Source organism: Salmo trutta, chromosome 1, assembly GCF_901001165.1.
Source record: "Salmo trutta chromosome 1, fSalTru1.1, whole genome shotgun sequence".
Taxonomy (NCBI): Eukaryota; Metazoa; Chordata; class Actinopteri; order Salmoniformes; family Salmonidae; genus Salmo; species Salmo trutta.
This window is the reverse complement of record NC_042957.1, coordinates 33,824,720-33,944,737: the sequence shown is the minus strand read 5'-3', so window position 1 is coordinate 33,944,737 and position 120,018 is coordinate 33,824,720. Positions and strand designations below refer to the sequence as shown.

General features: G+C 41.7%; 2 protein-coding genes across 2 annotated transcripts; one reads left to right on the top strand and one right to left on the bottom strand.

Moving 5' to 3' along the window:
• Positions 1 to 23,556: 23,556 nt before the first annotated feature.
• Positions 23,557 to 26,030, bottom strand: LOC115194551 (5-hydroxytryptamine receptor 1B-like). Its single transcript, XM_029754323.1, has one exon. The coding sequence runs from the start codon at positions 25,526 to 25,528 to the stop codon at positions 24,371 to 24,373; it is 1,158 nt and encodes a 385-aa protein (XP_029610183.1). The 5' UTR covers positions 25,529 to 26,030; the 3' UTR covers positions 23,557 to 24,370.
• A 5,402-nt stretch (positions 26,031 to 31,432) lies between these two features.
• Positions 31,433 to 77,718, top strand: mei4 (meiosis-specific, MEI4 homolog (S. cerevisiae)). Its single transcript, XM_029754308.1, has 5 exons — positions 31,433 to 31,755; positions 32,046 to 32,297; positions 34,426 to 35,000; positions 49,131 to 49,262; positions 76,878 to 77,718. Exons 1-5 carry the CDS (start codon positions 31,716 to 31,718, stop codon positions 77,154 to 77,156), a joined length of 1,278 nt encoding a protein of 425 aa, XP_029610168.1. The 5' UTR covers positions 31,433 to 31,715; the 3' UTR covers positions 77,157 to 77,718.
• Positions 77,719 to 120,018: the final 42,300 nt, after the last annotated feature.

The window sequence follows — 120,018 nt, the reverse complement described above, 5'->3', positions numbered from 1 at the left end:
ACTGTGGAAATAGATACTTTTGTACCTGTTTCCTCCTGCATCTTCACAAGGTCCTTTGCTGTTGTTCTGGGATTGATTTGTACTTTTCGCACCAAAGTACATTCACCTCTAGGAGACAGAACGCATCTCCTTCCTGAGCGGTATGACGGCTGCGTGGTCCCATGGTGTTTATACTTGCGTACTATTGTTTGTACAGATGGACGTGGTACCTTCAGGCGTTTGGAAATTGCTCCCAAGGATGAACCATACTTGTGGAGGTCTACAATTTCTTTTTTCTGAGGTCTTGGCTGATTTCTTTGGATTTTCCCATGATGTCAAGCAAAGAGGCACTAAGTTTGAAGGTAGGCCTTGAAATACATCCACAGGTACACCTCCAATTGACTCAAATGATGTCAATTAGCCTATCAGAAGCTTCTAAAGCCTTGACATCATTTTCTGGAATTTTCCAAGCTGTTTAAAGGAACAGTCATCTTAGTGCATGTAAACTTCTGACCCACTGGAATTGTGATACAGTGAATTATAAATGAAATAATCCGTCTGTAAACAATTGTTTGAAAGATGATTTGTGTCATGCACAAAGTAGATGTTTATGTAAAACTTCCAACTTCAACTGTATTAGGGATTGATTGTTTTATATATTAAGGGTATGTGAGACAAGGGTGATGTACCTGTCCATAGTTGTCTATTAGGAAAGGGAATAAAAATTTAAAAAAAATAAAAAAATCAAATAAATTAAATCAATCAAAACTAATCGATATGGCCTCTTCTGGCTGTAGGGTACTGTCCACCTAACAAAACAGGTATTTTCTTGATTCACTATCTAGTTATCGTTTAAAAATAGTTTAATCATCCGCAGAGAAAGTGTTGTTTGTTATTAGGCAGCCGTGACTCATGATTTCACGTCAATGGATCATCGATGCTTCTCCATATGGAAACACTGATAATTATGTTGTCAATTCATGAGCCACCATAGCATAAAAGCCTCTTTCTGAGGTGTGATGACACATTTGAATATTTAATTATGCCTTTCTCCTCTGCTGGTCTGATGGTCTCCAAAAGGTTCAGACTATTTGGCATACATGTTCACAGCCAAAAAGAGGCAATGTCTTTCAAAAATGTCTAAGAGTGTCCTTCATTAGTCAAGATTAGCCTACTAGGCTATAAATCACAGTCATAGCCAGCCATCATCAAGACATGTCTTGAGACATCTTAACCAAGATTTTATGGTAAGCTAAAATTGAAAATAATCATGAAAAAAATATTTTGTAAACTGAAATAAAATAAACTAACCTGTTTGAAAAACTAAAACTATACTGAAACTATTGTCTTTGGCTCCAAAACTAACCAAAACAAAAATCACCATGAATTATGTTCAGTTTTAGTTATTTTTTTATGTAAAATACATATCCAGGTGTTGTAAGATCTGGCAGGCGTCAGCAACATCTGAGCAAAGGAACGCACCCATTGAGACGAGCACGATGCAACACTTTTCTTTCACAGTCACACAGAGTATCTGCTCATATGCACGGGTGCTCTTCACGCTGCTACAATGTGAAAGCTACGGGACCAAAACAGCAGAGAAGTTTCACCACGCGCTTCAACTCTCCTGGTTGTTGCGAAAATTGACCCACTACTACTGTTTACTTTGTGCATTTACACCATCTCACTGAGACTACCTATAAAGATGCACTCCAGCTATTTAAAAAAAATACTTTTCCTGTTGAAAAACAACACACCTGGACTTCATTACTACCTTGATTACTTCCCCTTTATCTAGCACTCTGTAGCCTCACTCATCAGGCAGTATTGGTTCTGTTTGCTTGTCCAGATGCTTCATTTCTCTTGTTTTCTATCTATGTTCATTATTATTAAACTCACCGACTGCACCTGCTTCCTGCGTCTCCGTTTGTCACAGAATAAGTCGTACATGAGAGAGAAGGACCAAGGCGCAGCGGAAGTGTGGACACTCATTCTTTTAATTGGTAAAAGGCAAAACATCCACCAGAAAAACAAAACAATAAATGATACTCACACCATGGACAGTCTCACAAGCTATGCAAACGCAGTGCAAGAACAATTCCCCACAACCCCAAAGACAAACACACACACCTATATAGGACTTCCAATCAAAGGCAACTATTCACACCTGCCTTCAATTGGAAGTCCCAATCATCAACCCAACATTTAACAAACACAAACCCCCTGCCACATCCTGACCTAGACAAAGCAATACGCCCTCTGCTGGTCAGGACGTGACACCGTTACAAAAGAGGAAAGGCCAACCCCCCCACTTGTGCCATGTCATGACATTCCTGGACCACATATTGAGATGTGCCTTTTGTTAAGAAAATCAGGTGATAAATTAAGTGAAAAGGAGACTGGTGTAGGTCTTTTAAATCTAAATTAACGTATGACCTGACCCATCACCTTATGCAATACTGCCCATTTGTGGCAAGAAGTGACATCCCCAAATAACTAAATAGCTATACAACACATGTGTCACTAACATTGAAACTAAACTAAATAATAAAAACAAAATAGAAATGTTTTTATAGAATTTAATTTAAAAAAATGTAAATAAGATCTGAATTATAACTGAATCTAAACTGAATCTCAAATAAGAATACAAATAAAAACTAATATATAAAAACACATCTATAATATCCTTGGTTTTAAAGGGGAATTTCACCCTGGGGTAATCTGGGCTTGTTTTCATCATGACCGAGGCATTTCCTGGTCAGTAAGATTTGTTTCACACTTAATTGCCCAGGGGGAAGGCAGGTTGGGTCTTCGCTCACTGAATGATACACCCTATGACGGATATATTATGAATTGCTGGCTAACATACTACTGTGATACAGTGGGGGAAATCAAATTATGTTTCTGTTTGCTTAATTAGGTAGCGAGGTAACTAGCTAGCTAGTCTAGCTAGCTAAGTTAGCTAAACAACCACAGGTAGGCTTATCTATGGCTAAATATAGGAGAGGTTTTACAATCAGAGATCTATTGTATGTTGATTGTAAAACCTCCTTTTTAGTTGTAGATATGGCTACAAAACAGCAAGATATAACATTATAACCAGCCACCTAAAGCTAGGTTTACCAGCAACCGTTAGCACATGACTGGAGTTGGCTAGCTCGTTAGCCTAGCACCTACTAACTTGTTACTATGCGTCAGGCCTCCCGTTTGTAACTTTTTAGCAAACGTGTAACATCAACAACTGCAAATAGTTTTACTAGCTAGTTATGTAACATAATTAATGAGGGCTGACATTGGTTATGATAATGACAGTAGACAATACCGTGTTGTGCCTGGGCTTCTTCCTGGAGTAGATTATTTGAGAGATACAGAATTCCTTTGCCTGCATGTGTCATTGTAGCAGAACTGTATCCTGTGAACTGTATCCCTCTCGATGGATTGGACATTATGCTGGATTTCAAGCAGAAGATGACTCAAGAGGAGCTGAATGGCAGTTTGATCATGACAACACTCTTCCCACAGCTGAACAAGTGTTCCCTGAACTTACTGTATGTTTCTTTGGAATGGCAGTTTCATCACAACCACCTCTCCTATCATCTGCTAATCACCACTTCTCTTAGCTAAAGATTGTTACACCAGATAATGTGATTTAACCAAAGATTTTTGGTATCCATTACTGGGAGTTACAGGATAGGTACTGTTTAGTGTAGCACAGAATTTTCAAACAACCTTAGCTTGGCAATGCTGTCTTCGTCCTTGATTCATGGAAACAGGACTCTCATAAAATGTCCGTGCCCAGTTGCAAGGGGTCAGTTAGAATTGAAAAAAACAATCTGTAGCTACAGTTCTCTACACTTCACTACACCTGAGATACACTGAACTGTACTACAATGTACTGTATTTTTTGTGTTACTTTTACCATATACTGTAACATTCTTGTTGAATACCCAGTTCTCTTTCTGAGTAAACATTAAATATGGTACACCCCCTGTATTTTAGATTTTGACAAATAAACATTATTTGGATACCTGAATGCCTAACTGTCACGGTTGTCGTCGGTGATGGAGGACCAATACGCAGCAGGTATGTGTATGCTCATCTTGTTTATTAACTTCCAAAAAATGAACGTACAAAAATAACAAAAAAACACGAACGATCGACAAACTGACAGTCTGGTAAGGCACAAGGCTAAACACAGAACAATCACCCACGAATAACAAACACACCCTCATATATGGGACTCTCAATCAAAGGCAGATAGACAACACCTGCCTTCAACTGAGAGTCCCAACCCCAATCAACACAACATAGAAACACACTCACCAGACTACACATAGAAATACATAAACATAGACCATCAACCAAAAACCCGGAAATACTAAATCAAACACCCTTTAAACAAACACACCACCCTGAACCACATAAAACAAATACCCTCTGCCACGTCCTGACCAAACTACAATACTAATTAACCTTTATACTGGCCAGGACGTGACAGTATCCCCCCCCCCCCTTAAAGGTGCTAACCCCGGAAGCACCTTTAAAACAAAAAACAAAAACAAAACAACAACCCCAAACAACAAAACAAAAATTCCCCTCTACTAAAGGGAGGGAAGGGAGGGTGGCTGCCGTCAACGACGGCACTGTGCTACACCCCCCCTCCCCAACACACCTATATCAGGAGGTGGCTCCGGTTCTGGCCTTTCCAGGCAGTCGGGCCACCCTGGCAGTTCGGGGCAGTCTGGCCAGTCTGGCAGCTCGGGACAGTCTGGCAGCTCGGGACAGTCTGGCAACTCGGGGCAGTCTGGGCAGTCTGGCAACTCGGGACAGTCTGGGCAGTCTGGCAACTCGGGACAGTCTGGCAACTCGGGACAGTCTGGGCAGTCTGGCAACTCGGGACAGTCTGGGCAGTCTGGCAACTCGGGACAGTCTGGGCAGTCTGGCAACTCGGGACAGTCTGGGCAGTCTGGCAACTCGGGACAGTCTGGGCAGTCTGGCAGCTCGGGACTGTCTGGGCAGTCTGGCAGCTCGGGACAGTCTGGGCAGTCTGGCAGCTCGGGACAGTCTGGGCAGTCTGGCCACTCCGGCAGTTCAGGGCAGTCTGGCCACTCCGGCAGTTCAGGCCAGTCTGGCCACTCCGGCAGTTCAGGGCAGTCTGGCCACTCCGGCAGTTCAGCGCAGTCTGGCCACTCCGGCAGTTCAGCGCAGTCTGGCCACTCCGGCAGTTCAGCGCAGTCTGGCCACTCCGGCAGTTCAGCGCAGTCTGGCCACTCCGGCAGTTCAGCACAGTCTGGCCACTCCGGCGACTGTTGACTGGCGGGCAGCTCCGACGACTGTTGACTGGCGAGCAGCTCCGACGACTGTTGACTGGCGGGCAGCTCCGTCGACTGTTGACTGGCGAGGCTGGGTTTACGCACTTGAAGGCTAGTGCGGGGAGCGGGAACAGGACGAGTCGGACTGGGTTGACGCACTTCCGGGTCCGCACGAGAGACAGGAGCTGGAAACCCAGGGCTATGGAGGCGCACAGCCGGTCTAGATCTTACCTCCTGCACAACCCGCCTTGGCTGGATGGAACTAGTAGCCCTGTACGAGCGGGGTGCTCGTACAGGGCAGACTGGGCTGTGCAGGGGCCTGATGGTAGCCATGCGTAGAGCGGGAGTTGGGTAGCCTGGTCCTCGGAGGCATACCGGCGACCAGATGCGCTGCGCAGGCATCCTCCTACCAGGCTGGATGCCCGCTCTAGCACGGCACCTGCGAGGGGCTGGAATAACTCGCACCGGACTGTGCGTGCGTATGGGTGAGATAGTGCGCTTCTCAGCGAAACATAGCGCTCTCCACCCCATACGCTCTTCCATATAACCACTGCAGCTGGCTTCCGGCTCTTCCTACGCCTAGCCAAACTACCCGTGTGCCCCCAAATTTTTTTTTATTGGGGGTGCCTCTCGTGCTTCTCCCTCAGCGCGTCTCTGGCCTCGTACCACCGCCTCTCTGCCTTGGCTGCCTCAATTTCCTACTGCGGGCGGCGATAATCCCCAGCCTGATGCCAAGGTCCGGCCCCGTCCAGAATTTCCTCCCAGGTCCACTTCTCCCGCCAGTCCAACTCGAATTCCCTCTGCTCCTTCTTCTGCTGCTTGGTCCATAGTTGGTGGGTGATTCTGTCACAATTATCTTCGTCTTCTGACGATATAACGAAATCATCGTCGGAAAAGGAGGACCAATACGCAGCAGGTATGTGTATGCTCATCTTGTTTATTAACTTCCAAAAAATTAACGTACAAAAATAACAAAAAAACACGAACGATCGACAAACTGACAGTCTGGTAAGGCACTAGGCTAAACACAGAACAATCACCCACGAATAACAAACACACCCTCATATATGGGACTCTCAATCAAAGGCAGATAGACAACACCTGCCTTCAACTGAGAGTCCCAACCCCAATCAACACAACATAGAAACACACTCACCAGACTACACATAGAAATACATAAACATAGACCATCAACCAAAAACCCGGAAATACTAAATCAAACACCCTTTAACAAACACACCACCCTGAACCACATAAAACAAATACCCTCTGCCACGTCCTGACCAAACTACAATACTAATTAACCTTTATACTGGCCAGGACGTGAAACTAACATCTGTTTGATGCTACAGAGACCTGTACAGCGTACGTAAATATATTATGTGAATCCATAAAGGCAGATACATTTAGAAGATTTATTGAAAAGATCCCTATTTATTTGCGGTCCTTTATCTGGCTTCGGTACACTGACAATTGTGTTTGGCATAGTAGACTGTGGAAGAAGAGTGCTTGTGGTGAATGGTCTTGGGGGGCTGCAGAAGGTGTGAAAAGTCTTAGGAGGGATGTTCTTACACGGTATGTACTGTTGTGTATGGGAGATTGAGGAGAAATTGCACCTTTCAATCATTGTCCTACACAACAATAGAAAAAAAACCTTCCTCATCTCAAAGACCTATCTGTAAACCTCCCCAGCCCATTGACTTTGACAGATCATTTTTGTCAATAGTAGCAGGGGATTTTGGTATACGTGTCTTTGTATCATGTTTTGAGAATTTGCAGAGAGAAGAATGAGGTTGTTGTGTCATTATTTACATGGTCTGGAATGTACTCTGTGGTCCTCAGGCTACATCTAACCACCTGTAACTACATCTAACCACCTTTAACCCCCATAACACAAACACTACCCAATTCATGTTTATGCCATGCTTACTGTAAATGTAGCTATCTAAGCCATCCGCTTGTAAATATTTTTGCCAACTAACCTTCATCTTGTGCAGGGCTAGGAATTGGAAACATGCTGGTGGAATCAGATTATATAATACCTACAACAAAACACACAGCAATACACAATTTAACCACTCCACTAATTGTATCGATCTCTATTAGACTGGCTAGCTTAGCACACCTAACATGCTGTTAGCTATAGTGTCACTAAATTGGCAGCACGATTGCTAGCCAGCTGAGAAACTAACCAACCATAGACAATTTATACACATTCATTATTACTACCAACACACTGAGAGTGAGTTAGCTATATCGACAATATATATATATTTTTTGTAATGGAGTGTTTTCCAGACAAGGGTGGAATAGATGGCTACTAGATTGAGTTACTATTATTTGCTAACGTTAGCTAACTTACAATAGCTAATGTTAGTCAAACATAAATCGAACATACAAACATGTTTACTCTTTCGAAGGTAGCTACTAGTCTAGCAGTGACTACCATGGCATATGCAAAATTGATTGACAGTGTGTATCCAAAAGATAGCTAGCTATATGATTTAGGTGATGGCTTTTAGAGTTCAGTACAGCAGGACTGTAACGTTAGCTAATGTAGCTAATTTACCTGGTCCAGCTAACGTTACCTTACCTCTAATCGAGAATCTTCCGTTTTGTTGTGAAGGGAGAAAAATATGGTATCGTATCACTTCTCAGCTGTCATCTAAATGGATTCCCCATCCGTTCAACCTCAAAATACCTCTGATAATCTTTCGTCACCGTAAGCATCATTCTTGATAGCCACAAACCACTGGCAGCATCAGGGTAAATTTCTGGTAGGTAGAACGGTGAAAGATAAATACTTTTTTTCGCTTGTTTGTAATTAGCACAGCCAGACAGAACACCACACAGGCATGATGACAAACGTTAGCGAAAAACAAACATTTCCCCCCCAAAAATGCCAAGAGAAGTTCTGAGATTACTGTGAGTTGGTCGTTTGAAGTAAACAACGCCATGGACCAAGTTTGTGGGCAAGCCCCATCTATCTAGTGAGCAGTGGTGTAAAGTACTTTAGTAAAAATACTTTAATAAATCCTGTTGGGGATAGGGGGCAGTATTGAGAATTTTGAAAAAAATATGTGCCCATTTTTAACTGCCTCCTACACCAACTCAGAAGCTAGGATATGCATATTATTAACAGATTTGGTTAGAAAACACTCTGAATTTTCTAAAACTGTTTGAATGGTGTCTATAAGTATAACAGAACTCATATGGCAGTCAAAACCCTGAGACAATTTCTAACAGGAAGTGTGTATCTGATGTGTTGAATTACTTCTAAGCCTATGCCATTGAAACACACAGGGGCTTATTAATCATTGAGCACTATCTATGGCTTCCACTAGATGTCACCAGTCTTTACAAAGTGGTTTGAGTCTTCTACTGTGAAAACTGACCAAACAAGAGACTTGGAACGTTGGTCATAAGCGGATGGCCAATACTGCTCTGGCGCGCGAGTTCATGTTTGGGTACTCTCGTTCCAATACGTTTTGAAAGAGAATGCAATCGTCTGCCTTGAATATTATTGAAGTTCTGGTTGAAAAAGGCCCTAATGATTTATGCTATACAACGTTTGACATGTTTGAACGAACGTAAATATTTTTTCCCCCCTCTTTCATGAAGACAAGTCCGGTGGGCGTCGTTCATGTTTTTGAGTAGCCTACAGGACGCGCTAACAACACGGAGCTTTTTGGACATAAATTATGAGCTTTTTCGAACAAAACTACATTTGTTATGGACCTGGGATTCCTGGAAGTGCCTTCTGATGAAGATAATCAAAGGTAAGGGATTATTTACATAGTACTTTTGATTTTAGATCTCTCCAACATGGCGCTTAGTCTTATTGCAAAGTGTGATTTCCCAGTAAGGTTATTTTTAAATCTGGCAATGCGGTTGCGTTCAAGAGATGTTAATCTATAATTCTTTGAATGACAATATAATATTTTACCAATGTTTTCGAATAGTAATTATTTAATTTGTTGTGCTGATTGACTGGCGGTATTGGAGGGAAAATATTTCCTCAACATCAACGCCATAGTAAAACGCTGTTTTTGGATATAAATATGAACTTGATAGAACAAAAAATGCATGTATTGTCTAACATAATGTCCTAGGAGTGTCATCTGATAAAGATTGTCAAAGGTTAGTGCATAATTTTAGCTGGTTTTCTGCTTTTGGTGACGCCTGTCTTTGCATTGACAAAACATTACACACAGCTATTTTCAATGTACTGTCCTAACATAATCTAACTTTATGCTTTCGCCATAAAGCCTTTTTGAAATCGGACAACGTGGTTAGATTAAGGAGATGTTTATCTTTCAAAGGGTGTAAGATAGTTGTATGTTTGAGAAATTTGAATTATGGCATTTAATTGTTTTCAAAATTGGCGCCCTTGATATTTCACCTGCTGTTGATAGGGTGTACCAGCAAGCGTCCCACCTAGCCCATAGAGGTTAAAGTACTACTTAAGTAGTTTTTTGGGGTATTGTACTTTACAATTTATATTTTTGACAACTTATTTTTACTTCACTGCATTACTAAAGAAAACAATGTACTTCCCGATTTACCAGTGAAATGAAAATCATATCTTGTGGAGAGAGATTTGTATAACCAAAATAGTATGACAATTTTTTGACATTTAATATCTTATTTGTATTCTCGTATTATTTGTAATTGATGTCTGAGTAAATGTCGAGACTGAAAAGCTGTCTGAGTTGTCGAAGCGCCGCCAAATGTTGAGGTCAGAGGGAATTTTACCATGGCCAGCATAATTGTAAAGGCCAAATTCAGCTACTTTCCAGACAGAATGAGATGATCGAGGAAGTGTCTGATAATCAGGGTTGGGGTCATTTCTTAATTGATTTGTGAATTGCTCTTGAATTCCAATTAAATTCTTGAATTTGAATTGGCCACACCACACAAGAAGCAGAATTTGAATTTAATTTGAATTAAAGGAAGTATAATTGAATTCAATGAAATCAATGACATTCAAATGGCTTATTTATTCTACACATTACCATAACATTTGTTATTTTGACATCATGTATAGTGAACAATACCATGTAGCATTGGTTGAAACATTTCATTTTTAAAACTCTTTCTCCTAAAACAATTTTAAATAAATACAGTGGTCTGGAAATATTCTAAGATCATGTTGTGGGCTATATATAATAAATTAATAAATAAATTCAAACCCTTGATAAGTGGCATATCCTTGTGATAAAATAATTGTCAAATGAGAGTTCATGTTCCACGTCTTAGTTGAATTGGTTTAAATTGCTTCAAATTAAATTTTACTCCCTTCAATTCAAATTCAATAAAATGTTTGCTTCCTGTGTGGTGTGGCCAATTCAAATGTATTGTTTGAATTGAATTAAACTCTGAAATTCCTAATTGACCCCAACCCAGCAGGTGGTTTAGATGAGATATGTTTTGCAATATTCATCACTGAGCGTTGAATCTTAGCCCTCCATCATACTGTGGGCTTTATTTTAACAAACCTAACGCAATGATAACTCTTAGCACTGGCGGTAGCGCTATAGGTCCAAGGATGTGGCAGAAATATTTAGCTATTTTCACTGCAGGAATTATTAGTGCAATAACTGGTGATGACGCAAAAGTGCCTTCAGAAAGTATTCACACCATTATATTTTTCCACATTATGTTGTGTTTCATGGCCTACGGAGCAGCGACCAACATGCATATCAAAGAGTATCTCTTCTCTCTCAGTAGCAAAAGTTTGAGTTTCACGTTAAAGCAATGGTGTTGGGTTTACACAGATGCTTTTCCATAGTCGGCCTATTTTATGGTTTTTAGGGGTTCTTAATTTTAAATACACTAAATGTTCGATGTTCTGGTCGTTTCATGGACACTGATGTTAATCGTACTTTCATACACTCCAAGATTTAAGACTAGCAATGAATCATTGGTTTTAATCACTACAACTAACACTGCTTTTCATCCTCTCTTTCATGTTATGCTACCTGCATGCCGATCACGGGCGGCACCTGGCAAACCTCTCTTCAACATTGATGCTGGCAACAATGACAAGATACTGGAACTCATCATGGCTCTGGTTCCTTCGCTATCGCTGCGGGCTAGCTCTGAGCTATAGACATCTCACTCCAGCATGGGTGCTGCTACTGCTTCGCAATCGGTCCCAGCTTCATCCTGAAGATCAAGGGCCGATGATCCTCTGCTGCTTATGAACTTTACATTTGATAAAATGTTCTGAGATCGTGGACGCCTAGAGGAGTTCCTGCAGTAAATTGCTAATTTTGCCATGATCCAGTAGCTATGTTGCTTTTCTCTAGTGGTTAGAGCGTTGGACTAGTAACCGAAAGGTTGCGAGATCGAATCCCCGAGCTGACAAGGTAAAGATCTGTCGTTCTGCCCCTGAACACTGTTCCTAGGACGTCATTGAAAATAAGAATTTGTACTTAACTGACTTGCCTAGTTAAATATAGGTAAAAAGAAAATATATATAACACTGTGTCACGTCCTGACCAGTAAAGGGGTCATTTGTCATTGTAGTATGGTCAGGGCGTGGCAGGGGGTGTTGTTTTTGTGTGTTTTGGGGGTTGGTTTATTTAGAGGGGATTTGTTCTAGTTTTCATTTTCTATGTTCGGTTTCTATGTGTGGCTGAGTATGGTTTCCAATCAGAGGCAGGTGTCTTTCGTTGTCTCTGATTGGAAGCCATACATAGGCAGCCCTTTTTTCCTTTGGGTTTGTGGGTGGTTGTTTTCTGTATAGCCGTGTGCCTTACGGAACTGTTTGGTCATTTGGTTATTTTGTTTGAGTGTTCTCTCTAAATAAAGAAAGAAGATGAGCACTATACCCGCTGCGCCTTGGTCTGTCCCTTACGACGCCTATGACACAGTGATTGTATATATAGCTACAAGTGGTTGGCTGGGTTCACAGATAGAATATTGCCATGTACCAGATGACAGCACATTTTGCCTCCGCGAGGACACTGGGCTGTGCGTCACATGAGAATTAGCCTACTCATAAGTCTCAGAAGCTATCTCAGTGGCGTGATTACGGCACAATGTAGATGGGTAGATTATATTCATTTACCAAGATGGCAGGTTCATCTTGCCTCAGCAAAGTCACTAGGAGCTGAGTTACATGGGAAATGAACTTACTGCAGTTTTCTGAGGTGCTATTTCAGTAAGGTGTGCCTGCTATAGCCCACACACAGCTTCACCTGCAGGCTACACATACAGAGGCTTGCGAAAGTATTCACCCTCCTTGGCATTTTTCCTATTTTATTGCTTTACAACCTGGAATTAAAATAGATTTTCTGGGGGGTTTGTATAATTTGATTTACACAACACTTTGAAGATACAAAATATTTTTTATTGTGAAACAAGCAAGAAATAAGACAAAAAAACTGAACTTGAGCGTGCATAACTACTCCCCCCCCCCCCCCCCCCCCCCAAAGTCAATACTATGTAGAGACACCTTTTGCAGCAATTACAGTTGCTAGTCTCTTGGGGTATGTCTCTAGAAGCTTGGCACATCTAGCCACTGGGATTTTTGGCCATTCTTCAAGGCAAAACTGCTCCAGCTCCTTCGAGTTGGATGGGTTCCGCTGGTGTACAGCAATCTTTAAGTCATACCACAGATTCTCAATTGGATAAGAGGTCTGGGCATTGACTAGGCCGTTTCAAGACATTTAAATGTTTCCCCATAAACCACTTGAGTGTTGCTTTAGCAGTATGCTTAGGGCCATTGTTCTGCTGGAAGGTGAACCTCCGTCCCAGTCTCAAATCTCTGGAAGACTGAAACAGGTTTCCCTCAAGAATTTCCTTGTAGTTAGCGCCATCCATCCATCATTCCTTCAATTCTACCAGTTTCCCAGTCCCTGCCGATGAAAAACATCCCCACAGCATGATGCTGCCATCACAATGCTTCAGTGTTCTCGGGGTGTTTATCTTGATGGCCAAAAAGCTCAAGTTTAGTCTCATCTGACCAGAGTACCTTCTTCCATATGTTTGGGGAGTCTTCCGCATGCCTTTTTTTTGCGAACACTTAAAGCAATTGCTTTTTTCTGGCCACTCTTCTGTAAAGCCCAGCTCTGTGGAGTGTACGACTTAAAGTGGACCTATGGACAGATACTCCAATCTCCGCTGTGGAGCTTTGCAGCTCCTTCGTGGTTATCTTTGGTCTCTTTGTTGCCTCTCTGATTAATGCACTCCTTGCCTGGTCCGGGAGTTTTGGTGGGCGGCCCTCTCTTGGCAGGTTTGTTGTGGTGCCATATTCTTTCCATTGTTTAAAATGGATTTAATGGTGCTCTGTGGGATTTTCAAAGTTTGAATTTTTTTTATAACCCAACCCTGATCTGTACTTCTCTACAACTTTGTCCCTGACCTGTTTGGAGAGCTCCTTGGTCTTCATGGTGCCGCTTGCTTGATGGTGTCCCTTGCTTAGTGGTGTTGCAGAGTCTGGGGCCTTTCAGAACAGGTGTACACATGTATATAAACTCAGCAAAAAAATTAATCTTTCAAGACCCTGTCTTTCAAAGATAATTCGTAAATATCCAAATAACTTCACAGATTTTCATTGTAAAGAGTTTAAACACATGCTTGTTCAATGAACCATGAACAATTAATGAACATGCACGGTCGTTAAGACACTAACAGCTTACAGATGGTAATTAAGATCACAGTTATGAAAACTTAGGACACTAAAGAGGCCTTTCTACTGACTCTGAAAAACACCAAAAGAAAGATGCCCAGGGTCCCTGCTCATCTGCGTGAACATGCCTTAGGCATGCTGCAAGGAGGCATGAGGACTGCAGATTTGGCCAGGGCAATAAATTGCAATGTCTGTATTGTGAGACGCCCAAGACAGCGCTACAGGGAGACAGGACAAACAGCTGATCGTCCTCGCAGTGGCAGACCACGTGTAACAACACCTGCACAGGATCGGTACATCCGAACATCACACCTGCGGGAAAGGTACAGGATGGAAACAACAACTGCCCGAGTTACACCAGGAACGCACAATCCCTCCATCAGTGCTCAGACTGTCCGAAATAGGCTGAGAGAGGCTGGACTGAGGGTTTGTAGGCCTGATGTAAGGCAGGTCCTCACCAGACATCACAGGCAACAACGTCGCCTATGGGCACAAACCCACCATCGATGGACCAGACAGGACTGGCAAAAAGTGCTCTTCACTGACGAGTCGCGGTTTTGTCTCACCAGGGGTGATGGTCGGATTCGCGTTTATAATCAAAGGAATGAGCGTTACACCGAGGCCTGTACTCTGGAGCGGTATCGATTTGTAGGTGGAGGGTCCGTCATGGTCTGGGGCGGTGTGTCACAGCATCATCGGACTGAGCTTGTTGTCATTGCAGGCAATCTCAACGCTGTGAATTACAGGGAAGACATCCTCCTCCCTCATGTGGTACACTTCCTGCAGGCTCATCCTGACATGACCCTCCAGCATGACAATGCCACCAGTCATACTGCTTGTTCTGTGAGTGATTTCCTGTAAGACAGGAATGTCAGTGTTCTGCCATGGCCAGCGAAGAGCCCGGATCTCAATCCCATTGAGCACGTCTGGGACCTGTTGGATCGGAGGGTGGGGGCAAGGGCCATTCCCCCCAGAAATGTCTGGGAACTTGCAGGTGCTTTGGTGGAAGATTGGGGTAACCACTCACAGCAAGAACTGGCAAATCTGGTGCAGTCCATGAGGAGATGCACTGCAGTACTTAATGCAGCTGGTACACCAGATACTTACTGTTAATTTTGACCCCCCCCCCCTTTGTTCAGGGACACATTATTCCATTTCTGTTAGTCACATGTCTGTGGAACTTGTTCAGTTTATGTCTCAGTTGTTGAATCTTATGTTCATAGAAATATTTACACATGTTAAGTTTGCTGAAAATAAACACAGTTGATAGTGAGAGGACATTTATTTTTTTGCTGAGTTTATATACTGAGATCATGTGACAGATCATGTGGCACAGGTGGACTTTATTTAACTAATTATGTGACTTTTGAAGGTAATTGGTTGCACCAGATCTTATTTAGGGGCTTCATAGCAAAGGGGGTGAATACTCGCACCACTTTTCCGTTTAGAATTTTTTTAAACAAGTTATTTTTTTTATTTCACTTCACCAATTTGGACTATTTTGTGTATGTCCATTACATGAAATCCAAATAAAAATCATTTTAAATTACAGGTTGTAATACAACAAAATAGGAAAAACGCCAAGTGGGATGAATACTTTTGCAAAGCACTGTAGTGTCATACAGATGACATTGCTGAATTATCTTAAAGCTCTTAAATGGTGCACTTCTACCATACACAGTTTGTTGTCTGACAACAGTTCTGCTGTTTTGGGGATTGGGCTATGGTCAAAAGTAGTGCACTGTTTGGGAATAGGGTACTATTTGGGACTGCCTTCCAGCCAGCTGACAAATCTGGGAACAAAAATGATCTGATAGGTTGCAAGATGTAAATAAACCATCACATTGGCCTTGCTATTACCCTCAGCCTGAACTTGCTTTTTTTCCTGTTATCAACTCCACAGAAAGAATAGGCTGCATTAAGCTTTTACGTTTTGGGGATTCCTCCCTATGATGGCATTACAAGCCCTCCAAAACACTCCCATCAGTACTTTTAAACAGTCCTCGTAAATTGTGAAAAATGATGGAAGTTTTGGCCGAGCAGAGAGAGGCAGTGTGGGACAGAGAGAGGATACGTCCCAAATGGCACCCTATTCCCTATATAGTGCACTACTTTTTACCAAGCTATTCCCTATATAGTGCACTACTTTTGACCAGGGCCTGGTCAAATGCAGTGCACAATATAGGGAATAGGGTACCATTTGGGACACACAGAGTGGCGGTGCCAGATATAGAAGGGGCTTGGGCTCTGTTTGCCAGATGGATCGACACGACGCTGCTGGCGAGGGTCTCATTACAACTACCCGGGGGCCCTGCTAAGATAAAACAGGCATGGGGATCTGATGAGAGAAATCCAGTCAGCATTCTGTCAGCCCAGCGAGCTCTCTCTCTACCTCGTCCCCTCCTCGCCCCTCACCCTTCAGCCGATCCCTCCCTGGCTTCATCAGAGCGCTATTGTTTGTGCTGTGGCAGAAAATAGCCCTGTCCACCATGCAGCCCAGCAGTGGCATAGGAACACTCAAGCAGAGAGGAGAGATTCTGTCTGCTGTGAGCGAAGCACCTGTGTGGTGACTCAGAACCCAAGATGGAGTGGCAGAGTTGGCAGGTGTTGTTGCTCTGTCAGGTGGTTATTTCCCTGGTTGTTATGTAGAGCTGCAATTAGAACATGTGATGAGTTGGAGGAAATGGTAAACAACCATGTTTTGTGAATAAATACAGCCAGTAGAGGTGGTGTACTGCTAATGAATGTTTATATACTGTAGGCTAACAGTGGAGCTGATGATCTAAGGGGAGATAGCATTACTCTTGCAGATCCGAGCGTCCCAATGCAGGAGGGGAGAGGATAAAGACATCGCTTACTGGCACCGAGTGCTGGATGACAACGAAGCTGAAGAGATTGAGCTCAGCGCACATGTGATAGATGGGCTGCACGAGCCTGCGTGAGCTTCTGTGACTGGGGTTTGAATCTTGGCTGTCTGTCAATACGGCAGAAGAGGCTTGGCATATGGGCCAGCTAAATAATCACACCACTGAGATTACTGGTCCATTTCTAACAGGATAATCCGCTGTGAAAGATGAATGGGGAAGTTATGTAATTGTGAAGGATATTATGGAGCGGGACCTAGCTACAGTACATCAAGCCATTTTCACATCTATCTCTGCATTCACACCTTCAGTGTCTTTTGTAGTATAAAATAAAAGTAGCCTTGGCTGGCTTGTGAGAGCCAGAAATACTCATAGGAGCAGGAGCCGGTTTCAGTATCATGAGACAGTTTAACGTACAAGTACACCCTCTGGGCAGGACGGTAGTCTGTCGCAGGGCCTTAGCCCCAATCTATTTCCTTGATGCTGAGTGCCAAACGGGCGCATCGGGTCCCATTTTAAGGTCTTTGGTAGGACTCGGCCAGATAGAACTCCCAACCTTCCAATCTCAGGGAGGACACTAACCACAAGGCCCCTGACTTGGTCTGTTGCAGTGTATCTGGCATTGATTGTTTTTGCCTCGTTGGAAAAATGTGTCTGTCTTAGGTCAGTTAGGATCACCACATTAATTGTAAGAATGTGAAATGTCAGAATAATAGTAGAGAGAATAATTTATTTCAGCTTTTATTTCTTTTATCACATTCCCAGTGGGTCAGAAGTTAACATACACTCAATTAGTATTTGGTAGCATTGCCTATAAATTGCTTAACTTGAGTCAAACGTTTCGGGTAGCCTTCCACAAGCTTCCCACAATAGGTTGGGTGAATTTTGGCCCATTCCTCCTGACAGAGCTGGTGTAACTGAGTTGGGTTTGTAGGCCTCCTTGCTTGCACACGCTTTTTCAGTTCTGCTCACAATTTTTCTATAGGATTGAGGTCAGGGCTTTGTGATGGCCATCCAATACCCTGACTTTGTGGTCCTTAAGCCATTTTGCCCCCGCTTTGGAAGTATGCTTGGGGTCATTGTCCATTTGAAAGACCCATTTGCGACCAAGCTTTAACTTCCTGACTGATGTCTTGAGATGTTGCTTCAATATATCCACATAATTTCCCTCCTCATGATGCCATCTATTTTGTGAAGTGCACCAGTCCCTCCTGCAGCAAAGCATCCCAACAACATGATGCTGCCCCCCCGTGCTTCACGTTTGGGATGGTGTTCTTCGGCTTGCAAGACTCCCCCTTTTTCCTCCAAGCATAATGATGGTCATTATGGCCAAACAGTTCGATTTTTGTTTCATCAGACCAGAGGACATTTCTCCAAAAAGTACAATCTTTGTCTCCATGTGCAGTTGCAAACCGTAGTCTGGCTTTTTTATGTCGGTTTTAGAGCAGTGGCTTCTTCCTTGCTGAGTGGCCTTTCAGGTTATGTTGATATAGGACTCGTTTTACTGTGGAAATAGATACTTTTGTACCTGTTTCCTCCAGCATCTTCACAAGGTCCTTTGCTGTTGTTCTGGGGTTGATTTGCACTTTTTGCATCAAAGTACGTTCATCTCTAGGAGACAGAACACATCTTCTTCCTGAGCGGTATGACGGCTGCGTGGTCCCATGGTGTTTATACTTGACTACTATTGTTTGTACAGATGATCGTGGTACCTTCAGGCATTTGGAAATTGCTCCCAAGGATGAACCAGACTTGTGGAGGTCTACAAGTTATTTTCTGAGGTATTGGCTGATTTCTTTTGATTTTCCCATGATGTCAAGCAAAGAGGCACTAAGTTTGAAGGTAGGCCTTGAAATACATCCAGAGGTACACCTCTAATTGACTCAAGTGATGTCAATAAGCCTATCAGAAGCTTCTAAAGCCATGACATCATTTTCTGGAATTTTCCAAGCTGTTTAAAGGCACAGTCAACTTAGTATATGTAAACTTCTGACCCACTGGAATTGTGATACAGTGAATTACAAGTGAAATAATCTGTCTGTTGGAAAAATGACTTGCGTCATGCACAAAGTAGATGTCCTAACCAACTTGCAAAACTATAGTTAGTTAACAAGAAATGTGTGGAGTGGTTGAAAAACTAGTTTTAATGACTCCATCCTAAGTGTATGTAAACCTCCGACTTCAACTATATATACAGTGCTGTGAAAAAGTATTTGCCTCCCTTCCTGATTTCTTATTTTTTTGTACATTTGTCACACTTAAATGTTTCAGATCATCAAACAAATTTTAATATTACACAAAGATAAGCCAAGTAAACACAAAATTCAGTTTTTAAGTGATAATTTTATTTATTAAGGGAAAAAATCTATCCGATCCTTCATGGCCCTATGTGACAAAGTAATTGCCCACCCTTGTTAAATCATTAATTTACTGTAGTTAATCACATTTTTTGTAAAGCTGAGTTCAATTTCACTAGCCACACCCAGGCCTGATTACTGCCAGACCTGTTGAATCAAGAAATCCCTTAAATAGAAACTGTCTGACAAAGTGAAGTAGGCCAAAAGATCTCAAAAAGCAAGACATCATGCCGCGACCCAAAGAAATTCAGGAACAGATGAGAAACAAAGTAATTGACATCTATCAGTCTGGAAAGGGGTTATAAAGCCATTTCTAAAGCTTTGGGACTCCAGCGAACCACGGTGAGACCCATTGTCCACAAATGGAGAAAATTTGGAACAGTGGTGAACCTTCCCAGAAATGGTCGGTCTACCAAAATTACCCCAAGAGCGCAGCGACGACTCATCCAAGAGGTCACAAAAGAACCCACAACAACATCTAAAGAACTGCTGGCCTCACTTGCCTCATTTAAGGTTAGTGTTCATGGCTCAACCATAAGAAAGAGACTGGGCAAAAATGGCATCCATGGCAGAGTTCCAAGGCGAAAACCACTGCTGACCAAAAAGAACATAAAGGCTCGTCTCAGTTTTGGCAAAAAACATCTTGATGATCCCCAAGACTTTTGGGAAAATATTCTGTGGACTGATGAGACAAAAGTTGAACTTTTTGGAAGGTGTGCGTCCTGTTACATCTGGCGTAAAAGTAACACAGCACTTCAGAAAAAGAACATCATACCAACAGTCAAATATGGTGGTGGTAGTGTGATGGTCTGGGGCTGCTTTGCTGCTTCAGGACCTGGACGACTTGCTGTGATTGATGGAACCATAAATTCTGCTCTCTACCAAAGAATCCTGAAGGAGAATGTCCGGCCATCAGTTCGTGACCTCAAGCTGAAGCGCATGTGGGTTCTGCAGCAGGACAATGATCCAAAACACACCAGCAAGTCCACCTCTGAATAGCTTTTTTAAAAAAATGAAGGTTTTGGAGTGGCCTAGTCAAAGTCCGGACTTGAATCCATTTGAGATGCTGTGGCGTGACCTTAAAAAGGTGATTCAGGCCTCCTGGGTGGCGCAGTGGTCTAAGGTTGCATTGCATTGCATTGCAGTGCTAGCTGTGCCACCAGAGATTCTGGGTTCGAGTCCAGGCTCTGTCGCAGCTGGCCGCAACCGGGAGGCCCATGGGGCAGCGCACAATTAGCACAGCGTCGTCCGGGTTAGGGAGGGTTTGGCCGGCAGGGATATCCTTGTCTCATCTCGCACTAGCGACTCCTGTGGCCGGCCGGGCGCAGTGCACACTGACCAGGTCGCCAGGTGTACGGTGTTTCCTCTGACACGTTGGTGCGGCTGGATTCCGGGTTGGATGGGCATTGTGTCAAGAAGCAGTGCGGCTTGGTTGGGTTGTGTTTCGGAGGATGCATGGCTCTCGACCTTCGCCTCTCCTGAGTCCTTACGGGAGTTGCAGCGATGAGACAAGACTGTAACTACTACCAATTGGATACCATAAAATTGGGGAGAAAAAAGGGGGGAAAAATAAAGAAAAAAGGCAGTTCATGCTCGAAAACCCTCCAATGTGGCTGAATTAAAACAATTCTGCAAAGAAGAGTGGGCCAAAATTCCTCCACAGCGATGTGAAAGACTCATTGCCAGTTATTGCAAACTCTTGATTGCAGTTGTTGCTGCTGAGGGTGGCACAACCAGTTATTAGGTTTAGGGGGCAATTACTTTTTCACATAGGGCCATGAAGGTTCGGATATCTTTTTTCCCTTAATAAATAAAATTATCACTTAAAAAATGCATTTTGTGTTTACTTGGGTTATCTTTGTGTAATATTTACATTTGTTTGATGATCTGAAACATTTAAGTGTGACAAATGTGCAAAAAAATAAGAAATCAGAAGGGGGCCAATACTTTTTCACACAGCACTGTATATATCTATCTTGACAGTGATCAAGGTGAGCTCTTCAAAAAGATTTTGCTGTGTTTTGTTTGTTTGATGTGGAGGCAGCCTTGCTCCCATTCAATCGGCGGGCTACAGAGCTGGAAACTAAACTCCTCAAGCCACCATTCACCCCTATCACAGCCCGATGAACTGAGTCATTTGTAGACCATGCAAGAGAAATAGGCACTAAAGGCAGAGACTAATAACTTCCTGGCAGGGTTGAATCTGGAGCAGCAATTAATATTGCCCTCTTCGTATCAACTTCAGATCAAATACAGTATGTAACCAGAAATGTGTCTCGATTCATCTGTCTGTTCATATCAACTTTATATCAAACAAGAAACCTTCAATATCTCAATACTTTCTCAATCCACACCACCCAGAGAAACATTAAAATTAGATGCCTTTTGTAATCTAACTTTGAATTTATACAGATTCCTCTCCTCAAAGGAGGTTTATCTCCACAAAATTCACATAACAAAAAGTACGGATGAAGAAAAATGCATTTGGAGCGTACCTTTTCTTCTAAAATGAAGTCCACCCCTCTTCATTTTTCTTCATCCATATCCCGTTCAATATGTTTTTTTTTGGCTATAGCAAAATAACCAACTACCCACTGAACCTCTGTTCCTGTTTGATAAAGCGATGTGAGGAACCATGGAAACAGTAATCAGAGTGCAGTCTTTTAAATGTGTCAAAGTTGGCCTAATCGATCTCAGAGGCAGAGCAGGATATTAATTTTAGACTGGGTAAGAATAATATTGTTGCCATAGAGTCTGTCTCCCCTAAGCAAAGAGGCTTTTACCTGAGAGCAAAATGTACAAGAGGGAAAATGACATTTTTCATATCATAATACAACTGAATCTTATGTACAGAAGGCACCATCCATCCAAAATCCCAGTACGATTCTAAATTGGTCAATTTAGAAGGTGCCCACAGCGTATGTTAATTCTCCTACACACACACACACACACACACACACACACACACACACACACACACACACACACACAGTGGGCAGCTTCTGACAAAAAAAGAAAAGGGTGCACCATCATCCACACATCCGGTCTCTGACTTTCACATGAATTAATGATTGCCTATATTATTTTGAACAATTAGGATTTGCTTTACCGAGCTGTGAGAAGTGCCTTGAAGTGATGAGAACAGAAACATTTTTAAAATCAACAGTGATAGCGAACCTCATTAAATGTCATCTGGAGCATTTTCAGCAGTGATGTCCAATAATTTAAATGGTCTTTAAAGTTGTGTTCGATTATTAACTTATTAACATACCAATAAAATGGTTGTTCAGTGTTCAAGGAGGTCGTAAACACCTGGCGTATGCCATAACACACTCTATTAGCCCTTTACGTTTGTTATCTGTTTTGTTACAGCATTCAAAAGATTATGAGAAACTGATACAGCAAACAAATGTTATTACTATTTCGACATCATGATTTAACAATATCACACCTCTACAAGCTTTTGGCTGGAATATAGCAGTTGACCAGCATCATCATTTTTACCACAGTCTGTTCTGAATTATAACCTGCTATGTTATCTAATACTTTGGGCTTTTTAGTTGCATTTCCATCTGACGTTTGAAGTGCAAAATCATCATTACCATCTTGTTTTTTCCAAGGAAAATGGCCATACCCTTAGATTCCATTGAACGTTTTATTTCTTGTATTTCACAATAGCAGAAGTGATTTGTACTCCACTGGGATGGACTTCTACTCGCAGAGTCAATGCAATTACAGCGCATTGCTTATGAGCAGAGAAGCTTTATTGTACAGCATTAGCTAACTTGGATCAAATAGAACCTCCATTGCATGAGTACTTAAGCTGTTGCATGAGTACTTATGAGTACTTAGCTGTTGTATCTCTGTAGTTTACTGTGGTTGTATTTCTCAAAATGTGATGTTTAACAATAAAATCTCAATGGATTTTCAACAGCTTATTATTTCTGTAAATTTTATCTAGCACTTAACACATGCAGCCTGGAATGTAAAGGGAATGCTGAGACATCGTCGAAACATTATCAATATGAGAAATGGTACTGTAGGTGAAGAAATGTGTTAGGTGTCTGTATTCTTGTCTGTCATATTTGACTTTGATTGGTATAATTCTACCAACAGCAGTATTTTGTAATATCCAGAAGGTTGCAGCAGAGTGAACTCACAGGTAATTTAAGCAGCTCCATAGCAAAATATAACAAAAACTACACAAATAAAAACAAATACACTTACATGTTACAATGCATACAGATATAGATACATTGATTGAGGCTTGTTTGATAAAACAAGAGGGCAGCTTTTAGTCCAGTTGGAAGTAAACAACCGTATTCACAATAAAATAATAGCCAACTGATTATTTTTACATTGACCATGAGATGAAATGAGTGATGGTGTTTAATCATAAAATCCATGCTAATCTCATTAAAGAGTTGGAACAATAGTAAACATACAAGAAACGGAACGGAAAAGGTCTCTGTTGGCACCAAGATTTGTGACGTGACTGACTATTATTTTCCTAAGGGGGAGGGGCCTTCCCAGAGGGCTCAGAACCTATTTGTACTTATCATTCCCACATGAGTTATCCTACAATAAGTATATGTCCCGAATGGTTCCCTGTTCCCTACAGTGTGTGCTACTTTTGACCAAAAGTAGTGCACAATGTAGGGAACAGGATACCATTTGGGACGCACCCTAAATCTGTCATACAGCAGGCATTCCATGAATGTTTAAATATTAAACGTTATATCAAGCCTCTGTTTCGCCAAGTCAAAAAGCTATTGATATCCAACACAAATTAACCATGATACCAATAAGGCAAAAAAGTTATTGTTGGTTTAGGTTGGAATATGAATTGTATAGTCTGGGTGGGTGGTAATCTCATGACTGATTGCCAATCATAAGGAAGGTAGCAGACTGTATATAGCCTATTTCTGAATAGATCGTTCAATGTTGGCAGTGATGAATTAATACATTTTTGCTTTGCAAAATAAGCAAGTTTCCAAACTTGGCTGCAGGCCATGTAGATAGGCTTATGAAGTATAATATCATGTTCCTGGGCTTTTTTGAAAACATGCAAGATACAATACTGCACATGTTTTCAGGTTGATTACGACTGAGTTAGCTAACATGCAGTAATTATTGGAGAGCTGCAGTTTGTGGTGCTGCTGACGTAGCTGAGTAAAATGAAATGGGTTTGGCACCCTTTGTCTGGTTGGTAGCTTATTTTCAGGACCTGCAACATCTAAAGCGTATTAGTTTGTGGAAAGCCTTTTTGAAATCCTCATTGGACATGGTGTAAATGATGGGGTTTATTAAAGAGTTAAGATAACCCAACCAAGTGAATATGTCAAATAATTCTGGATAGAAACATGAATCACAGACTGAAACCACTAAAGTGTAAATGAAAAACGGTAGCCAGCATATGATGTAAGCTCCTAGAATGATCCCTAAAGTTTTTGTCGCCTTTCTTTCCCTGGCAGCGGAGATCCTCTTCTTCTCCAGGAGCGCGTCGGATACAATGACTTTCGCATGGTTCACATTGGCAGTTGAGCTATTAGCGTCGCAAGAAGAGGCTTCGTTCGTCCCGTAATTTAGAGAGGTGGTGGATGCCACAGAATGTGTACCCGGCGAGTTTGTTATCAAATGGGCAGAAGTGAGTCTTTTCCCCGGTTTATTAGACGACTGTTTCAAGATTCTCTTTCTGGCTTCCACGTAGATCCTACCGTAAAGGGCTATGAGTAACAAAGTGGGAATATAGAAGGCTCCAAAAGTGGAATAAATAGTGTAGAAAATGTGATCAGTGTTCACGTTGCAAGTGGTAACCTCGTCCGTTTTCACCTGACGCCAGAAGAAGGGCGGCAGTGAGATGGAGATGGCAATCACCCAGGCAGTGGCGATCATCCCCGCTGCGCGCGCTGGTGTGCGCTTCTTGGTGTACTCAACCGCGTCTGTTATTGCCCAGTAACGGTCCAGTGCAATTACGCACAGGTGAAGAATGGATGCGGTGCAACACGTAATGTCTGAAGACAACCATATGTCACACATAACTTGTCCCAAAGTCCATGTTTGACTCACCGTGTATAGTGCGCTGATTGGCATCACCAATACGGACACTAGAAGGTCTGTCAGGGCGAGTGATGCTATCAGAAAGTTTGCAGGCGTATGCAGTTTTCTGGATTGATAAATAGTAGCAATAACGAATGCATTTGATAATGTTGTTGCAAAGGTTATCAGAGATAATGTAAATGCTAAACCGGCTTGGAAAGCCAAACTATCCTCCTCCTCGCCTTCAGTCGTAACATTTACATTGGTATCATTGGTTGACATATTCCAGAACTCTCCATAAATAAAAGAAGTTGGCTTCAACTGACTGGCGCGCTCCATCCTTCGACACTCTTTTGACAGATGTCATTGAGCTTTGAGGGAAAACCCTTCAAAAAGGGAGCACTGGGACTGCTTATCCAACGTAAACGTCGCATTTATTGTCATATTTTCCAGGTTATGCGCAGCTCCATCCCCTTCCGTGTCCATCAGACGCACATTGATTATCCAAAAATCACACGAAAAAAATGTGAACCCTTCTTCTTGAAATATCCTTTGCCTTGACTTTCCATTAATGTACTTTTTTGTTTGTTATACATTCAGCTTTTCAATGGAATGTAGATATGAGAACCTTCCCATTCTATCCATTTTTGATTGTCGTTAGTTTGCCCAATTAAACGTGCATTTATTAATTATGTAGGCCTATCACAGTATTGATAAAAAAACATTTAAAGAATGATAATGATCTGTAGTAGTTTGCTTTCTTTATTGTTGTTCTTTGAGTCTGTTAATCCGCTCTCCTAGGCACTGTGCTGGATCTGCGGCACTTCAGAAGTTGGGCGCGGGCGAGGCTTCACACTTGGTTTTATAGAGAACGCTCGAGCTGGCAGAACCCTACAGATATCACACTGGTCCTCCTCTCTCTGTCTCTCAAGGCTGAGCAAGTGGTTTCATACACCGGGTCATAATGCCCATGGGTTTAGTATTAATCATAGCCAGAAAAGGGCTATCATTTGCATATTAAACTATTTTGACATGCAAATATTGTTATGGTATCTTAAATAGGCCTAACTAATAACATAATAAAACATAAATCTTACATTTACAAATGCATTCCGCTACATAACATTGATTGAGATGCAGTGCAACGCCAGAAAAGTGTCAATCAGCACCTTGGATAGCTCCACTCAGGCGGTCCGCTGCAAGGACCCTTGGACAGCCCCTCTTCGGAAGTTTGTTACAATGTCATCAGTTCAACCGGGAAAGCCACGCTTTGTGATGGTTATATAGTACTTGGATATGTTGTTGGTGATATTATTATAGTCTATACTTAGACTAGGCCTATACGATACTGGTTGTGCTCTGTTCTTTAGAAAATGAAAATACAGGTGTTGTAGGGTGTATAATGAATGCCAATGTCAAATCAAATCAAATCGGTCAAATTGGTCGTGTACACATATTTAGAAGATGTTATCGCAGGTACAGCAAAATGATTGTGTTTCTAGCTCCAACAGTGCAGTAATAGGCTACCTAACAATACACACAAATACAAAACATTTAAATAAAGTAATAAGAAAGATGAGGATGAGCATGCGGAATATAAATATATATGTATATGATGGTGTGTATAGACTTTATGGACAGTATATGAATAGAAAAGGTGTGTACAGCAGTAACTATATAGGATGAGCCTTGACTAGAATACAGTATATACGGTACATATAAAGTCGGTAAAACAGTATGTATTAAAGTAACCAGTGTTCAATGACTATGTACATAGGGCAGCAGTCTCTAAGGTGCAGGGTTTAGTACCGGGTGGTAGCTGACTAGTAACAGTGATTAAAGTTCAGGGCAGGGTACTGGGCAGAGGCCGGCTAGTGATGAAGTCTGCTGGCCTGGAGATTAGATCTGGGGCTACATGTCTGCATTAGGCCGCTGAATGCATAATTGGTCGTCCAGTCAGGCCTTTGTATCTAACGATGTATCCTATGATCAATCAATGTAAAACCATAATGGCATTGCCAATCTGCCTGTCTTTTTGGATATCTTTGAGTGTGGCATATAGCCTTTCTCTGTCTGCCTTTTTGTATCCCCACGAGATGAAAATAGAGAGTTGAGACTGAGATGGGCTTTGTGAACTTTGTTATTAATTTTGTAAATGATTAATATGTTTGTGCATAAATTATAGAAGATCTCTATTAGCGTTCAAATTAGTTATCCTCACAATCCCTCAAGTCACTATAATAGGGGAAATCAATTGTGCAATGCATATTGAAAAGGTTTGCGTTATCTTTGTGTAAAGAAGTTGAAGCCAACTATGTCTCTACACCAACTGGGGATTTTAAAGTTTATTAAGCTCCTTGGATTTTACTCCATTTTATGCCTTCATTCTAAACTCAACTTAACTTTTAAGTGGGCCATTGTGAATCTTTATTAGGCAGTCATTTTCAATGAAATTATATCTGGGGTTCATTCCCTTTCCCCAACCCAGGTCAGAGAGAGAGAATAAGAAGAGAGGGAGAATAAGAATAATCATGCTTATCTGCTAGTGAGAAAAATAAGGTCAAGCGGTTGCTTATTGCATTTCTATTGACAAAGACACTTTGCAATCGTGTAGGATTTGCCTTTGCAACACGAAAGCTGATTGTGATTTTGAGGTGAGCCTAAATGCTAATTATGACTAATGTATAGTGATTGTACATTATCATTAACATCTTCATTAAGTACTCATTTAGGACCTGTTTGTCAGACTGTCTTTGTTTCTTCCTGGTTGTACCATCAATGCCTCCGCCGTCGAAGCTATGCTTTTCCAATCCTAACTGCCTTAACTCCCATCCTTTCCACCCTAAGCCAAATAGAGACATTCAGTGTCTCTACCATCTCAATTGAAATGTGTTGTTTGTTTGTTTTGCTTTTTATGCCTTTGAAATAATTTTCTGTAATGAAAAGTGCTATACAAGTTAAATATATTATTAATCATAATCAAGTGAATCTTTATTCAAATAGGCTATATCATTCGTATTTATCAAAGCTAGATTGAATGTTTGAAACATGACCTAGAATCCTTTCTTTGTGATGAGAATCCTGAATATCACTGATTTAATTTATTTGATCAAATCAATACGTTTCTTTCATCAGATCAATTTAGTCTAAATTAAACCATCATTGTGACTGGGACAAAAGTCTTCTCCCCAAGATTTAAGATAAAAAACAGTAGGTCTATGGTGTTACTGAGAAGGCCATCTTTTATCACTTCACTTGATGACAATGTTAATGTATTTGACTGTAAAAGGTCTACCTGAAGCTGGCCACGGTCTTGTTCCATCATTGTCTGGTATGACAGTGACCTGAGTGTCCTTGCTGCTCTCATCTGTCCATGAGAAGGATTTGTCAGTCAAGAGTAGGGTGACCACATTTAAAATACCCAAATGCAGGACAACAGGAGGATTTCGCGGGTCTGTGTAGCCTACGAATAAAAAACTATCTGGCCAGGTTTTGTAACTCATTTTGTGGCACAGACTCTACGTGGATAACTATACATGCAGCCAGAGACAGTACCCGGCAACATCGCCCTTGCAAAAAAAATCTGCAACAGATTGGCTGGTGAAACGCACACTCGGTACTCTGAATGGACCAGCAAACTGTCAATCAACACAGGTCGGGTGAGCTAGCGAACAGATTGCTGATTTCCTGTACAGCTATAGGATCCATTTCCATTGCAGCACAAACGTCAAATTGTAGGAAGAGAGGGTTGCCATAATAATGAAATATGCAGCTCCAAAAAAAATTGTTGATCAAGAATATTAACTGTTTACTTTGCAAGCTCACCAGCAATTGGACAACAATTACTAGCATATGCCTACTGGTCATTTGGTATGTAACAATTACTTGAAATTGATCATTTACTTATGAAGCTTGCATTTGGAATTTGTTGTTAAAATGAATTATTACTGTGGCGAAGATGCTCCATAGGCGCGGCTCTTCACATGCACTCTCCAAACTTCCACCACTGGAAGGTGCTTTATTTGCTCTTGTTGAAATGTTTGCTGTTGCTTTCACATGTTTAAATGCATAGGCCCTATGAGGTGAATCTATGTTCCATCTAATACTACAATAATTGCCAGCGTTTCATCATCCCATGTGTATTGCGACACATTCTATTCAATGTTTGATAGGCCTACATAGACATTTCTGTTTCCTGTTTGATAGGCCTATGATACATTTCCATTTAGCCAACCATTTGTTACCATGCTCTGAGTGGGCGCGATGTTTATATTGCACATGCACGGTCGTAAGACTCATGAGGTAAAAGTTATGTTTATTTAATTCAATGTATGGTATCCTTTGTTTACATTTCCCGGGTTATGCCAGAGTTATGTGCGTCTGTGTCCTCTGTAATTTTTGTTGTTCATAAGGAGCGCGCGGCTCAGTGCGCATAGACACGCTACGTGGCCTGCGCTCCACGCTTTGAAGTCAGAACGTTGAAGAAGAGAACATTATTGTTTCATGTATGCATGGTGTTGAAATATAATTAATAATCATTAAGTCTGATTAAGACGAATGTACCAATGTATGTGGATGTGGACATTTCCTTTTACATTGTAGAACCAATGTATTGGTTGTAATTGACAATTGGGTATTTGTGTGGTCCTGGGAGCCAAGTGCTTATATTATGCAGGCCCACCTGTTTTAGCTCCTGTTAGACAGATTCCATTTGGTTTCTCAAGGGGAGGCTGTTCAGTCTTGCCCTCTATCTGTGTCCGTTCAGATTGTATCAGGCTTAATCTGTCCTAAGACTATTTCTTTTGGGCTATTGCCCTTGTATATTTGGTAAATCTACTTGTATATTTAGCATGATATCGTGTTTTTACCATTGGATCACCAAGACCTATAAATACATTTACACTATGAGCACGCCAACTTGCCTTGCCTTCTGCTGATTTCATGCCCTTATGACTGATACAAGGTCCCTATTTTAAAATGACATGGGCTAATCAAAATGTGTTGTAGACAAAATAATGAAATGGGCTGTCTGGTAGCCTCAATAAATAGACAAAGATGTGTATTTGAACAAGTTGTTGCATGTAAATATCTTTTTTTTACTAGACTTGAGACTTGACTTGCTCTTAGAATGCATGACTTGGACTTGACTCGAGTCTTGACCTGTTTGTTCTACTTGGGACTCGACTTGAGACTCGGATCTTGGTCCCACGTCTATCATTTCTCAAAGATGGTACTGATAGACTCATTATATATATATATATATATATATATATATATATATATATATATATATATATATATATATATATATATATATATATATATATATTTTACTATTCAGCTAACCACCATTAAACCTAATAAGAATAAGGTGGTGTTTTTGGTGTAACAGTAACGTTATACCTTTATATTTGGTTATGTAGAATACTAATGAATCATTATGTGATCTTCTAAGACATTGACTCAGCTTTGATTTAACTTTACTAAACGAGCACCGTTGTGAGAAGTGGCTGGGTGCTATGGTAGCACTACACCCCCGCAGTCCGCTGAACCGAACAAGCAATTGAAGTGCCCCTAGCCTACTCTTTTGCCTTAGACAACATTTGGTGATGAAGAAACGAGACCACATGTGTGGCTATTTTATGAAAATCTGGGAATATTTGGCCAAGGAAACATTTCTGGTTGTTCTTAGGAAAGGATACTTTTAAAAACGGGATTGAGTGAAGTAGCAGCAAATATGTTGAATGAGCAACTAATAAGCATGGAGAGCCTCACATATTTTACTAATTTACCATATATCTTTCAGTTTAATACGGCTGTTTACTTACTTTTGTAGCTCTTCATCAAAAGCACGCTAGTTAGGCCTAACTGTCCTCTCCAACTTTAGCAGAAATTTTGCCCTAAAGGACTTGAGAAATATGATTGGTTGACGATAGGCCTATGACGTTGGCCTACGTCTCGTCTTGCGCTGCACAGCATATCAGATCTCAACAACGATTGGAGATACGTTTAACGTCACCAGTAGGCTTACGCTACCACGTCCTTATGATATATATTTTAATACGCGCAACGCGACTGCAAGAGAGGTCTGAATGAATGTCTGACTGAAATACGGGACAAATTATATATATTTTTTCTAAATTAGTGGCGTTTGATTGTTCGGTTGCGGGACAAAGGGCCAAAATGCAGGACTGTCCCGCACAATCCAGGACACATAGTCACACTTCAATTAAGAAGTTGAAAGTACTGGATGTATTCAGTAAAACATATCGCAGGTTTGGTCAGTCTCATCCACACGCGCTTTCATATGATTGACAGCGATCATCATGCGCGAGAGGCTACCTACTGGTAACAATGGCCTAGTTAGCCACCTGCTCGTTCAGGCAGGCATCATATTTGATATTTTCACAACACAGCGAGAACAAGAGTAACTAGGGTTACTAGCCAAGTTAGCTAACTATATGAAGTTAGTAAAATACCAATACCTTGGGGTAATCCGCCTCAGGTTTTTATGAACTCGGCTTGAATGATGGATCACAAAATGGAGCGAAGTCCTGCTACCAATGGTAAAATTGCGTAGCTAACTTTGGTTTGCTAGCTTGTTCGTTTTAACGCAAAGTGTGTTTACCATTCTCCAATGTTAGGCAGCCAATTAGCGTGACATTGATGGGCTAGCTAGTTAAGCTACTTCTTGCAAACATTGGGCAGACGGTTAGCTGCTAACGTTAGCGCCAATATTGTCGAGGAAGATGGCTAATTGCGCATCGGCGGGAGTATGGTGTCGAACGAGACTAGAAGATGCATAGCTAGCTAGCTAAATGAACACAACAATATGATTATTTTCCCTTGCTTTCAGGGACAGACACCGCGGAATGGGGTCTTAGAAAAGCTAAACTTGTCGTGGCCGTTGCCATAATAAAGAGTAAACCTCCCGGGATAAGTGGCCGGAAGCACACGGAACATTTGGCCAACAAGCTGAATAGCCAGACTGAGGCCTGGAAGACCAAAGCCCAGAGGCTGCAGGAGGAAGTGCTCAGAATGCGTCAAAAGCTCCTTCTCACCCAGATGCTCTCAAAGCCAAAGAACACCAGTGGAACAGAAGCTGGTGGTGGGTCTCATTCATCCTCTGCTAGTTTGTAACTAACTAACCCTCAGTCCTTTAAAAGTGTGACTAATAGTATATACCCTATGCTAGACATTTAATTTAATAAACATGTCTCCTATTGGTCAATCACATGTGAATACAGTATACTCAGTAGGCCCATTGTACTTTAGGTCTGCTGGATAGGTCCAGAGCAATGCATTTAGAATAGATATATCTGTGCCTCTGGATAGGGCTACAGCAGTGTATTGTCACAGTAAATAGCCTCCCAGTTTGATTATTTTGTTCAATTGATGAACTGCAGGATTCATCCTCATTTAAATGTAGCATATTTTCATTTAAATGTAGCATATTTGGATTACAATGTCTACATGAGGAGTGGAGCCTAGTTTTCATACCTTAGCTATCAGCCGGATGTACAGTCGTGGCCAAAAGTTTTGAGAATGACACAAATATTAATTTCCACAAAGTTTGCTGCTTCAGTGTCTTTAGATATTTTTGTCAGATGTTACTATGGAATACTGAAGTATAATTACAAGCATTTCATAAGTGTCAAAGGTTTTTATTAACAATTACATGAAGTTGATGCAAAGAGTCAATATTTGCCGTGTTGACCCTTCTTTTTCAAGACCTCTGCAATTCGCCCTGGCATGCTGTCAATTAATGGACCCAAAATATCAATGTTTTGTTCCCCGAGCCACTAAGTTATCACTTTTGCTTTATGGCAAGGTGCTCCATAATGCTGGAAAAGGCATTGTTCGTCACCAAACTGTTCCTGGATGGTTGGGAGAAGTTGCTCTCGGAGGATGTGTTGGTACCATTCTTTATTCATGGCTGTGTTAGGCAAAATTGTGAGTGAGCCCACTCCCTTGGCTGAGAAGCAACCCCAAACATGAATGGTCTCAGGATGCTTTGCTGTTGGCATGACACAGGACTGATGATAGCGCTTACCTTGTCTTCTCCGGACAAGCTTTTTTCCGGATGCCCCAAACAATCGGAAAGGGGATTCATCAGAGAAAATGACTTTACCCCAGTCCTCAGCAGTCCAATCCCTGTACCTTTTGCAGAATATCAGTCTGTCCCTGATGTTTTTCCTGGAGAGAAGCGGCTTCTTTGCTGCCCTTCTTGACACCAGGCCATCCTCCAAAAGTCTTCGCCTCACTGTGCGTGCAGATGCACTCACACCTGCCTGCTGCTATTCCTGAGCAAGCTCTATACTGGTGGTGCCTCGATCCCGCAGCTGAATCAACTTTAGGAGATGATCCTGGCGCTTGCTGGACTTTCTTGGGCGCCCTGAAGCCTCCTTCACAACAATTGAACAGCTCTCCTTGAAGTTCTTGATGATCCGATAAATGGTTGATTTAGGTGCAATCTTACTGGCAGCAATATCCTTGCCTGTGAAGCCCTTTTTGTGCAAAGCAATGATGACGGCACGTGTTTCCTTGCAGGTAACCATGGTTGACAGAGGAAGAACAATGATTCCAAGCACCACCCACCTTTTGAAGCTTCCAGTCTGTTATTCAAACTCAATCAGCATGACAGAGTGATCTCCAGCCTTGTCCTCGTCAACACTCACACCTGTGTTAACGAGAAAATCACTGAGATGATGTCAGCTGGTCCTTTTGTGGCAGGGCTGAAATGCAGTGGAAATGTTTTTTTGGGATTCAGTTCATTTGCATGGCAAAGAGGGACTTTGCAATTAATTGCAATTAATCTGATCACTCTTCATAACATTCTGGAGTATATGCAAATTGCCATCATACAAACTGTGTCATTCTCAAAACTTTTGGCCACGACTGTATTATTGAACTGAAGACCATTGTGGCCAATGAGCATCTTGCTCATTAATGAAGTTGAGCATCATGGACACGCAAGGTTGCTTTGGAAACAAGGCCCGTTGATGTGCAAAACAAGTAAGAATTAGACCTATATGAAATTACACAAGGTGGTGGTGAATTACATAAAAGGCGAGAGAGACATGATTGAATGGAGTTTAATGACAAAGCTAATTGTGTGAAAACTGAGGGTGTTTTAATTATAGGGCCTGCTTAATTCAGTGACACAGAGTATAATGAAGCTGACAATGAGATGCACATAATGATGAAGCTCATGTCCTACTTGGTGCAACCTGCAGGAGATGGCTTCATGGACCTGCTCTCTCAGGAGTTCATGGGGCCGGGCTTGGTGAAAGATCCGCTCAACTCAGACATGGACTCCGGCTGTGGGATGGAGAACAACACAGAGACACTTCTGCTCACTCAAGACTCTGCAGAACCCAGTGCCCAGCCAGCCTTCCCACCTGTCACTACCACACCCCCCCAGATCCCATTCTCCAGCCTGTGTGAGGCAGGCCCTCGTGGGAAGGCCATGCTGCTCCACATGCAGTTTCTCCAGAGCCTGTGTGGGCTGAACAGGGTGGAGTGGGAGGCAATGGGTGCGGAGGCTGGAGGGTTTAGCCTGGACAGGGACAAGGACAGGTCCGTGGTGGCAGACTCGGTGTGCCAGCTGCTGTCCTGTGTGGTGTCTGCTAGTAGGGATGACAGACCCCTGCCCCCACGCTCACTGCTCCTGCAGGCGTTCCGGGTGGTGGCCCAAGCAGTGGATCACTGGCTCTCCCACAGACAGCCCTCCCAGCTATTTGTGACAGGCATGGAAGATTCCCTGAAAGAGCTCACTGATGTTCTATTACGCAACGGCCAGCTCAACAGGGTAAGAGAACATAATGCATATCGTAGTGTATTAATGACAATATGTTTTACAGTATTATATTTGTGTAGGTGTTTAAAACATACTTCCTTTAGTAGGTAACACCAGACATTAAATTCCAAAGCGAGAGGTTCTCAGTCCTAGTCTCACTTACATTTTGGATGATCATTGCATGGCTAAATGTAATACCAAGTTGACCGGAGATTGATGAGTTCAGTGGTTCTTAGTATGCAGTCCAGAATAACAGCCTGTATGTTTCATTACCCTCAGAAAGAAATGACAGTCATCAAAGTGGCATTGAGGTTTATAGATGATCATATGACCAGCTGACTGGTTTTCTGATTCACGCCCCTACCTTTAAGGTATCTGTGACCAACAGATGCATATCTGTATTCCCAGCCATGTGAAATCCATAGATTAGAGCCTAATGAAATTATTTCAATTGACTGATTTTCTTACATGAACTGTACCTCAGTAAAATCTTAGAAATTGTTGAATGTGGCGTTTATATTTTTGTTCAGTGTAAATTGAAGACAGACAATTTTCTGTTTAAATGCACAGTAACATTAATATACACTGAGACTGTAGGAGGAAGGAAATGAGAGCGTGGAGAAACAAGTGAGATAGTATGGGGAACGCCACCACACCCACTGTTATGACTAATCATGAGATATGACTGGCAGCACCAATACTTATTAGCTTCTGAGGGGACAGACAATCACCTTAGTGTCAGCAGGCTTGAATAAAGGCTGTCACAGTTGAGTTGTGAAGGGCGTGTTGTCCCTTTCCGAATGAAGATTATTAGGTGGGAGGTTATATGTTGCTTTTAGGCCAATTGTTATTACAAATCTAGCCACAAGTCACTTTGGATTTCCTGAAAAACTGCTTGAAAGATTCTTACCTGGCGCTAAAGCATTATGGTGATTATGTTGTACCAAACAACTTCCAGTAGTTGGACCATTGGTTGAGAGGCTGCTGAATCATAGTTATTTTGGTTACCAGATCATATGAGTGGCCAGCAGTGTGCATTTTAATCTCGGCTGGAACCCAGAAACAAATCTGTCACCAGAGACTAATGTGTCATAGCATTTCCATTATCCCCAAATAGACTGTATGTTGTCCGTATAGGCTAGGTCAGGGATGGGCAACTTTGATGGGGGTGGGGGCCACAATAAATCTGAATTCATCACGAGGGACTGCAGTTGTGCCGGGGCTGCAGTTGTGCTGCCAACACGCCCTGACCATGATTACTATAAGTTTAGATATATGGCCGCTAGACTAACAATCTAAACATTTTAGCTGATATGGGCTAGTTGAGTGACTCTCAGTGATTGACATAACAAGAGAGAAACTGCTGATGCACAAACAAATTTCGAAATTGCACCTTGTGTATTCTACTATTCTAACTCGCAACAGTAAGTTGAGACCCGAACTGAGTAAAAAAATAAATATATTTTGTATACTTTTTTTGGGGGGTGGGATTGATCCGAGGGCGTTCAAAAGTTGCCCATCCCTGGGCTCGGTCATTGTGGTGAGTGTAAATAATGTATAGAATGATTTCCATTGGGAGCTCTCAAACATGTCTGGCTAAAGTTCCCGATAGATATTTCCAAAAGCTGTATCCCAAGTGCCACCCTACTCCTTTTTTAGTGCACTACTTTTGACCAGTGTCCAGGAAATAGAGTAGCATTTGTGACACCTAGCATGCTTTGGTCACTGCATCTTTAGCATGGCCTCAAGGTTACTGTTATTTAGAGGGACGGTAGATTGATGACCAGTCAGTCAAGAGGGAAAAAATATAAGCTAGAAGTCAGCTTAATGTCAGTCAAGGAGGAACAGTCACGGCTGCTCTAGTCTAGAGAGTACAGAATGTTTTCCCAATCGGAATACAGTGTGTACAAAACCCTCACAGCCATGTTGCCTGCACCTGCCACCTGCTGCCAGTATTTCAGAGTGGAGTAGCCTAAATCATTGCAAAGGTTTCTGCATCACCAGTATTCACGGTACACAACACAGTTTGAGGCAGTCTGGGACAGTTTATTCTCAAGTGCAAACTACTCAATAATGACCGTTGCTGAAAGGTTATATATATATATATATATATATATATATATATATATTCATAAGGAAACTAAGGAAATAAGGAAATATATATATATATAGTTCCTTTAAAAAATAAATCAGTCAATTTGTCTCTGTTAATCAAATCAAAGTCTGAAAGTTTGGATAGGGATTTGTTTGTTTGTGGAAAACCCTCCTCGCGAAGTCTCTGAGAAGAGTTTCCTTTCCATTGTGCACTAAGCTGGTGTTTGGCTGAGTGTTGGCAAATTGTAATGCTTTGACAAATAGGATCAATGTTTGCCATTATGCCATGACTATTAAAATCTCATGTTCATAAAAAGACAAGGGAGGAAAGCTAACTTTGATTTATCTTAATATAGAGATCAATTGGCTGTGTCAAACACAATTCTGAAATATTTTAAAGTTGTCGGGTGCCCATGGGCATCAGCAACAAGCCAACATGTTGGCGTGAAGTGGTGCAGCATGGTTGAGTGGACCTGCAATTTAGGACTGCGTAATACATTGATTGTTAAGTCACTGAATGAAAACAGGACAAACAAGTGCCCGCAAGGAACCAATTTTAGGAGGCTCTCAAACTCACTCCAAGCAGGTGTCCTCACTCCTTTGCTCCAATAGTTTCTGGTGTAAAATACAACAATAAGAAAGTCCGAACTAAAGTGGCGTGTTCGGAGAAGAGCATCATACAATAACGCTGTAACTCTCTTTCACATGGCCATTTACAGGACAGTGAATGATCCGGATCAGGGCGAACCTGCAGTACTTTGTGCCTCTGTGTGTATGAATCACAGACTGCTGGAATTGGGCTGTAGCTTTGGGACAGGAGGGCATGATGCAATGTCCTCTACTGCTGTGACAGGGACTAAGCTCCTCAGCCCTGTTCTGTCTGTAGGACTGTGGAATCCGCAGCAGAATAACAGAGGCTACATCCCAAATGGCACCGTGTTCCCTATAGCAGTGTTTCTTAATCCTGGTCTTGAGGACCCAAAGCGGTGCACATTTTAGTTTTTGCCCTAGCACTACCCCGCTGATTCAAACGATTAACTCCTCAACAATCTTTGATGATTTGAATCAGGTGTGTAGTGCTAAGGCAAACACAGAAATGTGCACCCCTTTGGGTCCTCAAGACCAGGATTAAGAAACATTGCTATAGGGAATATGGTTCTATTTGGGATGCAGTCCCTGTCATTCTGTTGCTGATTCCCTAGGACCAGGATTAAGAACTGCCCTATAGAATGCACTACTTTTGACCAGTGTCCTTAGGGTGCTTTTTGTGACTCACATCACTCCAGACATCCTTGATTGTGTTTGTAAAGAAAAACAATTCTATTCACCTCATGCCTGACTGATATTGCCGGTGAATAAAGTCATTAGCCAGGTAATTTTTACTCCGGCTGCCTGTATCAAGCCAAACAGCGGTCGGACTTTGGGTCATTTCCATGCAAATGAAGGCTGCTCACTGCTCAGAAGGCTGATCACTGACACAGCCTGAGTGACTGAGGAAGAGTAGGCTGTATGCCGTTTCAGCAGGAGGAGTATCACTGCTGCAGAGAATTCTTTTTTTGAGATGGAGGCATCGGAGATACCAAAGTTGTTTAAATGATTTCCAGCTCCATCCTGTAATTAGCGTAATAGGAGCTGTCTCCTCTGCTTTGGGATGACGCTGATGCTACTGGAGCTTATTGATGTCATTTGCAGTTGTGGAAATAGGATCCATCAGTGATGTGACTTTATATTTTTAACCCTCATTTCAATCAAGTTGATTAATTTCAATAAAAAAATAACTGTAAATTAAACCAGATCCCATCCTATTGCTGGCTCGAGCTGTGTTAGTTAATTCTGCTGAGTAACTAAATGAGGGTGTAATTGTTTTCTTCCTATTTCACACGTGGAAGTGTGTTAATGTGTTTACTATGTTATGAATTGGTGGTTTGGTTTATAACAACTAACAAAAACATGAATGGTTATCAGCATCCTCAAGGAGGAAATCCTTGATTGAAAAATATGTTGTATTTTTATTCCTGTTCTAAATTGTGCTTCTTTAGGCCTCCTGGGAATCTGCCTGCAATTTTCTATTAGGCTTAAATCTCTATCTTGACTTCAAATGCACGCTTCATTCCCTAGCAATGTGAAAAGAGATGAACTGTTACCATCAAGATGATGATGATGAAATACGCTATAGAGGCCTCTCTCAATAGCTGACATACTGTCAAATAATTTGGACTGAGTATTTCATCTGGAGACGTGAAATAGGTAGGCGATATCATTTACACCGACTGCAGCCCTCAACCTTGGTGATGATGGTAATGCCACAGAAGACAGAACTAGATTGAGATTCTATGGTTAATGCTGAGGCCCTTATGTCTGAATCTTTACTTGGCCCTGTCTGTAATGGCTTCACAGCTGTCTAGGGGCCAGTCTACTCTAGTCATGAAGGTGACGCGCCTAGATGAAATGGAATATCGTGACTCCCCAGAGGCACCAGTCAAATGTCACTCTCATAGCGTAAAAGGCTCAAGACTATAAGGTGATATTATTTCATGACAGTATTTTATTTCAACTGAGAATAGCACAAAGTTTAGTTTTCTGTCTGGTCACATAGTAGTCTCACTTATTATCATGGCTCCCTTTTCTTTTAGGGTGCTCAGTTATTATCTGTCTCTTATGTGAAGGCCTACAATTTGTCCAGCTTGTTCTCTTTGCGATATCGAAAAACCTTAGGCCTATAGTCTGAAATCTGAATACATCTTGTGTCATAGTGTTTACGGTAGCCTATTGCATTGCATAGCCCTGTATACTGTGCAGAGATGATATTATAGTACAACCGTTCTCGTACGCTCTTCAAAACAAATTGCCAGTAGCCTAGCTATACACTGAGTGTATTCCATGACATAGACTGACCAGGTGAATCCAAGTGAAAGCTATGATCCCTTATTGATGTCACCTGTTAAGTCCACTTCAATCGGCGTAGATGAAGGGGAGGAGACCGGGTAAGGAAGGATTTGTAAGCCTTGAGACAATTGGGACATGGATTGTGTACACTACCAGTCAAAAGATTTAGAACACCTACTCATTCAAGGGTTTTTCTTTATTTTTACTATTTTCTACATTGTAGAATAATAGTGAAGACATCAAAACTATGAAATAACACATATGGAATCATGTAGTAATCAAAAAGGGTTAAACAAATAAAATATTTTATATTTGAGATTCTTCAAATAGCCACCCTTTGTCTTGATAGCTTTGCACACTCTTGGCATTCTCTCAACCAGCTTCACCTGGAATGCTTTTCCAACAGTCTTGAAGTAGTTCCCACATATGCTGAGCCCTTGTTGGCTGCTTTTCCTTCACTCTGCGGTCCGACTCATCCCAAACCACCTCAGTTTGGTTGAGGTCCGGGGATTGTAGAGGTCAGGTCATCTGATGCAGCACTCCATCACTCTCCTTCTTGGTCAAATAGCCCTCACTCAGGCTGGAGGTGTGTTGGGTCATTGTCCTGTTGAAAAACAAATGATAGTCCCACTAAGCCTAAACCAGATGGATTGCGTATCGCTGCAGAATGTTGTGGTAGCCATGCTGGTTAAGTGTGCCTTGAATTCTAAATAAATCACAGACAGTGTCACCAGTAAAGCACCCCCACAACATAACACCTCCTCCTCCATGCTTTACGGTGGGAAATATACAAGCGGAGATCCCCCGTTTACCCACACCGCTTCTCACAGACACGGCGGTTGGAACCAAATATCGCCAATTTGGACTCAAGACCAAAGGACACATTTCCACCGGTCTAATGTGCATTGCTCATATTTCTTGGCCCAAGCAAGTCTCTTCTTCTTATTGGTGCCCTTTAGTAGTGGTTTCTTTGCAGCAATTTGACCATGAAGGCCTGATTCACACAGTCTCCTCGGAACAGTTGATGTTGAGATGTGTCTGTTACTTGAACTCTGAAGCATTTATTTGGGCTGCAATTTCTGAGGCTGGTAACTCTAATGAACTTATCCTCTGCAGCAGAGGTAACTGGGTCTTCCTTTCCTGTGGCGGTCCTCATTGTTCCTGTGGCGGTCCTCATTATATATCAAAATATATATTTATTAACTATAGTAAACTAAGTAATTAGCAATGATGTGTGTAATCAGTAGCGTAAGTGAGTGCTTGCATGCATAAATGTAATAATGCAGGGTGTTGAAGGGTGCCAAAGCAAACAACCAAAAACAACAAGGTGTCTGCATGGAGAGAGTCAACCCAATCACTGTGGAAGACGTCCATTTATCATGGGACACACCCGGGCCAAGGTGTCTCCCATGTAGCTGACGACCCTCCCAACTCCACCCACCGGCATCCTAATAAGGAAACAAGAGCAAAGAGAGAAAATACGGCAGAGTGGGAGGGTCGTCACACCCCCCCCCCCCCCCATAAAACCGGGGACCAACAAGGGCCCCGGAACAACGTACCAGCCTCTGCGTCCCAAATTGACACAGCCCTGCGTCCCAAATTGACACAGCCTCTGCGTCCCAAATTGATGAGGGGTTACGTGTTCACACCTCCCTTTGCCCCAGCCAACCTCCTCCCCAGACCTCAGCAACCTTTGCGCACAGGAAGCAAGTTTAAGAGGAAAGAAGAACACAAGACCAGGAGGGAACAGACAGGAAAGATAGAACTTGACAAAACCAAACAATGGTCAGTCACAAACACTCAGGAACAGGGCGCACGAGAGACCGTCAACTACAAGCTCCAACGAAAAGAACATCTCCCAACGGTTCATAGTCACTCCCCAACGGTTCATAGTCACTCCCCAACGGTTCATAGTCACTCCCCAACGGTTCATAGTCACTCCAACGGTTCATAGTCACTCCAACAGTTCATAGTCACTCCAACGGTTCATAGTCACTCCAACGGTTCATAGTCACTCCAACGGTTCATAGTCACTCCAACGGTTCATAGTCACTCCAACGGTTCATAGTCACAAGTAATTAGTAAAAAATAATCTCACTCAACCGCTCTGCTGAGCACACCAGACCACAACAAGAGAAAATACAATCACACCGGGCACCACAGAAAAGAGATGAGAAATGGAGCTTCCCCAAAACCTACAATAACTCAACCCTAGTCTTCGTGCGGATTAGCGGTGGGTAATTATGCACTGTAGCCCGCTGGCAAGGAAGTAATCCCCCAGCACGCTGGCAGATTCCACCAAGCCACGGATGTGCCCCCGAGACAACTGCTCAGTCCACAGACACCACACAAAAACAACAAACATTAACCATGCCCAACATATTCCAAAATGAAACGCGTCGCTAAGCCTATCAGGGGAAAAAGGCTATAGCTCCGGGTAGTAAAGGTTCACTACCCTATCCAAATCTCCCACTGAGGTACACAGCTGATTGCACTCACCTCCTCAGACCAATGTCCCAACAGCGAGTAGAACAAGCATTTCCAGGCTGGGCAGGGGCCTGGAAACTAACCAATGTACTCTCTCCAACGCAGCACACAAACCAAACAAACAAAGGCAACCAGTACTGAGCACCAAACTCAAACTAACAAAATATACAAACAAAGCACCTACAGAATTTAACATAACTCCACGTTTTCTCCCAAACACAAGTTCAAGATCGTGGACAAGCTCCCACTTGTTACGAACCGGCTCAGAGTTCGCAACAAAAGGGAGACAACGTGGAGACAAAGAGGATCAAAATATATATTTATTAACTAAAGTAAACTAAGTAATTAGCAAAGATGTGTGTAATCAGTAGCGTGAGTGCTTGCATGCATAAATGTAATAATGCAGGGTGTTGAGGGGTGCCAAAGCAAACAACCAAAAACATCAAGGTGTCTGCATGGAGAGATTCACCACAATCACTGTGGAAGACGTCCATTTATCATGGGACACACCCGGACCAAGGTGTCTCACATGTAGCTGACGACCCTCCCAACTCCGCCCACCGGCTTCCTAATAAGGAAACAAGAGCAAAGAGAGAAAATACGGCAGACAGAGTGGGAGGGTCGTCACATCATGAGCGCCAGTTTCATCATAGCACTTGATGGTTTTTGTGACTGCACTTGAAGAAACTTTCAAAGTTCTTGAAATGTTCCGTATTGACTGCCTTTCATGTCTTAAACTAATAATGGACTGTCGTTTCTCTTTGCTTATTTGAGTTGTTCTTGTCATAATATGGACTTGGTCTTTTACCAATGAGGGCTATCTTCTGTATACCCCTCCTACCTTGTCACAACACAACTGACTGGCTCAAATGCATTACGAAGGGAAGAAATTCCACAAATTTACTTTTAAGGCACACCTGTTAATTGAAATGCATTCCATGTGACTACCCCATGAAGCTGCTTGAGGGAATGTCAAGAGTGTGCAAAGCTGTCGTCTAGGCAAAGGGTGGCTATTTGAGGAATCTCAAATATATTTTGATTTGTTTATAACAGTTTTTTGGTTACTACATGATTCCATATGTGTTATTTCATAGTTTTGATGTCTTCGCTATTATTCTACAATGTCGAAAATAGTAAAAATAAAGAAAAACCCTTGAATGAGTAGGTGTTCTAAAACTTTTGACATGTAGTGTATGTGTGCCATTCAGAGGGTAAATGGGCGAGACAAAATGTTTAAGTACCTTTTGAATGGGATATGGTAGTAGGTGCCATGCGCACCGATTTGAGTGTGTCAAGAACTGCAACGCTGCTGGGTTTTTCACGCTCAACAGTTTCCTGTGTGAATAAAGAATATCCACCCACCACCCAAAGAACATCCAGCCAACTTGACACAACTGTGGGAATCATTGGAGTCAACATGGCCCAGCATCCCTGTGGAACACTTTCGAGACCTTGTAGTCCATTGATCAGACATTTTTATTTGAATTTACTTTACTTATCTATTTATTAGTTTTCAAGCATAGGTTTAAAGTACAGCAATTCATCAGAGGTAGTGGAAACGTTATCTGCATCATCATTATTGTTGTCCAGCTCCCCTACCCATTCCCCAACTACCTTGAGTCAGTATGTCCAGCCCCCATACCCTTTCCCAACCACTGCGGAGTGAGTATCAGCACTATATGTCTGTGCTATGTGCAGTCAACTAGTATAATTAGTGTTTGTGAAGCAAATATGATGGTTATTATTAAGGTTCTGTTCTTCTGAGATACAAACAAGTATACAACAAACCCCAAAAAATGCAACTAAAGGAAATAAAATAATTAAACAACATTTTTTTAAAGAATGTTGTCCATTAAAATAACATCAAATGGATCAGAAATACAGTGTAGACTGTTGATGTTGTAAATGACTATTGTAGCTGGAAACGGCAGATTTTTTATGGAATATCTACATAGGCGTACAGAGGCCCATTATCAGCAACCCTCACTCCTGTGTTCCAATGGCATGTTGTGTTAGCTAATCCAAGTTTATCATTTTAAAAGTCTAATTGATCATTAGAAAACCATTTTGCAATTATGTTAGCACAGCTGAAAACTGTTGTTCTGATTAAAGAAGCAATAAAACTGGCCTTCTTTAGACTAGTTGAGTATCTGGAGCATCAGCATTTGTGGGTTCGATTACAGGCTCAAAATGGCTAGAAACAAAGAACTTTCTTCTGAAACTCGTCAGTCTATTCTTGTTCTGAGTAATGAAAGCTATTCCATGCGAAAAATTGCCAAGAAACTGAAAAGATCGTACAACGCTGTGTACTACTCCTTTCACAGAACAGCGCAAACTGGCTCTAACCAGAATAGAAAGAGTGGGAGGCCCTGGTGCACAACTGAGCAAGAGGACAATTACATTAGTGTCTAGTTTGGGTAACAGATGCCTCACAAGTCCTCAGCTGGCAGCTTCATTAAATAGTACCCGCAAAACACCGGTCTCTACGTCAACAGTGAAGAGGCGACTCCGGGATGCTGGCCTTCTAGGCAGAGTTGCAAAGAAAAAGCCATATGTCAGACTGGCTAATAAAAAGAAAAGATCATCATAGACGGCAAACGAACACAGACACTGGACAGAGGAAGATTGAAAAAAAAGTGTTATGGACAGACAAATCTAAGCTTGAGGTGTTCGGATCACAAAGAAGAACATTTGTGAGACGCAGAAAAAATGAAAAGTTGCTGGAGGAGTGCTTGACGCCATCTGTCAAGCATGGTGGAAGCAATGTGATTGTCTAGGGATGCCTTTGGTGGTGGTCAAGTGGGAGATTTGTACAGGGTAAAAGGGATCTTGAAGAAGGAAGGCTGTCATTCCATTTTGCAACGCCTTGCCATACCCTGTGGATAGCGCTTAATTGGAGCCAATTTCCTCCTACACACAGGACAATGACCCAAAGCACAGCTCCAAACTATACAATAACTATTTAGGGAAGAATCAGTCAGCTGGTATTCTGTCTATAATGGAGTGGCCAGCAGTCACCGGATCTCAACCCTATTGAGCTTTTGTGGGAGCAGCTTGACCGTATGGTACGTCAGAAGTGCCCATCAAACCAATTCAACTTGTGGGAGGTGCTTCAGGAAGCATGGGGTGAAATCTCTTCAGATTACCTCAACAAATTGACAACTAGGTTAGCCTAGTGGTTAGAGCGTTGGGCCAGTAACCGAAAGGTTGCTGGATCAACTCCCCGAGCTGACAAGGTAAAAGTCTGTCGTTTTGCCTCTGAGCAAGGCAGTTAACCCACTATTCCCCGGGAGCCGAAGACGTGGAATTCGATTTAAGGCAGCCCCCCCGCATCTCTCTGATTCAGAGGGGTTGGGTTAAATGCGGAAGACACATTTCAGTTGAAGGCATTCAGTTGTACAACTGACCAGGTATCCCCCCTTTTAGAGTGCATATATAATTAAATTTAAAAAACATACTGGTCCCCCGTGACAATCAAACCCACAACACTGGCATTGCAAGCGCCGTGCTCTACCAGCTGAGCCAGACAGGACTCTTTTTTTTTAATGATAAAAGGTGCAGATAAATGTTCGTTTACTCTGACTCTAGCGTGGGGGGTTGAATAACGGATTTGTACCAATCTAATGAACTTGGGACCAAATACAAATTCATGCAGCATTTTAAACAGATAAGGCCATGATACCCAATCAAAGGCCTTCTGTGCATCCAGGGCCAGTGCCATATTTTCCCCATCCTTAGTCTGGGCAGATGATGTAACATTTAGGCATCTTCTCATATTATCCGACAGTTGACGGCCAGCATTGATCAGACATAAAAGACAAATGTACAGACAAATGAGAGGTGGATGTACCGAACAAACGGGTCCATTTGACAATATCAGTGCTTTGTTGTCATGTCTAATTTAGCCCATTCCTCATCTTCCTGCCATCATTCCCACAGCCTCCCGCCCTGATCTTACGTACTAATATAGAGCTAGCTAGCAGGGATGATGCAACTGGCTGTGGTGATCCCTGCAATCTTGTTTATTCTCTGAACTAGCCTTATGCTACACCATGTCTTTCAAAACATCTAATCCATAACCAAAACCCCATCCATAACCCCGCCCCCCTGTCTAACTACTCTGACTCAAACTGTTACATGTAGCCGACTGACACAAGTATATCCACCCAACCCACAGGCGTTAAGGTCTTTATAACCCCATCATTCAGCACAGTGGTCAGGGTGAGTGAAAGAGTATGGGTGACATTGTTGCTGTGTCCTGTGTTAACGTGTGTCTCTCTGGACACCATCATTTCAGGACAGGTGTCTATAACCCTGTGTGGTTCAGCACAGTAAACATCCAACTTCAACTCTACATTAAAAAAAAACTGTGTGTGTGTGTGTGTATATATATATATATATATGCGCCCATCTCTGTGAACTATTCCATTGTGGAGGGAGGCCTAGACTAAAATACAATGTATGCTTGATTCGAAAATGTGGTGGAGGCTCCGTATGGAGGGTGAGGCAATTGCAAAACCTCCGTACCGCATCGCCATTCGCCTCCCAAATGTTGTAACATTGCGGAGGGCTCTGTATAGCACCGCATTGACATGATTGGTTGATGGGAGGTGGGGGCGGTACATCCTGTATAAACACAAACTCACTTTCTTCACAGTTCTGACCTGCTCTGCGACGCTCAAGAAGTATGAATGCCCTGGTTTCTGCTGAGTCTGTATCACCGTAAATTCGGCATGGCCAATGCAGACATTGGATTGACCATGCAGCGCCCAGATGCACAATGGTCTCCAGGAATGCGCTCTCTCCCGCCAATTTGTGCACGTTCATTGTTTCTTAACTTCATTGTGTGAATTGTTCGCATTTGGTTGTTAGTGTCTATCAATTCCCCCATTACATATGTCACCAGTCGTACATTTACCGTTAATTCCTATAATTTCTAATCTACAATGGTCATTTCCATTTGGTTATGGTCATTTCTGTTAATGTATTCAATATATTATTATTCCATTCTTAAGGTTCTCATTGTCGGAGTAGACACATTGTTTGCATAGCGCACAATCTATGCTACTCTTGTGAAAAACAAGTTTTGGTTTATTTCATTCCATTTACGAGTTTTGTCAATTCAATTTAGTCATTGACAGAAGCGCTCCAAACAAAAGACAATGTTGAGTAAGGACGCACACCTGATTAGGGATAAAAATTAATGCTCTGATCCAGTGGAAACGTCGTAAAATAGGCCTACCTGATTACTTCTTATCGGTGCTTGACTTGGACTGAAATAGGTCCCGGTAGTTGGGTGCTGGTACTGTTTATATTTAGGTGCAGGAGCTCCACAATACTTTTGAGATAATATTCTATAAGAGGAACAGGAGTAGAACATTTGAGGTGCCAGTGCTCAGCTCCGGTGTCACGTTCGTCAGAAGGAGGAGACCAAGGCGCAGCATGCGTGGAGTTCCACATCTTTTAATAAATGAAACTCACCAAACAAAACAATAAAGCACAAACGAACCGTGAAGTAAATGGCGTGCTCACAGGCAACTAACCAAAAAACAAGATCCCACAAAAACCCAGTGGGAAAAGGCTACCTAAATATGATCCCCAATCAGAGACAACGAAAGACAGCTGCCTCTGATTGGGAACCATATCAGGCCAACATAGAAATACAAAAACACAAATATACATCTAGAATGCCCACCCAAATCACACCCTGACCTAATCAAATAGAGAAATAAAAAGGCTCTCTACAGTCAGGACGTGACATCCGGTGAGCTCCTGCCCAAGTCAAGTACTGCTTCTTATCCCTTGCGCAAATAGCCTACAGCTGTGTCTGTCTCAAACTCACTGGCATGGGAAACTGAGGGCCCAGAATATTTTATGTTGCAAGTTTGCTTGTGCAAGCTTCTGGCTGAACCCAAGTTAATAATTGATACAATGTTTCAAGTTCGTTGCAGACAGGCCATGTATAGCAAATGTGATTTTTAGGATATTTTTTTAATCAGGATATTTTCTACCTGCAGGTTGCAATGTTTTTATTTGTTGCCTTTATGTAGGCTATTTTTACATAGTTGACAATGGCAATAGAAGTGACTTTTTAGGTTTGTATCATTTTCATTTAGATTAGGATAGAATTCTAATTAACCACATGACAATGATTTGGAGATATGAAGATGTTGTTTTAAATGAAATGAAAATGTTCCACGAAAATGTGCATATGAAAACCATAACTGGCACGCAGATCGGTATAAATAATAAGATATATTGGCATTCCACATGAAAGGTCGCCGACTCCTAGTATAGTCTATTACCGGCAACTTCAGGAGAGCAATGGCAGTATCTGCAAAAGCCAGCAGGAGCGGGATGAGAATAGTTGGGTCAGGTTAAGGTTTCTTTCTTCCACTAGATCTTTGGCTGCCTCTTGAGTCATTTGTGTATTATTTCATCAAACAGTAAGCTTAAAGCATCAGATAAGCTCAAAGCATTTAGTTGATTTTATTAAAATACATAGGGTGTGTCTATATATGCAAAAATACACCAATTGATTGGTCGAAAGAACAAGACTTTCGGTTGACCAAGATTTTTTAGGGGTCGGGGACAGCCCTAGTTAAGTGAAGGAATATGGGGGTTGGTGGTGTTACCGTGCTGTGTTTTGATGTGTTTCCCTCTGGTCTGCATCAGTTCCAGGTTCAGGAGAGGCTGACGGAGTGTTTGATCCTGCTGGGAGGGAGCAACTTGCTTAGGTCCCTGCTCATCCGTCATGTGCTGTCTGAGATCAACCGGCTGGCAGAACATCTCTGGATCACCTGCCAGGTAAGGACCAGGACACACACGAACACACACACACACACACACACACACACACACACACACACACACACACACACACACACACACACACACACACACACACACACACACACCTCTTGATGGCCAGGGCTCTCCACACATACCTTGGGTGGGGGAAGGGAGGAGGTTACAGGTTTATATAGGATGAGTCAAATCATTGAATTTAATGCTGTTTGTAGTACTGTTTATTATGCATATATAGTGAGCCAGTATTGGGACAGTGACACGTGTTTTGTTGTTTTCCTTCTGTACTCCAGCCATTTGGACATGAAATGATACAATGACTATGAGGTTAAAGTGCAGACTGTCAGCATTCATTTTAGGGTATTTTCATCCATATCGGGTGAACCGTTAAGGAATTACAGCGCTTTTTAGACAAAGTCCCCCCATTTTAGGGGACCAAAAGTATTGGCACAAATGTACTTCAAGTAGTAAAAAGTTAAGTATTTCGTCCCATATTCATTACACGCAATGACTACATCAAGCTTGACTACAAATTTGTTGGATACATTTGCTTGTTTGTTTTGGTTGCGTTTCAGATCATTTTGTGCCCAATAGAAATTGATGGTATATAATGTATTGTGTCATTTTGGAGTCAGTTTTATTGTAAATAAGAATAGAATATGTTTCTAATCCACATTAATGTGGATGCCACCATGATTACGGATCCTGAATGAATCGTCATTAATGATGAGTGAGAAAGTTAAACACGCAAAACATACCCCCTCCCCCCCCAAGAAATGCTAACCTCCCCTCTTATTGTAATAGTGAGAGGTTCGCATGTCTTGGTGGTATGATATTTGAGTGTCTGTAACTTTCTCACTCAGGGCATATCGCACAAGCCTACATGTCACAACATTGGTCTCAGGTAGCCTACAAGGTGTGGTAGGTGAAGCTGTTTGACTGGCACATCTCCTCTGAAAGCCAGTGTACACAGACAGCCCAGCCGCCAGCGCTCATGCGAAATAGAAATGTGTGAATAGGGAATTGAAAGCAGATTATTCTCCCTTCTCGTGGCGCTCAACTCCCACTGTAGAGAGACAATTTGTGTGTCTTTCCTTCATCCTATTGAGAAAGGCCCTTATTGAAGCAGCCCTGAGCAAAAAGCAGAACACATTGCTGCTGTACCAAGTGAATGAGAAAAGAGCATTTCTGTCACATCATTTTGTCTGGAAGCAAAGTCCTAGACATTGGTTTATTAAATATTATAGGACCTTTTCTTTTCTGAGACCATTGATGTTGAGTTATTTAAGTACACTGTGGCTGCTACTGTAGACCACTGTCATTTGGTTATAATGTATTCAGATGACCTGTAATTGCTCACTTAATTTTTGGGACTGTTGACTTGCCTCGTACCCCTCTAACATTGAGGTCTTGACACTTCAAAGCACTTGTGCCACTTCAAAGCCATTATGCCCTTGCACTTGACCCCTCTGCTGTCAATGTAGAAAAAGTGTCGGATAAATTGCTTGTAAACATTTACATTTAAGTCATTTAGCAGACACTCTTATCCAGAGCGACTTACAAATTGGTGCATTCACCTTATGATATCCAGTGGAACAACCACTTTACAATAGTGCATCTAAATCTTTTAAGGGGGGGGGTTAGAAGGATTACTTTATCCTATCCCAGGTATTCCTTAAAGAGGTGGGGTTTCAGGTGTCTCCGGAAGGTGGTGATTGACTCCGCTGTCCTGGCGTCGTGAGGGAGCTTGTTCCACCATTGGGGTGCCAGAGCAGCGAACAGTTTTGACTGGGCTGAGCGGGAACTGTGCTTCCTCAGAGGTAGGGAGGCGAGCAGGCCAGAGGTGGATGAACGCAGTGCCCTTGTTTGGGTGTAGGGCCTGATCAGAGCCTGAAGGTACGGAGGTGCCGTTCCCCTCACAGCTCCGTAGGCAAGCACCATGGTCTTGTAGCGGATGCGAGCTTCAACTGGAAGCCAGTGGAGAGAGCGGAGGAGCGGGGTGACGTGAGAGAACTTGGGAAGGTTGAACACCAGACGGGCTGCGGCGTTCTGGATGAGTTGTAGGGGTTTAATGGCACAGGCAGGGAGCCCAGCCAACAGCGAGTTGCAGTAATCCAGACGGGAGATGACAAGTGCCTGGATTAGGACCTGCGCCGCTTCCTGTGTGAGGCAGGGTCGTACTCTGCGAATGTTGTAGAGCATGAACCTACAGGATCGGGTCACCGCCTTGATGTTAGTGGAGAACGACAGGGTGTTGTCCAGGATCACGCCAAGGTTCTTAGCACTCTGGGAGGAGGACACAAGGGAGTTGTCAACCGTGATGGCGAGATCATGGAACGGGCAGTCCTTCCCCGGGAGGAAGAGCAGCTCCGTCTTGCCGAGGTTCAGCTTGAGGTGGTGATCCGTCATCCACACTGATATGTCTGCCAGACATGCAGAGATGCGATTCGCCGCCTGGTTATCAGAAGGGGGAAAGGAGAAGATTAATTGTGTGTCGTCTGCATAGCAATGATAGGAGAGACCATGTGAGGATATGACAGAGCCAAGTGACTTGGTGTATAGCGAGAATAGGAGAGGGCCTAGAACAGAGTCCTGGGGGACACCAGTGGTGAGAGCGCGTGGTGCGGAGACAGATTCTCGCCGCGCCACCTGGTAGGAGCGACCTGTCAGGTAGGACGCAATCCAAGCGTGGGCCGTGCCGGAGATGCCCAACTCGGAGAGGGTGGAGAGGAGGATCTGATGGTTCACAGTATCAAAGGCAGCAGATAGGTCTAGAAGGATGAGAGCAGAGGAGAGAGAGTTAGCTTTAGCAGTGCGGAGAGCCTCCGTGACAGAGAAGAGCAGTATCAGTTGAATGACCAGTCTTGAAACCTGACTGATTTGGATCAAGAAGGTCATTCTGAGAGAGATGGCAAGAGAGCTGGCCAAGGACGGCACGCTCAAGAGTTTTGGAGAGAATGGTTATGATGATAGTAAAGACCTCTACCGTTTGAAGACTTAGCTAATTAGTATAGCCCGACCGATATATTGGTTCACCGATATCGGCTGATATTGGCCTTCTACAAACATCGGTATCGGCCGATAATTCCACCGATAACCAATATTTAATAAATATGATGAAAAATGGGAATCGCGTGCTTATCCGAACACTTGGATGGCAATGTTTCATTATTGTCACAATGTAAGAAATCAACATTTGAAGCATATTTCTTGGACAATTGGTCTTTTGGATGGCAATTTATGAGAACTTGTGTGGAAAAACTACACGTAAAACAGTATATCGGCAGATGTATCGGTAAGTTTTGTACCCCCCAAAATATTGGAATCGGTATCGGACCCCAAAAACACATCAGTCGGGCTCTACTAGGCACAGTACCTCACCCCTCAGAGAATGGAAGTCCCTCTGTGTCCCAAATGGCACCCTTTTCCCTTTTATAAGACACCACTTTTGACTTGGGCCAATAGGGCTCTGGTTAAAAGTAGTGCACTATATAGGGAATAGGGTGCCATTTGGAATGCATCCCCAATGATGCGGTTGAAAGGATTGAGGTGTACTTAACAGAACTTTGAATGGGCTGCTGGCGTGCAGTTGCACTGTGGTACATTATTACAACAACAGGCTTCATTTGCTCTACAAGCTTGCCTGTGCTGTTGAACGTTTGCATGAAAATTGAGACATAACAGGCTTCTTTTTGGTTGATTTAGAGTCTCGGAATATGCTCTCTATACAATAATACATGAATGCAACTGTGGAGAAGAGGCCAGTGCATTGAGAGCTGTAGGCTGGGCTTTTTTAATACATTTTTTATTTCACCTTTATTTAACCAGGTAGGCCAGTTGAGAACAAGTTCTCATTTACAACTGCGACCTATCCAAGATAAAGCAAAGCAGTGCGACAAAAACAATAACAGAGTTACACATAAACAAACTTACAGTCAATAACACAATAGAAAAATCTATGTACAGTGTGTGCAAATGTAGAAGATTAGGGAGGTAAGGCAATAAATAGGTCATAGAGGCGAAATAATGACAATTTAGCATTAACACTGGCGTGAAAGATGTGCAGATGATGATGTGCAAGTAGAGATACTGGGGTGCAAAAGAGCAAAAAGATAACAATATGGGGATGAGGTAGTTGGATGTGCTAATTACAGATTGGCTGTGTACAGGTACAGTGATCGGTAAGCTGCTCTGACAGCTGATGCTTAAAGTTAGAGAGGGAGATATAAGTCTCCAGCTTTAGTGATTTTTGCAATTCGTTCCAGTTATTGGCAGCAGAGAACTAGAAGGAAAGGCGGTCAAAGGAGGTGTTGGCTTTGAGGATGACCAGTGAAATATACCTGCTGTAGCGCGTGCTACTGGTGGGTGTTGCTATGGTGACCAGTGAGTTGAGATAATGCGGGGCTTTACCTAGAAAATACTTTTAGATGACCTGGATCCAGTGGGTTTGGCGACGAATAAGCAGCGAGGGCCAGTCAACGAGAGCATACAGGACGCAGTGGTGGGTAGTATATGGGGCTTTGGTGACAAAACGGAAGGCACTGTGATAGACTACATCGAGTTTCCTGAGAAGAGTGTTGGAGGCTATTTTGTAAATGACATCGCCAAAGTCAACGATCGGTAGGGTTGCCTGATTTGCCCATCAAAAGACAGCGAGGGAATTGTATAACGCATCAAGCCTCCGTTACTGCGTCTTGCCTCGCAATGCAGTGGGGCAGTTTGTGTTAATACTGTATGATTTTCGAGAGCTGTGGTCGAGTCTTGGAAAATAAAGTTTGAAGACTTGCCAGCAGGGCCTAAAACTAACTTTTTTGTATACCAGCCACTGTGGCAGGTACTGTAGATAATAAAATCTATCAGCCACACTGATTTTCTTACCAGCCAAAATATTTTTGGGGCCATAATTACACAAAGAAACACAAAACAAAACGGATGAGCATGCTTAATGTTTCTAAGCATTAAATGTATTACTAGTAAGAATAATGTGGAATATTGCTTGATTTAATATTCTGTGACCTATGATTTTTGCTAGCAGTGGGAGCAAATCCAAACATTGAAAAGCAACCGAGAACAAAACAATGTAAATAGCCAAGAAATGCAAGTAAAGCTTGAGTAAATTAGACCAATTTATATGCCTGTGCCCAATGCTTCTAAAAACAAATCTTTCGGGCGCTCACAGCCCCCCAGACAGGCAGTGTTGCTGCATGATGTGGGATAGCTAGAACGTTAGGATTCAGATTTCTTTGTGCCTTACCAGATATGAAACAAAACGGCAGAAATACTTTGAAAACAGCTACAGCAGCATTTATTTTGCTATAAATCACAACTCTCACTTGTGGCCATACTTGACCATTTTTTTTCAATTGCTCACACTGTAGAACCCGGAGTGTTACCACGCGCTAATGTGGCTGGTAAATCAGACATTCTTACCCACCAATGCCAGAACTCTAATTTGGCAGGTGGCGGGTGTTCATTTTAGTCCCTGCTTGTCACACTCTAGTCTAGCCGTGGCTCGAAGCTCTTGTGAAATCAAAAAAAACTGTACTAATTTATCAGTCTCTTCTGTTCTGTCCTCGTGGCTTGGTAATGCACGGTACTGTATGCAGGGAGCATCCTCGGTCTGATAGCCTCCCTGTGCGTTTCAGCCTCCCATGTGTCCGTGCGTGTTACCCCTGTCTTTCCCCCCAGATCTGCAGTGGGACTATGATAAAGGCAGACCTGTCAGATGAGGTGTATTTCTAGGGTGATTCATGTGAGCATTAAGATTCCGTTAACCCTTCACACAGAGTGACAGAGCCACATGGTTTTCTCCTGCCTCTGTAGCTTCATGCACTCAGCACGGGGTAAGGCTGTGGGGGCTGCTCCTCTGGGATGGCGGTAGGGATGATCAGTTCAGTCCACCGACACACACACACACACACACACACACACACACAGCCGCAACATAAACACACACTACCTTGGCCACTATAGAGGTGAGATAGGCATCCCCATCTGTTTGCTAGACCCTTCCCATGGTAAAAAAAACGGCAGGACTTGGTAAAGGTTGTATAAGGGACAAGATCTGTGTGTTGGCCTAAAATGTAATTTCTCAACCATGTCACTAGTTGCTTCTCTGTTAATGTAGCAGTCTGGTAACACCTAATAACAAGACAGTTCTAAGGACAACATGGAGAGGATGCTCAATTGTGCCAAATTGTTTTAACGATGAGTCAGTCAGAGCTCTATTGGATCTGGTTGTATTCTGAGAAGTAATTTAGGATCAAATTGTTGGATAATTGGTTTGTTGCCCGATGGACATTGTAATCATGATTATTATGAGAATGATTGCATTTCTAATTGGTTTTTCTACAGACATGCTGTAGGCTGCATATAGCCTAATACTGAACCAAAGAGTGGTGTTGCCTCAAGTCTCTAGTGATGACAATCAATTAAAGAAGGATTACTTCAGTAGTATTTTCTTTAAGCCGTTATTATTTAATCAGCAGAGTTAAAAGGGGAGTAGTGACTATTAGGGTTGGGCGATATTACGACACAATCGGAAATCAACGACGTTTGACAGACATCGTCGATGGCAACGACCTCATGATGTGACAGACGATAGTTTTTATATGTTTACATTTTTTTTTACAGACGATAGTTTAACCTATTTGAACATGACTGGCACAGCAGAAGTCGGCCAGCGCACAACAGTGCAGCTCACAGCCGGGCGACCCGCCAAATGACCCACCTATTCCTATTTGCCGTAGCCTTTTTCATGAATTATGTAGGTAGACTTAGCCTACTATTAACATAACACACGAGTAGCCCTGTAATGTAGACGGAGCGGAGAGTGCCCAAAGCTGCGCAAAACATCAGATAACATTTCTCTCGCTCACCTCTCCAATGTCGGATGATCATGGGCCTTTTGCAGCAAACACCCCGTCGTGTGGCTTATTCTGAAATCTTCATTTCCCTTTTTGTCCCATTCCCCATTTTATTTGCATGTGTCTTGTTAGTCTAAGCATATATTTCACGATCAACATTCAAATGAATCCAGGAGGCCAGTAACCAAGTTCTATCTCGGTTATGTTTGTGAATATCCAAAATAAAAACATGATATGGTAATAATGAGAGAGGGATAACCAACAATTGCAAGATGGAATAATTGAATGGGAGGTTAAACAAACCTTAAACGTTTTTGGACTCCACCTGACCAAAGCTTTAGGAAAAACAAAGTGTGGCGCCGGAAATTCCTTGCAAACTAAACAGCCAATAATATAGCCCAACACTAGGCTACTGTCAATAAAATGAGCAGTTAACGTTACTAGTACAAGTTTAAACAGATATTTGTATTATTGTGGAAGAGTTTATTCATATCCTTGAATTGCGCTACGGGCATTACATAACCACCCGCAGCAGCGCTTTCGATAAGCGCAAACAACAAATATATGTTGCTATAAAAAGAGAGGCTACAAATTGCAAAATGAATCAAGTAAACTAAATAAGTATGAAATTAACCAAATAAATGACAGTGCAAATCAGTTTTAAAGCACACAGCAGAATATTCTATCCTAGGCTACATTTATTTTGAATAAGACACATCTGTGAATACAGGCTTTGAAAATTAAACAAATAATGCAATGAAGAACCATTGACTATTTTTCTTTTCATTATATATTAACCTATCTAAAGGTTACTGGCAAGGAGCACAAGCATGTTCACCTTTTCTGGCTTTAATAGACTCTGGAGTGGCATGCTGTATGTAGACCCACTGAAAACACATTCAGACCGAACACTTTTTGCACAGATGCAGAGGTAAAAAAAAAAAATGATGATAAAATTGTATATTAACGAGGTTTGGACAGGTCGATAGGACGATGTGTCATTCCAGACATCTCCCAACCCTAGTGACTATTCCATAAGCAGAGTTTAGCCCAGCCAGGCAGCAGGTTTGCAGGCTCCGGTGGTGGGCAGGCGGGTTGCCACTGCCCTTGGACCATTCAGAGAAGCCCAGCCATCTGGGCCCCGTGTTGCACTGTGACAGGGCATGACAGTCACAGCACATAGCGCCCAACCCAGACAGACAGACTACCCACACAGCCCATAGGACAAACGGTACAAACACTCACTCACTTCTCCAATAACACTATAACACTGGGCAGTAAAAATGACAATCTGGACTGTTTTTCTGACTGTGCTTTATGTCAAGTTTAAATCATGGTTGTTCTGTGGCTATTGTTGAAGCAATTTATCACCCTGGCCCTGCCATTTTGTAATTAGTAAAACACTTTACCAGAGCCATATATTTAGATATATGGCTCTGCTATTTACTGATGGTTGTCTTTTTCCTCTTACACAGGGGTACTCCAAGGACAAACCCATAGCCTGAATATGATCTATCAGACTCAGTGTCCAAGCAGCAAACCTGTTTTTTATTGTCTAATTAGAGTGTGCTAGCTAGCCCAGTCTTAAGTCTGGGGAGGGAAGGGAGTGTCAGGGATGACTACCTTTTAATAAGATGAAGTTTGGCTTCAGGATGATGAATGAAAGTTATCAGATGTGCAGAGCTCGGTCAGTTATCATGTCAGCTAGAGCCAGAGGAAATGAGTGTCAGAGCTGAGGCTTGTAAAGGGCAATGGCAGCTAAAACTGTTCTGTTTAGCCTCAGAAAACTGCAGTGTAATGCTCGGGGGAACATTTTCACTCCGGATTACGCTGTCCATCTACAGTAAGCAGACCACTTACTTTTCATCCCTAAATGTCACGAGTGAGATATCTGTATCTGTACATTTTTAGCCAAAGCGTTCAGTAGAATCAGCTTTCCCTTTCATTTCTAGAGAGAGTATGCTAATCTTTCCTGAGTTGGGAAGGATGCACACTGAAAGTTGAGAGCGTAATTATATGGAATCATTGTCAGTTTGAGATGTGTTATTTAGAGACTTTTTAAAGAAATTTCATAGCATCCCACTTCACCATTTATCATTTATCAATGACGAGTTTCTGATGCAAAGCACCTTCTCGTCATCATAACATCCTGAATGTCGCCATGGCAGCCTGAAGGCCTATGTATACACTGCAAATTGGCCGGTATTACCTAGTGTTGATTTTCAGTATAACATGTAAGGGAAAGGGGTATACCTAGTCAGTTGTACAACTGAATGCCTTCAACTGAAATGTGTCTTCCACATTTAACCCAACCCCTCTGAATCAGAGAGGTGCGGGGGGCTGCCATAATCGACATCCACGTCTTCGGCTCCCGGGGAACAGTGGGTTAACTGCCTTGCTCAGGGTCAGAACGACCGATTTTTACCTTGTCAGCTTGGGGATTCGATCCAGCAATCTTTCGGTTACATGTAGTGTTGATTCAAGTGTTAAATTAACACTAATTGGTGTAAAATAACCTTAGTATTGGTGTTAATAACCATTGTTGCAGATTGATTTTTAGAATGGTTTGTTTCATGCTATGTGTTTGCATGTACATTGATTAATTCATCTTATGCATCTCAAATATAAATAACATAAATGTTTCTACTAATCCAGTCTGTTACTTCAATTTATTGCACCCGTTACTGAAATGGTTGTTCCAGTTTAGATGCTTTAGGTAGTCTCATATCTTAGTCTTCCCAACCCGGCAGTCATTCTGAATGCATGTTGCGGGTGAATTAAAATTGAAAATGTTGGATATCCCCACTCTGGCTGGATTCCAGTAAGACTTGTACATCACTTTGCACACCAGCTTAAAGTGACTTGCAGGCCCGATGTGGCTTGTAAACCATGAGTTTCGGGACACTCTATTAGGCTAAAGCTCTCAAAATAAGGCCTTATGAAATATGTGTTGTATTGTGTTAAAGAATTTAATTTGAATGATAACATATTTGCTTAGGATCTCATCACAGGACTGAAAATGGATAATTGCAACAACCATGTCACTGACAAATACAGTCATGGGTGGTAACTCTACAATTCACTCGAAAGGCAAGGCACTCTGGGAAATATGCAAATGAGCTTTTCACTAAGTATTGTGTAAATTTAACACTGGAGAATTTGTGGCGTAGTAATGCACATGTACATGAGAGATTTCAGCTGAGGGACACTGCCTGCCCTACCACGACAGAGTCAGCAGCTCAGACTCCAGCCCCCCCCCCCCCCCCCCCCCACACACACACACACACACACACACACACACACACACACACACACACACATACACACACAAAGTGACACAGAAACACACACTCACACACTCATGCCTGCTCTGCTCCGCCACCCGTCCTCTATTAGTTAGTGGTAGAGTGAGGTCAGGACCCTGCTTAGGACATCCTGTACCCTCAGTGCATCAGGATATTTGTACAGCCGTCCTCTGAGGGACACAGTCCCTGCTTCTGCCTTGGGTTAACTGCAAAGAGCCTTGTCAGGACAAATATTCCTCTCTTACACACACACATTTACATTTTACATTTAAGTCATTTAGCAGACACACACACACACACACACACACACACACACACACACACACACACACACACACACACACACACACACACACACACACACACACACACACACACACACACACACAAAGGGTGTCCCTATAAAGACAGAAAACGGATTCTTCTGTGTGCATTATTCTTACCAGAGAGAAACTAATAACAGTCCTTTTGTACTAGTTTTAGGGTCATCGTTTGTTGTTTTTCTACCCACTTGCACATCTCACTGAGTCAGCGGTAAAGTGACCAGTGAAGATGGCTTTTCTTCAGCGGGAGAAAGACACCTTTGTCTATGAACAACTTCCGTACCAGTCACACTATTTATAGCTCCTCAGACTGCAGACTGCAATCTCAGGCCTGTTGAACTTCTCTTGGCGGGATCATAGAGATCTACAGGCCGATCTATTACATTTTCAGTAGATGACAATACCATATATCCCACAACTCCTGTCTAGGTCCCACAAGACATGACCAGGCATAGCCCTCCTTCCCTATTAAGAACAAGTTATTTTATCTGCTATGTGGACTGCTTAAAGGATAACTTAAAGTATTTAGTGGTGTCATACACAATTTTTGTGTAATTGTATGATTTAATGTCTATTGACTGTTTAGTGATGAGCAAAACAGGCAAGTGCTGTTCTGTGACGTTTTCATGGAGGATCTCTGAGATGACTAATGCAAGAAATGGATAGTCATTTTCAGCGATCTACAGTATTCAGACCCCTTGACTTTTTCCACATTCTGTTACATTACAGCCTTATTCTTACACACAATCCTCCATAATGACAAAGCATAAACAGGTTTTTAGACAAATTTAAACAATTTTTTTTTACTTTTAACTCTTTTTTTTCTCCCCAATTTTGTGATATCCAATTGGTAGTTAGTCTTGTCCCATCGCTGCAACTCCCCTACGGTCTCGGGAGAGGCGAAGGTCGAGAGCCGTGCGTCCTCTGAAACACGACCCTGCCAAGCCGTACTGCTTCTTGACACACACCTCGCTTAACCCGGATGCCAGCCGCACCAATGTGTTGGAGGAAACACCGTACAACTAGCGACTGTCAGCGTGCATGCACCCGGCCCGCCACAAGGAGTTTGCTAGAGCACGATGGGACAAGGACATCCCGGCCGGCCAAACCCTTCCCTAACCCGGACGACACTGGGCCAATTGTGCGCCGCCTTGGGTCTGTAGTGACGCATCCTATTTCCATTGATCATCCGTGAGATTTTTCTACAACTTGATTAGAGTTTACCTGTGGTAAATTCAATTGATTGGACATGCTTTGGAAAGGCACACACCTGTGTGTATATATAAGGTCCCACAGTTGACAGTGCATGTCAGAGAAAAAAACAAGCCTTGAGGTCGAAGGAATTATCCGTAGAGCGCCGAGACAGGATTGTGTCGAGGTACAGATCTGGGGAAAGATACCAAAAAATGTCTGAAGCATTGAAGGTCCCCAAGAACACAGTCAAATCAAATTTCAAATCAAATGTATTTATAAAGCTCTTCTTACATCAGCTGATATCTCAAAGTGCTGTACAGAAACCCAGCCTAAAACCCCAAACAGCAAGCAATGCAGGTGCAGAAGCACAGTGGCCTCCATCACTCTGACAGAGCTCCAGAGTTCCTCTGTGGAGATGGGAGAACCTTCCAGAAGGACAACCATCTCTGCAGCACTCCACCAATCAGGCCTTTATGGTAGATAGGCCAGACGGAAGCCTCTCCTCAGTAAAAGGCACATGACAGCCCGCTTGGAGTTTGCCATAAGGCATCTATTGGACTCAGACCATGAGAAACAAGATTCCCAGGTGTGATGAAACCATAATTGAACTCTTTGGTCTGAATGCCAAGCATCTGAAGGAAACCTGGCAGCATCATGCTGTGGGGATATTTTTCAGCGGCAGGGACTAGAAGACTAGTCAGGATCGAGGGGGAAAATGAACGGAGCAAAGTACAGAGAGATCCTTGATGAAAACCTGCTCCAGAGTGCTCAGGACATCAGATTGGGGCCTTCCAACAGAACACAGCCAAGACAACCCAGGAGTGGCTTCGGGAGAAATCTCTGAATGCCCTTGAGTGGCCCAGCCAGAGCCTGGACATGAACCCGATCGAACATCTCTGGAGAGACCTGAAAATAGCTGTGCAGCGATGCTCCCCAATCAACCTGACAGCTTGAGAGGATTCAACAAAGTACTGAGTAAAGGGTCTGAATACTTATGTAAATGTGATGTTTCAGTTTTTTTTTTATACATTTGCAAACATTTCTAAAAACCTGTTTTTGCTTCGTCATTATGGGGTATTGTGTGTAGATTGATGAGGGAAAAAACTATTTAATCGATTTTAGAATAAGACTGTGGCGTAACAAAATGTGGAAATGTCAAGGCGCCTTAATACTTTACGAATACATTGTAAGCCTTTGCAACATTGACCAATTAAAAGCAGTTCTGTAGCGATTAAGTTTCTGCAGTATACTATAGGCCAAATACATTATCACTGCTATGCTTGCCCTGCCGATGTTGTTCTTTTCAGATCATTTTAAAATTATATTTCTAAACTTGAGTTCTATGATCACGCTGGTAATAGATCATAATTTGTGGCACAGCTGAGTGAGCATAAATTGAAATAATATACTTTCTTTATAGACTTAAACATGAACTCACTCATAACAGCTGTATTCATTGACATGTGACAGTCCATCGTTTTAGACATTTTAAAATCACAGTAGTATCAACTGACTTTGCTGTTTGTTCGAGGAAGCTGCAGACTGCAGACATTGTGATCTGAGCAATCCGATTGGGTAGTGGTTGGCCTATAGGTGTATTTGATTTGCTCTCCGGGCACGCTGAGTAGGCAGAGTTTACCTTCAGACACATGAAATGGTTCAAAATGGGAACACTTTGCCTACCCGGCGCAAGGCAGCTGAAACAAGTGCACCTACTGCCAACAGCAGCCTTTATCTTTGGGTATTTTATAGAAATGTTTTGCGATCGATTAGGAATGCCTTGGAGATCAACCAGTTGATCGCGATTGACCGTTTGGTGACTGATTTAGACTAAGCTTAGTCTGGGCTTGATAGCCAGCTTGCTATGCTAACTGCAGGCTAACTAGGAGGAGCATTGCATCATGAAAGATGAAATGCACCCTGGGAATCGTAGTATGCTGTGAACGAGGAATCGTGTGGTATGGCTAACATAAACAAAACATCAATGTGTATCAAATCTTACAGTAGTGCATTTATACTAAAAGTGTAATAACTGGTTAGAAAGTGGCGGAATTGCCCTTTTTTAAAGGGAAAAGGTAGAAGGAAAAACTAACGAGTAGACTTTTCAAGAGGATGTCAAACTCTTATAGCCTAGTAATGGGTGATGTGCAGTGCACCTGAGGAAAAACAACACCCTTTGCCAATTTATCCTTTACAGAATATACTGGAGTGTAGAGAAGGAGAAAAAGAGTGTGTGTGTTCATTCATGTCCAAGTGAGTCTCTCTCATAAAACTCATTTTATTCTAGCGTTGTTTATGTCCCCCCAGCTGACATGCACCCGAGCTGAACCACCTTATATCGTATCCAGCAAGCCTACGAGTCTGAGGGAAACGTGACTTATGGCTCTCAGCACTTCATGATACTGATGCTCATTAAAACCCTGGCCATTCTGACTGAGCTATGTCTCTCATTACACATCTGCCTAGTGCGTTTACGAGAGTTTGTGTGTGTGTGTGTGTGTGTGTGTGTGTGTGTGTGTGTGTGTGTGTGTGTGTGTGTGTGTGTGTGTGTGTGTGTGTGTGTGTGTGTGTGTGTGTATAACAAAGTGCCGCCTCTCTCTTTGTGCTCTCTCCTATTCTCTCTTATTCTCCACGGTTGGTGCTTTCCCTTCTGGGCCAGTGACCGGTTTCAAGGAAGATCAGATTAAGAGCTGCAGCAGAGGTTTTGCTGGACCGTTAAATAGCCAAGGATCAAAGTCGTACTTGGCCCCTCAAAGCAGCACAGATCTCTAACCGAGAGGGAAAATGAAGCTGTTTGATCAAAGTCATGTTATGATGAAACAAAGCCAGGAGCCACCAGTGCGTCGGTAAATCACCTCATTTTTCCACTTCCTTCGACAGACTCTCACACTCTGCTGATGGCAAACAAATGTGTATCATGGTAGACAACATGTTTTTCTCTGTGATATCTTGCATTCTGTTCAGGAGGCTCTACATACGTCTGATGGAACATAGTATACAAAAAGTATTCTTTTTTGTTGTCTTTTGGTGCCTTGACAATATAACTTTTTATTTAAATTGTTATAATATTCTTATGTTATTCTTGTCTAAAATTGTTCTGTACTCTGTCATGTATTTTATGTTTTATGTGGGCCCCAGGAAGAATAGCAAGCATGTACAACAGCTAATGGGGATTCTAAACTAGGAATCCACCTGGGAAGAGGATATGGTAATGCTCTGCAGACCAGCCCTCTTTGTCCTTCAGCTTAGCACGTAGCAGCAGCAAGCGTCTCTGTGCCATCAGCATTGACCTACACACAGAGGTACTGGAGATGAAGAAAATAAAGCCTTATCTGAGCCAGAACACCCTACAGGGCAGGAGTCTATCTCCTGTGTCTGTAGTGTGAGGCATCTTGATGTACAAGTAAACCCTTTGGACAAAAAAAATGGATTAAAAAAACACCCCCAAAAAAACAGACCTGGTAAATAGAGCAGAGAGGAGCCTGGGCAAGGACAGGCTGGGGAGAGAGGTAACTGGGGAGAAGGTATACTGTGGTGTCAGGCCCAAGGCGGGCGGGCGGACAGAGGGGTCTGTAGCCTGTGGGGTTTCTGTCTGTCAAACCGAATTTCTTGGAGAAATTGACGGAATATTGCAGTTCAACCCAGGTGAAGTAATAAATCTCTCTGAAGGTTGATGTCACTTTTGGTCTCTTCATGAGTGTAGTGGGCAGTGAATGTGCCAGTGAGTCAGCGTCCGTATACTCACTACATCACAACGGTTCTGACTGAGGAAAGACCTCGAGAGACAGTTTTCTGAAGAACTACAAAATGCTTTTCTTCCTCAGAGAATAGCCTAGATTTTAATGGTGTTGCTTTTGAGGCAAGCTTGAAGAACTTGGTGTTTCTTTTATCTTGTAACAAAAGGTATATGTCCTCACACTAAAAGCGGTCAAAATGCAGTCAGATATAACTCTGAGAATTCCCTCGCGGATGAGATGGGATCGATTAGCTGTCGGAGAAATCAGTGTATTGTCAGTCCACCGCCTTGAAAGAGATGCTATGAAACACATTGTAGCTTTCTCTGAGGCAGAAGACAAATCAATTCTGCGGAGTTGTTTTCCTTATCTTGAGCCAAGGTGATGACGGCTGTGTGGGAAAGTATTGTCTGCCTTTGTAGTGCTGGCTACAATAGGCCTCGGTCAGATGGCTATCAGAAAATATTTTATTCACTAAGCACATCTGCTCGGCTCTGCTCTCCACAGTTTACACACCGACCTCATGACATAGAATGGGATTGCAAATACCGGACCAACAGTCCTGGGAAGAACCCATTTTTCGGCAGCAGTTGTTTTGTTTCCACTGAAAGAGATTTATTGAAACTTATCCTGATTTATGGTCCAGGATTTTGTTTTTGTTTTTATCACGCCTCATAAATTGTCCTGCGCAGATCATTGACCTGCTTTATAGTGTTTATAAGTGACTTGCATAACATAATTTGCAAATAAGTACAGTACAATGTTCATCAAATAAATGGATTGAAATTGAGTTCAAAGGTTACCTTTTTTTTTTTTTTTGAAATGGGTACTCGTCATCTTTTGGCTGCTGAAACAAGGTAAGTCCCAAGGGGCCTCGTAGTCAAATATCTCAGACTCCAAATGCTATAACATTTTCCAAGTTTGGAAGATCAACCCTCCAAATGTGTGGAGTGCAGGCAGGTTTTGTTTGACATTTGATTTTAACTCTAGCATTTTGGTTTGTACAGCCAATCTGTCACAGATGCGAAGGTTGGTGTTTTGAGGATCTGGCTACTAAGTGAAGTGAGCAGTGTTAGTGATGAGCAAATGTCTATTTGCTTTTGTGTTGTTGGCTCTGTACTGAAATTAGCAAACACTGCATGGATATATTGTTCAGGCACCTGTGCATACAATCAGGTACATAATTGTTGGCACCGTTGATAAAGATGAGCAAATAAGACTGTATGAAGTAAGTAATACAAATACTGAGCTATATTGTATGCTCCAAAAAATTGGGAAATTATACTGAAAAAAAATATAAACGCAACATGCAACAATTTCAAATATTTTACTGAGTTAGTTAAATTAATTCATTAGGCCATAAATCTACGGATTTCACATGACTGAGCAGGGGTGCAGCCATGGGATGGCATAGGCCCACCCACTGTGGAGCCAGGCCCAGCCAATCGGAAGGAGTTTTTCCCCACAAAAATCAACATTTTGCAATGGCCATCTCAGTTTCCAGACTTGAACCCCTTTGAAAACCTGTGGTTTGAATTGAAGAGGACTCTACATAAGAACAGACAAAGGATATCAATGATCTGGAAAGATTCAGTATGGAGGAATAGTCTAAGATCCCTCCCAATGTGTTCTCCAATCTCATTAAACATTTTAGAGAAAGGATCAGTGTCGTTATCCTTATAAGGGGAGGATAACAGGTGCCAATAATGTATTTTTCATTATTACTTGTTAAACCAAATCTCTTTCTCTGAGAAATTTTATTAGTATAAGATATAACTCAGAATTTGTATTTATTTTATACAGTCTTTTTTGCTCATCTTTATCAGTGATACCAATAATTATGGACAGAGTTTGATACTGAGTTTTGTGTAGAGATCAGGTACCTGTAATATTAGAATCTTAGCATCACTAACCTTATCTGTGGTCTACCCACAGTGCATATTAATTCCATTCAGGCCGCATTGGAGGCTGTTTTACCGTCGCCCATATTAACCACCAAATAATTACTTTTTCTGTCCTTCTCTATCAATTGAAGGCCTTTAATTTATTTGTTTATTTGGATCCCCATTTAGCTTTTGCAGAAGCATCAGCTACTCTTCCTAGGGTCCACAAAATACAACAACAAAAAAACATGACAAGTAACAAAACATTGATACACATTTAAAATACGATATACAAACAGGGTGTCTGTGTGTGCGTGTATTTGTGTGTGTGACCCCTCACAGTCCCGCCGTTCCATGAGAGATGTTGTTTAATCCGTTTTTTAAAGGTAATTTTGCTGTTTGCTTAAGTAATTGTAGGTGGAAAGAAGTTCCATGCAATCAAATCAAGTCTAATTGAATTTGTTGCATGCGCCGAATTCAACCGGTGTAGACTTTACCGTGCAATGCTTACTTACGAGCCCTTTCCCAGTAATGCAGAGTTAAAAAGTAAAACAAATTTGCAAAAAATGTCAAAAGGAAATAGTAACACAATAAAATAACAATATTTGGTACCGGTACCAAGTCAATGTGCAGGAGGTAATCTGTACAAGTAGGTAGGTGTATAAGTGACTAGGCAATTCAGGATAGATAATGAACAGAGTAGCGCAAGCAGATGTGAAAATGTGTGTGTTGGAGTGTCAGTTTTTTTCAAGTTAACCTTTATTTAACTAGGCAAGTCAGTTAAGAACAAATTGTTATTTACAATAACGGCCTAGGAACAGTGGGTTAACTGCCTTGTTCAGGTGCAGAACAACAGATTTTTACCTTGTCAGCTCGGGGATTCAATCCAGCAACCTTTCGGTTACTGGCCCAATGCTCTAACCACTAGGCTACCAGCCATATGTTTGAGAGTGTGGGTAGAGTCCAGTGAGTGTGCATAGAGCAAGTGTAAGAGAGACCGTGCAAAAAGGGGGGGGGGGGTCAATGCAAATAGTCTGGGTAGGCATTTGATTAACTGTTCATCAGTCTGATAGCTTGGGGGTAGAAGCTGTTAAGGAGCCTTTTGGTCCCAGACTTGGCGCCCTTGTACCGCTTGCCGTGCTTTAGCAGAGAGAACAGTCTTTGACTTGGGTGGCTGGAGTCTTGGCTCTGTATAATACTGTGCATTGCCCTCAATTCGTTTTGGACTTGGGGACTGTGAAGAGAACCCTGGTGACATGTCTTTTGGGGTATGTAAGGGTGTTTGAGCTGAATGTTATTTGATTATACAGACAGTCTGGAATTTTTATTATAGTAAATTTTCATCTCATAAAAACTAGAAGAAAAGCAGTTAATCTCTCGTCAACCCTCAACCAGGAAAGACTGGCATGCATGTTGTTAGTTCTGTATGTGCAGTTAAAGGCAAGGTGTGCTGCTCTGTTCTGAGCCAGCTGCAGCTTTGCTAGGTCTTTCTTTGCTACACTTGACCATATTACCAGACAGTAATCAAGACTGGAGCCTTAACATTTTACTGCAGTGGGCTAAATCAGGGTCACACAGTGTTTCTTGGTAGTCTTAAACAAATCTACTTTGAAACAATGAATATACACCTCACACACATGGTTATGGGCTTAAAAAAAGAAGACACCTGTACCATGTCAGATATAGAGTAGAAATGTATTAAACGTTTAGTTTGCATACCAATATTACACTTTATATATACTGAACAAAAATATAAAACATACAACAATTTCAACGACTTTACTGAATTACAGTTCATATTAGGAAATCAGTCAATTGAAATAAATTCATTAGGCCCTAATCTATCGATTTCACATGACTGGGCAGGGGCGCAGAGCATGACTGGGCAGGTTCACAGAGCAGAGGAAGAGATTTAACTGGAAGTGAACCCCCCCCTCCCCCCACTAAGCAGGCACAGGCCTTTTGACCATAGTTATGGGCCCTGGTCAAAAGTAGTGCACTATATAGGGAATAGGGTGCCATTTTGGATACAACCACAGTGTGTACCAAAGTCCTGGTGGATAGCAGGCTATGCATTTAGATGAGCGTTAATACTGAGCCTGCCCGCTGACTGGCCATCTGGACCCAGTATTGTTGAGTTAGTGAGCACTGAGAAGGGGAGCAGCTCTGCTCTGGAGAAGGGAGAAAATTGTATTTTTCCTTATCTTTCCTCCTTGTCTGAATCAAACTGTGGGCTTTTCTGTTTCGCCTCCGCTCTGTCAACGAATCAATCTCTGTCTATCATTATATTACTACCCCTTTAGGCCTCTTAGCACAGCTTTATCATGCTGTCTATACTTTTTCTCTCCCAATCTCTGAGATCGTGATGGCTGACTCTCCAATCAGAGAGTGGGACTGTATGTAGTCTCCTAGCTTTAACGAGCCGCAGGTCTAATCAAAACAGCCAATTGAATTCCGTTCAGGGTCCAATTCATTATCTCAAACCTCTGCTATCAAGGTCACAGCACATTATGATTAGAATCCCTGCAGACAGACAGACAGATCAAGTACAGGAGGCCCTGACACCACTGAAGGCAGAGCCGGACTACCGCATTTGGGGTACTTCCTGCATTTCAACACATTTTGTGTAGGAAAAATGTCCGGTTTTATTATGCTATTCTACGTATTATGTAATGAGGCTAAGAGAACCCCCCCCCCCCCCCCCCCAAACAAAAACAAAAAATTCACACATGTATTAGCACACACCAAACAAACAGACACACACACACACACACACACACACACACAGCATTACAAAGAGAAGGGACTAGTGGAAGTTGTAATTGGACAGAAGGAAAGCATGTATTACACAGTGGCATTACTTGTAATAATAACAGTAGCAGCAGATAACTGTATAATAGCAGTGTACTACTACTATACTATATGATATAAATAACAATATGCAATACAGCAGCTAATGTAGTAGTGTAGCATAGTTAGAGGCTAGCAATGCTAGGGAAAAGCCATGGAGGCAGCCATCTTGGGTTGCATAACAACACCGCAGCCATCTTGAGGCCTATAGTAACAGTGGAGAGAATACTCCTAATGGCCCGGATACTATACTGTAGGGTTGGGTGGTATACTGTGTTTTACGATATACCGGTATTGATGAACGGACCGGTTTGGGTTTTTACTTTACCTTCTATAACGGTTACGCCGTATGTAACGTCCATTTTTATAATTTACTCAGCTACTCGAGTCATCTCTCTCCATGCCGCTTCCCACACAGACCTAGCCCCGCCCCCTGTCACTCAAGGTGCGCATTTGTTCGTTCAGTCTGCATTGTCAATACAGCACATGCAACAATATTGATGACAACGATGCTGTTTTCACTCTGCTTCTTAATATAAATCCACTAGCGTTCTATAATTACACTATTAGTTTGTGTTTCTTTCATCTGCAAATGGGTAGTTTGTCTTTTCTTAGCTAATTTTAGGTCTTCTGAGTGGAAACTTGAACGTTGTTTGAATTTTGTGCAACTTCCGGCGCGTGTTTACAGTGAACTCTGAGGCTGTACCCTTGCCGTTTTAGACAGTAGCCAATAGGCTATTATGGCAATTTGAGCATAATGTAGGCTTATCAGAGTGGCCTACTAACAAATCCAATGAAGCAAATCCCATAACATTTTCATATGTAAATAGCTTTTGATTTTTATGATATAGCCTATATGTGGTGTTCAATGCAGGCCTACATTGCATCAGACGTTTTTACATTATGCGAGGCTTGACATGAATTCATGATTTTTTTACTTGGTCTATAACACCATGGGCCAAATAGGTGACTGTAAATTGCATTGTATTGTGTTGTATGATGCAAGAAACCACTTTACAAAATACAATGTATTATTATGGTCATACAGATAATCAGACAATGTAGGCTACCCCTCAGCCTATTGGCTTATTTGTACATTTCAAGCCTGTCTCAAAATACAACGCCGCCCCGTTAATGAAGACAAAATCTTTTTACCTGACTTGCTTTACAAAGACAGCTTGAAATGTAGCCTACACATTTTGTGCTTGAGTAGGAAGCAGTAACTCCCCATTGCTGACCTATACTTATCTATAACTGGGCTAATAACGCGCTAACTAGCAAAGAATATCAACAAATGTGCACATGCGCGGCTCTGATCTGAGCTGATCTGAAAAGCGCATTCACTTGCGGGTGATTGAAGATTGAAAGACCGCTTGTGGGCTAACTACCTGCCAATAGAATTCTACTCCTTTGCGCTCTGGCTCTGCCTACAACAAAATCAGACTCAATCTTACAAAGTTAGATTTGTTTTGTTTTGTTACATTGAAAGGGGGCTGAAATAATGTTGATTCTATCACAGAAAAAGCATTGCTCTATATAGTGCAAACTAATGAGGCAAACTCTGTGAAGTTCTGCGCAGCCTGGCATTTCTTCTGCGCCGCAGTCCTGGAGGATTGTTTTAGCTTGAAGTTTAATTGGAACAGTTTAAAACAATCAGAATGGAGAAAGATCCATTGAAATCACTTAGAATGTATATGCTGACCCTTGGATGGCATACGTATTTATTTATTTTTAATGGCCATATCACGCAGCCCAACTGTACTGTACCCAGAACTACCCCAAGGGCGTATGTGGCAGGGGCTTCTAACGGTCACGGATTACAAAAAAAAAGCCAGTCACGTTGCAGACACCAATGTTGCCCTACTGGACAAGCTAAACACCCTTTCCTCACGGTTCAAGCAAAACAACTCTGAGCTGCCCGAGGAGAGCCTCTGAGGACAACGAGGGTTACATCTCCACGGAGGATGCGTGCAAGTCATTCAAACCCGTTAACCCCTCGCAAGGTTGCTGGCCCAGATGACATCCCTAGGCACGCCCTCCGAGCAAGTGCAGACCAGCTAGCTGTTGTGTTTTTGGACATCCTGTTGTGTTTTCCGTTATCCCCACCTGCTTCAAGGTGTTCACTATCATCCCTGTGCCCAAGAATGGAAAAGTAACTGAACTGATTGACTACCGACCTGTACCACTCACTTCTGTCATCGTGAAGTGCTTTGAGAGGCTAGTCAGACTGCATCACCGCCTCCCTCCCAACACTGAACCATCTCCAATTTGCCTACAGCCCCGACAAATCCACTGACAACCCAATTACCATTGCACTGCACACTGTCTTCACCCACCTGGACAAGAGGAATGCATATGTGAGGATGCTGTTCATCAACTACAGCTCGTTCTTCAGTACAATGGTGTCCCTCTAAGCTCACCACAAAGCTCACAGCCCCGGTACTGACCTCCTCCCTATGCAACTGGGTCCTGGACTTCCTGACGGACCGCCCCCCAGGTGGTGAAGGTAGGCAACATTAACTCCTCCACACTGATTCTCAACACTAGGGCCCCACAAGTGTGCGTCCTCAGTCTCCTCCTGTACTCCCTGTATACCCACGACTGTGTGGCCTCACACAGTTTCAACTCCATCATCAAGTTCGCTGACAACACGACAGCAGTAGGCCTGATTACCAACAACAGCGAGATGGCATACAGGGAGGAGGTAGGCACTCTGACGGTGCGGTGCCAGGTAAACAACCTCTCCCTCAACGTCAGCTAAACAAAGGGACTGATTGTGGACTTCAGTGGGAACGGGGCCGCCGTGGAGACCGTCAAAAACGTAAAATGGTCAAACCACACAGACACTGTGGCAAAGAAGTTACAACAGTGACTCTTTAACCTCATGAGGCTGAAGAAGTGTGGCCTGTCCCCAAGGGCCCCCAGTCTTCTACAGAAGCACCATTAAGAGTGTACTCTCCTCCCTGCCACTACATCTGCCACCCTGTGCATGTGACTAAATAAAAATGGAAGGGGAACAGTAGGGAAGATGTGGTCTATTTCACATTAGCTATAACACTGATATGCATTAGCCTGCTAACACACTACATTGAATGAGACATGTAGCAGTATTATAGTAGGCAGTAATGCAGTAGCATGTTACATTTGAATAGATACAGTACATGCAGCAGTTGAACCCTAACCCACTAGGAGTCCACTTACATGGTCATTCCATGCACTAACCCAGTGGTTCCCAACCAGGGGTAGTAGGGCCCCTGGGGGTACTTGGCCTATCCACTGGGGGTACATGAGAAGACTCATGAGACCATAGGTGTACTGGTAAAATACACATGAGGGGGTACTTCAGGGGTAGTCCCGGTAGAGCAAAATTCAGTTGTTGGTACAGTAACCAAAAACGTTTGGGGACCACTGCACTAACACACAGTTAGGAAGTCCAGATTAGAGGATTGTCCATGTGGAAAGGGGAGAGGTCCAGTTGCTGAAATGTGATGGAGGACAGACACTCTCAGCCTGCCCTCCTGGGAACAACTGAAGCACCAGCAGGAAATGGGGGCCTGTTACCACCACCAGGTTATACCTCTGATTGGCTGGCCAAGATCAGCTGACCCACACCAGGAGAGAGATCCAGAAGAGGTGTGAATAGGTTGGGGGCAGAGAGACCTGAAAACAATGGAAAGCCGATTCCCCGAGTACCTCTGCTCTCTGCTAGGGTACTAAAGGTCCTATTCCCACTACGAGATATGAAGGAGAGTCTGAAGAGCGGGGTGGCGAAAGATAATTCTACTTTTCAATTCACATTACATCCTTGCCTCCCTCACCTTTCGTTGTGGCTGGCAACACACCATTCTTGGTCCGCAGCTCAAATTGACTGTAAATATCACAGTAGCCGCTAGCCAGTAAACACAAACAATTCAACAATAACAACATGTTCTTCTAAAACATATGACACTATTGAATAATGCAACCAAACCATATTACACTTGAATAATGCAACAATTCACAAGCGTGTATGTGCAGACAATTTATGTTCTCGTCTGTAGACTACACTCATTACATTTAGCTTCAAGACCAAAGCACAGAGTTGCTATAAGCGTGTGTCTTCATCAAGTACCGTTAGCCTATCAAAAATGAATGATTAACCCTCTCATACCAATATAAAAGTACAGTAGGCCTACCTTACGTTACTCCAAATCAGGTTCATTTTTCTCAATATCATGCAAATCATTTCATGTGGTAAAAGCTAATTGCGACCGACAACATGGATATAAGTGAATTCACCGCGACAAGCGGTGGAAGCCTATGTAAGCCCCCCCTCCCCCTCCCAAAAAGAATCTGACTGCGAGATATGACATAGTAAATCATAATTATGAGCTACTAAGTCATAATTATGAGATCTGTAAGTCATAATTATGATATAGCGAGTCTGGATCATGGACTTGGAAAAAGGGCAATCTGTGATTCAAACAATAACAACGTGGCCCCTCCACTTTATTTGGTAAAAAGCTGAGGAATGGGGCAGGAGCAATGTAACCACTCTCAAATATGTACATAGTCTCAAGGACTCTCACATAGGGATGCAAGGACTGACCATCCATGAGATCAAAATGTATAGTTTTAACCATGTTTTGAAGCTATACAGTGTTTGTTTACAATTATATTGTTTACAAACAATGGAGTTAAACAAACTTATATTTTGGCTTCTGATGGGGTATGTAAGAACATTGCTCATGAAGCATTTCTAAGTTACATTCTTCAAGAATCAATGGCTATATATTAATAATTTAAAAGGATGTACCAAACCCAGATTGCCCCTTTTAACAGATTGAATTGAATTAATTCATTAGTCATATCTGATCAGATGTGAACCAGATGTCATAAAGCAGGCACCAACTCATATCGTACACACACACACACACACACACACACACAGACACTGTGATTGACTATAGGATATGCAGTACATAAGGCTGTCCTTGAAAGTTGAGGGCCTGATGCAAAGTGCACATTGGATTAATGTGATACAGATCGCTTGAATGTATCTCATTATTATGACTTACTATCTCCTTATTATGACTTACTATCTCCTTATTGTGACTTACTATCTCCTTATTGTGACTTGCTATCTCATTATTATGACTTGCTATCTCATTATTATGACTTGCTATCTCATTATTATGACTTACTATCTCATTATTTTGACTTACTATCTCATACGTATGACTTACTATCTCATACGTATGACTTACTATCTTCTTATTTTGACTTACTATCTCATACGTATGACTTACTATCTCATACGTATGACTTACTATCTCCTTATTTTGACTTACTATCTCATACGTATGACTTACTATCTCATACGTATGACTTACTATCTCCTTATTTTGACTTACTATCTCATTATTATGACTTACTATCTCATAAGTATGACTTACTATCTCATAAGTATGACTTACTATCTCATAAGTATGACTTTCTATCTCATAAGTATGACTTACTATCTCATAAGTATGACTTACTATCTCATTATTTTGACGTACTATCTCATAAGTATGACTTACTTTCTCATTATTATGACTTACTATCTCATTATTATGACTTACTATCTCATAACTCGAAGTCAGATGAAATAAAATAGATTTTGTGGCGGGAACAGACTTCCATAGTCAACGTGCACAATTAGTCTGTGCTTCAATCTGACCAACTGTAGCCTACCGATAACAACCACAGCTGCAGGTAATCTAGAGAAGCCTATACACATCTGGGCAAACGTAACGTCATGTTTTTATAGCCTAAGCTGTGTATTTATAGCCTAAAATAGGCCCATTTATTTATGTTCTGAGAAAATGTCAATGATCAAATGTGGTTTATATTCACACTTCGGGTGGCTAGGCAACCTAGGCCTTTTTAACCACAAATCATTGACTGGAATTAATCAATCAACACAATAGTGATGACATACTGTATGAGTATCTGTTTTATTACAGATGCAAAGGCCTACAGGATGCAACCATGCATACAGTGAGCGCAGCCATGTTCGTTTTTGTCTGATCGCAGTTGTCTCTGTCTGTGTAAAGGGTTTTCATCCTCCAGGATTCTTTTTTTTACCATATGACCTGATCATACGCTACAACTAGGGTCCGCAGTTGGTTAGATACCAGATCAGGAAAAACTGGGCCCCAGGAAAACAATTTCCCCCCCACCACTCTGGAACCTGTAGTGACACCTTTGAAATCACCACACAATGTTACAAATTGTCTTTGCAATGTTGGCACAATACTCATGTAATGTTAGCCAGCAGAAGGCATTATCTGCTTCTGTTTATTGTGCTTGTTCGGTGCTATTCTCCATGGTGGCATTGGTGCAAATAGCTTCCTCTATTATAATAGCGGGATATTTACCATGGGACCTAAGTGGAAAGTTACTTCTGAGGTGAGAGGAACCCAGACCCCCACCGATAGAGGTCTTGTAGTTCATTTCAGGACTTCCTCTACATTTTAATTTCCCTACCTGCTGCATTATTAATGGGAAAATGTGTTTTCTTTGACAATCTATTGGGGGAATAGATTGCATTGCGAAACATTTATAAGCCTTATGATTACCGTAGACATTTGATCATACTTTCCCAGGTTGTTGTGGTTTGGGAATACACCTCTAATACAACGAGAACCACCTGAGATGTGACACAAGCCTCAGAACCTGAGGAGCGGGCGGCAGGTAGGTAGGTAGCCAAGCGGTTGGAGCGTTAGGCCAGTAACCGGAAAGTCGCTGGTTCGAATACCCGAGCCAACAACGTGAAAAATGTGTCTGTGCCCTTGAGCAAGGCACTCAACCCTAATTTGCTCCAGGGACGCCGTACTACTTACTATGGCTGACCCTGTAAAACAACACATTTCACTGCACCCATTTTATTTATTTATTTTAGTTTTCATGGCAGCAGCCATATTGAGACTATACCATTAGCACCCCAGGGAGAGGAGGTGTATGTTCGTGATCTACCCAGATGGGGTCCGAGTGAGTCAGGCAGGAGAGACTATTTCACATCCTGTCAGCTCTCTGGAGACAGCCAGCAGCCTGGAGCCGCACCTGACAGCCATCTGGCTGCTGTTCTACTCATTTTCACTCCACACACACAAACACATGTACACACACACACTCACACAAATAGCACAAGCGTAAATGGCACTCACACACATACACAAATACACGCACACAGTGATACCAGTCAACTGGAATTAGGCTTCAAAGCACACTTTTTGCACACAAGTACATTTTTTTTGTCATCAGTTTTTCTCTAAATTCGGTTGAGTGTATATAATTATTTGTCATTTCTCTTTTTAGAAGCCTGTAAAATGACCTGAGAGCAGGTTGAGTTCAAATATTAAGTGTGAGATGCTGTTGGTATTTATTCCTGCCAGTTAGTTTACTTTAATTGCCTCTGTGATGTTTGTGTTTTTCAGGGGGAAAGCAGCGAGGGGCCCGGCCAGTTTGACGTATCCCTGTATGAGAACTCCTTCTACCTGTTCTGGCTCCTGGAGCAGCTCCTTCAGGTCGGACAAGGACCTCCAGGGGCCACAGGGGGAACTGGGCACCACTGGAGCCCAGAGCAGAGGGCCCTTCTGGGCCGGCTGGAGCATAGCGTCTTGCTCCTGTCCGATGATTTCCCTCTGTACTCCCTCTACATGTGGCGCATAGGGGCTCTCCTCGCCCCCTCCGACATCAACAACACCCAGACCTGAGACTGGCGTTCCAGGAACGAGCGCAGCACCGCCACACGCGTGTAATTCCACCTCCAGATCTTTCTACTTCAAAGGGCTGCAGAAGTTGGTGCAGTTAGTCAAGGAGGATTTGACTAACATAGCAGGAATCAAAAGACAGGACTTGACAGGACTGGAGAATGAGGTGGTGGCTCCATTTGATATTCTCCTCGGAAGAAGAATCTAAAAATAGTGTTGTGGCTCGTATAGTAAGCTAAACCAATTATTATTGTGTGGCAATGTGAGAAAGACTACAGTGGATGACATTAGAAAAAAAGGGAAAGCATTACATTTTTAATTAGTTTTTATTTACAGACTGTAAATGTATAATTAACATGCTGAGTATTGTATGAGCAGCTATTTATAGGAACATATTACTGTAAGGAAGGAATGTACAGAATGTTTTGTGCTTAGACATCCACGTTTTAATTTGTTGATTCTATTAGCAAGATGTAACATTTTTACTAAAAGGATTTGAAGAGAAAAAAAGCCAAAATGTTTGTATTCCAGATTTTCCCCTTTCTCCTTACAGATTAAAGTCCATGTAAATATTTGGCTTTTAGACTTTGATTTATTAGACCTGTTTATGGAAGTATTTAATGATATATTTAACATATTGTAATAAAAATAATATTTGTACTTTACATCGCTCTATTGTCAGAATTTTTACATTTCAAACAGAAGGGCCCTGGACTGGATTCTACTAAGGTAACATGGAATTGTTTTAAGATTGTAATACCAACGAACATTTAACTATTTGATTTTGAATTTTTTTATATTTTATGAATAATTTGATGAAACACTGAATTTGGCCTTACTGCTATTAGCCCATAGAAACGCATTGAATAACATTCATACATGGCAAAACAGATAGTCCAAAAATGTATAAAAGAAGTTTGTTTTGAAGTGTCTGTCCTAAATCGGAGATATATAAGAAAGTTCAGGAAATTAGTATATCTATTTTTTACACCTTTTTAACCCCTTTTTTTGGCACTTAAGTACTTCCATATGCCTTCAAAAAGTATTTACCCCTTGACTTATTCCACATTTTGTTGTGTTACAGCCTGAATAAAAAATATATTAAATAGATTCGCTCTCACCCATCTACACTCAATACCCCATAATGACAAATTGAAAACGTGTGACATTTTTTGCAAATGTATTGAAAATTAAATACATAAATACCTAATTTACATAATTATTAACACCCCTGAGTCACTTTGTAGAAGCACCTTTGGTGACGATTACAATCTCTAACAGGATTGTACAATATTTGCCCATTCTTTAAAAAAATTCTTCAAGCTCTGCCAAGTTGATTGTTGATCATTGCTAGACAGCCATTTTCAAGTCTTGCCATAGATTTTCAAGCCAATTTAAGTTGAAACTAACTAGGCCACTCAGGAACATTCAACGTCGTCTTGGTAAGCAAGTCCAGTGTAGATCTGGCCTTGTGTTTTAGGCTATTGTCCTGCTGAAAGATGAATTCATCTCCCAGTGTCTGTTGGAAAGCAGACCGAACCAGGTTTTCCTCTAGGATTTTTGCTGTACTTATAGCTGTATTCCTGTTATTTTTATCCGCCGAAAAATTCCCTAGTCCTTGCCGACGACAAGCATATCCATAACAGGATGCAGCCACCACCATGCTTGAAAATATGAAGAGTGGTACTCAGTGATGGGTTGTGCTGGATTTTTCCCCCGAACATAACGCTTTGTATTCAGGACCAAAAGTTATTTTCTTTGCCACATTTTTTGCAGTATTACTTACCTTGTTGCAAACAGAATGCATGTTTTGGAATATTTGTATTCTGTACAAGCTTCCTTCTTTTCACTCTGTCATTTAAGTTAGTATTGTGGAGTAACTACAATGTTGTTGATCCATCCTCTGTTTTCTCATATCACAACCATTAAACTCTGTAACTGTTTAAAATCACCATTGGCCTCATGGTGAAATCCTTGAGCGGTTTCCTTCTTCTCCAGCAACTGAGTTAGGAAGGACACCAGTATCTTTGTAGTGGCTGGGTGTATTGATACACCATCCACAGCCTAATTAATAACTTCACCATGCTCAGGGATATTCAGCGTCTGTTTATTTATTATATTTTTTGACACATCTACCAATCGGTGTCTTTTGTGGTGGGCCGGGCGCCTGCAAGCTGACTTCCGGTTGCCAACTGGATGGTGTTTCCTCTGACACATTGGTGTGGCTGGCTTCCGGGTTAAGCGAGCAGTGTGTCAAGAAGCAGTACGGTTTGGCAGGGTCGTGTTTCGGAGGATGCATGGCTCTCGACCTACGCCTCTCCCGAGACCGTAGGGGAGCTGCAGCGATGGGACAAGACTAACTACCAATTTGGATATCACGAAATTGGGGAGAAAAAGGAGTTAAAGTACAACAACAACAAAAAACATAATAATCATAACCTTGTTAACCACTTATTTAACACAGAATGAGTCCATGCAACTTATAATGCAATTTGTTAAGTCCATTTTTACTCCTGAAATTTAGGCTTGCCATAACAAAGGGGTTGAATACTTATTGACTCAAGACATTTCAGCTTTAAATTTCCCACATTTTTTCCAAAGCAACCAAAATTTCACTTTGAGATTATGGGGTATCAGTGACACAAAATCTAAATTTAATCAATTTTAAATTCAGGCTGTAACACAACAACATTTTGAAAAAGTAAAGGGTTGTGAATACATTCTAAAGGCACTGTACGTCAATAATTTTTTTAAACTGATACCGGGCTACCTTCAGACAAGTCTTGTGAGGTTTCTGGGAATCCTAGAGCAAAACATGTGTTTATGAGAGTCATCTTTCCGTAGAGGGGTCGGAATTAATTTGTACACCAAACCATTACGACGCTACAGACATTTTTGTGAGAAGACGATTTTTGGGATGTCTCCTGGTTTGACAAACACCGCTGTAGCTCTGCCACCTTCCAACGCAGACGTGGTGGATTGAGTTGCGGCCCATGCAAAAAATCTGATAACAGCTTGATTTTGCTATTTATTATGCTAATTAGATTTTCAAGGGAGCACAGACATCGACTCTAGCGAGTTTTAAGACATGATTGTATAGATTGTCAGTGACATGAATTATCAGTAACGCTAGAGTAAGTCTGACTTACTGTTTTTACTTTTGTAAGTCGATAGCAGGGGAGCCTTCCCTGTAGCTCAGTTGGTAGAGCATGGTGTTTGCAACATCAGGGTTGTGGGTTCGATTCCCACAGGGGGCCAGCACAGAAAAAAAATTAAGAAATGTATGCCTTCACTACTGTAAGTCGCTCTGGATAAGAGCGTCTGCTAAATAACGTAAATGTATTCGGCCAGGGTTCCGCTGCCCCTACTGCAAGTGGATTTTTTTCTCTCAATGTTTTGATGAATATCGCTAGCAACAACAGAATAAACTAATTTTGAATTACATACCTATAGTAGAAACGAGAAGAATATCTTTCTACTTATGTAAACATCTCAATTCCTAATATTGAGCAAATTACACTCACTGGAGCCAATTACAGTCACTGGAGTATCTGACATAGGCTTTGAAAAATCCCCCGTGAATAGGCTACCAGTTCGGCAAGTGCTGCTGGTAAGCTTTCTTGACTTGCACATACATTTTTGCCAACACATGGCTAACCTTTGTTTAAAGGTCCAAGGCAGCTGTTATCTCAATATCAAATCATTTCTGGGTGAAATCATTTCTGGGTACCTTACTGAGGTTGTTTTCAATTAAAATGGTCAAAAAGAAACAAAAATAGCTTCTTAGCAAAGAGCAATTTCTCAAGCAAGAATTTTGCTATGACTGTATGGGAGTGGTCTGAGTGGGGAGGGGAAAACTGGAAATTAGCTGTCATTGGCAGAGAGGTTTGGAACTCCCTTTCTTATTTGTCTTATTAACTCATTTACCACATGGTCACCATGGACGGCCAGAACTCCATCCCACCAAAACAGGCTGAAAAAACAGCTCTTACACTAAAAGGGCATTATCATAATTTTCACAATTTCACAGTATTATTCCAACCTCAGTGCGGAAATATATATAAAACACAGGAAACTGCATTGGGCATTTAACCATCTAAACAGCTGCTCTTAGCAAAGAAATTATTTGGCGCTACCTTTCTAGCTAATAGGCTATGTTAGAGTTTACACTTCCTCTTCCAATTATAATGTGGGGAGGTCAAAAGAATAAAAAATGGTCTACCAAATCTATTCATTTGAAAATGTTGATTACTTCTTGCCATTATCAGTCACCTGATGATAAGAAAAGACATGAAAACGTATGATGGGGGTCCCTTGGTCTCCAGTTTGCCTGGGAAGTGGTCCCTGGGCAAGATAAGGTTGAAGACCCCTGTTCTAAAGCAGTGATACAATAAGTCTGGCTTACTGTAGTGTTCTATAGCAGTGATACCATAAGTCTGACTTACTATAGTGTTTTATTTAGTTATTTATTTAACCTTTATTTTAGCAGGGAAATCCCATTCAGACCAGGGCCTCTTTTTCAAGGGAGCCCTGCATGTAGACAAATCATACACATTTACAACATTTACAAATACAATATTTATTTACAAGCAATTTAAGAAAAGCAATCGCATTCCTCAACACGGAGGTCCTCCATCAACAACTTCTACTGCCCTAGAGGTAACAGAGGATCAAGGTGCAGCGAGCTCTGCAGATAATTCCATACACGGGCGCAAAAACACTGAATGCAGATGTACCTAATTCTGTAGAGATCAACAGGACCTCTAGAGTTAGCCATCCCTGTGATGTGGTCTGGTAAGTCTTTAGTTTAACATGGAAGTAAGGTACAGCGGAAGTTGGTGCAAAAGGGCTTTATTAACGAAAAGAGAGCAGTGTATCAATCTATGAGACTTGAGATGGCCAGCCTACATTCTGATATAGGATGTAATAATGTGTACTAAACCTGTCACCCGTAATAAAGAAAAGTGTTCTGTGGTAAACTGGATCCGATGGTTTCGTTGTAGTGGCAGCTGCATTCATATAAATGGTTTTACCATAGTCTAGCACTTCCAGGAAAGTTGACTGAATTATCTGGAATCAACGTGGGGCACTATCCAATATACATATACATAAATCATCGGATACATTTTTAAGTAAATTGATAAACATCGTGTACTTGGTTTTATCTGCATTAAGTACCAATCTCAGTTCAACAAAAGCTTTCTGCAAAGCAGCAAAAGCAGATTGCAGCTCCGAAAAAAGCCTGGTCAACCGTGCACTCTTATTCTCCACCCCTCGGAGCCTGGCTGCTCTCTAGATTTCTTCCTGGGTTCCTGGCTTTCTAGGAAGTTTTCCCTAGCCACTGAGCTTCTACATCTGCATTGCTTGCTCTTTGGGATTTTAGTCAGGATATCTGTATAAGCACTTTGCGACAACTGCTGTATGTAAAAAGGGCGTTATTAATATTAATATATGTTGATTGATTGATTGGGTGCAATAGCATACACAACATTTTCATCTGCATACAGGAGTATGTGATTTTTTGTTGTTACATATAGACCACTATTATATACAGTATATAGACAGTAAAAAGTACAGAACCTAAAATCAACCCCTGTGGGACACCTTTTGTAATATAAAGGAAACTTGACTGAACGCCATCAGAAAGTACACATTGCGTCCTATCTGTCAGGTAGTTTTTAAAACAATTACAAGACGCCTGATCCAGGCCAATTTCAGACAACCTTTGAATTAGTAAAGAGTGGTCGACAGTGTTGAACGCTTTAGACAAGTCAATGAATAGAGCAGCACACTGTTTCTTTCTATCCAAACAATTTACCACATCATTTAAAACCAGTGATGCTGCTGAGATGGTGCTATGGTCTGAAGCCCGCCTGATGCACATTTCAAATATATTTTGAGGTTAAGAAAGATTTAAGCTGAGTGTTGAATAAAGCACTGTATTGGTTTTGACTGACAGACATTATAAACTTTGTTACAAGAATATGTCCCCATACCTCCCGCTAATTGGGCTACCTTTGCACATATTTTGTTGTCTGAGTGTGGGAAACGCTATAAATCGAGAGGAGTCAATGTGTTCTGAAAGATGAGATGTTGAGGATTATAGTAAATACCGCTTTGATGTCATCAAGCAAATCGCACACCCATGAGTCCAAATGTGCACTTCACATTTCCATATTTGAAAACTCATGTAATTTACAGTATCAACTTTTATGATCCACAGTTACAAGGATGACATGCGTTATACCCTGGGTTGTCCTGAACAGAATGAGCCTATGTTTGTCGCATTGTGAATAAAATGATCTGCAGAACACGCACTTGAACGCATTCATGACTCCATTCTATGCGCATTGAAATTACAATGTTGGTCTAAAGTGCCTTTTGAAAGTTTAACACTTATAAGATCACTTATAACTTAGCTAGCCATGTTGGCAAAAGAATAAACGTTCAAATGATGCCCAACTGATCCATATTGGGATTTATAATGGAACGGATAGCGTAAACAACAGTAATTGTTTGATGGTGGGGATGCAGGGATGTGTTATAAACAAAAAACTACAAGTGTGCTTGCTTCAGTTCCTCAATTGCAAAGCTAGGAGAGCTAAAAAAAAAAGGCACCTTATAGTTGAAGGCTCTTTGTCACGTCCTGACCATAGAGAGCTCTTATTTTCTATGGTAGAGTAGGTCAGGGCGTGACTGGGGGGGGTTTATTCTAGTTTAATTTTCTATGTGTTTTGGTTCTAGTTTCTGTTTTTCTATGTTGGGTTTTTTGGATGATCCCCAATTAGAGGCAGCTGGTCATCGTTGTCTCTAATTGGGGATCATATTTAAGTAGTTGTTTTTCCCACCTTTGTTTATGGGAGATTATTTTGAGTTAGCACCTCTTTGTCACGGTTTGTTGTTTTTGTTTATTGTATGTATTGCATAGTTTCACATTATAATAAAATATGTGGAACGATACGCACGCTGCGCCTTGGTCAGATTATTATGACGAACGTGACACTCTTTGCTTGAGTCATAAAAGCGCATTGAAATTACTTAGGAACTGTGCACAATAGGAGAGGTTTGTGGCCACTTAGAGACACCACATAGACCTCTCACTCGAACCCTTGTGATATTTTTTTTCTTTATCTTGCACCTACTCCAAAATGTCAACGAATATTCTTATGTTATTGAATGTATCCAGAGTATTTTTAAATTGTGTTATGGGCAAATGCTTTGAAATGTACAGTTTGGATTCTTTTCTTTTGTTAGTTTGAATGTTGTGTCCTCACTTTGGTCTGATAATTTCCCCATAATCTCCAAAGTGTTCTCTTTCAATTGCTACCATGGTCATGCATATGCTTTTTATAGTTCTTCTGTTAGAAACATTTCAATTTGCCATATTCTTATAGGCCAATTTCCACAAGATTAAGGGGTTATTAAGCAGAGTGTGTAGCACATCACAAGTATAAAGTTGTTGAAAGGAAAATAAAGATTCACAACAAATGTTCCATCATGCTGACTAGTGGCTGGGAGAGGGAAGAGCGGTCGATTGACTACAATTTCTTTCAAATAAAAAGTCTGCCGAGATGAATTGCTGATTAAAAGCATCACTTATCAAATTGTTCTTAGTAAAGATGTTAGAGTCTGACATAATTTGCTTAGGTAGGGAGGGAGAGGAATTTCCATGCTTCAGTGCATAGCAGTGATGGCTCTGTGGACAGACTGAATAGGGTCTATAAAGCTACGTTTAGACAGGCAGCCCAATTCAGATCTTATTCTCACTAATTGGTCTTTTGACCAATAAGATCAGCTCTGAAAAAATATCTCATGGGACAAAGACCAATTAGTGGAAAAAAAAATCTGAATCGAGCTGCCTGTTTGAACTCAGCCTTACATGCTGACTAGACTGGCCACGCCCGCGTGCGTCATCGAGCGCACATTGATTTTGTCCATCCACACCAGACGTGATCAGGACACGCTGGTTGAAATATCAAAACGAACTCTGAACCAACTATATTAATTTGGGGACATGTCGAAAAGCATTAAACATTCATGGCAATTTAGCTAGCTAATTTGTCCTGGGATATAAACATTGGGTTGTTATTTTACCTGAAATGCACAAGGTCCTATACTCTGACAATTAATCCACAGATAAAAGGGTAAACCTTCAGTCTTCTTCTTCTTCTTTGGACTTTATATGGCGGCTGGCAACCATCTTTAAGGTGCATTACCACCACCAACTGGACTGGAGTGAGTACCTCAGTTCATCTTTCAATCACCCACGTGGGTATATGCTCCTAAAAACCAATCAGGAGATAGGAGAGGTGGGACTTGCAGCGCATCAAGCGTCACAAATAGAACCAAGTTCTATTTTAGCGCCTGGCTACGCAGAGCTTGTTGACGTACGCGACAAGTTTGGATGCAATTATTGAATAACATTTATTTAGCAGTGCTCGCGCACGTTACAGGAGCGTGTGGTCAGCATGTTAGTGCTGCATTTTCCTCCCCAGTCCCCACTGTCGTTATCCTCTCTTAAATTGCAGTGGAGCGAAGGTGAGGCAGACTGCCTGTGATGTGCTCTGCTTGCCTCGGACTCCAGGTTATTTGTTTTTGAGTGTAATAATGGCCACGAAACGCTAAATAGGTCTGCGTCCCAAATGACACCCTATTCCTCATATAGTGCACTACTTTTGACCAGAGCCCAGGTTTGGGACGTATGCTAAGTTTGCGGCGGTGCATGGTGAATGACCTGCTCCTGGCTCTGAGAAGCCCTGGCTCTGCTGATAGACATCACTCCCATTGTTTCTGTCTCTGTGTCCCTGCCTGCCTCACTGCCTGTGATCTCCTCATCTTTCATATCCTGTTGCTAGCAGGGCAGGCAGGGATCCGCCTGCTGAGAGAAAAAACAGACTTATTTTATGTGCCTAGACATGTGATGTGTCTTGGATCAAAGGGAGAAATATAATATATAAGGGAGGCAGGCAGAAATACCACAACACATACGTACACGCAATGGCCAAGGCACTAAGATAAGACACATCTCTATGGGCCAAAGACGTGCATGGTTGCTACTTGTGTCATTGTTAAGGCACACTCCATATAATTACATAGAACACTGAACTATAGTCAGGGGTGAAAGTAGACTTAATTTCTTCCCGGTATGTGATCTCCTATTTATCGGCCTAACAATTGCCCCCCCCCCCACGTACAGCAGGGGTCGGCAATTGGTTTGGGTTGGGCTACAGAAAAAACACATAGGCTACTACTCTTTCTAACGTAGGCTACATCATTTATGTTAAATGAATTTGATGGAGCATTGTGTATCTCCAACAGCACCCTACTGAGGCACGGTGTGCATGGACAAGCTAAGTATGCAGCTAATGCTATGGACACCAGAACATAATCAGGTAAGGAAGTAGCCTAAGCTCTGATTTAAAGCAATACTGCAACTGTGGAAACTTGGAACATTTCATTTGTAATTATTTCACTTGTTCTTTTCCCTCTAATAGCCTACAGCCTTTAAATACAGTTGTGTAGTGGTGCTTTGAGCTTGTATCTCTTGCACAGGAGGCTGCTGGGGAGGACGTCTCATAATAATGGCCGGAAAAGGAATGGAATGGTATCAACACCTGGAAACCAGTCACTACCATGAGCCTGTTCTCTCCAATTAAGGTCCCACCAACCTCCTGTGATCTCTTGTTAATCCCTCAGGGCTTTGTGACAAAATAGAAGAGCAAGTCCTGGAGTGTGTTCACCTTCCTTGAGAGTTGTGCTCCTTATCTCTCAGATCCATGTTAGAGATGTAGACAGCTAGGTTTCTTCCGGGGTATCCAATTAACTTTTTAAGAGACCCTTAATCGTGCCAGTTAACTTCCCTGTTTCAAAGAGGTTTAACATAAAATTCCGTCCTCTCTACCTGTATCCTCTGCTTGCCCCGTGTGAGCTCAAAGCTAACTTTGAGTGATGCCAAAGTACAATTTTGTTTAGATATTTTACCATCAAGATTTCTTGCTTGGTTATGTTTCTGACATCAAAACAATGTATTTTCGAAATTCTAACATTGTGCCACAATAGGACACCCAAACAATCAAAAAACAAAATTAATAGACCATCAGAGCTGACATTTTGATGTGTATTTATGATTAATTAGTCCACCTTTTATTTTTGTTCCGGAAGCTTCAATGATGTGTGATGAATGTGTAGCTTTGATTAATCCCCCATCTGACTCTAGATACTAGCCAAGGTTATATCCAGGTTATAACCAGCCAGCGCCTTGAAGATTGATCGTTTATCCTCTTCCTCTAGGGTTAAAATGACCCAAATGTCATGTAGCAGCTACACACACACACACACGCACACACAGGCCTCTCTACTTCTCTGTGTCGCCTTTTTATTGGCCATGTCCTGGAGGATTACCCTGATATCTTAGAGGTCACATCTAGGATGCGTCCCAAATGGCATCCTATTCCCTGTATCAGCGACTCTCAACAGGTGGGTCGCGACCCGAATTTGGAAAAATGATGAAATACTCCAGTCTGAACTTAAATGACTAAAACCAGGATGAAAGTGTGTAGAAATAATAATGAACCTATATTTTAAATATACTGAACAAAAATAAAAACACAACATGTAAAGTGTTGGTCCCATGTTTCATGAGCTGAAATAGAAGATCCCAGAAATCTTCCATACGCACAAAAAGCTTACTTCTTTCAAATTTTGTGCACAAATTTGTTTACATCCCTGTTAATGAGTATTTCTCCTTTGCCAAGATAATCCATCCACCTGACAGGTGTGGCATATCAAGAAGCTGATTAAACAGCATGCTCATTACACAGGTGCACCTTGCGCTAGGGACAATAAAAGGCCACTCTAAAATGTGCAGTTTTGTCACACAACACAATGCCAGAGATGTCTCATGTTTTGAGGGAGCATGCAATTGTTATGCTGACTGCAGGAATGTCCACCAGAACTGTTGCCAGAGAATTGAATGTTAATTTCTCTACCATAAGCCGCCTCCAACGTAGTTTTAGAGAATTTGGCACGTCCAACCGGCCTCACAACCGCAGACCACATGTAACCACGCCAGCCCAGGACCTCCACACTGGCTTCTTTACCTGCGGGATAGTCTGAGACCAGCCACCTGGACAGCTGAGGAAACTGAGGAGTATTTCTTTCTGCAATCAAATCAAATGTTATTTGTCACATGCGCCGAATACAACAGGTGTAGACCTTACAGCGAAATGCTTACTTACAAGCCCTTAACCAACAGTGCAGTTTTAAGAAAATACCCCCCAAAAAGTAAGAGATAAGAAAAACAAATAATTAAAATGCAGCAGTAAATAACGATAGCGGGGCTATATACAGGGGGTACCGGTACAGAGTCAATGTGCGGGGGCACCGGTGTCGAGGTAATTGTGGTAATTATGTACATGCAGGTAGGGTTATTAAAGTGACTATGCATAGATAATAACAGAGAGTAGCAGCAGCATATGGGGGGGGGTGCAAATAGTCTGGGTAGCCATTTGATTAACTATTCATTCAGGAGTCTTATGGCTTGGGGGTAGAAGCTGTTTAGAAGCCTCTTGGACCTAGACTTGGCGGTCCGGTACTGCTTGCCGTGCAGTTTCAGAGAGAACAGTCTATGACTGGGGTGGCTGGAGTCTTTGACAATTTTTAGAACCTTCCTCTGACACCGCCTGGTATAGAGGTCCTGGATGGCAGGAAGCTTGGCCCCAGTGATGTACTGGGCCGTATGCACTACCCTCTGTAGTGCCTTGCGGTCAGAGGCCGAGCAGTTGCCATACCAGGCAGTGATGCAACCAGTCAGGATGCTCTCAATGGTGCAGCTGTAAAACCTTTTGAGGATCTGTGGACCCAGGCCAAATCTTTTCAGTCTCCTGAGGGGGAATAGGTTTTGTTGTGCCCTCTTCACGACTGTCTTGGTGTGCATGGACCATGTTAGTTTGTTGGTGATGTGGACGCCAAGGAACTTAAAGCTCTCAACCTGCTCCACTACAGCCCTGTCAATGAGAATGGGGGCGTGCTCGGTCCTCCTTTTCCTGTAGTCCACAATCATCTCCTTAGTCTTGATCACATTGAGGGAGAGGTTGTTGTCCTTGCACCACACGGTCAGGTCTCTGACCTCCTCCCTATAGGCTGTCTCATCATTGTCGGTGATCAGGCCTACCACTGTTGTGTCATCAGCAAACTTAATGATGGTGTTGGAGTTGTGCCTGGCCGTGCAGTCATGAGTGAACAGGGAGTACAGGAGGGGACTGAGCACGCACCCCTGAGGGGCCCCCGTGTTGAGGATCAGCGTGGCGGATGTGTTACCTTTCAATTGAAATAAATTAATTTGGCCCTAATCTGTGGAATTCACATGACTGGGCAGGGGCGCATAGACCCACCTGGGGGCGGCCCATCAGGAAGTCTAGGATCCAGTTGCAGAGGTAGGTGCTTAGTCCCAGGGTCTTAAGCTTAGTGATGAGTTTTGAGGGCACTATGGTGTTGAATGCTGAGCTGTAGTCAATGAATAGCATTCTCACATAGGTGATAAATAAAGCCCTTTTGTGGGAAAAAAAACATATTCTGATTGGCTGGGTGGGTCTATGCGTCCCTGCCCAGTCATGTGAATTCCACAGATTTTCAATTGACTTTTTCCTTATATGAACTGTAACTCAGTAAAAAAAAGAAAATGTTGCATGTTGCGTTCAGTATAATTTTACCAATTTTTCATCAATCACAGTATTTTTTCAATATAGAGTCATTAGAAGCGCTAATCAGCGGATCTCAAACCAGTGAGTGTAATGAGTGCGCTGAGAGTCGGGAAGGAAGTTCAGGGAGTGAGTGTTTTAATAAATAAACGTAACATAATACAAAACAAGAACCCCCGAACAACGCACCGACATGAAACTGAAACAGAAACAATGACGCCTGGGGAAGGAACCAAAGGGAGTGACATATATAGGGAAGGTAATCAGGGAAGTGATGGAGGCCCAGGTGAGTCTGATGACGTGCAGGTGCGTGTAACAATGGTGACAGGTGTGCGCCATAATGAGCAGCCTGGTGACCTAGAGGCAGGAGAGGGAGCACACGTGACAGTGAGCTTAACATTCTTCATCAAGAATATGGACAAAATGGAATTATTGACAATGAAAAAGGTGGGACTGTTGTTCCCTTGTCATATAATTGGTACATTTACCATCGATATAGTATTAAACATAGTTTTCCAGATTCCATTTTGACAAAAACAAAATGCTATGTGAATATTGGATCACGACTGAGACAACCTGGTTCAATTTGGGTCCCGAGGCAAAACCAGTTGAGAACCACTGCCCTATATAGTGCATTACTTGTGACCAGAGCCCATAGCAGTGCACTATAAAGGCAATAGGGTGCCATTTGGGACGTAGCCCAAGAGTTGCATGCACCAGCCAGCTCTGTTTATAGATCAGTGTCAAGTGGAGCAGATACTCTCCTATCAGAGTAGAGTATTTAACCTCTACATACAAGAGACACTGAGGCTGCGTTTATACAGGCAGCCTAATTTGTATATTTTTTCCCATTTATTGGCAAAAGAGCTGATCTGATTGGACAAAAGACCCAATTAGTGAAAAAATATCCGAATTGGGCTGCCTGTGTAAACGTAGCCTGAATTATTCCCTCATCTCAGCTGTTATATCAAGGTTCAATCAATTAGGCTATAAGCTCAATATAATGTTGATAGCTCCTCTAAAACATGTTTTTCATCAAGGTTTTACATGCAGTAATTATTAGGCTGTAACCTAAAGGGATAGTTCACCCAAATTACTAAATTACATATTGGTTTTGGTTTGGCTTCAGACTGCTTACAGAGTCAGGTAACCAATATGTAATTTTTTTATTTGGTGAACTATCCCTTTAACATAGTGTAATTGCTATCTGAGCTGATTAGATATAGTAGATGACTCCAAGGCCAAGGGAACTTTTTGCAACCATGATTAACATAAAAACTGATGTCATTGCCCTGTCATTGATGTAATTTATGTCTGCTTGTTCCAGATGCTGTTTATTTTTACTTAATAGATCACTGATTTATTTGGCAGCTGTTTAGGATATCAACTCTAATGTATTTTCTAATGATTTAATTACTACAAAGCTATTACCGTTCTGAGTTAAACATTAAAAACACATTCATTAGGGTCACTGAGAGGGTTATTAACCTAGAGCAAATGTCAATTGAATGTGAGCAGAAAAGGTAAAAGTATTTTTACTTTGCAAAGTTTCAATATACATTGATGAAGAGATATTTATTTTTATAATAATCTAAAGAATAAATATATTTATATATGTTATCATAAACCAAAGGCTTCAATTTATATGAAACTTACTGCACAGGCCATAAACAGAATTTGTCAACATTAAAGGGGAGAAACACTGTACTGTACTTCTCTAAGTCAACTCTTATATACAGTATATCACTTACAGCCCACTCATTGTCTCTAAAAGGTCAGCAGTTATCACTCTTACTTAGTCATAAAACAGTCCCCGGTTGGTTTATGCCAATGCTCTAGGGTTGTTGTGTTGAAGTCATCCTGGGTCTGTGTCATAGATCACAGCACTGACCTTGAGCCCAGAACCCACGTCACGCTGAGTTGTGGCGATGATGCGGCCATCGTAACAGTGTTAGTGCAATTTATGTGACAGCGTTTGATTCTCCACGTTCTTCACGCTCGATAACAAGTAATGAAACGTGTGACGATCTATACCAGAGGTACTCATGTGTAGGAATTACATTCATGTGAATTACATTCATATTGGTGTGAACTTAACTCTTGTCTGAACTTCATGACATTGCGATATCAAGTCTGTCTCTGGCCTGTGAAACAAGGTTTAATCAGAACTTTTATTAAAGAGAAAGTTAGAACATCACCTGTAATAAAGAATCCCATAGGTACAGTTCAGTTCATAATACAGACATTGAAAAATCCCTGATGAACCCAACCATGCATTTCCCCCATTTATTGTAATATATTTTGGAAAGGCGTAAATTGGCCGACTTATCCTCATTCGTCTTCATTTTACATGTTTTTGTATCTCCGCCAAGATGACAAAATTATTTTCCCTCTACAGCGACATAAAGCTGAAATATGACATCTTAGTGGAAGCAGAACACAGTATCTGGATCCCAAATGGCACCCTATTCCCTTTATAGTGCACTACTTTTGATAGTGCACTACTTTTGGCCAAGGCCCTGGTCAAACGTAGTGCAATATAAAGGGAATAGGGTCCCATTTGGGATGCGTTCAGTGAAAGAGGAATTGCCCACAGTCAGGGTACTCGGTAGAAGCTACAGATGTCTATCAGTCTTCATGTAAGGAAATGAGGGGCCTCCTTAGCTCTCCACACCCCACTGGGTCATATTGAAGAGGAATATTATCAGAATTTATGGATGGAGGTCAACACTGTAAACAGTGTTGATTCTTTGGCATGTTTGCAGTTATCCGAAGTAATGAACAATAAATCACGTTAAAAGGATACTCCACGATGACTGTAGAACTCAGCAGTCAGTGTCTGTTGGGTTTTGGTTCTTAAAGCTGCAGTATGAAACTTTTTGGGCGACCGAACCAAATTCACATAGTTATTCTCATTGAAAACAAGTCTAAGAAGCGGTAGATCTGTTCTATTTGTGCTATTTCTATGCTTCCCGTTATTAACTTTCGTTTTTACGTCTTTTACTTTCAGTTTTGTACACCAGCTTCAAACAGCAGAAAATACAATATTTTTGGTTATGGAAAATATATTTCACAGCGGTTTAGATGGTACAATGATTCTCTACACTATCCTTGCTTGTTTTGTCATACAAATTGAAATTAGGCAAACTATAAAAAATGTCACAACCAGGAAATGGTAGAGCAATTTCTGCATAGTGCACCTTTAATTTTCAACAGGTGACTGATTGAGATCAGAGAAACCAGGTGTTGGCATCCTCTCGCTAATTTGTGACAATTAAGTTCTAGCAGGGAGAAATTAAAACCAGTAGGACTAGAGCCCTCAGTTGTGCACACCTGATCCGACAATGGTTAACATGTTGTGAGAATATGTCCCAGAATGAGAATGTCTTTCACTTCATTGAATTAATGGTTGTGGTAATAGCAGTTCTAAGCCTCTCTTTGGTAACTCCTAAAGATAGTTATTATTAGAAAATCAAACGATTATTGATCGATTATTACTCGAATGTTTGATACAGGTTTAGCTCTGGTCCATGGTGTTACGTGCGGCTTGTTGAAACTAAGGAAGGCTCAGCTTCAGCAAGCCTCACATAACACCATGGACCAGAGCTAGTACAGGGTGTATAGACCAAGTAGGAAAATGTACTTCTAATTACAAAAACTAAGTGACCTGTTGTGTGCTGACGTGACTTCCAAACTGGAACCTTGTACATTATAGTGTTCTTGTAATGGAACTCATGTTCTTCGGGAGGACTGACGTGTGACACACTAATGTGTGCTTAACCTCCTGTCCACTCCAGAGAGCTGTGCGTTAGAAGGTGCATTCTGGTGCTGTCTAGCTCAGAGTCAGAGATGGACTGGCCATAGGGCAGTTCTGGCAAATGCCAGATGGGCTGGTCCATCTTTAGCCCCGTAGGCCTGCCTAAATTGGTGGGGTTGTGCAAAATGATCATTATTTGGCTAATAATGTGGGCCTCAAGGAAAAAAGGCAAAGCAAATGTCTGTGCCTCGCATACTCACCTAAAAGCACTTTGCTTGAAAATTACCGTTTGTCCTTCTTGAGACGCCATAACAACAACCTAGCCAGTATACACTTCCTCAAAATAGTCCAAATTAATCTAAGATAAGTCAAGAAATCTGCAATTAATTTGGACATTTTTGCAGAGGAGGTCTTAATCGTGCAATGTTGCATCTAACTAAGATGTTTGGTGCAGTATTTCTGAAGTGAAAAAATGTGCACGAAAACTAGTCCTCTCTCGTTGATTGACAACAGACACTTAATTGAAGAATCCAATCCATAGTTCCCACTCCTACTAGGAGTAGTACTGTTGACTAATCACCGACTAAGGGGCATAGACTTCGGCTACCAAACTTCGACTTGCCTCAAGAAAAAATTGGTGTGCAATAACAGCCGAAAAAAATAACCCGTCGAACACCAAAACAAGCAAAAAAGTCCCAAAATTGTTTTCAACTGCGAAGCATACGCCAGGCTTAACACTCAAACCTCTTTGTCTGTGTGGTTTACAGAGAGACAGTTTGATTTAATTTGTGTAAAGGTCCAATATTAGTGCTGAGGGGAAATGTAATAATGCACAAAGTCATCCGACAGAATAATCATGTGTCTGTTTGTGACCTTTGTGTTTTAAAGCTCCCTGGATGATTCACCACGACCCTAATGAAACAGACGCTATTCTCATTAGATCACAGTTTTAATGGCATGATCTGCTGCTCCCCATAGAAAACAGGGACTGTGGCTGCATCCATGGCACACTATTCCTATATAGTGCACTACATTTGACATTATGTTGCCAAAATGTGTATTATGATACCAGTACGTTTTTTAAAGTGTTGCAGAGGCAGTATGTGTTGTAATTGGCCCACTCTTGTCATTAATTAGTGGGCAATGCTTCTTCAAAAACAGGGTTTGGTTAGAAGATCACAAACAGCACTAATGGGTCTTAAATTGTGTTGTACAAGAGTTCTTTAACAAGAATGTTCTTCTCTCTCCACCTCTGTGCCCTATGCTCTCTTTGTGTCTGACACTAAATGGCTTTGGCCGTCCTGCAAACTGGGCTATAAATTACCCCTGCCTGAATCCCCATGATTCGATTTTTCAATTTAGCGAGCGAGCATGACACCAAATGCTGGAATTCAGTTTTAATTTATTTAAAGCAATTTTGGGCTTTTGCTTCCACTCTGACGCTGTATGAATATGTTAATAAGCAAGACATGGTGAAATGGTGAGAACACTCAGAGCCTCTTGTCTTGTTGGGTTGTGTTCTCCCTCACATCCACTTTCTTTTCAATTTACTTCTGAGTGACATTTTATTAGTTCCCATCACCAAATGACCTATCCAAAAGTCAAAGTTGGGAAACTGCAGCATAAATGTCAACAGGAATTCTTCAGGATCTCACTTTATGTGGTTGTCCAGCGCACTGCTATGCTTTGAGAGAATGAGGTTGTATGCTGGTGATACATCGTCAGAGGCAGATGAGCATAGCGCTGACATTTATGGAGTAAACATGGCCTTCCTACGTGACTACAGTGCATTCGAAAAGAATTCACACCCCTTCACTTTTTCCACATTTTGTTACATTACAGCCTCATTCTAAAATTGATTAAATCGTTTTTTCTCTCTCATCAATATACACTCAATACCCCATAACATGACAAAGCAAAAAAGGTTTTTAGACATTTTTGCAAATGTATTAAAATAAAAAAACTGAAATATCACATTTGCATAAGTATAAAGACCCTTTACTCAGTACTTTGTTGAAGCACCTTTGGCAACGATTACAGCCTCAAGTCTTCTTGGGTATGACTACAAGCTTGGCACACCTGTATTTGGGGAGTTTCTCCCATTCTTCTCTGCAGATCCTCTCAAGCTCTGTCAGGTTGGATGGGGAGCATCGCTGCACAGCTATTTTCAGATCTCTACAGAGATGTTCGATTGGGTTTAAGTCCAGGCTCTGGCAGGGCAACTCAAGGACATTCAGAGACTTATCCCATACATTCAGAGACTTGTCACTTCTGTGTTGTCTTGGCTGTGTGCTTTGGGTCGTTGTCCTGTTGGAAGGTGAACCTTCACCCCAGTCTGAGGTCCTGAGCCCTCTGGAGCAGGTTCTCATCAAAGATCTCTCTGTACTTTGCTCCGTTCATCTTTTCCTTGATCCTGACTAGTTTCCCCATCCCTGCTGCTGAAAAACCTCCCCAAAGCATGATGCTGCCAACCCCATGCTTCACCGTAAGGATGGTATTGGCCAGGTGATGAGCGGTGCCTTGTTTCTGCTTGGCATTCAGGCCAAAGAGTTCAATCTTAGTTTCATCAGACGAGAGAATCTTGTTTCTTGTCCGAGAGTCCTTTAGGTGCCTTTTGGCAAACTCCAAGCGGGCTATCATGTGCCTTTTACTGAGGAGTAGCTTCCGTCTGGCCACTCTACCACAAAGACCTGATTGGTGGAGTGCTGCAGAGAAGGAAGGTTCTCCTATCTCCACAGAGGAGCTCTGGAGCTCTGTCAGAGTAACCATCGGGTTCTTGGTCACCTCCCTGACCAAGACCCTTCTCCCCCAATTGCTCAGTTTGGCCGGGCAGCCAGCTCTAGGAAGAGTCTTGGAAGGTTCCAAAATTCTTCAATTTAAGAATGATGGAGCCCACTGTGTTCTTGGAGACCTTCAAAGTTGCAGAAATGTTTTGGTACCCTTCCCCAGTTCTGTGCCTCGACACAATCCTGTCTCGAAGCTCTACGGATAATTCCTTCGACCTCGTGGCTTGGTTTTAGCTCTGACATGCACTGTCAAATGTGGGACCTTATATAGACACGTGGTGCCTTTTCAAATCATGTCCAATAAATTGAATTTACCACAGGTGGACTCCAATCAAGTTGTAGAAACATATCAAGGATGATTAATGAAAAGCATTTCTGGGGGGAATGGCCCTAGCCCTCACCCTCCGATCCAACAGGTCTCAGACATGCTCAATGGGATTGAGATCCGGGCTCTTTGCCTGCCATGGCAGAACACTGACATGCCTGACTTGCAGGAAATCACGCACAGAACGAGCTGGAGGGTCATGTCAGGATGAGCCTGCAGAAAGGGTACCACATGAGGAAGGAGGATGTCTTCCCTGTAATGCACAGCGTTGAGATTGTCTGCAATGACAACACGCTCAGTCCGATGATGCTGTGACACACTGCCCTTGACCATGACCTCCGCCTCCAAATCGATCCCGCTCCAGAGTACAGGCCTCAGTGTAACGCTCACCCCTGGTGAGACAAAACCGTGACTCTTCAGTGAAGAGCACTTTTTGCCAGTCCTGTCTGGTCCAGCGACGGTGGGTGTGTGCCCATAGGCGATGTTGTTGCCGGTGATGTCTGGTGAGGACCTGCCTTACAACAGGCCTACAAGCCGTCAGTCCAGCCTCTCTCAGTCTATTGCAGACAGTCTGAGCACTGATGGAGGAATTGTGCGTTCCTGGTGTAACTCGGGCAGTTGTTGATGCCATCCTGTACCTGCCATCCCGCAGGTGTGATGTTCGGATGTACCAATCCTGTGCAGGTGTTGTTACACGTGGTCTGCCACTGCGAGGACGAACAGCTGTCCGTCCTGTTTCCCTGTAGTGTTGTCTTATGTGTCTCACAGTACAGACATTGCAATTTATTGTCATGGCCACATCTGCAGTCCTCATGCCTCCTTGCAGCATGCCTAAGGCACGTTCACGCAGATGAGCAGGGACCCTGGGCATTTTTCTTTTAGTATTTTTCAGTCAGTAGAAAGGCCTCTAAGTTTTCATAACTGTGACCTTAATTGCCTACCGTCTGTAAGCTGTTAGTGTTTTAACGACCGTTCCACAGGTGCATGTTCATTAATTGTTTATGGTTCATTGAACAAGCATGGGAAACAGTGTTTAAACCCTTTACAATGAAGATCTGTGAAGTTATTTGGATTTTTACGAATTATCTTTGAAAGACAGGGTCCTGAAAAAGGGCCGTTTCGTTTTTTGCTGAGTTTATAATAATCTGTAAGGTCCCACCGTTGAGCAGTAAATTTCAAACACAGATTCAACCACAAAGACCAGGGAGGTTGTCCAATGCCTCACAAAGAAAGGCACCTATTGGTATATAGGTAAACAATAAATAAATAAAAGCAGACATTGAATATCCCTTTGAACATGGTGAAGTTACTATTTACACTTTGGATGGTGTATCAATACACCCGGTCACTTCAAATATACAGGTGTCTTTCATAACTCAGTTCACGGAGAGGAAGGAAACCGCTCAGGCATTTCACCATGAGGCCAATGGTGACTTTAAAACTCTTACAGATTTTAATGGCTGTGATAGGAGAAAACTGAGATTGGATCAAGAATATTGTAGTTATTCCACAATACTAACCTAATTGACAGAGTGAAAAGAAAGAAGACTGTACAGAATAAGAAATATTTCAAAACATGCATCCTGTTTGCAACAAGGCACCTACGTAATACTGCAAAAACACTGGTAAAGAAATTAACTATTTGTCTTGAATACAAAGTGTTAGGTTTGGGGCAAATCCAATCCAACACATTACTGAGTATCACTTAGCACACCACTATTTTCAAGCATAGTGATGGCCACATCATGTTCTGGGGATGCATGTAATCGTTAAGGACTGGGGAGTTTTTCAGGATAAAAAAAGAAACCGAATGGAGCTAAGCACAGGCAAAATCCTAGAGGTAAACCTGGTTCAGTCTGCTTTCCACCAGTCACTGGGACATAAATTCACTTTCAGCAAGACAATAACCTAAAATACAGGGCCAAATCTACATTGGAGTTGCTTACCAAGAATACAGTGAATGTTCCTGAGGTATTGTGTGTAGATGGGTCTGAAAAACATTCTAATGAATCCATTTTGAATTCAAGCTGCAGCACAACAAAATGTGGAATAAGTCAAGGGGTATGAAAAAAAAGTCACTGTAGCCTACATTTTCCGATTTGGATGAGAATTGTGTTATGCTGTTGCTACTTCTGTGAATGTCTGAACATTTCATCCAAAAATAAACTGCTCAAATTGAGGACATAATATTGTAAAGACTGTTCTGTGAAAAGAATCAGTGTGGCCAGCTGACTGTTGCATCAATCGTAACTAGACGTTCTAATGAAGTGTTCTAAATCACACCAGTTTGAGCGTACACTGCAGGGACCACTGTAGAATGATCGTGCCCCTCTGTCCGTACGTGTCAAAAGGTTAAGTTTAACTTATAACTTTTTTAACATATAACAAGCACTTAGTGCACAATATGTTCTGGAAGAAGTGGTTTTGGATCCATTCCTACAGAGCTGCCAACTGTCATGCATTTGACCCTCCTCTCACCCTCTCACGCCACACCTCTTATATCTCACGCATTGAAAAGTACTGCTTTTATTTTTCTAATTAGTCCATTGTATAGTCAGTGCGGTAACTTTTCAACTATGCTCCAAATCGTTTTCAACTCGGAGCATCTACGCCTGCATTGTAACATCACAAGGGGAACCTCTATCATTGTCCTGTCTTACCACAGCACTGTGAACTGCGGCCCATTGAAGCATATGATTAGTCTAGTTATGTAAGGGATCAACGGGATTGGATGCATGTTTTAAAGAAGCTGAATGGAAAGATATAAAGTTTTTAGCTGAGTTTATAAAACTGTAAAAAGAGCAGCACGGTAGTGCTGTTTTATGTACAATGTTGTCAACAAAAATAGGTTGCTGTTACTCCTGTCCCTATTATTGCAGAATGCAGCCTTTTGACAGCATGTACTAAAGTCAATTTATTCCACACGTTCATTAGTCCCCTCGTTTGGTGATTGGCATTTAGGCTGTGACAACGAAAAGGAAGCAGACAGACAGTAGTATTTTTTAGCCGGGAGGTTTGGCAGGGTGACTTGATTTGTAACTATGAAAATTATTTTGTCAAATTGATTGTAAATCGACAAGTGTAAATTTGAATCTAGAGGGAGGACAATGAATAGAACAATTATTTGGTTAGGGGGCAGATTTTGTCATCTTGTCTTCAGGAGATTTTACTATCTATTTACTTTATTTAGTCTGATCAGTGGAACAATTATTTTTCTTAACAATGGGCTAAAATATAGAATAATTACTGTGCTTGTCAGCAAGAACACTAGTTATTCCCCACACTTATTTTATTATTCCACTTATTCACAATTTTGCCAGTGTAATCACATATTTGAAATATGATATGGCTACTTGTGTATTTCAAAATGAATTATATGAGGCTATGCATTATTGCAGCCATTCACGGACAGTTTTGAATATGTCATTAAAATAAGCATTGGATATTAAATGCTCCAGGAATCAAATCAAATTTTTTAAATGTTAGTATTGTGCACGTACTAGGCAGAGATGGTAAGGGGACTCACAACTCATAAACACATCATATTTTGTCTATGTAGAGTAAGATAATGGCAAGGATCTTCAACTAGTAGGCATAACCCACCTGAATATTGATATTCATTAGATATTCAATGTTTCTAGCATTTGCCTGTCTCCCAATCTCATTTATTTACTGTCTGAATAAACTGTCAACCCACCTAAAAAAAAGATGTTAAAATAAATATTTGCATGCTTCAAATTGCATCCCCCAAAAATCTCAAAGTAACAAAGTCGTTTAATGTTTAAAGCATCTTGAATACACAATTAAAAAAAATGTAATTACTATTTTAGGGGGTGGATCAGCTTTAATATTGAGGATAGATTGTAGCTTCCATCAATGTAATTGTCTGCATCACTTCCAATCCCCCATATATTTATATATATATACATAGATACACATACCCACATATATACATGCATACATATACACATATATATATTTTTTAAATATATCTTCCTTTATTACTTCCCGCAAACCCTACCACCTATAGCCGTAAATGGAGTAAACGAATAAACAATAACACTTAGGCTTCTATATATGAACACAATCTATATTACAATAGTTATATTTTGGTTGTTTTTAGTCCTGGCCTTCCTCTATTTCTGATGTCCATCCAGTTTGATTTATATTTGATTTATATTTGCCACATATTTTGAACTGTGCTATTTCACAAAAGTTCTGAACCTATATACATTTTACAGAGACAGTATATTTTACATTTGTTATCTTGCTGTTATTAGTCCCTCACTTCAGCTCCAATCAACCCCTCTCATCTACAGTATCTCTTAACACCATCCATATTGGATTTCTATTTGCCATATATTTTTCAACTGTGCTGTGATGCTTCACAAAAGTTCGGAACCTTTCTATTCTCATAGTTTCTACAGATTGTAAATTAAAGATAAACATTTTTGCTAAAATTATTATTATATTATTGATCCATTGACTATGGCTTTTCAAATCACCCAATATTGCATTCAATTGGTTGCAAGAATTTTGTATAATAATTTAAATTGATCCATTGTCATTATGCGTGTCAATTCATATCTTTGTGCCATGGAATCGGTACATTGAAAATCTCTTCCCAACTATTTTGCAATCTATATGACACACCTGTTAATTTTTTGGTCCTTAAATGAAACTGGTATTTTTATTTATCACAATTATCTTTAACCAATTTTGGTCTTTAAAACCTCTACAGGATCGGTGGGTGCCCCGCTGGACAGTTGAGCTAATGTTGGCTATTGCGATTAGCATGAGGTTGTAAGTAACAAGAACATTTTCCAGAACATAGACATATCTGATATTGGCAGAAAGCTTAAATTGTTGTTAATCTAACAGCACTGTCAAATGTACTGTAGCTATTACAGTGAAATAATACCATGCTATTGTTTGAGTAGAGTGCACAGTTATGGACTTGAAAATGTATTAATAAACCAATTAGGCACTTTTGGGCAGTCTTGAACAGAAATGCAATGGTTCATTTGATCAGTCTAAAACGTTGCACATACACTGCTGCCATCTTTTGGCCAAACTCTAAATTGCACCTGGGCTGGAATAATACATTATGGCCTTTCTCTTGCATTTCAAAGATACAAAAAAAACGCATGGTTTTTTCTTTGTATTATCTTTTGCCAGATCTAATGTGTTATATTCTCCTACATTCATTTCAAATTTCCACAAACTTCAGTGTTTCCTTTCAAATGGTATCAAGAATATGCATATCCTTGCTTCAGGTCCTGAACTACAGGCAGTTAGATTTGGGTATGTCATTTTAGGCAACAAAAAAAAAAGAAAAAAAAAAGGGTAATATCCTTAATGTAGGGCCAACAGACAAGCGCCTTACTTTTTTCCCCTTCCACTTGCCTCTTCCATTTTTGCGGTAATGCTGCAATTAGTTGGTTGTAATTTTGGGCAGAGTAGACATTTCCATATATTTGTGTTAGCTGCTTGTGTGACATAACTCCACCAGTCCTATTTATGATATAATTTACAAAGATTATACCTTTTTTTATATAGAAAAAAAACATGTTTTTTAATCAATTAATATATTTGAGTTTAACCACAATATTTGTTGTATTATTTGTTCTGTCTTTTCTGGTGGATTAAACTGACATTGCAACCAACTTTCTATGGGTTGTTTAAAAAATAAAGATATTTTGGAGATTATTTCATTTTCAAATAACCAAAAAAGTGAGCAGTTGTAATCTGAATAAAGGGAAAAAGGTCATTCTTGAACACGGGGTGAGACATTCTTACTAATTTGCTAGAGAACCAGATCGGATTTAAGTATAACTTTTGTATGTCTGACGCCTTTAGTGAGAGGTCTAATGCTTTAATATTTAATAATTTCTGCCCTCCGAATTCATATTCATTATATAAATAGGCCCTTTTAATTTTGTCTGGCTTGGCATTCCAAATAAAATTGAAAATAGTTTGCTCATGTAATTTAAAAAACAGGTCACTAGGCAAAACCATAAGCAAATACTGTAGGTCAACTGTGATATGACTAAAGAGTTAATCAGGGTGATGTTTCCACAAATAGACAGGTATTTTCCTTTCCACGGTAGCAAGATCTTATCTATTATTGCTAACTTTCTTTAAAAGAAATTTGGAGTGAGATCATTTTTTTCTTTCGGGATATGTATGTCCACATCCCCGTCAGACCCTTTTATTGGTAAACTACATGGTAATATAAAAGTTGTCTTTTTTTGTGATCCAATACGTAATATCATAATATGGTTTTAATCCAGAGAGGTTAGAAAAAGTATCTAGATCCTCTATGAGGCTGTGGAGGGATTCTAATTGTGGATTTAAAAGAAAACATGAATCATCAGCGTAAAATGACACCTTTATTTTTAAGCCCTAGATTTAAAATCCCTTAATTTTATTGTTGGATCTGATTTTAACAGCTAACATTTCGATGGCAGTGATAAATAGATATGCCGATAGTGAACAACCTTGTTTAACTCCTCTTGACAGTTTAAAACTTTCTGAGACGTAGCCATTACTTACTCTTTTACACCTAGGTGTAACGTCTGCTTCCAACTCACACTCTGAAACACGTAGATCCCCTGAACGCAGCTCACTTTCCAGCCCACTTTCCAGCTCACACTCTCAAACACATAGATCCCCTGAACGCAGCTCACTCTCCAGATCCCAATCACCTGAATTCTGATCACATGTTCACACACCTGTATGTCATTATCACACACTATTTAGCAGAGGTGTGGACTTGAGTCACATGACTTGGACTCGAGTCAGACTCGAGTCACAAATATGATGACTTGCAACTCGACTTTGACTTTAACACCTATGACTCGTGACTCGACTTGTACGTTTCCATCTTGTCCAGCTGGGTTTGTAGCATTTCACGTAAACTCTGTTTCTTGTCTGCATCGAAGTAGCGGTCCTTGTACCTACAGTAGCATCGAGCATGGTGGCGACACAGTAAAGAGACTCAGAGAGAATACCACCGAATCGCTTGTTCACAGCCTCAAGTAATTTGTACGTTTTATCCCCACGGTCTGTGTCGGCAGTTTTGTTGAGCAGGCGTTTCAATGCCATGACAGAGGGTATCACGTCTGCTGCAGACACAGTTGATTAGCTTATTTCTCGAGTCAGTAGTTCGAATGGCGCTAGGAGTGTGTTCATGTTTCCAAAATTTCAAACATATTTTCATTATTTTCATTGAAATGGCAGCAACAGTATGAGAACCAGCACATTTTTGAGCATGCAATACGGCTTTCCTGCATGCAATATGACCCACTGTGCTGTCAGACTCAGCAAGCTCATGGGGCTGACATCTCTGGTCCAAATGTCTGTCGTGACGCTCATAGCAAGTAGCATACTGAATTAATGGATTTCGCCTTTGAGTTGTCTCGCTGAAATTGTGTTACTTTTTCAAATGACTGCTCAACTTGAACTTGTGTAGTTGTTGGAAGTGTGCGCTTAGGATTTTTCTGCTTTTGTTCTGTGTAGCGCTGTATTTTTCGTGGTGTCAATACGTAATCTACTAACGTTATATATGTAAGCTTTGACATCGGTTTTGCACATTGGCGTTAAACTAGACATTGAGCCGATGTTGGCATTTTTAGCTAATATCGGCCAATTCCAATATGCTCACCAATATATTGTGCATCCCTATTTATATGTATAAACTCCAGTCGTACTTTATCAAAGGCCTTTTCAAAGTCAGCTATGAATACCAGGCCTGGTTTCCCAGATATTTCATAGTATTCTATTGTTTTCAGTACTTGTCTTATATTATCTCCAATGTATCATCCATTTAAAAAAAAAGAATCTGATTAGGATGAATAATATCCGACAATACTTTTTTAATTCTATGCGCTAAGCATTTAGCTAGAATTTCTGCATCACAACACTGAAGTGTAAGAGGCCTCCAATTTTTTAAATGGACTGGATCTTTATACATACCACTTGGATCCTGTTTCAGTAATAATGAAATCAGACCTTCTTGTTGAGTGTCCGATAATCTACCATTTATATAGGAGTGGTTAAAACATGCTAATGCAAAATAAGTTTGGTATACCTCCACTGGTATGCAATCCAGCCCTGGAGTTTTCCCGGACTTAAAGGCTTTAATTGCATCAAGAAGTTCCTCCTCTGTAATTTGGCTTTCACATGAGTCTTTCTGTACATATGTTAATTTTACATTATTAATAGGAAATAAATCCATACAATTAGCTTTGGTTAGTGGAGATGGAGGAGACTGAAATGAAAACATATGCTTAAAGTACTTTACTTCCTCTTTAAAAATATTGTTTGGTGAATCATGGGTGTCTCCATCATTTGTAACAAGTTTCAGTAAATTCTTTTGGTAGCATTTTTATGTTGAAGATAGTAATTTGGTGCATTTTCCCCAAAATTCCATCCAGCTTTCTTTGTTTTTTATAATATATTACAGTGGATCTTTCTCGAATAAGTTCCTACATTTCTTTTTGTTTTGTGTCCCCCTCAACACCTCTTTTACGCTGCTGCTACTCTCTGTTTATCATCTATGCATAGTCACTTTAACTATACATTCATGTACATATTACCTCAATTAGCCCGACTAACCGGTGCCCCCGCACATTGACTCTGCACCTGTATATAGCCTCGCTACTGTTATTTTCACTGTCATTTTACTATTTGTTTTTTTATTTCTTTACTCATCTATTTTTTACCTAATACCTATTTTTTACTTAAAAATTGCACTGTTGGTTAGGGCTTGTAAGTAACCATTTCACTGTAAGGTCTACACCTGTTGTTTTTGGCAAACGTGACAAATAAACGTTGATTTGATTTAAAGACGACTAACTTGATTGAGCCTCCGTTATGTATATCTCTCACTAGGTCAGTGTACTTAAGCCTCCATATATCCACTAATTCCAATATATCCATGACATTCATAATTTCCTTAAGTGCATGAGGGTGATAGTTTGTAGTGTGATTTCCTTTACGGTCAGTAGAGGTATTTATTTTTAATCTCCCACCATAATAATAGAGTGCTGTATTGCTTGTAGGGTTGATAAATGATTTTATATATTTTCAAAGAAGTGTGGATCATCATTATTTGGACTGTATAGGTTAATAAGCCATATCTGTTTATGGTCCAATAACATATTGAAAATCATCCATCTACTGTTGATGTTGGAAGTTTACACACACCTTAGCCAAATACATTTAAACTCAGTTTTTCACAATTCCTGACATTTAATCCTAGTAAAAAGTCCCTGTCTTAGGTCAGTTAGGATCACCACTTTATTTTAAGAATGTGAAATGTCAGAATAATAGTAGAGAGAATGATTTATTTCAGATTTTATTTCTTTCATCACATTCCCAGTGGGTCAGAAGTTTACATACATTCAATTAGCATTTGGTAGCATTGCCTTTAAATTATTTAACTTGGGTCAAATGTTTCAGGTAGCCTTTCACAAGCTTCCCACAATAAGTTGGGTGAATTTTGGCCCCTTCCTCCTGACAGCAGGTGTAACTGAGTCAGGTTTGTAGGCCTCCTTGCTCACATGCTTTTTCAGTTCTGCCCACAAATTTTCTATAGGATTGAGGTCAGGGCTTTGCGATGGCCACTCCAATACCTTGAACTTTGTTGTCCTTAAGCCATTTTGCCACAACTTTGGAAGTATGCTTGGGGTCATTGTCCATTTGGAAGACCCATTTGCGACCAAGCTTTAACTTCCTGACTGATGTCTTGATATGTTGCTTCAATATATCCATATCATTTTCCCTCCTCATGATGCCATCTATTTTGTGAAGTGCACCAGTCCCTCCTGCAGCAAAGCACCCCCACAACATAATGCTGCCACTCCGTGCTTCACGGTTGGGATGGTGTTCTTCGGCTTGCAAGCCTCCCCCTTTTTCCTCCAAACATAATGATGGTCATTATGGCCAAACAGTTATATTTTTGTTTCATCAGACCAGAGGATATTCTTCGTTGCTGAGCGGCCTTTCAGGTTATGTCGATATAGGACTCGTTTTACTGTGGATATAGATATAGTGTACCTGTTTTCTCCAGCATCTTCATAAGGTCCTTTGCTGTTGTTCTGGGATTGATTTGCACTTTTTGCACCAAAGTATATTCATCTCTAGGAGACAGAACGCATCTCCTTCCTGAGCGGTATGACCGATGCGTGGTCCGGTGGTGTTTATACTTGCGTACTATTGTTTATACAGATGAACGTGGTAACTTCAGGCATTTAGAAATTGCTCCCAAGGATGAACCAGACTTGTGGAGGTCTACAATTTTTTTCTTGAAATGCATCCACAGGTACACCTCCAATTGACTCAAATGATGTCAATTAGCCTATCAGAAGCTTCTAAAGCCATGACATCATTTTCCCAAGCTGTTTAAAATCACAGTCAACTTGGTGTATGTAAACTTCTGACCCACCGGAATTGTGACACAGTGAATTATAAGTGAAATAATCTGTCTGTAAACAATTGTTGGAAAAATTACTTGTGTCATGCACAAAGTAGATGTCTTAACCGACTTGCCAACACTATAGTTTGTTAAGTAGAAATTTGTGGAGTGGTTGAAAAATGAGTTTTAATGACTCCAACCTAAGTGTATGTAATCTTCCGACTTCAACTGTACCTTGAGGATCTGTTTGGACAATTTGTACATTTGGATCAAAATTACTGTTAATTAATCCTTTTGAATTTCTTTGCCCATAGGAGAAATATATTTTCGCCCCCCACAGTCCTTTTTCCACACAACTTTGTTGAATGTTTCCTGTAAACAATATATATTATATTCCTTCTCTTTTAGCCCGGTAAATACTGATCGTCTTTTCTTATTATCTGCTAAGCCATTACAATTATAACTGGCTATACTTATTTCACCATTTAACATAATGAAATACAAGTTTCAAATCTATTTTTCATCATATATGTTTGTAAACTCACCATTAAAAAGTACCATAGCAATTGAGTGTCCATATAGCTATGCCATGATATTTGCATTGCTACTAAGTAAACCTCCAATTGGTCCCCACTATTCCACCCGCTAAAACCCTCCCCATCCCGAGTTGGGTTGTCATCCCAGTGACTGACAGATCACCCCCGACCCCCCAGATCCCATGGCCCCGGTGAGACCGGGCCCATCCTTCGAAAAGAGCACACAGTGCTACCCACAGAACAGAAGCAGATCAGCCGCCAAAAGCATTTCCATCGCCCTCACCTCGATTTTTATTATACATAGCTATTAAGAAAAATATATTTATACAATCCTGCTTATCTTAATTTCCATAATTAACAATTAATATTTGTAATAATGTAGGTAGTTCATGCAAACGATTGTTACCTCTTACCAGTATTGCCATTACAAAAATTACATTTTGGCAAGCAATTATTATTTTAGCAAACAATTATTGTGATTCATCCTATATTGTCCCTAACATCTTTACTCCCTAGCAACAGTTATGGGCTACATACACACACACACACACACACACAAACATTCATACACACTCAACCCCTTTCCCCCACAAACAACCATAAACTCAGATGTTCAACAGTTGTTTCATCCCAGAGCCCAACTCAAGAAAGGCCTTGATTTAGTAATGCATATTCAGTTGAAGCTGTATGAGAAGGCATGTCAAATTTAGTAAAAATGTGCTAAAATGCGGAGATTTGATAAACCATTGTCAAGTCCTAGGTGAGGGAGATCAGATATACCCCCTTCCCCTGAAACACCCACACGCGGTCCCCCATAGTGACCATATTCCCAAGCATCTCTGTTCAGTCAAACCTTTCATGATTTTGTGCCACCAGGGCCACAATAATATGCCCCCTCTCTGAATGTTCAAGTGTGACCCCCTCCCCATGGGTTACTGCAGCTAGTGTTGCTAGCACTGCCACTGCCTGGGTGGGGGCACCACACCCAAAATCCCCACCAGCTAGGTACAAGGTCGTCAAGGTTCTCATTAGCAGCTTTGAGAATTTCCTTGTATATTATGCTCTCCCATCAGGGGGCTTTGACTTTGTAAGACCAACCCTGCCAGGCAGGCTCAGAATCTTGAGGGGGGGGTACTGCTTTAGTAGGTCTCTGACCACATACATCTTGATTTGGCTGCGTATAGGCTACTTACAGTAGCTGTGGTGACCTGTGGTTTTAATTTTTTTTAAATCCACCCTGGTCATAGGCCTAAGCCATGTCAAATTGCATAGTATTGCAGGAAATTAGCTTTAAAACAGTCAAATGTTCCAGTCCCCCGTCTAGGGGTTGTGCGAGGGGGCAAGGACATTCAAATAGCAAAGCCTTCTTCAAAAGTTGGCAGCCCTGTTCCTATTCTATGCTCCACTCTGGCTACAGTATGCCACCCACATGCCCGCGGTGGCTCCTCAGTCCTCACTCAACTAATTGAGGACATAGTAGAGTGGGGTGATATGGACAAAAATCTATATTAAAATAAATTGACTGAATTATCACGATAATTATATATTTAACGATAAGTTTATTAATGTGCACCACTGTTATTTTTTTATATTAACCTTAAAACTACTACTACTACTACTTTAAATGTTGTAGCTATCAATTGTCCCATCAACAATCACCCATCTTAGCAAACTTCATTCATTCATTTATATATCACATTTATCTAGTAGGGCCCTATAGGTTATTTATCATAATGAACGATATCAGCTAAATGTCCACGATAAGTGGTCGGTTTGGTCGGTGTCAATTCATTTTGGTTCATCGTCCCAGCTCTAGGAGAGAGCACTAACAATGTACGCAGATATATAAACTAGACTGCTCAAGAACACAACGGCAGGGAAACGGTGGAGACTAGTAAAGACAGAGGCAGCATTCCAAATAGCACCCTATTTTAGCGTCAAAGTAGTGCACTATATATGGAATAGGGTGCCATTTAGGACACAAAATGGAGCACTCGAACTGAATGGGGATGTGCCTGTAGCACTTTCCTGCAGTCAAATTACTTAGTGGCCTCATGGGTGGAATGTTATTCATATTTTTCATAATTAATACACTTTTTATTTTTTACGCAGGAAATCTGGTGTTTCTATGTCAAACAATTTTGTTATATTTCAGTCTTCTGTGATGCAATATTGGGATGCAAACTAAAAATTCAATACATTTCAACTCTGTATCTATTTTTCAAACCCATATGTGTGTGAGGTGTATTATTTTGTTTCAAAGTAGATTTGTTTAAGACTACCAAGAAACACTCTGTGTGACCCTGATTTAGCCCACTGCAGTAAATGGTTAAGGGGTCAGAAGTGTACTAATTGAGGTTTATGGTTGGTGGGGGCATCCATCTCAACTTATGGATGTGTTTCACTTAGAGGTATTTACAGGTTGAAATGTTTATGAATCAAACGGATACCTGTCTGATCTCTACAGTCAACCGCACAAACAAAAACATGGTATGGTAATTCAAAATAAGATTGAGCATCATACATGATAAGTTCTTTATGAATAACTGTATTATAGGTTGTATGTTGTCAAACCTGTGCATAGCCGCGGGAAGATGTTTTGAGTAGTGGGTGCTGACCCCCCTCAATTTCGATCTGACCTCTCCCATACACACACACACACGAGTGCTGCGCACCCAAGCTTCCATTAGACCTGCAGAAATTACTGCCTATAAAAACGGATCTAACTGATGGGATACACAAACAAGACAAGCTACATTCCTTGCCAAATTCACGACACTTTCATGAAACATTCTAAATGGACTGGCTGATTAAAGTAGGGAAATATGTGTTCCAACCACGAGCTGCAGTTTTGGAATAATAGCTGCATCTCGTCTCTTTCAGGCTTTTTTGGCAAACTGCTAGTGGGCCATTTAGAATAGGTTACAACCCCCCCCTAAACCTAGGCAGGCTCCAGACTAAAATATGCAACAAAAACATTTGTCTTGATGAAGGCAAATGGCGTATTCCTTCGTCTACTACTTTGTTTCATGTTTAACAGAAGCCTGCCCATCATATCAAGTTTAAGCACACAAATCAAACACAGGGCAAAAGAAAACACACGCCGAATGCGGGTATTTAATGGTTGAAAAGGGATGCATTTTTGTTTTTTAATGCTTTTAAACCATGTCTCAACTACAAATATTAAAGAAAATGAAACCCTCTGAAATATCAAGTACATTTTCCCTCAACAAAGTATTTATCTGCCAAGTCAGTGTTCGTGGGAAAGAGGAGAGGCTTTATTTTTTAAAAAAAATTTTGGGGGGCAACTTGATAGTTATTTATGATACTCTTCAAAGAGGTAGGGTTTCAGAGGTTTTCGAAAGATAGGCATGGACTCCAATCTCCTGAGGGCCAAGAGACTAGAGGTGGGGAAACGGAATGCTCGGGTTGGGATGTAGGGTTTGAGCATAGCCTGAAGACGCAGACTCTGCATGGTATAGAATGCCAATTCATTTAGCCACACAGGTCTTCAGGCTTTACCAGCAGCCCATCATTGATTGACACATCATATCTCAGCTTGCTAGATATCATCTAATTGAGATAACTTGTACAACAATGCATCTTGGAAATTTGCCCTTTGCTTGGCCCCTTCCTGGCAGACAGGCAGTGCTTGAAGGGTGAAAAGGCAGGCTCAGGATGGGTGGGGTTTCTCTCACCTTCTCTCTCTCTCTCTCTCAATTCAATTCGAAGGGATTTATTGGCATGGGAAACATATGTTTACATTGCCAAAGCAAATGGAATAGACGATAAAGAAAATGGAAATAAATATGGGAAATAATCAGTAAAAATGTAAAGAAAAGACATTTCAAATGTAATATTATTGGCTATGTTGTAACAATGTGCAAATAGTTAAAGTATGAAAGGAAAAATAAATAAACAGATAAATATAGCTGGTATTTACAATGTTGTTTGTGCGCCACTGGTTGCCCTTTTGTCATGGCAACAGAACACAAATCTTGCTGCTGTGATTGCACACTTCGGTATTTCGCCTAACAGATATGGGAGTTTATCAATGTTTGATTTGTTTTCAAATTCTTTGTGGGTCTGTGGGAAATCTCTCTCTCTCTCCCCCTCCCTCTCTCCCCCCCCTCTCTCTGCTCCATATAAGAACCACAGCTCAGCAGCATCAGATCCACTCATCTCATACAAATATTTGCTTCTCCGGCACCTAATAAATTCTTTGCCTCATTAGCCCCTCTTTTTATTTACAAGGGGCAGTCCTCTTTGTTCCTCCTGACGCCTCCAGCACCACAAATGAGCCCAGGCTACTGTTAAATGATCACAATCTTTCATGAGCCATTCTGAGAACAATGACAAGAACCACTTTAACTCCTGTGTGTTCTTCTTTCATTCTGGCTTGCTGTCCTCTTAAAACCGTGGTAATGTGGGGATATTTCTGTAACAAGTGCATTGTTATTGCGTTGGAGTGTCACAAGAAGGAGTGAGCCACACCAGAGATTGGTCTCTTAAAGGCAGAGACGTACAGGAAACAAACCCATCAAGCTTACTCCATCATGACTCTATCCCGAATAGCGCCCTATTTGCTTTATAGTGTACTTCTTTTGAAGGGCCCGTAGGGAATTGGATGCCATTGTATTTGGGGTTCCACAACTCTTCTAATTAACTCTCTGGTGAGAGATAAAAGATGGAACGTGATTTACACCTACTCTGATGTTGGCACTATCCCTTCATAATGACTAGCTGTGGAAGGCGTTCTCTGTGTGGGTGGAGTATCTGTCCACCTATACAGAGAGACAGAGATTTACAGTTCATTTCCCTCAATCGAAAGTAGCTGCAGCTGCAAACTAGTAATTGTGGAGCTGCTTATGCATTTCTTTATGGAGGACAGATGATATATTATCCCAATTGTAACTTTGAGCTGATTCATAATCGCCATTTGAATCTGAGTTTGTGCTGGCTGAGGAGGACTTCTTCATGCATACGGTGTGCCCATCCCAAATGGTACCCTATTCACTTTATAGTACACTGCTTTTGACCAGGCCTCATAGGGCTCTGGTCAAAAGTAGTGCACCACATAGGGAATAGTGTGCCATTTAGGATGCATACCATGTGTCTCTGTAAAGTGACTGATGAGGAAAATCTCACTCTGCCTGTGGATACAGTTCCTTCCACAGCACGACAAAATGTCATAAGGGCAGCATGTACCCCAGGCTGTTGGGGAGAGCCCATCACTCAAAATATGCATGTAAACACACTTCAAAAGCGCATGGGCTGTTGCCACTGCATGTGTCTGTCCTACAGTCAGACTTCAGTGTCTTTATCACATTCTGTCATGCAGCTCCCCAGAGTCCCTCCCTTTGGCCTACTCTCCTCACTGACAAGCAACATACTTCTTTGGCTCTAGGGAAGAGTGGGGTAAGTCGAGCCATTTTTTTACATTCAGTATCACTCCGTCAAGGGAAATATATAACTATTATTTCTAATAAAGATATCTACATATATTTCAGGATACTGTGTATTCCTGTAAAAATCTGAATTCATGTAAACATTACAGTTTTGAAAACATAGCTTGTTTCTTTGTACAACTTACACCGAGTATGTGGTAATTTGAGACATGGGACAGGGTAAGTTAAGCCACTTACACATTTCTATACTGAATTAAATATTAAAACTACCTTTTTAAAACCATGTCTATCTTTATTTCCCAAACACAATTCAACACAATCACAATTGCTTTTAATCATTTTAAGCATATTTTAACACCGGCTTAACACCTCACAAACACGTTGTACTTTGCCCTGTTATTACCTCATATCCCAGCGATAATGCCTTGCATTGTACCTAGGAAGAAAACACTTCAATTTGCTTGACTTGCCATTGGCTCAACCATCGGCCCAACTTACCCCAAGGCAAACATTTTGACTATATTAGCCCACACAGCTACAAGAATGCACTGTCATTGGTTCTCATATTGAAGCTTATAAAGACCACAATTGATGTATAGAACAATCTTAAAAGTATCTACTTTGGTGTAGATACCAACATCATGAAACCTCAACACAATTAATACATTTTGACTTGGTGAAAAGTGGTAACTTGCTTAGCACTTTTTCCATGTGGTTTCTTCCTTCACAGACTCATGATGACCTCTCCTAAATATTTGGTCAAACTATACACTTTATGTATGGTTTCCTAGAAACAAGGGTGACTCACCTTACCCCACTCTACCCTACTTATTCCTACAACACAATCAAATCCTGTAGTTGTGTGTGTGTGTGTGTGTGTTTCAGATGTATCCATCTCTTGTCTTCTAAACTTCACAAATGAATCAATTGCCTTGTGAACTTTAGAAGCTGGCTTTTGTCCAAATAAAAGAGTCAAGTATGTCCCCGTGGAGGCCATTGTGATTAAAAGAGTAAAAGTCACATAAATAAGAGCTCCCTGCAGCTTTATCAAACGGTTTTAAGTCCATTTGAAATTGTGCTCATTTTCTATCTAGTGATTGGTCATGCTGTGGCGGCTCTAAGTAACAGCATCATGAAATTCTTTGAGAGTTAGCCTGAGGGGATATGCCCATATTTCCCCTCCTCCTCAAGCAGAGACCAAATTGAAACAATTTTTCTCAGGTTTTCCTAGAGGGCCACAAACATACTGACATCTCAAAAAGCTTCGCCTCCAAGTGATGACTAAATCACAGAGCTGAAGACGCAGTGTTGTTGCTCTCTATTGAGAACATAAGGTGGGCGGTAGCTGACTGCTGGTTTGCCGCTCATTTCCCTAGGGCAGTGGTCACCAACCTTTCTGAGTCAAGATCACTTTCACAGTCAAAAACAAGCAGAGATTTACCGCTCAGATTTGTTTTAAATAAAACATTAACCTAATAAAACCAGTTATGCAGGAAAGAGGTTTGGGCAGTAGGCCTAATACATTATCACAGCATATTGGCTATATGCCCAGCCTGCCAATATTGTTGTTCTCAGATCATATTATAGGCTATTTCAAAGCTCAAGCTTTGATAACAAAATAGATCGTTTGGTGTAGGGCTTGAGAGGCACTGCAGAGCATAATTTGAAATCATTTGCTTTTTTATTTTACTGTACAGATGGTCCCTGCATCTGATGGTCATGGTGCTTTCAAGACAACTGGGAACTCTGGGGGGGAAAAATGAGGTCAAAATCAGTGATCTTCAGGTTTTAAAGTCAGTGCTCTAGAAAGATGCCTGAGTTTCCGACTTGGAATTCTGAATTTCCCAGCTGGACCTCATTTTTTTTTGAGTTCTCAGTTGTCTTGAACACACTGAAGTCAGAGATTTCCGAGCTCCAATTTGTTTTGAACAAGCCATTGGTCTCAGTGGAGGGCGGGAAAGAGCAGCAGAGGGTCCACCTCTTACGGTCCCTGCTCTCTCCTTCCCAGCCTCCGGTGAGAATGACCAGGGAGAGGGGGACTGACTATTGCTGCTTTCATGACAACTGTGAACTCTGAAAAATACAAGGTCAAATCATGCCAGAGTTTCCGACTTGGAATTCCAAGTTGGATGACCATTCAAAACGGTTTTTCCCAGTCGGAGCTCTTTTTTTTTCTCCTGGATTCCCAGTTGTCTTGAACGCACTGAAGTCGGATTTCCGAGTTCCAAGTTGCTTTGAACGCAGCTACTGTCTTCCACCTGATGGCGAAACTCGAGTCGCACCACATCTGCCTAATGCACAAATTCATGTTGTTCCTATGACCAGAAAAAGTTAAATATTCCTTTCATATTATAATAGACATGACGAGCTAATAATAATAAAAATGCAGGGCTATTGATACACTTGGCTACTCAAGCGGGTTTTATATTTTGTAATAGTGTTGAATAAAAGCTGTTGACGGTGTTGAATAAAAACTTTTGACATGAATTCACTCATAAAAACAGCAGCTCTTAGCTCCTCAGCATCATGGTCATGGTTTTAAAGTTGCTAAATCTTACACTAGTCACTTTAATTATGCCACTTAAAGAATTTTTGCATATCTCGCATTACTCATATATGTATATACTGTATACTGTATCCTTCACTATCTATTCTTTACTATGCATTGCATCTTAGCCGCTCTGTAACTGCTCATCCATATACACTGCTCAAAAAAATAAAGGGAACACTAAAATAACACATCCTAGATCTGAATGAATTAAATAATCTTATTAAATACTTTTTTCTTTACATAGTTGAATGTGCTGACAACAAAATCACACAAAAATAATCAATGGAAATCCAATTTATCAACCCATGGAGGTCTGGATTTGGAGTCACACTCAAAATTAAAGTGGAAAACCACACTACAGGCTGATCCAACTTTGATGTACTGTCCTTAAAACAAGTCAAAGTGAGGCTCAGTAGTGTGTGTGGCCTCCACGTGCCTGTATGACCTCCCTACAACGCCTGGGCATGCTCCTGATGAGGTGGCAGATGGTCTCCTGAGGGATCTCCTCCCAGACCTGGACTAAAGCATCCGCCAACTCCTGGACAGTCTGTGGTGCAACGTGGCGTTGGTGGATGGAGCGAGACATGATGTCCCAGATGTGCTCAATTGGATTCAGGTCTGGGGAACGGGCGGGCCAGTCCATAGCATCAATGCCTTCCTCTTGCAGGAACTGCTGACACACTCCAGCCACATGAGGTCTAGCATTGTCTTGCATTAGGAGGAACCCAGGGCCAACCGCACCAGCATATGGTCTCACAAGGGGTCTGAGGATCTCATCTCGGTACCTAATGGCAGTCAGGCTACCTCTGGCGAGCACATGGAGGGCTGTGCGGCCCCCCAAAGAAATGCCACCCCACACCATGACTGACCCACCGCCAAACCGGTCATTCTGGAGGATGTTGCAGGCAGCAGAACATTCTCCACGGCGTCTCCAGACTCTGTCACGTCTGTCACATGCTCAGTGTGAACCTGCTTTCATCTGTGAAGAGCACAGGGCGCCAGTGGCGAATTTGCCAATCTTGGTGTTCTCTGGCAAATGCCAAACGTCCTGCACGGTGTTGGGCTGTAAGCACAACCCCCACCTGTGGACGTCGGGCCCTCATACCACCCTCATGGAGTCTGTTTCTGACCGTTTGAGCAGACACATGCACATTTGTGGCCTGCTGGAGGTCATTTTGCAGGCTCTGGCAGTGCTCCTCCTGCTCCTCCTTGCACAAAGGCGGAGGTAGCGGTCCTGCTGCTGGGTTGTTGCCCTCCTACGGCCTCCTCGACGTCTCCTGATGTACTGGCCTGTCTCCTGGTAGCGCCTCCATGCTCTGGACACTACGCTGACAGACACAGCAAACCTTCTTGCCACAGCTCGCATTGATGTGCCATCCTGGATGAGCTGCACTACCTGAGCCACTTGTGTGGGTTGTAGACTCCATCTCATGTTACCACAAGAGTGAGAGCACCGCCAGCATTCAGAAGTGACCAAAACATCAGCCAGGAAGCATAGGAACTGAGAAGTGGTCTGTGGTTACCACCTGAAGAACCACTCCTTTATTGGGGGTGTCTTGCTAATTGCCTATAATTTCCACCTGTTGTCTATTCCATTTGCACAACAGCATGTGAAATGTATTGTCAATCAGTGTTGCTTCCTAAGTGGACAGTTTGATTTCACAGAAGTGTGATTGACTTGGAGTTACATTGTGTTGTTTAAGTGTTCCCTTTATTTTTTTGAGCAGTATATTTTATACTTATATATTCTTATCCCATTCCTTTACTAGATTGTGTATTAGGTTTTGTTAGATATTACCTGTTAGATACTGCACTGTCGGATCTAGAAGCATAAGCATTTCACTACACTCGCAATAACATCTGCTAACCATGTGTATGTGACCAATCAAATTTGATTTGATTTGATTTTTACATATGCTAGTAGCAATCTTTGCTTTGGCCTGGGTCGTGGAAGCTCGGTATTTACGGTGATTTGAGCTGATTGGCCAGCACAGTAGGGGCACAGTAGGGGCAATCGATTATTCACAGATCTCCTGGTCTGCCGGGTAGACAGAGTCATCAAATCTAATTTATTTATGTTGCCCTTTTTACATCAGCAGATGTCACAAATTGCCTTTACAGAAACCCAGCCTAAAACCCCAAACAGCAAGCAATGCAGATGTAGAAGCATGGTGGGTAGGAAAAACTCTTGAGAGGAACCAGTCTCTGAGGGGTGGCCAGGCCTCTTCTGGCTGTGTCGATGGGGCCACCGTGCAACAGTGGTTGTAGAGGATGCAACAGGTCAGCACCTCAGGAGTAAATGTCAGTTGGCTTTCCATAGCCGAGCATTCAGAGGTCGACACAGCAAGTGCGCGAGAGAGAGAATGAGAGGGTCCAAAACAGCAGGTCCGGGACAAGGTAGCATGTCCTGTGAACAGGTCAGGGTTCTATAGCCGCAGGTGGAACAGTTGAAACTGGAGCAGCAGCACGACAAGGTAGCACGTCTGGTGAACAGGTCAGGGTTCCATAGCCACAGGCAAAACAGCAGAAACTGGATCAGCAGCACGACCAGGTGGACTGGGGGCAGGGACAGCCAGGAGTCATCAGGCCAGGTAGTCCTGAGGCGTGGTCCTAGGGCTCAGGTCTTCCAAGAGAGATATATGGAAGAAACAGAGGGAGCATACTTAAGTTCACACAGGACTCCAGATAAGACAGGAGAATTTCACCAGATAGGAAAAACTGACCCTTAGCCCCCTGGCACAGACTATTGCAGCAAGATCTCCACCAGACGAACCCGAGGGGTCGCAAGACCGGACAGGAAGATCACGTCAGTGACTCAACCCACTCAAGTTGAGTATAGTGAAAAAAGCCTATCACGACGTGAAGCAACCCTCTTAGGGACGGCATGGAAGAACACTAGTAAGCCCGTGACTCTGCCCCCTTTTTAAAATGTTCACATCAAATGACATACCCAAATCTAACTGCCTGTAGCTCAGGACCTGATGCAAGGATATGCATATTCTTGATACCATTTGAAAGGAAACACTTTGAAGTTTGTGGAAATGGGAAATGAGTGTAGGAGAATATAACACATTAGATCTGGTAAAAATATAATTAAAAAAATCCATCATCTTTGAAATGCAAGAGAAATGCCATAATATAATATTGCAATTTTAGGTGCAATTTAGATTGTGGTTACTAGATGACAGCAGTGTCTATGCAAAGTTTCAAATTGATCCAGTGATGCACAGTATTTTGTATCAAGTCTGCCCAAATGTGTCGAATTGGTCAATTAATACATTTTCAAGTACATAACTATAAAGAACATACAAAAATGATATGGTAATACAAAATGTAAGTTTACACACTCCCAGGAATTTCATATATGATGGATCATTAGCTTATACGCTAACTTTCACACATCTAGATGGCCGGAGGAGGTGGGTGTGGAACCAGAGACAGCAGGGGTTTAAACTGTTGAACCCAGATCCATTTGAATATAAAAATGAATTTTATCAAACAAAACCATTCTACATTTTATCTCTGGGACCCTCATGACAAATCAGAGCAAGATTACTGAATGTAAGTACATTATTTAGCTTCAGAGGTGAATGTATCAAACCAGTTGCTGTCATAAAAGTTGTTGTGCACTCAAACAATAGCATGGTATTTTTTCACTGTAATAGCTCCTGTAAATTGGACACTTCAGTTTGATTAAGAATTTAAGCTTTCTGCCCATATAAGACATGTCTATATCCTGGACAGTTTGTTGTTATTTACGTCATTCTAGTCACATTAGCATCAACATTACCGGTATAGGGACACCGATCCTGTTGAGGATAACAGGGTCAGAGAATCCCAGTGGAGAGGGGGGAACCAGGCAGAGAGAGCAAGGACAGTTCGTCACTCCAGTGCCTTGCCGTTCACCGTTGCACCCCTGGGCCATACTACACTCAATCATAGGACCTACTGAAGAGATGAGTATACAGTGAACAGTGAAGACTTAAAGGTTGAGACCAAGTCTGCATCTCTCACATGGATAGACAGACCATTTCATAAAAATTGAGCTCTATAGGAAAAAGCCCTGCCTCCAGCTGTTTGCTTAGAAATTCTAAGGACAATAAGGAAGCCTGCATCTGTGTATCCGTAACGCACGTGTAGGTATGTATGGAATAACTAAATCGGAGATATACACTACACAGTGAAAAGTATGTGGACACCACTTCAAATTAGTGGATGTGCTATTTCAGCCACACCCGTTGCTGAAAGATGTATCAAATTGACAAAAGTCACCTTGTCCGAGAGAGATATACACAGGTATCAATACGTCACACCAGGGTAAGCCTACATGAAACACCGTCCTTATTTTAAAAGTTTTTCTAAAATCCCCTATGGGAAAAAGTAA

What these genes read in the sequence shown, in the direction of transcription:
- LOC115194551 (XM_029754323.1), bottom strand. Translation starts at nt 25,528, where the DNA reads ATGGAGCGCGCCAGTCAGTTGAAGCCAACTTCTTTTATTTATGGAGAG.
- mei4 (XM_029754308.1), top strand. Translation starts at nt 31,716, where the DNA reads ATGATGGATCACAAAATGGAGCGAAGTCCTGCTACCAATG. An exon ending in GCGAAGTCCTGCTACCAATG is followed by an intron (nt 31,756 to 32,045) that starts GTAAAATTGCGT and finishes CCTTGCTTTCAG; the next exon opens with GGACAGACACCGCGGAATGG. An exon ending in GCAACGGCCAGCTCAACAGG is followed by an intron (nt 35,001 to 49,130) that starts GTAAGAGAACAT and finishes GGTCTGCATCAG; the next exon opens with TTCCAGGTTCAGGAGAGGCT.